This window comes from Drosophila obscura, unplaced genomic scaffold (genome assembly GCF_018151105.1).
Source record: "Drosophila obscura isolate BZ-5 IFL unplaced genomic scaffold, ASM1815110v1 contig_8, whole genome shotgun sequence".
NCBI classification, from domain to species: domain Eukaryota; kingdom Metazoa; phylum Arthropoda; class Insecta; order Diptera; family Drosophilidae; genus Drosophila; species Drosophila obscura.
The window spans coordinates 271,605-415,783 of NW_024542872.1; the positions used below are offsets into that span (position 1 = coordinate 271,605).

General features: G+C 41.3%; 6 protein-coding genes and 2 long non-coding RNA genes across 8 annotated transcripts in view; 4 read left to right on the forward strand and 4 right to left on the reverse strand.

The window, feature by feature from the left end:
- Positions 1-568, forward strand: part of LOC121405197 — a 2,406-nt gene extending 1,838 nt beyond the window's left edge. The window contains exon 1 of the mRNA XM_041595792.1: positions 1-568. This exon is cut by the window's left edge and continues 1,838 nt beyond it. The gene's annotated coding sequence lies outside the window, so the exon portion shown is untranslated.
- A 1,373-nt stretch (positions 569-1,941) lies between these two features.
- LOC111077098 lies at positions 1,942-4,541 on the reverse strand. Its single transcript, XM_022371241.2, has 3 exons — positions 4,242-4,541; positions 4,020-4,172; positions 1,942-2,037 (listed from the first exon to the last, which is right to left on the reverse strand). Exons 1-3 carry the CDS (start codon positions 4,383-4,385, stop codon positions 1,942-1,944), a joined length of 393 nt encoding a protein of 130 aa, XP_022226933.2. The 5' UTR covers positions 4,386-4,541.
- Positions 4,542-11,687: 7,146 nt separating this feature from the next.
- Positions 11,688-12,252, forward strand: LOC111077106 (NADH dehydrogenase [ubiquinone] 1 beta subcomplex subunit 2, mitochondrial-like). The gene is made up of 3 exons (XM_022371249.2): positions 11,688-11,838; positions 11,899-12,022; positions 12,084-12,252. The coding sequence occupies exons 1-3, from the start codon at positions 11,744-11,746 to the stop codon at positions 12,153-12,155; spliced, it is 291 nt and encodes a 96-aa protein (XP_022226941.1). The 5' UTR covers positions 11,688-11,743; the 3' UTR covers positions 12,156-12,252.
- Positions 12,253-29,460: 17,208 nt separating this feature from the next.
- Positions 29,461-30,858, reverse strand: LOC111077104 (60S ribosomal protein L15). Its single transcript, XM_022371246.2, has 3 exons — positions 30,760-30,858; positions 30,048-30,374; positions 29,461-29,846 (listed from the first exon to the last, which is right to left on the reverse strand). The coding sequence occupies exons 2-3, from the start codon at positions 30,354-30,356 to the stop codon at positions 29,541-29,543; spliced, it is 615 nt and encodes a 204-aa protein (XP_022226938.1). The 5' UTR covers positions 30,357-30,374; positions 30,760-30,858; the 3' UTR covers positions 29,461-29,540.
- Positions 30,859-36,093: 5,235 nt separating this feature from the next.
- LOC111077100 (DEAD-box helicase Dbp80) lies at positions 36,094-111,601 on the forward strand. Its single transcript, XM_041595790.1, has 11 exons — positions 36,094-36,204; positions 36,269-36,384; positions 58,747-58,878; positions 58,930-59,125; positions 63,894-64,008; positions 64,074-64,251; positions 70,492-70,593; positions 81,710-81,845; positions 98,662-98,824; positions 98,887-99,000; positions 111,374-111,601. The coding sequence occupies exons 1-11, from the start codon at positions 36,157-36,159 to the stop codon at positions 111,511-111,513; spliced, it is 1,440 nt and encodes a 479-aa protein (XP_041451724.1). The 5' UTR covers positions 36,094-36,156; the 3' UTR covers positions 111,514-111,601.
- Positions 40,874-42,830, forward strand: LOC111077103. The gene is made up of 2 exons (XM_041595791.1): positions 40,874-41,819; positions 41,877-42,830. Exons 1-2 carry the CDS (start codon positions 41,512-41,514, stop codon positions 42,202-42,204), a joined length of 636 nt encoding a protein of 211 aa, XP_041451725.1. The 5' UTR covers positions 40,874-41,511; the 3' UTR covers positions 42,205-42,830.
- Positions 73,036-73,685, reverse strand: LOC121405198. The gene is made up of 3 exons (XR_005968405.1): positions 73,595-73,685; positions 73,373-73,521; positions 73,036-73,290 (listed from the first exon to the last, which is right to left on the reverse strand). It is a non-coding gene; the product is annotated as an uncharacterized LOC121405198 (long non-coding RNA).
- Positions 111,602-134,483: 22,882 nt separating the features above from the next.
- Positions 134,484-139,583, reverse strand: LOC111081205. Its single transcript, XR_002608596.2, has 3 exons — positions 139,448-139,583; positions 135,164-135,441; positions 134,484-135,104 (listed from the first exon to the last, which is right to left on the reverse strand). It is a non-coding gene; the product is annotated as an uncharacterized LOC111081205 (long non-coding RNA).
- Between the last annotated feature and the right edge of the window lie 4,596 nt (positions 139,584-144,179).

The window sequence follows — 144,179 nt, forward strand, 5'->3', positions numbered from 1 at the left end:
TGTATTGCGTAAGCGAAAAGAAGAAAACGAGAAGAGGAGTTTTCAGTTTGGTCACAGAATTGAAGGAGAGAACACATAGCCGCGACTCACTGCGCTCAAGTGCTACAATGCAGGAGGAAGAGCACCCAGATTTCCTGCCCCCGACATATTTAAATATTATCGGGTGCCGCGCTGAAACTGTGGCTGGTGACTTTAATGCCATCCGCCCATTCTGCTACAGCGTAAGTAATGGATGAGCGAACAACGTTAGTCAGCGATAGTCTTCTCTCCTGTTTCGGTCCGCGAGTGTTCTCCAGCACGTAGCTCAGGTGCTCCCGAAAACAGAGCCTGGTATCGATTATCACGCCAAACGGTTCGTTTCAACGCTATGGTCTGGTCTCCTATCCTGATGAGCGCAGTCTCCACAATCGCTCGACTGACTAACATTGCCTCCGTTTTGTGAGAAGCTCCATACCACCACCACTCGAGCCCCATAAACAGAGGCCAGTCTGCGATTAGCTGAATGGCCGCATTGCAAGTTGATCTTGACGCGATCAGATCCTTCGCAACCACTGAGAGTGCCTCGTCATCAGCGTAGCACATTAGCTGACAGCCGTCTTTTAATGTAAGCCGCATAGCTTCGTCGTATACGATGCTCCACAGAAGTGGGCCCTTCACCGATCGTTGGGGAACGCCTGCCAAAATGCGATGGGGATGCTAAGCTCAGAACTCTTTGCTTGAAGTAGCTTCTGACGCTGCCCAGTGGTATAGAGGGATGCCCAGTTGGCTCAGTAAGTCAGTGATGCATTCCGATTTCAGTTAAAGGCGTTTTTGATATTGAGTGTAACAATTAATCAATACTCCTTTTTGCCACCCTTCCATCGAGTTCCTTCTGCCGCCTCAGACAACTCTTATTATGGCGTCAACCGTTGAGATGCCATTTCGAAAGCTGAACTGGCTGGCAGATTGCCCCCAAAGCTTCGTCCATCGCCTCTCCAGTCCTGCGCAGATGATTCGCTGCAAAGTCTTCCCCATTGAATCGATCAGGCAAAACGGGCGATACGAGAAAGTGTCGTCTGGCAGTTTACCAATTTTTGGTATAAGGTGCAGGGTCTTCCATTGTGCTGGAAAGAGTCCTTCTCGGAGACTCTGCGTGTACACCGTAACGCACTCTTGCGGTTTGTAAGATATTATCAGTTTATAGATACAAACAGTTCTACAGTCTCGAAGCTGCTGAGTTGTCTCCAAGGTGGCACCATTGAGTTGCAACAGAATTTCACATTTGCGACGTCGCACAGTGTGGCCTCAGCCGAAAATAGGTGCCAAAAGTTATTTTACTAGTGAGCGTTTTGGATAATACCCTTCTAATAGAGAATTTTCCAAGGATTTCGAAATTGGAAACTTAAGAAAATCGATATTTTATGTTCAGAGATATGAGCATTCAAAGTTAACCATTTTTTAGTGAGCTTTTTTGGTTATTTTTCATAGAAAAATACTACTCGAAACTACTCTCGAGAGTATTTATTTCATTAAAAGATATCTTCATTCGTTCAGAAGCAAGCCGAACAGCTTTAAAATCTAGCGAAGGACGCCTTCTCTTTTGTCTCTATGATCATAATATCAGCACTTTTCTTTTTCACGCCTTGGCATGTTCTGTGCTAGCCTTTCCATTTGTTTTTTTGCTCCGTTGTGGAACCACTGCGTTTCGTGTTTTCGCTGCGAAAGTACCGATCTTCCCTCAACAGTTTTGTCAATTCTGTAGGCATAGGAATCATTCTCCGATTGACTGGGATTTTTCTCTCGCTAAAGTCAAAGGGATTGACTGGGACTTTTCTGGGGCTGAGACAGTAAGTGTTGTCTGTTACATCGCTTTAAGAGGCTCCTTTAGAGGGGAACCAGACCCAAGCCCTAGTTGGGTGCTTTTCTCGATGGACTGCTCTCTGGGCCTTATGCCTCTGGCGTCTACCAGGAATGCTGCAGATCACACCTACAGCTCTGCTCGAAGGCCAGCTTTTCTTCCTCCTTCATTCCTCCGACTATGAAATCTCCAGTTAAAATCTTCAGTCAAAAGCAAAAAGATTGAGTGCAAATAGTTTTTCTTACACTAAAAATGTGGATAGTGGAAGGCGGCAAAACAAATGTTCGAAGATAAAATAGAATATCAGGGGTGCCACAGAAATCACTTCCGCTGGAAAATCACCTCAATTCCAATCCGCCGTGCCACACACCGATTTTTTAGCGGAATCAAAATCGCTCACAATTTATCTAGCGATTTGATTAAATACACACCCAAAAAAATTCGAATTCCCATAAAGGTTGTTCAATTGGTGGTGAACCCTCATCCAAATAATTTATTATCATACATTTCAAGTTAATAGAATAAGCATTTTAGTAAATCACTATTCAATCCGCTGACTGAATTTTCACTTCACGATTCCGCTCTCAATCCGCTGCAGACCGAGGGGGCCACCTAGGGCGATTCCGACTTTCGAAGTTAATACAGTAATGCCACCTTTTTTTAGTCAAATTCGGAGCAATATATTTAATATTAATTATATTGAAAGCATTCTATTTTTCTTTAATTAAGCATTAAAAAAAATAGCTCATTGTAGTAAAACTTCGTTTACGTCAAACGTGTGCATAGTTTTTGAGCAAATTGTGAAAACATTTGTAGTCATTTGTAGTTCTACCAGGTGGCATCGCTTCAAAATGTAAAAACAGAACTAACAAAACATTTCTACATATTATTGCCATTGCATTTATGTCAGAAACCCCTGTTCGGCTAAGTGCAGATCCATGGCAGCACAAATAGCATAGCGATCATTATACCAAAAACTGATAATTGTAATGAACTAAATTAGCAGTAGTTTGAGAAAACAATCACAAAAACCACATACGTATCGTCTCAACGATGCGCATCTGAGAAGCCTGCGCTGCAAGGTTTATATTCTAATATGTTGCCTCCGTAGTTATTCGATGGCCAACAGTCTCGGTAAAAGCATTTAATTAAGTTTACCGTAAAATTCATATGTCTGTTTTTTTTAACAGCTGATTGCTGCTGATTGCTGGAAAGTTTCCAGACAACTCCTAGAGTTGCGGAGTACATTGTTTGGTTTGACTCGCACGATATGGGATGTTTCTTTGCTTTGAAATTATAAACGTACAGCTTTGAAAAATCAATTATTTTATATCATAAAAGAAAAAAATTAAAATAAATTGTTTTGATATGATAAAATAAATAAAATTGCAAAATGAACCCTATTCGAATTGAATCTTGAAAGGTGTCAACCCTAGCCTTAGTTCGAATTTGGTTTGTAACAATGCTAAGAAAAATGAAATCGCTCGGAATTCTGTGGCACGGCGGAAATTTTTAAGCGGAAATCCTCTGGCGGTTTTCCACTTCAAGGCCTGTCTCCAGCACCGCGGAAAATTGCGGCAAGGAATTTGCTAGTTATTCCGTGAGGGTGTGGAACATAGCTAAAACATTCATAGCTAATTCTGCTAAAATTAAATAAGGAAAAAATGCACTCTAATAATGAAGTGATTGTGTTGGTAGCGGCATATATTGTTGCAAATCAAAAAAGAATAATTTTCATCTCTCTTTTTGGTTTTGCGGACAGTTTTTGACTACATCTTGCACCATTCACTTCAGGAAGAATTGTAATGTATATATTCCTGAGCTGGGTATCTGCTGTTCTCTCAGTCCACACACGGTCCCGATAGGCAACTATCGATAAAAATCTGTTGATTCCGCTCGTGGTGCTGGATACACACTCCAGGAATACGTAAAGCCTAGAACTAGGGTTGGGAAAACATCGATAGTGGCCACCATCGATGTTTTCCACAATCGATGGTGGAAAAGCTCGATAGTATCGGAAAATTTTAAACCTCATTAAACAAAGCCTAAATTTGTGAAAACAAATAATAATACGTGTATTTCATACGGTCTTATGTATTAGGTAAAATAAAGAGATCCATTTCAAAAGGTTTAATAACTTAAAAATATTTTATATATCAATATTTTTGTTTAAAAACAGCACATTGTCCACATTGGATGTTTTTAGTAATGTCCTTTTTGCGGAAACTATATCCGCCGCTTTGCTGAACATTGGTTCAGACTCTCTGGAAGTTGCGGGAATAAACAGACAGTGCCTCGCTATTTGTTGAAGGCCAACGGTTTCATCTGTAAAATTCTGCAATAATAAATTGTTTTAAAATTACTAATTTTAATCTTTTTAATTGTTGAATTTAATTGTATTTACCTTCCAAAATTCAAGAGGGTCCTGATTTAGATGGCTCTGCTCCATGTAGGTTTTAAGAGCTTTGATAGAATCTACCCTTTTCGAACCAGCTTTGTCAGCGTGTTTGGCTTTAAAAAAACTGAAAAGTAGATCGTTAATGGACATTTCACATTCTTCTGGAGCATCTGGTGAAATTGGCAGTTTTTCGGGAGATTGACTTTTCAAAGAAGCAAGCTCATTTTCAATTAAAATGACTGCATTTTGTGCTATATTATTAGACCGGAATCCATCTTTTTTAAACCGCGGGTCTAAAATCGTAGCTATTTTGGTCACTGATCGGTTATCATAGTGGGAATTTATTTTTTCCAATAGAAAACTGCATACTTATTTACCTTCTTTAGTTTTTAGTGCCTTTGTTGATTCGAGTAATTCTGTATTTAGCCCGCATATGATTGGAATTATCAGGTATATTGTTACCTCTTTTGCAGAACATTTTGTGGTGGCACTATCAAAATATCCCAGTATCACTAGCAGATCTTCCAAAATAGAAAATTCATCCGCCGTAAGCATTTCTGGAGCCATTTCACCAACTTCACTCAGTGAAGCATTCTGCCGATCGATACTATCGATGGTGAACCGAAACAATCGATGGTTGGCTAATTTTTCAACCATCGATAGTATCGATAGCGCTATCCATTTTTTCCCAACCCTACCTAGAACTCAGATCGAAAAAAACACCTAGCGAACAGAATCAGGGTTGATATTCGTATGAAACCGATAAGAAATGTTTTACGGCAAAAAATGTTTTCTAGGCTCTGTACGGAATGCAGTACTCAGATCAAAAAACAAAAAGGTCGGTATATACTGTAAAGTATCAGAAGTATTTGCTTGTTTTTTTGGTTTGTTTCGAAAAAGATATTAATTTGATATATTTTGCCACCAAACACGAAGCAAACATTGCAATAAGAGAACAAAAAACCAAATGAAATATTTTAATAATGAAGACAAATAGAATCTAATTAATGCAGCATTATATAAAGAAAAATTACACTAGTCAACACGATTTTTCCTCAAGGAACAAAACGAACTTTTTCTTAAAGATTTGGGGCTTAGAATTGGTTTGATAATATTTTTTTTTTTTCTATGTCAGAACTTTTTTTTGAAGAATTTTTAAAACTGGTATTTTTTTTTAAGCTTTTTTCAGAGGTAGCGCTTGTTTTTTTCACATAGCTCTAGTATCTTACGTCTGGTTGTAAAGAACTTTGCTATTTTAAAAAGATAATTAAAACAGCTAGAAGCTAAGCCCAAACACTTTGTGATTACAGCTTACCGTCTGGGAAATATAAAGCATTGAAATGCAAAAATGATGATTTTTGTGCGGTATTTTTTACGAAATTTTGACTTTAAAAACTCAGGAAAAGTCGAAAAAAATGATATCCTGTGTCCTCTATTTTTTTGTGTATAGGTGCATTAATTTGGCGTCGTTCAAGGTATTGCTCATTAAAATCTATGGAGAGACTTTGGAGCTAAAATTCGTTAACCAAACCTAAAAAATGAAAAAAATGATCAAAAAATACCTTTTCGATGGTTGCGAAGCCGAAAGCAGAGGCAAAAGCTAGCCTAAAAGAGAACCGCGTGCCCGTCGCAACATTAGCTTTTCAAAACAAAACGAAAAAATATTTTATGAACCGCTTCGTCAATGCCTCAACCCGCGTCGAGTCGAGCTACAGAACACACCAAGAAAATATGAAGTCTTACGACGGGAATAGGTCCAGGGCCGGATTAGCAGTTGCCTAGGGCCTCCTAGGGATAACAGAAAAATTTTGTTGAAAAAACAAAACTCCAAATAATGAATAAAAAATATAATAGCCACTGAGAAAAACACAAAATAAAGGAGGGCCCCAGATTGATGGTTGCCCAGGGCCCGGTTGAGGGTTGATCCGGCCCTGAATAGGTCGCTACATCACATCAGCCCTCAAAACAAAACGAAAAACCAATTCAAGCGTCCAAAAATTGTAGAGCCCACACACAAGCACAGTATGTGTGAATACATGGCACTCACGTTTACGCAAACTGAAATCTCGAACAAAGTCGGTTTCGGCAGCTAAAAATTATTCTATGCATACAATCATATATTTTGGAGTGTACACGTACACAACACATGCATGCTTGCTGCCAGTCGGCTCGTGTGACGTCATGAGCCGAACGCGGCCATCCCAAAGCCGAGGATCTCAGCTCAGCTGCGCCCCTTTCGTTGTATGAACTGGCACATCTATATACTGTATGGTTAGTGGTACTGGAAAACAGTTTTTGCCGTAAAACATATCTTATCGGTTTCATACGAATATCAACCCTGATTCTGTTCGCTAGGTGTTTTTTTCGATCTGAGTACTAGGCTTAAGGAAAAGTCGGAAAAAATGATATCCAAGGTTCTTTATTATTTTCTCTATGGGTGTTAAGGTATTACTCATTAAAATCAATGGTGAGACAATGGACGTTAACGGCCCAACGTTTTGGTCCCTTTAATTAACTTTACTAAGAACCCGGAATTCGTATATCAACAAAAACACAAGGTTGATCAGAAAATAGTTCCACCTTTCACAGGATTTTTGGTACGTAATGATAGTAGATACACATGATGATATAGCGAAAATATCATAATGTATATTTTTATTTTCAGACGTGAACTTTTTAGCGGCTTCTATCTTATAGCCTTTTTACACTGGGCGCGTCTGCTATCGATATCGGCATAGACGCAATGAAGCAGAAAAGGCGTTTACATTGGAAGACGTGCGTCTTGAATTTGGATTTGGGTGTTTGATGACAAGGAAAGATACACAAATTTTTGAAAATCAACAGAATTAAGCAAGACGTCAGGAAAATGGACGAAAAAGAATTGATTCTCATATTTAAATATTATTTTCAGACATTTCATTGTAGAGTTTGTGGGAGTTCTTCTTCAAATTATGAAAACCACCGAAGTTCGTCTCCAGCAGTGTCTTAATGGCATCAAGGGGTCAGAAAAATTTCATACGATAATAAAACAATCAGTTTCAAGTATTTTATTTAATGACTTTATCTATATTTTCACCTTTTTGCACAATCATACATTTTTAGCGCCAAAATTTGGTTTTTGATCTACATTTTGTTGTTGTTATTAGTGGTGATAGTTGCGCTGATAGGCAGAAAATCCCAAAAATGAGCAAAAGCAATCGAATATATCGAATAGACGCACATGAATCAGAAACTGACGCAACTTTTTGCCACCACTAGGGCCCTATGCTTAACCTATGTAAAAAAAACTGCGTCTCCGGCAAGACGCAAAGAAGCATGACGCAGCCCCAATGTAAACAGCCTATTAACAAAATAAGCTACTAATAAATAAAATTGTTCAAAGAATGCCAAATGTACGATATTTTTAGTAAATGTACCCCACCTTATACAAATATTACTAAGCAATTTTTACTTGGTATGTTATTCCAATTTATCTACATGAAAATTCAAAAATGACAAAACAAGCATTGCTTGGTGTGCCAGCCATTTTAGATCATCCGTTTCTCAAAAGACTTTAATGAGCAGTACCTTAAGCGACGCCGAACTAATGCACCTATACACAAAAAAACGATAAGGAACGTGTGAGTCGCTTCTGTGGAAGCGACTCTACTTTTATACCTGTACTCAGTCAGCCAGGCAGGCTCCGGTTTTCACATTCACTTTAAGTTTTACTTTTCAGCAAAAAAAAACATCATTTTCATTTCAAGGTGCTCTGGAATCCACAAAAGTGAATTCGTTTACTCCCTGTACTGTTAAACGCAAATTTTACTGCTATTAACCCCACTCGTTAGTGCCGGCTCATACAAAAAGGTCCCTGTTATGTTTAACAGAGATTTATTGATAGCCAACTCGGGCTGCCACAGCTGTTCGAAGCAATTCACTATTTTCTTTTTCCCTGACCATTTTTTTCAGTCCATTTTTGAGGTTGTGATCACCTCTCGACGCCAGGTATCAATCCTACTAAAGGAGGACTGGGAGAGGGGTGAACCTGGACCCGCAAATGCGATCCACATATACATTGATGGCTCAAAGTTAGACGGCCGTGTGGGTGGTGGCGTCTACTGTAACGAGCTCAATATTAGTCATTGTTTCAGACTCCCGGATCACTGTAGTGTGTTCCAAGCGGAGGTTGAACGTGTCTCCAACGTGTCTTTACACAGACACTCAGTGTACTTCTTCTCAGACAGCCAAGCAGCTCTCAGAGCACTTGGCTCAATATCCTCGAACTCAACGACTGTCAACATATGCCGCAGGTCTCTTAATGATACCACAGAGAATTTAGATCTCTACCTAATATGGGTTCCTGGACACAGGGATATCTACGGGAATGATGCTGCCAACGAACTAGCCAGGCAAGGTACTACCACACCTCTCTTATCGGAGAAGAAGCAGGTAGCAATGCCTTTGGCTACGTGTAGGCTACTAACGCACGAAGCTTTCGAGCTAATTGCCGACAGACGAATGCAGCAAACGATCTGTCGAGCTCTACAAACTCAGCAGAGTACAGTGCTCTACCGTCATCAGAGGCATCACGGGACACTGGCAGATCGGCACACATGCTGCCAGACTGTCAATCCCTCATAACGACTTCTGTAGAAGCTGCAGGGACGAGGAGGAGGAGCAGTCGGTCCACCACTTCTTCTTGTGTCACTGTCCGGCCCTGAGAAACCGTAGGCGACGGCTTCTTGGGGCTCCCATCCTCACTGACGGACCTGTCCGAACTGCCCTTAACTCCGCAATCAGATTGCTCACCACGTTGTAGGGGAGGGTACACACCCATGCGGCATCACAACGGTCTTGTAGCAGGACCAAGTGAGTTGGGGTGGGGGGATTTCCCCCTCTCCACAACTACCGCCTTAACCTAACCTAACCTAAGCTATTAATGAATAAAATTGTTCAAAGAATGCCAACAGTACGATGTGTTTAAAAAATATACCCCCAGCAATCTTTGTTTACTTGGTATATAATTCCAATTTTGCTTAATATACAATACAAAATTGTCAAAAAACTTATCACATGACTCTGCCAATATTTGGATGCTCATCAAGTTTTACTTTGAGACAACATTCGGTATGGGCGCTGCCCCAAAACGAGGCACACCTCCCAACCACACCCACAGCTCATAAACGACGCACATACACATTTACGTGATTTCTTTTCAATTTTAGTAGGATGTTGTAAAATAACACTACTCGACAAAATCCAACTTTTTTAACTCAAGGATCCAAACCGACTTTTTCTGATAGAAATGGACTTTATTTTTGGAAACTTTGTATTTTTTTAAACTTTTTCAGAAGTAATGTTTCTTTTTTTTCACATAACTCTATGATCTTACGTCTGGTTGTAAAGAATTTTGCTATTCTGATAATAGAGATAAAGATAATTAAAACAGCTACAAGGTAAGCCCAAACACTTTGTAATTTTAGCTTACCGTATGGGAAATATAAAGCATTGAAATGCAAAAATTATGTATTTTGTGTGGTATTTTTAACGAAATTTTGACTTTAAAAACTCGGGAAAAGTCGAAAAAAATTATATCCTGTGACGTCTATTTTTTTTTGTATAGGTGCATTTATTATGCTTCGTTAAAGGTATTTTTCATTAAAATCTATGGTGAAACTTTGGAGCTAAAATTCGTTAGCCAAACCTAAAAAATGATAAAATTAAAAAAACATACCTTTTGGAAGGTTGCGGGCCCAACTGCCAATTAGGAATTGGAATCGCGATCAGGTACCAAATGTAAAACCCTGTTTTTTTAAGTCAAAATTTTGTAAAAAACAAAATTTCGCATAAAAATCATCATTTATGCATTTCAATGGTTTATATTTCCCGACGGTAATCTGAAATCACAAAGTGTTTGGGCTGGACTTCTAGCTGCTTTAATTATATTTAAAAAATAGCAAAGTTCTTTACAACCAGAAGTAAGATACTAGAGTTATGTGAAAAAAAGAAGCTTTACCTCTGAAAATAGCTTTAAAAGAAATACCAAGTTTCAAAAATTCTTCAAAAAAAAAAGATCTGCCATAGAACAAAAACGAGAAGGAACGTGTGAGTCGCTTCTGGGGACACGACTCTACTTATACCCGTACTCAGTCAGTATATACATTTTTAAGCTTATACTTTTTTAGAATTGAAAATTAAAAAAAATTTTACATATTACATTTTTTTGCTACATCTGTTATCTACATCTACAATGTACATTTTACATCAAACATGTAGATTATAGATGTACCATTCATATTCTACATCTCCACCACTAAGGGTTGTTCGCGCACTGAACGCGGCAGAGTGTGCGAGCGAGAAAGAGAATGAGTAGCGTGTCTCTGGCAGGGGGAAGCAGAGGAAGCAACAGAAAACATTCTGGCTATAATTATGATCCGATCTGATTCAGATTCGATAATCTGGTAGATATGGTCATTCTCTACGATACTGCGTTTTTAGTTTTATTGTATCTTTAAAATTGTGCCTGCCACAGATTTTCGTCTTTTGTGGGGGCGGAAGTTGGCGGGCGAAATTTTGAAATACACTTGTAGCATCAATAAATCATCTATTTTTTTTCCTTTATCAATTATAATTATGTATTATTATATTTATGAAATTATGAAAATCGGAAATTATTTGTGAAAGTGAATAAATTGAATGCACAAAACACCATAGTGACGGAAGCGTTAAGTAGCTGTTATGTTCGCAAGCAGACTGACTTCTCTCCCTGGTGCACTTCGTTCCCAAGGCTTATGCTGCCGTCCACACGAGCGACAATGTTGCGAGAGAGCATAGATTGGGGAGTTTGCCACATTGGGATGCAAGGTGCAAAACCGAACAGGCCGCCCGCAAATGCTAGATCTAGCATGAAAATGTCCTTGTTTCCTTTATTGCGGTTTTAGGAAAGAGAAATAAAACGAGATGTGTGCGCAAGTGTTGTACTATAAGATTAGAGAGTGGTTATGAGAGTGTGCGTCAGGGAAAGAGCGATTAGGCGTGAATCGGTAATCGACAAAGTTTCGATACTGAACGCTTCAACTGTCCTTAAATATTTTTAAGCGTTACTACGCGAACCAACGAATCCTGTCCGGGATGAAGCTCAAGCAAACGTCCTAGTAGCCTAGCTGCTGTAGATGAGCGAGCCAATCGCGACTCCAATTCTTCCAAAAATTCGGATTGCTGTATAAAATGCCTTTAACTTTTCATTTCGGCTAGTAAGCAGTTTTCGAAAACGGAAGCACAAATTATTTGCGATTTCAATAGACAATCGGAAAGTAAAAACCGGATCTATGCCGATAATAGCATACTGAAATGTTTGTTTTTTGTTCCTTTTTTATTGTTCCGCGAAACTCAAAGTCTATTACTTAAATTCTTTTCAAACTTTGCAGTTCACTAGTTTACTAGTTCACTAATATCGATACTGATATTAAAATTATACAATTGTCAATCGAACTTGTTGTTAGAGTTAAAGTTATAACTCTAATAATATGAATATTGTTCGTAATATTTTGTCCAACCGTCTAGCAGTCGGTTATGGTCGTAATATTCTGGGAAATAAAATAGTAAACAGGGGTAGTCATGTGTAAGTATTTAATTATAATGAATTCTAGATGAGTTGGCTTTCTTATATAATATTATTCAGTGTCTCCTACCGAAATGCTCCTCCAGAGCATTCAAAAGCGACTAAAATCGGAGCCGTAGTCGTTGGAGGAGCAATGTGGTGGTGGGTAATCTGGCACTTATGGCATGAACCCGATCACATAACGGTATGGCTTTATCTGTAAATATATATATATATATATTTTAATAGCGTTTTTTAATTTACAGGGCGAATTTGACTACCCTACCCCATCAAAATGGACCAATTCAGATTTGGGTATTCCAAGAGATGATGCATAATGATTCGTTATGATCCAATAAATCTCGTATTAAAAGTTTCGCATTAATAAGAGCGCTTAAAATTAAAAAAATAACACTTGGTGTTTATAATTTCAACAATTAATACATATGTACCCTTGTAATATTGCAAATTTGCGGTCGTGGATTTTCATGAATCGCATACCTTTCTGGGAGTATATAATTCTTACGACTGCAATGCAAAGAAGAGAGCACATATATTTACAGCCTTAACCAAAATCAAGAAACGAGGTTTATCAATCAGTGTGGCGATGATTTGTTACCAAAAAACATTTTTATGAAATTTCTTCTTCGTAAATCCTTTTGCGATTGACTACTTGAATAATAAAATAATTACATATATTCTTAATATGGGCTAATCCTGCGTTACGGACGTTACATTCGTACGCAAATTTACTTGTTCTGACACAGCTAGCGTTCGCATTGGTATATTTCATGAAGTTTTTACGAAATGTTCTTTGGACGTTGTTTTAAACTTAGTTTAAAATAAAAGGTTAATTGTTTTTGAAACAAAATTCCCCATTGCAGAGATACAGCTCCTGTTTTTCCTAAACCCCGATTGTTTTTCATTAAGCAGTTTATTACTTGCCATATAGTTACTAATTGGGTTGAGGGCAATCGTTGAAGAGCTTTTGAAAGAAAAGGCAAAATGGCAAATGTTCGCGAGGTTTTTTTTTGATCTGAGCACTAGTCTTAAAAATGTAGATTCTGTGCTAGATCCTCAGAACCAAATAAAACGAGAAGGAACTTGTGAGTCGCTTCTAGGGACGCGACTCTACTTATACCCGTAGTCAGTCAGTAAATACACTTTTTAGAGCTTATAATTTTTTAGAATTTTAGAATTTAAAAAAAGTTTTACATTTTACCTTTTTTTTTTGTTTTTTGTTGGGAAAACCGTCCACCGTCAACGACTTCAGACGTATTTTTGTATCGCTCCTACGTGAAAATCAATTAATCGCGATTAATCGTAAATTAATTCGCGAAAAATCGCTCGGGGTAGGCATGGGTACTAGTGATCGTGCTGCCCATGAATACCATCTAATCGTGTTATAAAGATTAATAGAAAAGAAGAAATGTAAACGTATAAGAGCACCAGCTCGGTAAAGAGCACAAGCACTGTAACCAAAGTCAGTCTCCAGGAAGCAAAAAACAACGCGTACTCTATATGCTCGCCAAAGGCAGCAGTACCAACAAAAACTGCATCACTGCAAGTGAACAAGGAGAGAGCACGCTCTCTCTCCCCTGCATTGAAAAGTGGGTCATGGTGTGCTCAGTGCCCATCCCCCGACTCGTACTGCCTAACCAGCGATTTGCTAATATCGACAACAACAACAGCCACTACAATTGCTCAGCGCCCGATACTGTCGACCCACTGCGACAAGCCCCATTTCCCATTTCCTTGATGTTCGATGGCACGCGCGCTGAGTCTTCGGTTTTCCTGACTGCTGGCCGCGCATATGCTGAGGTTGATTTCGTGTTGACCTCGTCATTTGAGAGCTTTGTTTACTTGATTTTGCTGTGGTGGGAGCCGGTTATATAATCTTAGCCCGCGCCTTTCCGTCGATTGGCCGCGCGTGTTCTGAGTTCTCGGTTTTCTTTCTTTCCTCGGTCGACGTCTTTCTGTCTTTCGATCTTTGCCGCGTCTTCGGAATAGCGTTGGTTGCTCCGACTGCTTGTGACGATCCCATAGTCCCATAGATCCCATAGCGGTCTCTGGAGGGCTCCCTATCGTGACTTCGTCATAAAGCGTTCCAGGCAAACGGGGCTCTCTTCCATGCAGTAGGAAAGCTGGGCTGAATCCCGTTGTCGCAGAGACGCTGGAATTTACTGCTAGCGATATTTCCGGTATTAATTCGTCCCAGGTGTTTTGGCGATCCCCTACGAGTTGGGCAATCATGGTCTTGACCGTCCGATTTGCCCTTTCCGTTCGATGTTCCTGGGGCAGTACGGTGCGGTATGTTGCAGTTCTACTCCTGCTGTCTGTAGAAATGACCGAAACGATCGGCTCGTGAATTGCGTGCCGTTGTCGCACACAAAGCGTTTGGGTATGCCGAAATGGCTCAGTATTCGTTGTCAAAAAGCCAGTTCCAGGGTAGTGGTGGTGGCATTTTTAAATGGTACCAATTCGACCTATTTCGTGAAAGTGTCAAAGAAGACGAGCAGCATCGTGTTTCCTTTCTTTGATCGAGGTAGTGGTCCAACGAAGTCAGCGCATAGGGTAGCGAATGGCTCTTCGGCTTTGCGAGTAAGCATCCGTCCCACCGGCTTGCGCTGTTAAGCTTTGAACTTCTGGCAGCTTACGCAGCCGCGGACATATTTCCTCACGTCTCGGTAGAAACCTGGCCAATAGTACCGTTGGGATATTCGGATGATGGTTTTCCTGACCCCTAGGTGGCCGGCTGTGGGTTGGTCGTGGCATTCGTGAAGTATTCTGGCTCGTTGATCTTTTGCTACGCAGAGTTTCCATGCTATATGGTCGTCGTCGTCGGCGCCATGGCCCAGATGTCGATATAGTTCCCGGACCATACCCATGGTTGGTCCTTCTTGAGTAGGCGAGACATCGGTTGGACGACCGTCGCAAAGTTTGTTACAAATCTTCGGTACCAGGACGCCATCCCGATGCATTGACGAAGCTCTTTTAGGTTGGTGGGCGGTCGGAGTTCTTTGACGGCGGCAATTTTGTCGGGGTCGGTGTGGATTCCCTCATTGCTGATCATATGGCCGAGATACTTGATTTGGGTTTGAGAGAACGCGCATTTTTCCGCATTTATCCTTAGGTTCGCTTTCCGGAGTCGGGACAAAACCACTTTCAAGTTGCGTAGATGTTCGTTGAAATCTCGCCCCACGATGACAATGTCATCTAGGTACGCGAATGCATATGGCTCCATGTCTGTACCAATCACGGTGTCGAGAGCCCGCTGAAATGTTGCCGGTGCCGAGTGCAGTCCAAAGGGCATAACCTTCCATTGGTAGAGGCCCCGGCCCGGTACGGTGAAAGCTGTTGCTTCTCTACTTCCGTCGGCCATGGGGATCTGCCAGTATCCGTTTTTCAGGTCGAGGGTGGTGATGAACCGCGCGTTCTGTAACCGTTCCAAAATATAGTTGATCCTCGGCAGCGGGTATGCGTCGGGGATGGAATGCGTGTTGAGTTGCCGGTAGTCCACGCACATGCGCCATTTCCCATTCTTTTTACGGACGAGAACAATTGGGGCGCTGTGGGGGCTCCGGGAGGGCTCGATGAGGCCTTCCGAAATCAATTGATCCACTTGTTCATCAATTATTCGCATCATTGCTGGGTTCTTAGGATAGTACCGCTGTTTTATGGGCCGGTTATCCCTCATGACAATAGTGTGCTTGGCGATGTCCGACGTCCCGTGGAGGCCATCAAATTTTGGTAGCTCCTCATCTAGAAATGCTTGGATCAGCGGGGCTAAGTCTGGCGGCCACGGCTCCGGGACTGGTTCAGGCTCATGTTCTGTTGGGTCGGCGGCTTCAGAGTCAAGTGGTTGGCGTGGGTCTTCGGGTAAGAGGGTTGTATCGAAGGCGCTGGGCGGTTCGATCCTCCGTTGTTAGTCGCTTATGTGGGCGACGATGGGTGTGGTGTCGACCATGGGTATGATGTTTTGGTACGCCGGGTGTAGTACTCGTGTTATACTACAGCCAGACTGGTACGTGAACAGGTGAGTCGCGATGACGCCTCTGGTATCACAACAACGACTTGTATGGGCGACGAAGATCTCGGACATGGCTCTAGGCATGGCTCGGTGCATGACGCTAAAAATCATGTCAGTACGCGGAAGGTACTCCATTGTGTGGGCGAGGATCGGTGTGGCGTCGGCCGTGGGTACGACAGGGCTGCGGTCGGTGTATCGTGGGGCCATCGTACTGGTTTCCGGGCCCGCGTTGAGGGGCTCTGTGGATATCAGTTCAATTATGGGCCCCGACCAGGGTGGGGTCAGCGTGGCTGTTTCCCTTGTTGCTGGGCTGTTGATCTGTTGCTGCCGTTGTCGGTGTCGATTTTGTTGTCTTGGTTCAGGGCTGATTGTCGTCTCTGAGGGTGTTTCTATGTTCACTTTCTCCTGGGAGGAGAGGGTACTTACATGCTCTGTTGCTGGACTTGGACCTGGGCTTCCTGTGTCGAGCGCCGGGTTCCAGTGCGTTAGTGCTTGTCTCGTGGGTGAGATTCTCGTAGTTGCTTTGGGGTATGTGTCCCCTGTGGTTGGCCTAGGACGCGGTTGCTCCGTAGTGACCGTGGGACTCGTTTTCCCGTTTGCTTGATTGTTGTTTCGTGTTGTTGGTTTCGGCTTCATGTTCGTGGGCCGGCGCTTTGCCTCTGCTGGGGCTGGGCTGGGTGTCGTGTTCTTCGTGGCGATCTGGGTCGTTTTGTTCGTTGGGGTAGGTCGTGGTCGTGTGTTCGCTGAGGTTTGTATGGGTGTCATGTTGGCGTGGCTGGGTGCCGAAATTGTTGGGATAGGTTGCGGACGTATGACGGCCGCCGTTGGCTTCAGTTTCTGGTGTCGGGGTTCGTTGCCTTGTACTCTGTTGGTCGGAACGGTGTGGATATGTGGTGTGTGGCACTGATCTCGTAATTGTAGAAGTGTGGTACCGCACTGGATCGTTGTTTCAATGGCGCATAGGAAGTCCATGCCGACGATAACTTGATCCAACATGTTTGGTAGGACAAGGAGGGGTATTTGAACTTCTCTTTGATCCAGTCTGATGTGCGCCAGTAGAATCTGGGTGATCTCTCTGACCGAGCCGTCGGCCAGGCGTATGCGGACGCATGCATCTTGTAGATTGGTGTTGTTGCTCAGTTGTCGGGCGAGGTTTGCACTGATAAAGCTTCGGGATGCCCCTGTGTCGACGGTGGCTTCCGTTGCCTGTCCTCCTATTGTTACCATTGCCACTATCCGGTTCTCGTTCATGTGTAGCGGGGTTTTTATTCGTGGGTCGGGGCAGACGTCGTTCCCGGCTGATCCCGTATCAGTCGAGGACGCGAGTCGTTTCCCGACGTGTTCTGGCGACAGCAATCGATGGTCCGGGTGCCGCACTTGCCACATTCCCAACAGAACAGGATCGAGGGATTTTGGCATTCATATGCCGCATGCCCTGCTTCACCACACCGGCGACAGGCTGCGCGGGGGTTGGCGATGGGGGTCGAAATCATGCGATGTGCTACCTCGGGCTTTGCCGTACTCACTGGGTTGGATGGCTGTCTTCTTGGTGAGTCTGCCGAGTCCCAATGAGGCTTCCAGTATGGTGTCCGATTGGAATCGTCGCTCCTCTGATCTGTAGTAGGCCGTGCGTATCTGGGCGTGTGTCGTGGTGGTGCGAGAGTGCTCGGAATGGTCCGCTCTTGAATACTCTCAAACTCCGTGGCCAGCAGTGTTAGCTGTGACAAGTCCTGCAGTTCGTGGCGGCGCACGTACATCTGGTAGGCTGGAAGGGCGTTGTCGTAGATCCTGGTTAGCTCCTTGGTTGCGTCGTACCCAGCGTGGTGCATAAGTAGACGTATCTCGATGAGGAAATCTTTGAACAGTTCCCCAGCCAATTGCTTTCGGGCTCGGATCCGGTCTTCCAATTGTTCAAAATACCGTGGTGGCAAGAAGAACGTTAAGAATTCCTGGCGGAAATTTTCCCATGAGGAACTTTGTAGGCGGCTGGTGCGGAACCAACGACTGGCACGGTCTGTGAGAAGTTCGGCCATGGCCCGCGGCAGATGGTTTGTGTCCACCCCATACGAGAGCGCGCGTTCTTCGAGCAGTTCGATGAATGATAGAGGGTCATCTTGGCCGTCAAACTGGATTCCCCACTTTCGGATGCGTTCCGCCATTGGTGCAGCGTGGTTGTAGTGGTGCCCTTCCATGGGTCGGTCGATCGCTGGCAAGATCCTTGGCACGGGTGCTGGGTGGGTCTCTGTAGCTAGGGGCCTTGGAAACGGGGCAGCAGGAGTGCGGTATTCGGTGGCTGCGGGGACTCGTAGTCCGGTCTTAGGATCCATTTGGAGAGTGTCGGATAGTCCAGGAGTAGTGGGCCGTGGTGACTTGGAACGAGAGCGTGAGGCTGGCTTGGCATAGTGCCTCTCGAACTCTCCTAGGCGGACCCAGGCTTCTTGCGCGAGTGGCCCGGCGACTAGAGCGGCAAATTTCCTTCGGCGTTCATCGACCGTTCCTTCGCTGCCGAATCCGAATTCTTCGGCGAGGACTTCTAGTTCGTCCCGACGGAGTTTGTGGATCCAGCCGGTGCTGACCCCTGGATTGGAAAAGTGTCCCGCAGGGTATGCCTCCTCTGGTTGTTCATCGTCGTGATGTTCCATGTTGATTTCTGTTGATTTTTGGCACTGAGTCACTGTTAAACGGCACTTTTAGGATCGGCACTGCGTATACTTTCGCGTTTGTTTTCGCGCCCGGATTATGTAAGTGCGCGGACTTGTTATCGATTCAATTTCCTTTTTGATGGCAGTGGGTCTTTAATCCACGAAGTCCCTGATTTCGGTTTTCTTGAAGTTTCCACGAAAATTCCTTTAAAGTCCCTGCTCGGGCGCCACTTGTAATGTCCTATTTCAGGCTGAGGTATGCATCAGTCTGTCCAGGGTCCTGAATTACAAGATATTTATAATTCACGAGGACTTTATCGGGAAACCAGGAACTTTGCCAGAAACTGAAATAGAAATCACAACACTTTTTGGTTCTTTTAATTTTAATAGTTTTCTTTATTCTTCCGTATGATTATTCTACCCGGTTATGTTAGGTTTTACTTGTACTACGACGCGGATGGTGATTTTGACTGCCTCTCGCGATGGCTGATTGACTGCCTCCCCACGATGTCTGGTGGACTGCCCTTTTCTTCATGCAAGGCAGTGCCTTTTATAGATCGGCCGGCCTTCGATTTTCCCATGAATGTCTTACAGATATCTTATTTCTACTCCAGAATGTGGGAAGGGTTCTTACATAAATATATATTGCCGAATTATAGTCTGCGCGTGCAGACGGGCTGATCGGTAACAGAAGGTTACCTAATCATTAGCCCTGCAGTCAGTGTCCAATATCCAATAATCGATGGTTACCTAAGCACTCGCCTCCCAATGTCCCAGGTAAGGTGATCGGTGTGCACCAGTACCGTGGGAAAGGAATTTCGTTGGCACTTCGGGAATATATATTGTTAGGAATATTTATTTATTTAATATTATTTTAGGTTCTTATTGCGCAAACCCCTTCTGCTGGTCTCCTGTCTTTTGCCGTGTGCTGAGGTTGCATTTTTGCTGGGTGTTGATCGCTTCACCTGGGAGTAGCGTTGGCTGCGTCATCTGCTTGTGACGAACCATGGGATCCATGGTTCGTTACACCCCCCCCCTTTCTTCCGGGTGGGTGATGGAGAGATTTGTGGCGTCGCTTGGCGGGTGCTGAGGTTCGCCTTTTTCCGGGTTATCCTGTCCTTTGGCTTGTGCCGAGTCTCCGGATTCGTCGCTGTTAGTCTCGTCACTTTAGCGTGGCGTCGGTAACGTTATATTTTCTACTGCGGTTGTGATCGTGGCCTTTCTGCTGTTCTGGGTGCTTTGTAGTTGGTGTAGTTGGTGCTTGGTGGGTCGATTATCCCATATGACGATGGTTTTCTCGGCGGTTTTCTTTGGTCGTTATTTGTCCAGGCATTCTCGAATCTGCGGGGCTATGTCGGGTGGCCAAGGATCCGTAGTTATCCCAGATGACAGCATCTCCATCCACTATGGGGATGTAGTCGGCGTTCGTATAGTCATGTAACTTGACTAGTGCCTGGGTCGTCGTGAGCATGGTGAACAGAATTAATGTAGTGTCCATACTGTTTTGGCTGCGGTAGACGTAGGTGTTGGTTGGGTATTTCGAGGGGCGATGAGTTAACGGTGAGTAACTTGTAGAACTGTCTTTTGCTCGAGTTAAGAAGCGAACTGATTTAGTACCGGGAGAACTCAGCTATATATGGCGTTTTCCCTTTCTTGATAGAGCCGTTGCGGCTATGTATTTTCTCCGAACCGGGCTCAGGTTTCGTCTTAGCGGGTTGAGCGACACTTTTCTAGGTTATTGGTGGTATTTCGCTTCGGAGGGTGATCGCCGTTCGATGTCACGTGTGCTGAGTCTTCGACTTTTCTGTCTGTTGGCCGCGCGTGTGCTGAGGTTGATATTTCCTTGCTTTGTCTCGTCTCTTGCTGTGCATTGTGGTGGCGCATGTGCTGAGTTTTCATTTCTTTGGGTGTTGAACTCGTCATTTGAGAGCGTTCGTTACTTCCGTGGTAGTGGGGGTTGGTTACATATTCTGAGCCCGCGGGTTTTTTTTGGTTCTTGGCTGCGCGTGTGCTGCGTTCTCGTCTTTGGGTTCGTTGGCTTTGGCTGGTCAGCTGCCGATATATGGAAACCAGAGTCGGGGCTAGGGGGATTGCGGGGGGCTGGTGGTAGTATTTGCCTCGTCGGGGGCATCACTGTCCTCGTGGAATTCCTTCAGGTCGTTGATGTTAGCAACCTTCGCTTTTCGGCTGCCCGGATGCTGTAGTTTTACAATGTTCGGTGATGCAAAACCTTTGACTCGGTATGGTCCATCGTATTTCGGTGCCAGCTTAGCGGCGAATCCGTCGGCCGCGTTGGAGAGGTGGTGTTGTCGTAGAAGTACTAGGGATCCAATAGTGGGGCGCCATTGCCGGCGGCGGAGGTTGTAATGCCTTCCTTGTTCTTGGCTTGCCCTCTGGATGTTATTTCTGACAATGGTGAATACTTCGCTGAGTTTGGTTGCCTTGCCGAGAGCGGTCTCTGGGGGGCTTCCGGTGCCGGTCGTGACTTCGTCGTAGAGGGCTCCAGGCAAACGGGGCTCTCTTCCATGCAGTAGGAAAGCTGGGCTGAATCCCGTTGTCTCCGAAACGCTGGAATTTATTGCGAGGGATATTTCCGGTAGTAGCTCATCCCAGGTATTTTGACGATCCCCTACGAATTGGGCAATCATGGTCTTGACCGTCCGATTTGCCCGTTCCGTTGGATTTTCCTGGGGGCAGTAGGGTGCGGTATGTTGCAGTTCTACTCCTGCTGTCTGTAGAAATGACCGAAATGATCGACTTGTGAATTGCGTGCCGTTGTCGCATACGAAGCGTTTGGGTATGCCGAAATGGCTCAGGATTCGTTCTCGGAAAGCCAGTTCCAGGGTAGCGGTGGTGGCCTTTTTGAGTGGTACCAATTCGACCCATTTCGTGAAAGTGTCAAAGAAGACGAGCAGCATCGTGTTTGCCGTCTTCGATCGAGGTAGTGGTCCAACGAAGTCAGCGCATAGTGTAGCGAATGGCTCTTCGACTTTGCGAATAGTACCGTTGGGATATTCGGGTAATGGTTTTCCTGACCCCTAGGTGGCCGGCTATGGGTTGGTCGTGGCATTCGTGGAGTATTCTTTTTGCTACGCAAAGTTGCCATGCTATGTAATCGTCGTCGTCGGCGCCATGGCCCAGATGTCGATATAGTTCCCCGTTGGCGTAAGTGTAGTCGGGGTATTTCTGAGGCTCGTCCTGGACTTGCCCTGGAGCCAGGGGCAGGCTGTCTTCTCTTCTTCGATACGTGCGAGTGTTCCTAATGGTTGCCTGGATAGTGCATCTGCAACTACGTTCTGTTTTCCCGATCGATAATGCACGTCACATTGGTATTGCTGAAGTTCGAGGGCCCATCTCGCCACTCTACCGTATGGGCTGTCAAGCGTATTTAGCCATTTTAACGCGAGATGATCGGTGATTACATCGAATCGGTATCCTTCCAGGTAACAGCGTAGTTTTCGAATGGACCAAATGACCGCCAGGCACTCCCTGTCGGTAGCGGAGTAGTTTTCTTCCGCCTGGTTCAGTCGTCGGCTGACATATGCTATGACTCGTTCTTTGCCTTCGATTTCTTGGGTGAGAACTGCGCCAACTCCTAGGAACTTGACGTTGAAATCGGGGCACGCAAGGACGGGGGCGGTCGTGAGAAATTTCTTCAATTGGTCAAAAGCAGCCTGTTGTGCTTCGGTCCATATCCATGGTTTTCCCTTCTTGAGTAGGCAGGACATCGGTTGGACGACTGTCGCGAAATTTGGTACAAATCTCCGGTACCAGGATGCCATCCCGATGCATTGACGATGTTCTTTCGGGTTTGTAGGAGGCCTGAGTTCTTTGACGGCGGCAATTTTGTCGGGATCGGTATGGATGCCTTCTTCGCTGATCATGTGCCCCAGATATTTGATCCGGCTTTGAAAGAAAGTGCATTTTTCCGAATTTATGCTTAGATTAGCTCTTCGTAGTCGAGAAAAGACCACTTCTAGATTGTGTAGGTGTTCATTAAAATGTCGCCCAATGACGATAATATCATCTAGGTAAGCGAATGCGTAGTGTTCCATATCGGCACCAATTACTGTGTCGAGGGCCCGCTGAAACGTTGCCGGCGCTGAATGTAGTCCAAAAGGCATTACTTTCCATTGATAGAGGCCTCGGCCTGGTACTGTGAAAGCTGTTGCTTCTCGACTTCCGTTTGCCATTGGTATCCATTCTTTAGATCGAGAGTGGTGATAAATCGTGCGTTTTGTAGACGTTCCAAGATGTAGTTGATTCTGGGCAATGGGTACGCGTCCGGGATGGAATGTTCGTTGAGCTGTCGAAAATCCACGCACATGCGCCATTTTCCATTCTTTTTACGCACGAGTACGATTGGCGTGCTGTCAGGGCTTCGGGAGGGCTCTATGAGACCTTCCGCTATCAATTGGTCTACTTGTTCGTCGATGATTCGCATCATGGCCGGGTTTTTAGGATAGTATCGTTGCTTGATGGGTCGATTATCCCTCATGACGAGGGTAGCGAAATTCGGTAGCTCTTCGTCCAGAAATGCTTGAATTTGTAGCGCTATGTCGGGTGGCCAAGGATCTGGGGCTGGTTCTGACTCGTCTTCGATCTCGAGATCAAAGTGTTGGTTCGGGGCTTCGGGTAGGATGGTGGTGTCAAACGCGCTGGGTGGTTTGATTCTGCGGGGGAGTTCGCTGATGTGGGCGACAATGGATGTGGTATCGACCATGGGTACGATATTTTGGTATGCCGGATGTAGTCTTCGTGTTGTACTACAGCCAGACTGGTACGTGAACAGGTGAGTCGAGATGACGCCTCTGGTATCGCAACAACGACTTGTTTGGGCGGACATGGCTCGGTGCATGGCGCTTAGTAACATGTAGGTGCAGGGAAGGTACTCTAATGGGTTGGCGAAGATCTATGTGGCGTCGGCCATGGGTACGACAGGGTTGCGGTCGGTGTATCGTGGGGTCATCGGCCTGGTTTCCGGGCCCGCGTTGAGGGACTCTGTGGATATCAGTTCAATTATGGGCCCCGACCAGTGTGGGGTCAGCGTGGCTGTTTCCCCTGTTTGCTGGGCTGTTGATCTGTTGCTGCCGTTGTCGGTGTCGATATTGTTGTCTTGGTTCAGGACTAATTGTCGTCTCTGAGGGTGTTTATATGTTCACTTTCTACTTGGAGGAGATGATACTTACATGCTCTGTTACTGGACTTGGACCTGGGCTTCCTGTGTCGAGCGCCGGGTTCCAGTGCGTTCGTGCTTGTCTCGTGGGTCTGGGTCGTTTTATTCGTTGGGGTAGGTTGTGGTCGTGTGTTCGCTGGGGTTTGTATGGGTGCCATGTTGGCGTTGCTGGGTGCCGAAATCGTTGGGATAGGTTGCGGACGTGTGACGGCTGCCGTTGGCTTCGGTTTCTGGTCGGGGTTCGTTGCCTTGTACTCTGTTGGTCGGAACGGTGTGGATATGTGGTGTGGGGCACTGGTCTCGAAATTGTAGAAGTGTGGTACCGCACTGGATCGTTGTTTCAATGGCGCATAGGAAGTCCATGCCGACGATAACTTGATCCAACATGTTTGGTAGGACAAGGAGGGGTATTTGAACTTCTCTTTGATCCAGCCTGATGTGCGCCAGAATCTGTGTGATCTCTCTGACCGAGCCATCGGCCAGGCGTATGCGGACGCATGCATCTTGCAGGTTGGTGTTGTTGTCTAGTTGTTGGGCGAGGTTTGCACTGATAAAGCTTCGGGATGCCCCTGTGTCGACGGTGGCTTCCCTTGCCTGTCCTCCTTTATTCGTGGGTCGGGGTAGACGTCGTTCCCTGCTGATCCCGTGTCAGTCGAGGACGCGGGTCGTTTCCCGACGTGTTCTGGCGACAGCAATCGATGGTCCGTGTGCCGCGCTTGCCACGTTCCCAGCAGAATAGGATTGAGGGATTTTAGCAATCGTATGCCGCATGTCCTGCTTCACCACACCGGCGACAGGCTGCGTGTGGGTTGGCGATGGGGGCTTGTTATGTTATGTGCAACATCGGGCTTTGCCGTACTCACTGGGTTGGGTGGCTGTCTCCTTGGTGAGTCTGCCGAGTCCCAATGAGGCTTCCGGAATGGTGTCCGATTGGAGTCGCCGCTCCTCGGCTCTGTAGCCGGCCTTGCGTATCTGGGCGTGTGTCGTGGTGGTGCGAGAGTGATCGGGATGGTCCGCTCTTGAATACTTTCAAACTCCGTGGCCAGCATTGTTAGCTGTGACAAGTCTTGGAGTTCGTGGCGGCGCACGTACATCTGGTGCATGAGTAGACTTATCTTAATGAAGAAATCTTTGAACAGTTCCCCTGACACTTTCTTGCTGGCTCGGATCTAGTCTTCCAATTGTTCAAAATACCGTGGTGACAAGAAGAACGTTAAGAATTCCTGGCGGAAATTTTCCCATGAGGAACTTTGTAGGCGGCTGGTGCGAACCAACCAACGGTCTGTGAGAGGTTTGGCCATGGCCCGCGGCAACTGGTTTGTGTCCACCCCATACGAGAGCGCGAGTTCTTCGAGTAGTTCAATAAATGATAGAGGGTCATCTTAGCCGTCAAACTGGATTCCCCATTTTCGGATCTTTTCCGCCATTTGTACGGCGTGGTTGTAGTAGTGTCCTTCCATGGTTCGGTCGATCGCTGGGAAGACCCTCGGTACGGGTGCTAGGCTGCGGGAGTGCGGTATTCGGTGGCTGCAGGGACTCGCAATCCGGTCTTAGGATCCATTTGGCGAGTGTCGGATGGTCCAGGAGTAGCAGGCAGTGGTGACTTGGAGCGAGAGCGTGAGGCTGGTTTGGCATAGTACCTTTCGAACTCTCCTAAGCGAACCCAGGCATCTTGCGCGAGTGTTCCGGCGACTAGCGCGGCAAATTTCTTTCGGCGTTCATCGACCGTTCCTTCGCTGACAAATCCAAATTCTTCGGCAAGGACTTCTAGTTCGTCCCGACGGCGATTGTGGATCCAGCCGGTGCTGACCCCTGGATTGGAAAAGTGTCCGGCAGGGTATGCCTCCTCTGGTTGTTCCTCGTCATGATATTCCATGGTGTTTTTTTGTGTTCGTTTTGGCACTTTTGTTAAACGGCACTTTTAGGATCGGCACGGCGTATACTTTCGCGATTGTTTTCGCGCCCGGATTACGTTAGTGAATTATTGTTGAGTTTAGTTTGGTTTATTTTAGTTTATTCAATTTTCCTTTTGCTGGCAGTGGGTCTTTAATCCACGAAGTCCCTGATTTCGGTTTTCTTGAAATTTTCCTTCAAAAATCCTTTAAAGTCCCTGCTCGGGCGCCACTAGTAAGGTCCTATCTCAGGCTGGGATAGGCGTCAGTCTGTCCAGGGTCCTGAATTACAAGTTAAATATAATTCGCAGGACTTTATTTGGAAAACCAGGAACTTGGCCAGCAACTGAAATAGAATTGATTATTTGGAATCACAACACGTTTGGTTTAAGTTAAAGTTTTAATTTGTATCTTTATTTAATGTGTGTGAAGCGTGTTAATCCAAGTGAACTGCTAGCTAACTTCCAAACGAACTGCTAGCTGACTGCCAAATGAACTCCCTTAGTACAGAGGAGAATTCCGATATACTCGTATGGGATTCATGGCTCGTTACAATCTGCCAAAAAATGTAGCAACTGTGGGGGAAACCATACTGCCAACTTTAGAGGTCGTCCGACAAAACTTACCATATATACCATGATCAGGCGTTAAGTTACAACAACGGGTCGTACGCCTCAGTCTCTAAGCCGATACTTCAACCAACCACAGCTGGAATAATTCAGCATTAGGCATCAAATCAGATCCCAGAAATCTCTGCCCAAAATACCCCTGCTAATCCGTCCCCCTAGTGGAATTGGGTCAATGCTGGTAACTATAACAAACACAATGGTAGCAATACAACAAACGATGCAGGAGCTTATGCGCAACCAAAATTTCCTCCTGGATCTCCTAATCAAACAGAAATCTTTTTAAATGGCCTGACCAATATATGTTCCTGGAATGCAAATGGCATTTCGCAGCACAAATGCTCTTACAGTTCCTCGCTCAACACCACATTGACGCCATGCTCATATCAGAGACTCACCTAACAAATAAAAACTATTTTCACCTCGATGGCTATAACTTCTATGCGACAAATCATCCCGATGGTAAGGCACATTGAGGTACTGGCGTTCTGATCAAGAATCGCAGCAGCCATTATCCATTGCCATCATTTGCTACACCTTATCTACAGGCAACATCAATTCATATTGGCTACCTAAAGTGCTGCAAGCTCAGATTCATATAGATCACTTAACAGATCTATCATCGGACCACTCGCCCATTCTACTTCACCATTACGACCATCCACAACTTTCGGAACGCCCACACTTTCTAACATCTAGCAGATTGGCTCAAATACAGGAAGTTCATAAGTTCCCATTTTGATAGCTGCCCAAACATTTATTGTAAAGATGACATTGATAGGTCAGTCAAAGCATTAGTATCCTCAATGTCACTGGCGGCAAACCACTCAACACCAATATCAGCTGCTAGTAAACTTTCCAACAGCAGTCGTATTTCTAGGCGCATTGAAGTGCTGCTACTCGATAAAAGAAGGCTTCGCCGAGAGTGGCAAGCACACAGATCACCTGCATCGAAAGATCGGCTAAAAAGAGCCAACCACCTACTACGCAGAGCCCTAGAAGATGAAAAAAACCGAGCTCAAATATCCTATATGGAGAAACTCTCCCCAACTAGCAAGCTATTACCACTGTGGAAGGCTAAATCAGGTGTATGACCACCAATCGAGAGTGGATCATCTTTGCGTACACAAACAGGAGAGTGGGCTCGCAGCAACAAAGAGAAGGCAAATACATTTGTCGTCCATCTAGAAAACGTCTTCAAACCACACCCAGCAACAAATAGCTTTGTGCTCCCACCAACCAAAAATCCCGAAGCTACTCCACCTATCATATTCCATTTGGGAGACGTCACAAGGGTCATTAAAGACCAAATCTCAAAGCAAAAGAAAACTCCACGGCCACGATTTCATGTTCCCTAAAATGATCAAATAATGTCCGAGCTGTGCAGTATATTTCCTTACTGTGATATTTAACAACATGATGAAATGGGGCTATTATACTCAAGAATGAAGCCGGAAAAGACAAGTCCAAGCCATCATCATATAGACCAGGGGTCGACACACCTCTGATATAGACCTATAAGCCTACTGCCTTGCCTATCAAAGATATTTGAAAAGCTGCTCCTGAATAGTATCAAACAACACCTACACATCAACGGTGCCATCTCGATGCACCAATTTGGATTTCGCGAAAAACATGAAACCATTGAACAAGTTTGGTTTGATGGCGTAATCCACAAAATCAAAATATTACTTCCACAGAACATCCATGGAATATTGGAGTCATACCTACAGCAAAGAAGTTTTGCAGTACGAGCAAAGCTGGTGAAGCTGGTGTACCCCAAGGCAGCGTGCTTGGACCGACACTGTATATCATCTTCACAGCAGATCTACCGAAAAACAGCCTAACAACAACTTCGACATTTGCTGATGATACTGCCATACTAAGTCGCTCCAAGTGCCCAACTAGACCAACGGAACACTTATCATCTCATCTCGTGGCCTTAGAAAAAAGGCTAGCAGACTGGCGCATATAGGTAAACGAGCAAAGAAGCAAGCATATCACCTTTACCCTAGACAGACAAACTTGCCCTCCATTATATCTGAACAACATCAACATTCCACAAACCACCGAAGTTACATACCTTGGTGTTCAACTGGATAGAAGGCTTACTAGGCGTAAACACATCGAAGCGAAGATACATCTGCTTAAATTTAAATCTAGTAATCTACATTGGCTAATAAACAACCGTTCACCACTAAAACTGGAGTACAAAGTACTTTTGTACATTGCAGTTCTCAAACCCATCTGGACTTGCGTTAGTAATTTAGAAATAATCCAGAGAGCTCAATCGAAGATACTAAGAACTATCACTGGGGCACCATGGTACATACGGAATGAAAATATCCATAGACTTAAATGTAAGATCAGTTAAAGATGAAATTGCCAAAGTGAAAGCAAAGTACCAGGTCAAGCTTCAAGCCCATCCTAATAGACTTGCGCAGTCTTTAACTTGGCACACTAGCCATACACGACTCCGGCGAAGAGACCTCCCCACCCAGCAGTAATACTTAGCTTGGGACGTACTCTAAGTAATTAAGTAATTAAATATATTATATATAATTAAATATATAATATAATATATATAATATAATTAAAAAAAACAAAATAAAAACATTTTATTTGATACATATGTTATCTACATCTACTATGTATATTCTACATCTAAAATGTAGATTTTACATGTACCATTTAGATTCTACATCTCCCCCGCTAGAGGGCGCTCGCGTACATAACGAGGCAGAGTGTGCGAGCGAGAAAGAGAATGAGTCTGGAAACAAAATTTGGTTGCTCTAGCTCTTATAGTCTCTGAGATCTAGGCGTTCATCAAGACGGAAAGTCGAACAGACGGACATGGCTATATGGACTCGGCTATTGATGCTGATCAAAAATATATATACTTTATGGGGTCGGAAACGTTTCCTTCCAGGTGTTGCACACATCCACTTTTACCACAAATACAATATACGCCTTAACTCTTTTCTGAGTACGGGTGTAAAAAATGCAACGCTTCAAGCGCTAAAAATTAAAAATACGCATACAATCATATGTTGTGGGATCTGTGTTGATCCATACCAGCAGAATGCTTTCCTCTGGTTCAGAGCATGATGAAAGTATACAAGGTGGTCCCGTCCCGCTGTGCGCTCTCTTTTCAGAGCATTTTTTTTGCAAATACAGCAAACTCGCTGTGATTTTTTCATATTGTCTCGAGCGTAATTATACGCAATCTATACATCACAATTCTTCTCGTTACCTAACTAAATTAAACACACAAAAATTCAAAATCAAATTATTTTATTCTTTCAAAAAACATCAGTTATTCAAAAGCCGCATGCTAAGGAAGCGAACTTTTACAATTTAACGTTTCCTGTGCATATGCTCACGGTTCTTACGCTTCCAGGCAGCACGTCTAGATCCGCCGATTGTCTGGGAATATCTGTAACCCTTGCCAATACCACGGGAGCTTTTACCAGCAGAGGTAAGACCCCGAAGCTCGCGATGCTTATGCACATGTTTGCATATCCAGTTGATTTTAGGATCGCGGCGAATCGCACTATGATGAGTGTCAATCAAAATTACCTCAAAGTACTTGTATGAAGCGTCTTGTGCAATCCAATAGGAATTTAAAACACGCAGTCCACCAAGTCTACGACCGACACGCTCCTAGGAAAAAAAAGAAGCGAAAGAAACCAAAAACTATTAGTTTGCTGTTATTTAAAAGTTTGTAATTATTTGTATTGTTGGTAAATAACTTCAGACATCTAAGGAAGTGATATGTCAACATTTTTTGTTTCGACCAAATTGTTGTCATCATGAGTAGAAAGGCACTTTTTTTTTGCCACTGTTATTATACTATTTACATACCTCAGCAATCGACTGCAATCCACGATAGGGTTTCAATTGGTTAACGCCATGGCTTTTTGGCTTGCCGTAGGTGCAACCTTTTGGCACTGGACGCTTGCGTCCTCCACGGCGGACACGAATCCTGTAAATCACGAATCCTTGCTTGGCCCGGTATCCCAAACGACGTGCCTTATCAGGGCGCGTGGGTCTAGGTGAACGATGAAGCTTCGTCAGCTGGCGGTACTGCCACACGCGTATACGCAGCAAGTAACGCATCACATCACTTTGCTTCTTCCTATACAGTTCCTGCATATAACGATAGGCCCCCATTTCCAGTGTTTGATAGACCTAGTAACAAATTTATTCGTTATTTATATATTTAATAACAGTCACATCATCGGTCCATCAATTCATTTGACTGTAAAGTCATTTTAAATCCAAAGATGTACATTTCGGTATCTATAATTTAAATTTCCATTAAGTTTGAATATATGTTCACATTTATTTAGAGAGTAAGGTAACTTCAATTCAAGAAGAAAAAAAAACAGTTCAAAATATGCAAAAAAAACTTTCGGTATAAGTTTGATATTTGAAGATCCAGAGGATCCACCGAACGATATCGAAATGTAAACTCTAGTGTTGTTAATTCACATAATACAATTGGAAAAAAAAACTTCCCACAAAAGATTACGAAAATATCCATTGAATTTTTTTTTACAAGAACTTTACACACCCTTCTTATGAGACGACCAAATTCTAAAAGAAGGAAATTAGTGAAGTTGGCTTCTGAACAATGAAATTAAAATCAGAGTTGCTTCCACAAAAGAGACATCGTTTTGAAAATTTAATTAATATTGGTTTGTGGACCAAAGGAAAAGAAACAAAATAATGTGGGGAGAGTAATAATAATGGTGCTCTGCCAGTACCTCACACTGGGCTCGTTTGCTATCGCAATGACGCAATGAAGCAGAAAAGGCGTTACATGGGCAGACGTGTGCCTTCAGAACAGCTGATGAAAGCAACACAAATTTTGTAAACCAAATCAATAATGAATAAAAACACGAGGAAACTAACAAAAACAGACCTCATTCTTTTATCTACGGTTGAGCAAAATGAAGAGGATGTTTTAAAATGCATGGAAGCGTCGGGCTTGTCTGCAGCCAAGATCAATTTATTCTACAACTGCAACGTCCTCGAAGCGTTGGGACCCTTGTAAGGATTTCATTTTCTAGGATTTCTTAAAATTAAATAAGGTATTCCAAATTTAAATAGCCGCGATATGGATAATTTTGGGAGAAAGATATTGTCGACAACACCGACGCGTTGTTAAAAGATAACTTTCGTATGGAAAAGAGTTCTTTCAATATTTTGGTTGGAATGCTGGCCGAATAATCTCCGAAATAAGGACTCCAATTTTCGACTGGCAATTATGTTTATTTTTATGATTTGGTTTATTTTTAAGTATTTATAAATCTTGTATTTTTACATGTTTTTTTTAGAAGTAGTGCTTCTATCGTTCAAATAACTTAAGTATCTTATTACTGGTTGCATAGAACTTTGCAGTTCTGAAAAGCTGACAAATGCAGCAATAAATCATGGATTTCCCGATTCCAGTTATTTTGAATGAACATAGAAACATTCAGCGATGTGAATCTCTGGTTTTCTCTACAGCATTGGAGTAAAAGTAACTGTCCACAACATTGACATCCCAAATGAATATGAACAGGTATATCTGAGATATATCAATGCCTAGGACTCGGAAATACCAAAATTTCAGGTCCTTTTTGTTTCCTGCAATCCCATCTTGGCAGTTGGACCAGAAACGTACCGGACGGTATTTTTTCATGTAAAATGAGTTTTGAGTCGTTTTGGTCAAAAGGCTGCAACTTGGACGTTAATCCATCGATTCTTATAAACTATACCTTAAACGACGCCTAAAACTAAAAATGCATGCAAGAAATAACTATGTTTTCCTCCCATTGGTCGAGCAGAGTCAGTAAGGCCGCAGGTGTCCACAAAAATCTCCTATCTGATGTCAGAATTGGTTAAAACTATGTTTTTTATAAATAAATGCATATTTCTACCTCTTCCTTCTTCAGATATAATTCAGGCGGCAGTTTTCTAGCTTTGACTAGCTGGAAAAATAGAGATGGGCTTATGGGAAATGCCTGCAGTCAGAGCCAAAGAAGAATATGCATCAAGCTGGCTTTGAGCTGGGAGCAGCGCGGCGGCAGAATTAATCGATTTTTTTTACTTTGGGGGACACAATTTTGCTGCTTTGGTGGCTATGTATTTCTGGAAAACATCATGTTGTATGAAGAGTGCCTCAACTGTTCGACTGAAAGCCATTAGACTTGTTTAATAATGTTGCATTTTGTCTCTCAAACCATCACTCTCTACGCGTCACAATTGGCTAAGTCTAATGTCATTCATTGTGGTGATGAACGAGTCATCCGTAAGGTATTGCCGTTACTTTCAAATGTGTTTTGTAAACATGGACAACTGTAAAATTCTGCTAAAATTAAAAAATGCACTCTGATGATGAAGTGATTGTGTTGGTGGCGGCATATATTGTTGCTAAGCAAAGAAAAAAAATTTGCATCTCTCTTTTTGGTTTTGAAGACAGTTTTTGCCTACATCTTGCACCATTCACTTCAGGAATAATTGTTGAACATATATTCCTGAGCTGGGTCTCAGCTGTTCTCTCAGTTCACACACGGTCCCGATAGGCAACTATCGATATAAATCTGTGGATTCCGCTAGTGTTGCTGGATACACACTCCAGTAAAATGTAAAAGAAATATGTCTGGCACAGTTTTTTATATGAAGTTTGACAGGAATTTTTAGATTTCGCGGTGCTGGATACTATGCTTTAGCAGAATTTTACAGTTGGCACTGTGCACAAAACACAGCTGATTCATTAACCCTGTTTTAGCTATGTTCCACACCCTCACGGATCAGCTTTAAAATTCCTGGCAGGAATTTTCCGCAGTACTGGAGACAGGCCTTTAATCTTATTTTTACGTAAAATGAAGTCTCTTATAGCATTTTTACACTGCCGCATCATTGTGGAAGATGCGGAAAAATTACACTGTGCGACAGTCATTTTGTACTTTGCACGAGACAAAATTTGAGTTGTGGGCCGTGATGAGTAGATCACATCATCATACTTAGAATTTGCAAGATACCCCCAAAATTTTTTTTTTTAAATTAAAAAACCGCAGTTCGATGACTGTTTGCATTTTCATAATTTTACTAAGAACTTGCAGCGCGGATATCGATAAATAGTAATAGGTTAACAAGAAAATTGTAGTATCTTTTACAGGATTTTTGATTCGTAGTAATAGGATGAATATATCTGAAGATATAGTAACTCAAAGTTGAAGTATTCAACAAATATTCATTTGTAATATTTCTTCAACATTCGCATTTATTTATATTTCACCAAGCAATGCTTATTTTAACATTTTAAAATTTTACATGTAGCAAAATTGGAATTACATGTCAACTTAATAAGCATTACCTAGTGCTTTATAAAATGGGGTACAATTTCTAAAAAAAATCGTACCGTTGGCGTTCTTTGCTAAATTTTATTTTTTAGTAGCTTATTTTGATAAGAATGGATGGCACTAGAAAGTTCATGTCTAAAAAATAACATTCCAATGGAATGATACCATACAAAAAAATTTAACAAAAAAATGTTGTGAGTCGCTTACACCAAAGCCGCATCTTTTTTCACATCATTTTTCAGTTTTATTTTTATTGCTTGATGCGACAAAACAGCTGCTTGGTATTGAGACCCCATCGATACCCCGAATAATTCCAGTATATTGTAAAAATTCTAGACAGCATACTGTATCATTAGCCAATGATGCTCGCCATGTTTAAAGATGCTGCCGTATCATTATATTCTTATATCCACAGTGTGATTAATGGCATGATTGTGGCATGTTCATATGTGTGCACACTTAAACATATTTTCCGACGTTCCGGAATTGTTTATGCCCCTATACACTCTGAGCCCATCCAGGTGAAACGGTGGCATTTTGGAAAAATGCAAAGCTCTGATTCCCACTGACACCATCTACCATCCACCACCCACCATCCATGAAAAACAGCTGAGTCACACAATTTGTTGCGGAGCAAAATTGGTTTAATTCTAAAATTAAAGTTAATATTCATATATTATCAATTTTTGTTGATATAATTCAGCAGCAAAATATTATCTTGAACAAGCTAATGATGATAACGATGAGACCAACATTGGTTAAGAGCAGATATTAGAATTGGTATCTGTGTTAGAAACAAATATGTATAATCAGGCTCCGGATTTTACTTACCTATGCGTTTTTATTACGTTTTCAGCCTAAAGTCATACTTTTCATTTCGAGGCGTTCACAAAAGTGAGATTTATTTCCTCCTGAACTTTTAAGCGAAAAATTTACTGCTGTGGGTATAACGTGTTAGTGCCAGCTCATACAAAAAGGCCTCTGTTATTTTTAAAAGAGATTTATCGATATCAAAATCGGGCTGCCACTGCAGTACGGATGAATCCTTTATTTGTTGTGCACTGACCAATTTTTTCGGATCCAAATTTGAGTTTTGTTTAAATAAAAATTATTTATAAAAAGAAAACAAGCTCAATTGCATTGGTAATGGTGTCAAATCCATGTCAATGCATCAATCAGTCATCTGTTGACTAATGAAAAATCATGTTGCAATTAAGATTCGTTTTGATACATAAGAAGCCGTTTACTTTTAATTTCGGCGAGGAATGTTGCCGTTTTAAGCTTTATTAAACAGATTCCCAAAGGATAGTCCACAAATGTCCTCATATCCGATTTTTTGTGCCTGAGACAATTCTTACATATCAGATGTTTTGTTGTTGTTTTTCCCAATTTCCTGTCAGTTACTCTTTACATATTCGCAGTAAATTTCAAATTTTCGTTGTGAATGTCAATTATTTTTTGTTTGCATATGAAGATTATCTGAAAAATACCGCACAGAGACGTGGGAGTTAGGAACATCCCAGATGGATGTTGAAATAATGCCCTCTGCAAATTGAGCCCATATCGGTGGTTTCGATGATAATGAGTCCAACATTGAAAAGGAGAATTTATTGGAGTGGATCTGTTTTGAAAACACTGAAGCGTGGAAATTTGCGACTGCTTTTACTAAATCCAATCAATGTTATAAGATACAAATACTTATTCCATGTTTTCTGAAAAGCGGTTTGGGACATTTTGGGAGAAAGATGTACCCGAAAACAACGAGGCGTTTTTTAAGGAAAGTTTTCTATAACCATAGCATTGTATACTTTATGCTCTTTTTCTGAGTTCAGAATAGTCGTAAGGTTGTCAGCCAATAGCGTGTGCAATATCCTGCATGAGTTTTGCAGAGCATTCATAAAAGAATTCCCAGTCCACAAACCGAGTTTTCTGCCTGAGACAATTCTGACATATCAGATGTTTTATTGTTGTTTTTACCATTTTCCTGTCTGTCATTGTTTACTTTTTCGTAGTGAATTCCGGTTTTTTGTTGTGAATGTCAAATATTTATGGTTGCATTTGATAATTATCGATAAAATACCGCACAGAAACGTGCGAATTAGGAACATCCCAGATGGATGGTGGAATAACTGGGAAATTTTCGGAACGGCAAAACTTTACGGACCATCCCCGAAATGGATGGTGGATAGTGGACTGTGGGAATAGGCGATAACGGACCGTCCCAGAAATTGATTGTCGCCAGTGTGAAAGGGCCAAAACTGGGAAATTATTTTTATTATCTATTCCACAAGTATCATTGAAGAAAGTCTTATATCGAAGTGAATGTGTGTGGGTATTAATGCTTAACATCCGCAAGACGCAATAAAAATGAATACGGACAATTCTTTTAACTTTAATAGCAATAGCTGGTGAAAACTTGAGCATAGCTGTCAAAACCCGTCTTTGTTTATTTTTGATTACAAATAATATAACATATTAATGCTATCCAATGTTCGATTATCTAGTGTTCCAAAATACCGCCTATTAGTATCGCTCATAACTCAATATCGAAATGTTATGACGATAACTTTTCGACATATTGAAATTTAAGCTAACATTGCTCTTTGGCAACAATACTAACCATGACGGATTGGGTAAAAAAAGCAGAAGATCAGGAAGTAACCAAGCTGGTATGGAATTAACGTACTTCAACCTCTAGTATTCCAGTGTATCTTTATAATTCTTCGATTTTAGGTTGACCAACTTCAAATTCAATCTGATGAGAATGCCTTTGCTATCAGAAACAACAGTTGTATCTATGATTTGCCGGCAACCAAAAATAATGAAGAATCCGAACCTGATGTCGCTGAGTAAGTTCCCAGAATATATGTATGTTCAACTGGATTTACAACCATATCTGTGAATATTTTACCAAACGAATATACATACAGTAAGCACACATATACGTACACCTTCATCACTCTAGTTTGAACACCTGTAACTTGTCGTCTGGTTAAGTTAAACAAAAAAAGTTTTATATCGAAGATCAGCATTTTTACTATCTGTTCAAAAATATATATTTTAATTATGCTATGGTATGTTTATACGCACATAAATTATTCGTACAGTAGTTAGGTTCTTCAAGTAATATTAGAATATCGCAGTTAAAAAATACAATTAAAAATTTGTTTGCCGCATTTAATCTTTATGATGTCTAAAAGTCCTCGGCACAAGTTTTCGGAGGAATCGGACCACGCCTACCCTTGCCGCCCATATACGACCCAGTATAGTTTTCGCGATCTTTCCTTATATTCGGCAGAGTTGATTTTTTATCCGAAAATACAAAAATTGTTTTCTTAAAGATAATATCTACTTAAGCTTAGTAGTCAGTTCCGAAAAAACACCTCGCGAACAGAATCAGGGTTGATATTCGTATGAAACCGATAAGAAATTTTTCGGGCAAAAACTGTTTTCTAGGCTCTGTACGGAAGGCAGTACTCAGATCAAAAAAACAAAAAGGGCGGTATATACTAGAAAAGTATCCGAAGTATTTGCTTGTATTGCTGGTATGTTTCGACCCCCCTCGAAAGTTATATCAATTTGATATATTTTGCCACCAAACACGAAGCAAACATTGCAATATGAGAACAAAAAACCAAATGAAATATTTAAATAATGAAGATAAATAGAATCTAATTAATGCAGCATTATATGAAGGACAATTATATGGATATTATACTATAATATTTTTTATTAATTTTCATAAATATAAAACAAATATTGTTCTTAAAACATTTTTTCTTCACGGTGGTCGAGAAGCGTCGCCATCTGCTGCTGCTGATAGCACTACTCGACAAAATCGAACTTTTTTCCTCAAGGATCCAAACCGACTTTTTCTGATAGATATGGGGACTTAAATTTTTAAAACAGGCAGCTTTGAAGAATTTTTGAAGTCTGGTATTTTTTAAAGCGAGTAGCGCTTGTGCACATACAGTAACTTACGTCTGGTTGTAAAGAACTTTGCTATTTTGAAAAGATAATTAAAACAGCTAGAAGTTAAGCCCAATACTTGTGATTCAGCACCGTCTGGGAAAAAAACATTGAAATGCAAAATGATGATTTTGTGCGGATTTACGAATTTGACTTTAAAAACCCAGAAAAGTCGAAAAAAAATTATCATTTTTTTGTGTATAGGTGCGTTGAGAGACGAGCTAAAGTTCATTAACCAAACCTAAAATATGAAAAAATGAACAAAAATACCTTTTTGAAGGCGGCGGCCCAACTGCCAATTGGGAACAAAGCAAACGAACAAGGGTTGTACATTTGGTACCTGATCGCGTTCCTTTGTTCCCAATGGGCAGTTGAGCTCGCAACCTTCTAAAAGGTATTTTTGTCATTATATTTAGGTTGGTTAACATTTAGCAACCCATATTTAATGAGCGATACCTTAAACGAGCCAAATTAACGCACCTATACACAAAAAAATAGAGGACACAAGATATAATTTTTTTTCGACTTTTCCTGAGTTTTTAAAGTCAAAATTTCGTAAAAATACCGCCCAAAATCATCATTTTTGCATTTCAATGGTTTAATTTCCCAGATGGTAAGCTGTAATCACAAAGTGTTTGGGCTAAACTTCTAGGTGTTTTAATTATCTTCTCAAAATAGCAAATTTCTTTACAACCAGACGTAAGATACTAGAGCTATGTGAAAAAACAAGCTACCTCTGAAAAAAGTTAAAAAAAAAATACCAGTTTTCAAAAATTCTTCAAAAAAAGTTCTGCATAGAAAAAAAAAAATATTATCAAACCATTTCTAAGCCCCAAATCTTTAAGAAAAAGTTCGTTTTGTTCCTTGAGGAAAAATCGTGTTGACTAGTGTAGTCAGACATGCGAATTAAATATTGGGGTGGCCTGGGGAGGAGCGACCCCAGCCGTAACCGTACGGAATGCAGTGCACACCTCTGGTCACACCACTGTCCGCTAGAAAAATATATGAAATTTGTTTTCTAGCAAACTATATGATACAAAAAAATTAATTTAAAAAATATCACTTTTCCTGATTTTGGATTGCATTGTTGAAGTTTTTTTTTAATGAATAATGAAATTTGTCGCTTCTGTTTTTATAACGCTGCTTTTGTTAGATTTTCCCAATATAAAATCTATTACTGCATCAGCGCAGCGTTACAAGGCTCTAAGACGAAACTAATGTGTGACTAAAGGGGGCAAACGGGCAAATTTCATTACTTTGAGGTCAATAACGATAAATATAGGTACGTAATTCGTTTTTTAAGGTCGTTAGTTATTGTCCACGAACCACAGAGAACCCAAGTTAGTTTTTTGCAAATCTACACATAAATTACAAATTACATTACACAACACTTAAATCTTAGGACTACACTTAAAAAAGCTATATACATTATATACTACATACCTTGATCTTTATTATTTTCTATATTTTCGTATATAAATTATCTTAAAGTTATGTTGGTCCGAGCTGCGGTCTCCGTTGCGTCGGCTCCGGCGGCAGCGATCGGGTTGCCGTGGCCCGCTCTTGTAGCGGGGGGCGGTGGCTTGAAGTGCAGTTGGTCCGACCTTCGGTCTCCGTTGCGTTGGCTCCGGCGGCAGCGATCGGGTTCCCGTGGCCCGCTCTTGTATCGGGGGGCGGTGATTGCCGTTTGGCAACTAGGTCTTCTACTGAAGATTATGTTGAGAGGGTAACTGCCCTCTATTTCGTTGGCCCTTAAGGCTCAACGATATAATTATGTTAATAAAGATTTTACGACTCGTGTCGGAGTTAATATGAACGCTCCGTTCATTTATTTGTCAAATCTTAGACTGAAACTTAATTCTGAACCTAACCGAAACATAGCCGGCCGCGCATAAACAGGAAATGCTGACCATGCAACATGCGGCAGAATCATGCGATCGCTTGCGGACAATGGGATTAGGGAGCCGCCCGCTACGGGGACATTTGCTGCATCAGCGTCTTTAGTATCAGACTTGGATACGTTAGGGCGGCACATGATTATTCATATTTCTTATGCGCTACGTTAGGGTGGCACATGAACATTCGTGCTTCATTTCTTATATGTTATTTCTTATGTGTTAACTTATATAACACTACTCGACAAAATTGAACTTTTTCTTCCCGCTGTGTACCAAAATGACGTTTTCTGATAGATTTCGGGATTTAAAAATGTGTATAGTACTATGTTTTTATACCCGTACTCAAAAAAGAGTTAAGGGGTATATTAGATATGTGGTAAAAGTGGATGTGTGCAACGCAGAAAAGGAAACGTTTCCGACCCCATAAAGTATATATATTCTTGATCAGCATCAATAGCCGAGTCGATATAGCCATGTCTGTCTGTCCGTCTGTCTGTCTGTCTGTCCGTCTTGTGGAGCGCCTAGATCTCAGAGACTATAAGAGCTAGGGCAACCCAATTTGGTTTCCAGGCTCATGTGATATCACACTGCTACAGGTGTATTTCAAAATTTCGCACCGCCCCTTTCCGCCCCCACAAAGGACGAAAATCTGTGGCAGGCACATTTTAAAGATACGATAAAACTAAAAGCGCAGTATCGTAGAGAATGCCCATATCTACCAGATTGCCGAATCTGAATCAGATCGGATCATAATTATAGCCAGAATGAAGAAATTAATTTTCAGTTGCTTCCTCCCCCTGCCAGAGACGCTACTCATTCTCTTTCTCGCTCGCACACTCCGCTGCTTTCAGTGCGCGAACAACCCCTAACGGAGGAGATGTAGAATATGAATGCTACATCTATAATCTACATGTTAGATGTAAAATATACATTGTAGATGTAAATGTAGATAAGAGATGTAGCAAAAAAATGTAAAATGTACAATTTTTTTTTTAGTTCTAAAATTCTGAAAAATCATAAGCTCAAAAATGTATATACTGACTTTGTACGGGTATTAGTAGAAGCGACTCACGTTCCTTCTCGTTTTTTTATGGTTTAGTTTTTCTTTAAAGAATTTTTAAAATCTTGTATTTTTTTCATGTTTGTTTTCAGAGGTAGTGCTTCTATTTTTCACATAACTTAAGTACTTTATATCTGGTTGCATAGAACTTTGCAGTTCTGAAAAACTGACAAATGCAACTATAGATCCGACCCAGATAATTTGTAGCTGCAGCTTAACGCCTGGAAGATAGTAAGATTTCATGATTTTTTGCGGTCTTTTTTTCCGACATTTTTACTTTAAAAACTCAGGAAAAGGCGAAAAAAAAATATTTCTTGGCAAACATTTTTAGTTTTAGATAGATGCATTAGGCGTCGTTTAAGGTATCGCTTGTAAGAATCGATGGATAAACGTCCAAGTTGCAGCCGTTTGACCAAAACGACTCAAAACGACTCAAAACTAGAGCTCGCTAGAAGTGGTCCCTTTTTGCAAGCAGTCATGAAAAAACCGGTTGTTCGCGGACACGCTTAAAAACGGAATCGAAAAGACCCTTCGGCATCGTTTTTTCGCTCTTCGCTCTTTGCTCAACCAACGCGAGTGTCTTGTCGCTCTCCTTATGCATTCGATCACTTGAGACACTTCGTTCAGCCGAAAGTGACTTTTGCGAATGTATGTGTGTGTGTGTGTGTTCTGCGCGCGTGCCTCATTTGTTTGTTTTCGTTGAAGCGTGTGGATCAATTACGATGAGCCGTCAGGGAAATAATAAAGTGCAATTTTTTTTTTAATTTGATACAACTGACAATAAATCGTTGTGCAACTTGTGTGGTGCAAAATTATCTGGCAACCATGTTACAAATTTGCGGCGACATTTAAATACCAAACATAAAGAAACATTCCACTCGTACAATGAAGATATCTCAAACACCGCTGAGCAACAAAAAGGAAAAAGAAAATAGCCTACGAGGCAAGTGAAACGGGTATAATTGAATGCTGGTAAAAATGTTTACTTTTTACTTTTAGACAGCGAAGGGTTTCGTGAAATTTTAAGCCCCATATATAATGCACTGAAAATGCCTACAATAACATTGAGAAATATAATGGATCATGTGCGAATGAGGCAGATATCCATAAGAGAAGATATAAAGGCTTCTGTTAAACGGAAGCTCGTATCACTTAAAATAGATGTGCCAACCAGGATGAAAAAATCCATCTTGGGTATAAATTTACAGATATTTAAATCTACACTGTCAAAAACGGAGATCGTCGTGAAAACGCTTGGGATGATCCAGCTGTTCGAGTCACATACTGGACTTTATTTAAAAAATAAAATTGTGGAGATTGTTCAGGAGTATGGTATTGAACTTGATCAGATTTTTAGGTAAGGGTTTATTCATTAAAACAAGCATAAAAGCCAATAAATGTATTTTGTGCTCAGCATTACATCCGACAATGGCAAAAACATGGTTAAGGCCATAGAGCTGATAAATGATGATGCCACAGAGAAAAGTAAAACCGATGATGACAAGGACGAAGATTTTATGGAATTGCTGGATTCCATGGCATTCCCAAACGTGCAACTTGTGAGATGCGCAGCGCATACACTACAATTGTGCGTGTACGACGTAAGTAAACAAAGCGAGATCAGCCAACAAATTTCTACTTGCCGTCAAATGTGCAAAGTTTTGCAGACCGGAAAATATAAGTACTGTGTGTTTCTGTGTTATCATACATACATATATGACAATAAATTTGACTTTATGTAGACGTACCAGAGGCACATTCCAACTCTTGATGTCACCACAAGATGGAACTCAACTTACTTGATGTTAGAAAAACTATTCGAGCTAAAGGAGTTTGTTTCTACGCAAACTAATGTCGATCTTGACATTGACTGGAACTGGGTAGAGCTTTATATTGAAGCATTTAAAGACACATATAAAGCAACACTGCAACAGGAGCAACTTGCTTACAGCGATTTTTTTATATTGTGGATGGAGCTTAAGCTTAAATGTGAAAAAAGCCAAAACTACATAACAAAAAAATTATTTGCACAACTCGAAATTCGCGAGAGTAAGTTGCTTCAAAACGAAGCCTTGTTATTAGCTATATACATGGACCCACGAATTAATTTGATTTTATCCGACCAACAAAAAATTATAGCTAAACAAAATTTAAAAAAACTTGCGTTACGCATTTTCAATTTGAATCAAGTAAGATACTATAAATGTGGTAAGAACGTAGATGTCTCGTCTTCTAGATAGATATGTGTGTAGTTATTTGTTTTTAACTAATAAAATCGTCTTTGTCTAATACTAATTAATGCACTAAGTGCTAATAATGTATTCATAATAACGTTTTTATTTATATTTTTATTAAGTCAAGTGTCACGTCAGAGCCCGTGTGGGGGCGAACAATGCACTAAGTACTAATAATGTATTCATAATAACGTTTTTATTTATATTTTTATTAAGTCAAGTGTCACGTCAGAGCCCGTGTAAACAAATGATGTTTCTTCCGAAACAAGCAGTATCGATGCTTCCGAGGAAGTCACTTGTATCATCATATTTAGATGATAAGCAACCAGAGCCTCAAGTCAATGGAGAAGAAGTACCGGACAAATTGTCTAAAATTTACATGGAAATCGAAAATTTCAATGTTGTTTTTGGCCGTTTACCACTAAATAGTGATATTAAACAATTTTATCACGAAAAAAAGTTTAAGTCGCTACAAATAAGTAAGCTGGCACAGGTGGTGTTAGCCACTCCGGCAACTCAGGTGTCGGTAGAAAGTTCGTTCTCAGCCATTAATTTTATTTTAAATGAGAAGCGCACCTCTTTAACTCCCGAAAATATTAATTCAATATTAGTTGTTAAGCTTAATTCTTAATTTAAGCGAAAAAAAAATTTGTATGCAGCTTTAATTTTTTGTTTTGTTATGAAAAATATGTGGAAGTATGGATATTAAATCTTTTAAGTTTATAAATTTGCCTATGATTTCGTATTTACATTCTCGTTCTTCGTTATCCCTTCCTCTTCCACGCTTTGCCTGCGAGGGAATATATAGTAGCAACAACAAATACCTAACGCAACTACAACAAAAAGACACTTCGTGCATGCAGCTGGCTCGTTTTGCTCAGTGACTGATGCTCAGTTGATGAGCGCCGAACGAAAGTCTCTCGCTCAGACTGTTTTCGTAGGAAAACACTTATGCTTCGTTCGCCGCTCAGCACGAGACAGCAAAAACACGATAGCAACAAAAATACATGTTCTGTTCAGAGAGAGAGCAGGTCTGTTTCATTTTTCTGTCTTTTCCGCGAGCAGACAGCATAAAAAAAATTGGTTGAGCATCTGTTTCGAGCACTGCTCAAAACTCATTTTACCTGAAAAATACTGTTGCTGGTCCAATGCCAAAGGAACACCTTGAGGTAACCAAAATTCAACCCCTTATCGTTTGCTTTGTTTCCAATTGGCAGTTGGGCCCGCAACCTTCCAAAAAGTATTTTTTCTCTATTTTTTCCCGTACTCAAAGAGTTAAGGGGTATATTGTATTTTTGGTAATGTCTGTTTGTCCGCCTGTCTGCCTTGATGAGCGCCTATATCTCAGAGACTATAAGAGCTAGAGCAACCAAATTTGGTTTCCAGACTCGTGTGATATCACACTGCTATACGCACCCTTCCGCACCCGCAAACAATGATGAAATTTTTAAGTTTAATTTCCATGCGTTAAGCTGCAGCTACAAATTATCTGGGTAGGATTTATAACTGCATTTGTCAGCATTTAATAACGGCAAAGATACTTAAGCTTTGTGAAATATAGAAGCACTACCTCTAAAAAAAACATTAAAAAAATACCAGATTTTTTAAAATTAAAAAAAAGAACGAAACCATAAAAAAACCACTACTTCGTTAAAAAATGTTAAATCCCGAAATCTATCAGAAAAAGTCATTTTGGGCCCCAGCGTAAATGTCGTGTTGACTAGTGTAATCAGCTAAACAATTGTGTACTTTTAAAAGCTCGCAATTTTTTTTTAAATTTTAAATATGTATGATTTAAAAGTAAAATTACTGTAAATTAGGTTGAGCCAAAAAATTTATTTTTTGAAATTTAAACGGGACACCCCTTATGTTATCTTGGGTTTGATAGTAATATTAAAGTTTATATTATTATCTAAAAACATTTTCTAGAAACTGCTACCGAATTTTAAGCAAGAAAATTAAAAAAAAAATTTGTTGCTGAATGAGTTGGATAATTTGGTGATATCTATTGCATATATATTAATACCATTAATATCGTCATATCAGTTATCGGCAAACCTGCTCAAGTTTTTGCGAACTAGTTCGCGAACTGATTTTATACGGTCCTGGTGTACTTTGTACTGGGGGCACCATACACAAGAGCCGTACTCTAAAATCGGACGAACAAGCGAGATGTAGAGAGTCTTCGTTATATAGGGGTCGTCAAATTCCTTTGACCACCTCTTTATAAACCCAAGCACACCCATGGCCTTATTTACCATGGTAGAAATGTGTTCAGAAAACTTTAACTTTGGGTCTAATTTAACACCAAGATCATCAACCAAGGTAATTCTCTCAAGAGAACCACCGCAGAGGCTATAAAGAGCCAAAAGGGGGCTGGAGCCTTAAAATGTCATTACTTTGCATTTCGAGGCATTTAGGTGTAACATATTTGCACAACACCATGATTGAAAGTTATTGAGATCGGATTGCAAGCGAGAGTGAAATGAAATGTCCTTATACTGGACACAAAGTTTAACATCATCCGCATACATGAGTACTCGAGAGTTTGTTAATACTGAAGGCAGATCATTAATATAGAGTGTGAATAGTAGGGGGCCTATATGGCTGCCCTGTGGTACTCCAGAAGTAACCTTAACAGGTGAAGAGAAGGAGTTTTTGAAGAGGACTCTTTGAGACCTAGAACGAAGGTAGCTAGAAATTCATCTCAAAAGATTAGGCGGAAACCCTAAAAGGTCAAGTTTTTGTGCTAAAAGGGAATGGTTTACAGAATCGAATGCTTTACTAAAATCAGTGTAAATGACATCCGTCTGCAAGTTACCTTGAAAGCCTTTAATGATAAAAGAGGTAAACTCTAATAAATTTGTGGTTGTTGATCGTCGCCTTATAAATCCGTGCTGGGACGGAGATATAAGTGATTTGCATAGATGTTGCAAGTGCCGAGTTAAAATTTTTTCAAACCTTTTTGGAATAGCGGATAACTTAGAAATACCTCTATAATTATAGAATTATATAGAATATATAATATATAGAATTATATTATATAACCTCTATACCTGTGATGGCAGTATCCGGTGGTCCTGGACATCTATTAGCTGGTGGGAGCGAAACTGAGGGGATAGTTAAGGGGTTGGGTGCGGACTCGACGGACACGGACGCTACAGACATGTCTACCTGCATACTCTCCGAAGTGACGCATTCGGCTCCCGAATCTGCATCACCAGCAGCGATCGTTGCCCTTGGAGTAGCAAACGTAATCATCTGCTGCACTAAGGGAGTGGTCGGAGTAAGTTTTTCAGATGCCGGCGGACATGAGGCAGTCGGCACTTGCAAGTCCCGCGGAGTAGACTTCTTTCGCCTCGGAGACTCAGCCAGCAGCTGTAAACTGCTGAACTGAGTGTTCATGGCCAAGAGCCGATCATATTGCTGTTTAAAGCCTACGATCAGCTCTTTGAAGCCCCTCCGCGTCTGCCTCATGAACGAACGCATGTCGTTTTCCACAGCACGGCATTCCTCACAACTATAATGTAGGCCGTTGTTTTGGGAAATGGCGTCTCTACACATTTTGCGTGCACTACGCTTTCGCAAAGCCAGCAGGGGATATTGGGCTGGTCATGGGTGATTTGCTTCTTGCAGGGTTTTTTGGCACACACGACAGCAAAATCCATAATGAAGTCTTTTATTTATTTTTTTTTACGTTGGGAAAAAAAAGTTCAAAAAAAATAGCAGTCAGACCACTGTGCAGAGCAAATGCTTAGAGCAATGCTTAAAGCGAAATTGGTAAAAGATGAGAGAGGAGAGTGGTTGCAGCAACAGCTTATAATTGAGAGAGTTACTGCACAAAAAGTTACAAAGAGCGAGAGCGAAAGAACAGTTATTGAGACTTAGGTGATAGAGAGAGTGATAGACGGCAATAACTACGACAAAGAGCGGCTAAATGTAATGAGAGGGCGTACTTACGAAAAGCAACAACACAAACACACGACTAACCGACGCACAAAATTTATTAAATAAGTTGTGTTTTTACACAATTATCAGGCATGCACCCGCGGTAAAAGTATGATTTTAATGTAAGTTAGTTAGAGAGTTAAATTATAGATAAAAAAAACACCTTCTGTTTAAGTTAATCAAGAGGAAAATGCGGAGCGCAAAACAAAAACACGTCTGGTCACTACGAAAGAGAACGAACGACATGCGTGAAGTATTGCGTGTTCAATATGAGGCAAAGGTGGCACGACCAAAACTATTGCACCGACATTAAAATGCCCGATTTGGCTTTTATGAAAATTTTCAGCGATGAGAAAAAGTTTAATTTAGACGGCCCAGATGGAAACCAGAAGTATTGGCGAGACCCCAGGCATCCCCGTCAGACTTGTTTCAGGCACAACCATGGGTGGTGGCTCACTTATGGTCTGGGCCGCCTTTAGCTCTCTTGGCAAGTCTTGAATGTGCTTCGTACCAGATCGGATGAATGCGAAGATATATACGGATCTTCTGGAAAGCGAGCTCATATCATTTGCAAAGGAGTTTGTCAATATGTCGCAACTCCTTGACAAAAAAAAATTAAATAAGGGGACCCCCTAATAACAGAGCTTTTATCGAAAATGTGAGTTGACAACATATTTTGGCTGATCAATATAATAGGTACAGTGTCAGTAATTCTTCAATATTAAGTAAATAATTTGGAAATTCTTGATTTTTTGGCCGTTTAAGGTAAATTTCATTTAGCTTAAGTAAAAACATAATCAAATAATTTGTTTTTCCTTCCAAAAAGGGATCGAAATTCTCATTGTACAGAGGAGGAAGCCCGATTGGCTCTTAGTCTGAAAAAAGAAAGAAAATCTCTTCGGGCCATTGCCAAATGAATGAAAAGATCTCATAATTTTTTAAAAAATATATTATAAAGGAAACCTAGTCAGGAAACTCGCCAAAGACCACAGAAAACAAACAAAACACTTGACCACTACATTATGTCTCTGAGCAAAAAGGCCCATTTAAGTCGTCAAAGGCTATTGCAGCAGAAATCGGACAAGAAGTTAGTTTTCCAACGATCCGTAGACAGCTTCAACAAGTCAACCTTCCAGGCAGAATAGCAATAAAGGTTCCACTTATGCGCCAAAAAAAAATATAGCCATGAGGCTAACTTTTGTTAAAATTCATCAAGACTGGGCAGGATGCGACGGAGGGAAAAAGTGGAGAAACATTTTGTGGAGCGACGAATCAAAAATAAATTTATTTGGGAATTATTGTGAAAGGAATGTACGACGCCCTAAAGGAAAGAAATTTGATCCACGTTTCACCAAAAAAAAAAAAGTCTAACATGGAGGTGGCAATATAATTATATGGGGCTCCAGACAACGAACAGAATGAACGCTGATGAATACAAATTCATATTGTAGAGTGCTATGCTACCTTATGCTCAAGAAAACATGCTCTTGCGTTGGATATTTCAAAAAGATAACGACCCATAGCACACATCAAGGCTTTTGACCAACTTTTTGCAGGAAAAAAAAATTGATTTTTTAATGTGGCCTAGTCAATCTCCCGACTTGAATCCAATTGAAAACTTGTGGAGTGCTTTAAAAAAGAAATTAGCTAAGTTTTTATTTTCAAACAAGCGAAAAATATGGGAGGGCGTCCAAAAATTTTGGTATGAGACACCTATAGAAACCTGCCAGACGCCTTTTAAATGTATGCCAAAAATAATTAAAAAGGTGACCAAAAATAGAGGTGGATACACTGGATATTAACTAGTTAATACTAATAAAGCAAAAAAAAAATATTAAATATTCATTTAACAAATTTGTATCTTAACACTTCAAGTGTACCTATTATTTTGATCAGCCTGACATCGACTCTGAAGTTCAAATGGATCTCTTTTCTTTTATAACATTATCGTATACTATAAAAAACTTTATATTAATGAAAAAAAATACTTAAAGAATAATTGGGAACTAATTTTAATTTTCAAATATCGAATAAAACTGTTTTCTGCTATGATAAAGTTTACGTAGGTGTGTGTACCTATTATTATGACCATGTGTGGATATAAATTTTACTGTGGTATAATCTACTGTGGGTTAGTATACTAAATCTTAATTGTATTTTTTACGAACCGTGAATGAAATCTCATAAGCGTGTACTTATCATTTTGACCAGTAGTGTATGTACGTAGATTTAAAAATATACAAAGAAAATGTTTTTTAAAAAATGCGAGGGTAGTTTAAATAAATTTTTTTTATTTGATATCAAAGTTAAAAAATAACCAAAAATATAAATTTAGAAAAAAATTAAAAATTAGAGTCTTTCTAACAATCAAATTTTTTGTATTGTTAAATGCCACCAAAAAATAACTTAAAAATATATATCAAAACAATAACCATACATAAATAACTTAAAAATATATACCAAAACAATAACCATACATGCCATAGTTTTCTTTTCTTTTTTTTACCTGAAATATGAAGTATGTGCATACATATTGAGTAAATGCTGCTTACTAAAAAAGTGGTCAAATTTGAATGCTCATATCTCCGAAAGTAAAAGGTCGATTTTCTTCAAATTTCCATTTTCCAAATACATTATCCAAAGCGCTCAGTAAGGCTACAGTAAGAATAATTTATGTGCCTAAAAAATATTTTTTTAAGAACAGATAGTAAAAATGTTGATCTTTAATTTGTCCTGTTTAACTTAACCAGACGCCAAGTTACATGTGTTCAAACTAGAGTGATGAAGGTGTACGAATAATATGTGTGCTTACTTTAGTACAAGTATATGAATAACATACAGCTGTGAAAAAAATAATAGCACCACCACCACAAGCAATTTTTAAATAATTGCCAAACTCACATTTTTAGCTTTAAGAAAATTGAGAATAAAAAAAAATCATATTTTATGTTAAGTTTTTAAGATATTTAAGGAACTTTAGTAAAATTCATAAAACTAGGCAAAAAAAAAATAGCACCACTTTTCAAAAATTTTAAATTAAAAAACACTCCAAAACGTTCACAGAGTTTGCCCTGAACCATTCCTTTGCTTTCTTGCTGGTGTGTTTGGGGTCATTGTCCTGTTGAAAGACCATACGAGCGGCACTTCATATTCTGCAAAGGGTAGCATTACTGTCTCCATGATATTCACGTACACGTGCTGATCCATGATGGGTTTTGTCCAATGTATTGGACCTACTCCATAGTAGGAGGCCCATACCATTACACTACACCCTCCATGCTTAATAGTTTTTGTGGTGCACTAGGGTTTGTATTTAGTATTCTTTGGACGTCTAACGTATGATCGAGATCCCTTTCCACCAAACATAACCACTTTGGACTCATCTGACCACAAAATATTTCTCCAATTTTAGGATGTCCAATTTGCATGATCCCTGGCAAACTTCATGCGCTTAATTATATGTGTCGCATTTAAAAGTGGTACCTTTCTTGGGCTGCAGGCTTTACGGTTATGTTTCCTAAGATATCTGCGAACTGTTTAGTCCGTCGCATTTATTTTAAGCTCTTTTCTAAGCTCAGTGGCAGGCTTGAAGGCATCCCTCTTGCTCTGACGAATCAGTCTTTTGACATTAAGAGGGGTCATAGATCGTTTTCGCCCGCGTGTTTCAGTCTTTTCTTCATAGTGTAAGAGGTTTTTATTCATTTTATTTGAGCATCCTACCAATCGACCAACTTCTCTGTAAGTTTTTCCATCCAATATCAATTTTAACTTTTATGATAGAAACAATGAGTTCTTAGTGAAAACTAATGAGCAGGTGCATTCTGCAAAGGCGATTCCGCGAAATACAGGTGATTCACTAAAAAAATGGCTAATGGTGCTATTTTTTTTTCGCTATTTTCGGGGGTTTTTGTTTTTAAATCCCAAAAAAATATATAGACACAAATTTGAAGACCGGTAGCGCTGTTTTTTTTATGGGGAATACCAAGCAATATAACAAAAATTTAAATTAAAAAAAATCGCAAGAGTAAGCGCATTTTTTTTGTATCAAGAACAAAATGTATTGTATTGGTGCTATTATTTTTTTCGCAACTGTATGTACATTTAATTACGTACAAAGAAGCATATACAAATATTTATAAGACAAAACCTACTAACATATCGATGTGAATATTAATTTCTAAAAAACAATCAGTATTAATCATCAATATTAGATGTCCATAGAAAACCTATGGACACCAGAAAACGCTATGTAACAACATGCACTGCACATGCACAGCGTGTTGGCTCGAGCCTAGCCATTTCCCTACGAAATGAATTGCACTATGATAATGATGTGCTTGCCCCTCTTCAATGGTTCCGCGCCGACCACTGACTTAGTAGTATGAAATAAGCGTACATTAGCAGTTGCTAAGATAGAAGCGCATACCGCACCCCTAGTAAAATGATAAAATAGTAAATACCTCGCTTGAAATAGAATCACCGATCCTGACGCATATCTCTCAGATATTCAGGCACGCTCCGGTTTCTACTTTCACTTTGCGTTTTACTATTCAGCCAAAACACATACTTTTCGTTTTCAGGTGATATGGAATCAGCAAAAGTGTGATTTATTCAGTTCTGTACTGTTAAGCCTAAAACTAGCTGCTGTTACAGCTCATATAAAAAGGCCCCTTGTTATGTTTAACAGACATTTTTTCCATCACCAAATCGGGCTGCGACAGCTGTTGGGACAAAGTCACAATTTTTTGTTTCACAGGCAAATTTTTTCAGATGCAATTTAAAGGTTGGTTAAAAAAAAATATTTTTTAAAAGGGCACATTTAACTGGTTAATGGTGTCAAATTCATGTCAAGGCATCAATGTCATTAATTTTTTTTCCATTGCAAATAAGATTCGTTTTTTTACATAAAAAGCCGTTTTCAGTTCGGCGAGGAATATGTTGCCGTATTAAAAACGAAAAGGTTTTGCGTATTGTGAATGCGGGAGCTCCTAACTTTCCGTTTTGAAAAATAAATTTTTTGTGAAAGTGAAAACCGGATACTTGACACGATTTCGCCGCTTCGAACCAGACCACCTTTTTTTGATAGATTTGGGGCTTCAAACATGCTTAGCGATAATTTTTTTTTTGTATTACAGAACTTTTTTTGAAGAATTTTTGAAATCTGTTTGGTTCTGCTTATTAGCTTTTTTCAGAGGTAACGCATCTTAAATTTTACGTATCTTACCCAGACACTTTCAAGCTTTAAGCTTTCAAATGTGATTTTCGAAAGGTTTGTCACCAATTTTAGATCTGCCCTCCATAGATTTTAATGAACAATACCTTAAACGACGCCAAATTAATGCACCTATACACAAAAAATAAAGGACACCAGTTTTTATACCCGTACTCAAAAAAGAGTTAAGGGGTATATTAGATTTGTGGTAAAAGTGGATGTGTGCAACGCAGAGAAGGAAAAAATATATAAAGTATATATATTCTTGATCAGCATCAATAGCCGAGTCGATATAGCCATGTCTGTCTGTCCGTCTTGTGGAGCGCCTAGATCTCAGAGACTATAAGAGCTAGGGCAACCCAATTTGGTTTCCAGGCTCATGTGATATCACACTGCTACAGGTGTATTTCAAAATTTCATATGCTCAAAAATGTATATACTGACTGAGTACGGGTATAAGTAGAGTCGCGTCCCCAGAAGCGACTCGCACGTTCCTTCTCGTTTTTTGTTCGACTTTTCCTGAGTTTATAAAGTAAAATTTTCGTAAAAAATAACGCTCAAAAATCATAATTTTTGCATTTGAAAGCTTAATATTTCTCAAACGGTAAGCTAAGATACTTAAGTTCAAAGAAGTGCTACCTCTAAAAAGCCTTTACAAAAAAACCTTCAGTTTTGTCGAGTAGTGTTATTTGTCTAGGACAGCTAAGTTAAGACTGTTTCATCACTAAAGATGTCATAGTGCCACTCATGGCTCGAAAAATTTGGGCCAACATTTTTTTGTTTTTTCAAGGGGACACCCCCAATTCTGTTCCTCGTTATTCAATAAAATTATACAATTCTTTTCAAATTTGTATACCCGTACTCAAAAAAGAGTTAAGGGGTATATTAGATTTGTGGTAAAAGTGGATGTGTGCAACGCAGAGAAGGAAACGTTTCCGACCCCATAAAGTATATATATTCTTGATCAGCATCAATAGCCGAGTCTATATAGCCATGTCCGTCTGTCCGTCCGTCCGTCCGTCTTGATGAGCGCCTGGATCTCAGAGACTATAAGAGCTAGAGAAACCAAATTTGGTTTCCAGACTCATGTGATATCACACTGCTACAAGTGTATTTAAAAATTTCGCCCCGCCCCCTTCCGCCCACACAAAGGACGAACATCTGTGGCAGGCACAGTTTTAAAGATACGATAAAACTAAAAACGCAGTATCGTAGAGAATGCCCATATCTACCAGATTGCCGAATCTGAATCACATCGGATCATAATTATAGCCAGAATGAAGAATTTAATTTAATTTTTTTTCCATTGCAAATAAGATTCGTTTTTTTGCATAAAAAGCCGTTTTCAATTCGGCGAGGAATATGTTGCCGTATTAAAAACGAAAAGGTTTTGCGTATTGTGAATGCGGGAGCTCCTAACTTTCCGTTTTGAAAAGTAAATTTTTTGTGAAAGTGAAAACCGGATACTTGACACGATTTCGCCGCTTCGAACCAGACCACCTTTTTTTGATAGATTTGGGGCTTCAAACATGCTTAGCGATAATTTTTTTTTTGTATTACAGAACTTTTTTTGAAGAATTTTTGAAATCTGTTTGGTTCTGCTTATTAGCTTTTTTCAGAGGTAACGCATCTTAAATTTTACGTATCTTACCCAGACACTTTCAAGCTTTAAGCTTTCAAATGTGATTTTCGAAAGGTTTGTCACCAATTTTAGATCTGCCCTCCATAGATTTTAATGAACAATACCTTAAACGACGCCAAATTAATGCACCTATACACAAAAAATAAAGGACACCAGTTTTTATACCCGTACTCAAAAAAGAGTTAAGGGGTATATTAGATTTGTGGTAAAAGTGGATGTGTGCAACGCAGAGAAGGAAAAAATATATAAAGTATATATATTCTTGATCAGCATCAATAGCCGAGTCGATATAGCCATGTCTGTCTGTCCGTCTTGTGGAGCGCCTAGATCTCAGAGACTATAAGAGCTAGGGCAACCAAATTTGGTTTGCAGACTCATGTGATATCACACTGCTACAGGTGTATTTCAAAATTTCATATGCTCAAAAATGTATATACTGACTGAGTACGGGTATAAGTAGAGTCGCGTCCCCAGAAGCGACTCGCACGTTCCTTCTCGTTTTTTGTTCGACTTTTCCTGAGTTTATAAAGTAAAATTTTCGTAAAAAATAACGCTCAAAAATCATTATTTTTGCATTTGAAAGCTTAATATTTCTCAACCGGTAAGCTAAGATACTTAAGTTCAAAGAAGTGCTACCTCTAAAAAACCTTTACAAAAAAACCTTCAGTTTTGTCGAGTAGTGTTATTTGTCTAGGACAGCTAAGTTAAGACTGTTTCATCACTAAAGATGTCATAGTGCCACTCATGGCTCGAAAAATTTGGGCCAACATTTTTTTGTTTTTTCAAGGGGACACCCCCAATTCTGTTCCTTGTTATTCAATAAAATTATACAATTCTTTTCAAATTTGTATACCCGTACTCAAAAAAGAGTTAAGGGGTATATTAGATTTGTGGTAAAAGTGGATGTGTGCAACGCAGAGAAGGAAACGTTTCCGACCCCATAAAGTATATATATTCTTGATCAGCATCAATAGCCGAGTCGATATAGCCATGTCTGTCTGTCCGTCTTGTGGAGCGCCTAGATCTCAGAGACTATAAGAGCTAGGGCAACCAAATTTGGTTTGCAGACTCATGTGATATCACACTGCTACAGGTGTATTTCAAAATTTCATATGCTCAAAAATGTATATACTGACTGAGTACGGGTATAAGTAGAGTCGCGTCCCCAGAAGCGACTCGCACGTTCCTTCTCGTTTTTTGTTCGACTTTTCCTGAGTTTATAAAGTAAAATTTTCGTAAAAAATAACGCTAAAAAATCATTATTTTTGCATTTGAAAGCTTAATATTTCTCAAACGGTAAGCTAAGATACTTAAGTTCAAAGAAGTTCTACCTCTAAAAAACCTTTACAAAAAAACCTTCAGTTTTGTCGAGTAGTGTTATTTGTCTAGGACAGCTAAGTTAAGACTGTTTCATCACTAAAGATGTCATAGTGCCACTCATGGCTCGAAAAATTTGGGCCAAAATTTTTATTTGTTTTTTCAAGGGGACACCCCCAATTCTGTTCCTTGTTATTCAATAAAATTATACAATTCATTTCAAATTTGTATACCCGTACTCAAAAAAGAGTTAAGGGGTATATTAGATTTGTGGTAAAAGTGGATGTGTGCAACGCAGAGAAGGAAAAAATATATAAAGTATATAGATTCTTGATCAGCATCAATAGCCGAGTCGATATAGCCATGTCTGTCTGTCCGTCTTGTGGAGCGCCTAGATCTCAGAGACTATAAGAGCTAGGGCAACCAAATTTGGTTTGCAGACTCATGTGATATCACACTGCTACAGGTGTATTTCAAAATTTCATATGCTCAAAAATGTATATACTGACTGAGTACGGGTATAAGTAGAGTCGCGTCCCCAGAAGCGACTCGCACGTTCCTTCTCGTTTTTTGTTCGACTTTTCCTGAGTTTATAAAGTAAAATTTTCGTAAAAAATAACGCTCAAAAATCATTATTTTTGCATTTGAAAGCTTAATATTTCTCAAACGGTAAGCTAAGATACTTAAGTTCAAAGAAGTGCTACCTCTAAAAAACCTTTACAAAAAAACCTTCAGTTTTGTCGAGTAGTGTTATTTGTCTAGGACAGCTAAGTTAAGACTGTTTCATCACTAAAGATGTCATAGTGCCACTCATGGCTCGAAAAATTTGGGCCAACATTTTTTTGTTTTTTCAAGGGGACACCCCCAATTCTGATCCTTGTTATTCAATAAAATTATACAATTCTTTTCAAATTTGTATACCCGTACTCAAAAAAGAGTTAAGGGGTATATTAGACTTGTGGTAAAAGTGGATGTGTGCAACGCAGAGAAGGAAAAAATATATAAAGTATATATATTCTTGATCAGCATCAATAGCCGAGTCGATATAGCCATGTCTGTCTGTCCGTCTTGTGGAGCGCCTAGATCTCAGAGACTATAAGAGCTAGGGCAACCAAATTTGATTTGCAGGCTCATGTGATATCACACTGCTACAGGTGTATTTCAAAATTTCATATGCTCAAAAATGTATATACTGACTGAGTACGGGTATAAGTAGAGTCGCGTCCCCAGAAGCGACTCGCACGTTCCTTCTCGTTTTTTGTTCGACTTTTCCTGAGTTTATAAAGTAAAATTTTCGTAAAAAATAACGCTCAAAAATCGTTATTTTTGCATTTGAAAGCTTAATATTTCTCAAACGGTAAGCTAAGATACTTAAGTTCAAAGAAGTGCTACCTCTAAAAAACCTTTACAAAAAAACCTTCAGTTTTGTCGAGTAGTGTTATTTGTCTAGGACAGCTAAGTTAAGACTGTTTCATCACTAAAGATGTCATAGTGCCACTCATGGCTCGAAAAATTTGGACCAACATTTTTTTGTTTTTTCAAGGGGACACCCCCAATTCTGTTCCTTGTTATTCAATAAAATTATACAATTCTTTTCAAATTTGTATACCCGTACTCAAAAAAGAGTTAAGGGGTATATTAGATTTGTGGTAAAAGTGGATGTGTGCAACGCAGAGAAGGAAACGTTTCCGACCCCATAAAGTATATATATTCTTGATCAGCATCAATAGCCGAGTCTATATAGCCATGTCCGTCTGTCCGTCTATCCGTCCGTCCGTCTTGATGAGCGCCTGGATCTCAGAGACTATAAGAGCTAGAGAAACCAAATTTGGTTTTCAGACTCATGTGATATCACACTGCTACAAGTGTATTTAAAAATTTCGCCCCGCCCCCTTCCGCCCTCACAAAGGACGAAAATCTGTGGCAGCCACAACTTTGAAACTAAAACGCAGTATCGTAGAGAATAACCATATCTACCAGATTGCCGAATCTGAAGCAGGTTGGATCATTATTATAGCCAGAATAAAGAAATTACTTTTCAGTTGCTTCCCCCGCCTCCACCAGCCAGAGACCCGCTACTCATTCTCTATATCGCTAGCACACTCTGCCTCGTTATGTACGCGAGCGCCCTCTAGCGGAGGAGATGTAGAATTTAAATGGTACATTTAGAATCTTCTTGTTGGATGTAGAATATACATAGTAGATGGAAAGTAGATAACAGATGTAGCAAAAAAAAGTTAAATGTAAATTTATTTTTTAATTCAAAAACTCTAAAAAATCATATGCTCCAAAATGTATATGCTGACTGAGTACGGGTATAAGTAGAGTCGCGTCCCCAGAAGCGACTCACACGTTCGTTTGTTTTGTTTTTTAATTACTGTTAAAAAATTAACGATTGTTGAATATCTGGAAGTTCAGCTGAGGTTGATATATTTAGTTAACTACTTTGCAAAAACTTGAGCAGATATTTTACGGCCAATAACTGATTAATGACGATATGAATGGTATCAATATATATGCAATAGATTTCACCAATTGCACTACTCGACAAAATCCAACTTTTTTTTCCTCAAGGATCCAAGCCAACTTTTTCGGATAGATTTGGGACTTTAAATGTTTTTTAAAGGCTATGGTTTTTTTTTCTATGGCAGAACTTTTTTTTTGAAGAATTTTTGAAATCTGGTATTTTTTGTAGCTTTTTCAGAGATAGCGCTTATTTTTTCACGAAACTCTAATATCTTACGTCTGGTTGTAAAGAACTTTGCTATTTTGAAAAGATAATTAAAACAGCTACAAAGTAAGCCTAAACGTTTTGTGATTTACCTTAAATACCTTAAACGACGCCTAATTCATCCGTCTATCTAAAACTAAAAATGCATGCCAAGATTATTTTTCTTTCGACTATTCCAGAGTTTTTAAAGTCGAAATTTAAAAAACTACACCATAAAAAAAAACCATAATTCGTTAAAAATTTTTAAACAACGAAATCTATAAGAAAAAGTCATTTTGGGCCACAGCTTAATTGTCGTGTTGGCTTGTGTTATTCAACTCATTCAGCAAACAAATTTTGTTTGAATTTTCTTGATTAAAATTTTTTGTAAAATTCGGTAGCAACCTACCTCTAAATAATAAAAAATAAATAAAAGTAACAAAACTAGGGGGTTGTCCCGTTTGAATTTAGAAAAAAATATTTTTAGCCCAGCCCAATGTAAGTACATATATGTATGTACTCAGCCTTGCATAACTTAAAATTTAGTTTGCAAGCATTTGGTTTAGACACCATGGAAGCGTGCTTAAGGAACCGATTGTTATATAAAATGGTGACAGTTTTCTTGTAACTAAAAGACCCATATCATCCTTAGTTTTGTCCGATATTCATTATATCATCCGCAGCAAAACGTTGTATTTAGTTTACCGACCCCTTCGTGTATACAATTTGTACTTGGATTTTTAATATAATTTTAAATGCAGTTCCAATGCTAGCTAAGTATTTTTGCAATATGTATCTGTGATTTTCGCCCCGATTTCATGAATTCCTTCTCCAGGAGCAAGCAAACTAGTTCCCAAAATAGTTACATAAAAAATTGAAAATAATAGAAAACTTGTGGACAATTTTAGATTCTATCGCAAATTATGGGATAATATTGAGTACCCAAGTTATTGCTTGATTAACTATATTTACATATTTTTTTTTGTATGACGTACACGAGAATATGATTTAAATACAGTTTTGTCTCTACCTATAACAGGTTTATCGAATATCTTTGCCGACTTTTTCGCTCTCTGGACATATCTTACTTTGGTCGTTTCCATTTGATTAGTTGCCGGAACCGAAAATATTTAAATCTGTTTGCTAACACATTTCTAAGATCTACTGCTAAAGTACTGAAATTACTTAACATATTTAACATTAATATTTTATATCTTACAGCCCTGCTGAAACCAGCCTGCTAATTAAAATATTGGGAAAGGGACTGGTAAACACAAAATTATCTCTTGATATTCAACAAAAAAATCCGAATTCACCCCTACATTCTGTAAAAACTTTTGAAGCATTACATCTGTAAGTTAAAAAAAATATGTGAACACTATGCTTCAAGATTTGTTTTTATAGGAAGAAGGAACTGTTAAAGGGAATTTACGCAATGGGCTTTAACACGCCATCGAAAATACAAGAGACTGCTTTGCCCACGCTCCTTGCAGATCCACCACAAAATATGATAGCCCAAAGCCAGTCTGGAACAGGAAAAACGGCTGCCTTTGTCTTGGCAATGCTTAGTCGTGTGAACGTTGAGTTAAATCACCCTCAGGTACTACAAAATTAAATAGGTATTTTAGCTTCGTGTCAATGTACATATGTAACAGCCAGAAGATAGCGTTTCCGACCCCAAAAAATACCTCAGTGAAAGAAGTTTATGTGCACTTTTTAATTTGCTTATATTTTCTATAAACGTAACCGTATATTTTTTTTAGGTATGCAAGTTTGTACTCTTATCTATTATAAAGATCTATCACTCCAATGTTCCTCTTTGCGCTTCATTCTTTGTACCGTTTTAAATAATATGTGTAACAACTCGTGGTTTTCAAAGGTAATAAGTATATGTGCAAGCTTAGATTATTGTGCTATCGCGTGCGGGTAAGCTAAGAAGTGTGATCCAAAAAAGTTATTTAATCAGCAGAATGTAAGTAAACTTGTCTTTATACGTTTGGAGACATAAATGTTTGTTATAATTTGGATTTTACGGCAGAATGCCACGTGGAACACATTTGTCGGAGGAAATCGCGGTCTGATCAAAGGGCTGGCCGAATCTAGCAAAAACATTTCTTATATTGCCGCCAGACTAAATCGGCATAGAAACACAATAGCAAACTTTCTCAAAAATCCGGAAATGTATGGAAAAATAAAGCGAAGCGGCAGACCCACTGAAATCGATACGCGGTGCAAGAGGCAAATTCGTTTAGCCGTTCAAAACAACATGTCTTGCATGGAGATCAAATGTCATATCCAAAAGACGTATAAATCAAGTTTTTAAACGAAATCGAAATGGTTAAATGAAGCGCCACATAACCGCACGACTGAGAAGTGCAAATTTTGGTCAGAGGAGTTCACTAAAGTTATATTTTCGGATGAAAAAAAAATTTAACTTGGACGGTCCTGACTCCTGCCAAAAGTATTGGCGCGACAATATGCAACCACGGCAGCACTGCCATAAACGAAACCACGGTGGAGGATCATTAATGATTTGGGGTCGATTTGGGTATGCTGGGAAGTCCCCACTTTGTTTTATACCCACCAGAACAAATGCAGAAATGCATGTAGAGTTGTTGGAAACAATACTCATTGAATTTGCTGGAAACCTTTACGGGGATGAGTGGATCTTCCAGCAGGACAACGCGCCCCTCCACACGGCACGGAAAACAAAAAACTTTTTGCAAGCTAGGAAGATTCCCTTATTGGGGAATATTATCCAACCAAAATTTATAAGAATGGACGCCAGTTTGATACGGTAAATGACCTCAAAAAAGCATTGCTCCAGGAATGGGATCAAATTAACCCTACAATTCTTAAAAACTTGGCAACCTCAATGCCCACCCAGATAAATCAAATTTTCACTAAAAAAGGAAAGCATCGCTTCTGGGGACGCGACTCTACTTATACCCGTACTCAGTCAGTATTTACATTTTTGAACATATGGATTTTTAGAATTTTAGCATTAAAAAAAAAATTTTACATTTTACATTTTTTTTGCTACATCTCTTATCTACATCTACATATATTATGTATATTCTACATCTAACATGTAGATTATACATGTACCATTTATATTCTACATCTAACATGTAGATTATACATGTACCATTTATATTCTACATCTAACATGTAGATTATACATGTACCATTTATATTCTACATCTCCTCCGCTAGGGGTTGCTCGCGCACTGAACGCGGCAGAGTGTGCGAGTGAGAAGGAAAATGAGTTGCGTTGTCGTGGGCGGGAGTGGGCAGGGGAAGCAACAGAAAATTAATTTCTTCATTCTGGCTATAATTATGATCCGATCTGATTCAGATTCGGCAGTCTGGTAGATATGATCATTCTCTACGATAATGCGTTTTTAGTTTTATCGTATCTTTAAAAGTGTTCCTGCCACAGATTTTCGTTCTTTGTGGGGGCGGAAGGGGGCGGGGCGAAATTTTGAAATACATTTGTAGCAGTGGGATATCACATGAGTCTGGAAACCAAATTTGGTTGCCCTAGTTCTTATAGTCTCTGAGATCTAGGCGCTCAACAAGACAGACAGACGGTCAGACGGACAGACAGACATGGCTCTATCGACTTGGCTATTGATGCTGATCAAGAATATATATACTTTATGGGGTCGGAAACGTTTCCTTCTCTGCGTTACACACATCCACTTTTACCACAAATCTAATATACCCCTTAACTCTTTTTGAGTACGGGTATAAAAATGCACTTAACTTTGAGATAACTAACCTACAGTAGAATATAAAAAAATTTAACATACGCAATTTTCGCTTCAAATAAAGGGTTTCTGATCAATTTTATCTAAAAAACATAAACAAGGGGCGGTCAAAATAATAAGTACAGCATCTACAAAGTTAAAAACTCAAAGATTGTTTTCACTTTTTTCTTATTATTAGTAATCCTACGATATTATCTGAAATAACCACCCTTATTTTCTTTAGCTTTGGCGATTATTTTTGGCATACCAGCAATAATTTTGCGCCAAGTCTCTACTGGAATCTCATACCAAGTTTTTGGGAAAAATGTTCACAATTCTTCGGAGTATCGAAATGTATTTGTGCCAACGCAACGTTTTAAGTCTCCCCATAGGTTGTGTATTGGGTTTTAGTCGGAAGATTGACTTGGCTAATTCAAAACGTTTACCTTGCCCTCCGTAAACCAAGCCCTGACCAGCCTTGCGGTGTGTTTTTAGTCGTTGTCCTGTTGAAAGACCCACCTCAAGGACATGTTTTCCTTAGCATATGGTTGCATAATGTCAGTCAATATGTTTTTATACCTGAATTTGGTCATAAGATAATTTTTACGATGTATTGGTTCAACGCCATGCAAAAAAAAAACAGCCCGAGACCATAAGGCAACCGCCTCGGTGGTTAAACATTTTTTTTGTACTGGACGTCGAATTACACTAGTCAACACGATTTTTCCTCAAGGAACAAAACGAACTTTTTCTTAAAGATTTGGAGCTTAGAAATGGTTTGATGATATTTTTTTTTTTTCTATGGCAGAACTTTTTTTTGAAGAATTTTTGAAAACTGGTATTTTTTTTTAAGCTTTTTTCAGAGGTAGCGCTTGTTTTTTTCACATAGCTCTAGTATCTTACGTCTGGTTGTAAAGAACTTTGCTATTTTGAAAAGATAATTAAAACAGCTAGAATGATGATTTTTGTGCGGTATTTTTTACGAAATTTTGACTTTAAAAACTCAGGAAAAGTCGAAAAAAAATTATATCTTGTGTCCTCTATTTTTTGTGTATAGGTGCATTAATTTGGCGTCGTTTAAGGTATCGCTCATTAAAATCTATGGAGAGACTTTGGAGCTAAAATTCGTTAACTAATATAATTTTTTTTCGACTTTTCCTGAGTTTTTAAAGTCAAAATTTCGTAAAAAATACCGCACAAAACTCATCATTTTTGCATTTCAATGCTTTATATTTTCCAGACGGTAAGGTGTAATCACAAAGTGATTGGGCTTAACTTCTAGCTGTTTTAATTATCTTTTTAAAATAGCAAAGTTCTTTACAACCAGACGTAAGATACTAGAGCTATGTGAAAAAAACAAGCGCTACCTCCGAAAAAAGCTTTAAAAAAAAATACCAGACTTCAAAAATTCTTCAAAAAAAAGTTCTGCCATAGAAAAAAAACCATAATTCTTTAAAAAATTTTAAATCCCCATATCTATCAGAAAAAGTCGGTTTGGATCCTTGAGGAAAAAAAAAGTTCGATTTTGTCGAGTAGTGTTATTTGCCTTTGGGGCGTCGTACACATCTCCTGTAGTCATTACCAAAAATATTTGGTTTTGTTTAGTCGCTCTAAAATATATTATTTCATTTTTCAGACCCATCTGGCTCAGAGCATGCAAAATTTGTTTCGTCAAATTTTTGCCTCATCTCAAAATTTTTTTCTCGCAGTAAGAAACCTTTTTGGGCTGTACGTTCTGATAAGTCCGAATATTGACGAGATGATATTTCATTGCCAATTTGAGCGGAAATGGCTTTGAAGGACATAAACGCATAATTTTTTGCAAGACTGGCGATGCGGGTGTTCGTTGCTAGTGAAGATTTCTTCTTCCTTCTTCGATTTTCAGTGGGAAATCTTAAATTTAAGGCATTCTGATCCAAATAGACCGAGCGTCAAAGACTTTTCGCAGTTTCCCGAAGACTTTCCTCTTATTTTTTAAGATTCAAGACAATCATCACTTCTTCAGCAGAACAATGCTTTTTCGGCCCATATAGTGAAATTTTTTTAACTCTCATGTACTTTAATATGCAAGAAGTCAATAAAAACCAACAATCCTTTGACCAAATCCCAATTAAATCCTTAAAAATACATAAATACCTCCAGTGTACTTATTATTTTGACCACATTAAATATTCACAGCCAGCACAAATTTAAGCTTAGAATTTAATTAAAGGGTGCTCACAACTTTCATTTTTGATTTAAATATTTGGCAAAACTGTAATCTTTAAGAATATAAACAATTGGCAGTCATAAATTCAACAAAATTTGAGATATTTCATAAAAACTCAGCACGATGCCTCTGTACTTATTATTTTGACCAGTAGTGTATATAAAAAAAGTTCAAAACATTCTCTTTATTTTTAATAGTTTTTTGTAAGTAATATCTATGCACATATACTTCTTTCTCTGAGGTATTTATTATTGTTCATTAATAGCCATATTTGTATTTCTGTCCCATTTGACGCTTTCGTTACATCAAATAAAATTAATTTTTTTAATTATTTATATATTTGTATTTTTATTATTTATAAATTTCTCCAAAAGATAAATTGCATTAATTACTAAATTTAATTTTAGGTTCTGTGCTTATCTCCTACATATGAGTTGGCAATTCAAACAGGGGAAGTTGCTGCACGTATGGGACAGTTCTGTCCCGAGATCAAAATAAGATTTGCAGTTCGCGGTGAAGAAGGTCTGTACAACATAAGCAGTTTATATGAATTCAAAATTCAAAACTTGAAATTTTCTGATTTTCAGTTGATCGTAATAAAAAGATAACCGAGCACATTCTAATTGGAACGCCAGGAAAAATGTTGGATTGGGGATACAAGTTTCGCCTTTTTGATATGAAAAAAATTTCAGTTTTTGTATTAGATGAAGCGGATGTAATGATAGCCACTCAAGGTCACCATGATCAGTGTATTCGAATACATAAGTATGTATACATTTAATTTTACTAAATCAAGCAGTGTGACTGAAATATATGAACTGACTTTTCGGTTTAATTGATCCAATTTATTATACCCGTACTCAAAAAAGAGTTAGGGGGTATATTGTATTTTTGGTAAAAGTTGATGTGTGCAACGCAGAGAAGGAAACGTTTCCGACCCCATAAAGTATATATATTCTTGATCAGCATCAATATCCGAGTCAATATAGCCATGTCCGTCTGTCCGTCTTGATGAGCGCCAAGATCTCAGAGACTACAAGAGCTAGAGAAACCAAATGGTTTCCAGACCAGTTATATCACACTGTTACAAGTGTATTTCCAAATTTCGCCCCGCCCCCTTCCGGCCCCACAAACGTCGAAAATCTGTGGCAGCCACAACTTTGAAACTAAAACGCAGTATCGTAGAGAACGACCATATCTATTGCCGAATCTGAATCAGATCGGATCATTATTATAGCCAGAAAAAAGAAATTAATTTTCAGTTGCTTCCCCCGGCACCAGCAGCCAGCTACTCATTCTCTATATCGCTAGCACACTGCCTCTTTATGTACGCGAGCGCCCTCTCGCGGAGGAGATGTAGAATTTAAATGGTACATTTATAATATTCATGTTGGAAGTATAATATACATAGTAGATGGAGATGTAGATAACAGATGTACCAAAAAAATGTAAAATGTTAAATTTTTTTTCAATTCTTAAATTCTAAAAAATCATAAGCTCAAAAATGTATATACTGACTGAGTACGGGCTTAAGTAGAGTCGCGTCTCAAGAAGCGACTCACACGTTTTATCATGAAACCCCCAATCGATTCAGATAGGGAAAGATCATAGGTTGGTTCATCCAGCGGAAAAAGACATGCCGTTGAAAAACATGAAAATATTAATCCTTTATATAGAGGATATGGCCCCTAAAAACACAACAGATATCGTAATTTCATACTTAATTGGTTTCTTACTATTTGGAATGTGTACCATGCATTTCGCATATAAACTTCTTATTTTCTGGTGGTTTCTCTGTAGCAGGAACAACTTTGTGACACTGTAAGCTGGCGTTCCAGCTCCAATTTGTTTTACCCTTAGTGAGATCGTGGATACAATTTTATTGTAAGTGTTGAGCTACTGAGCTTTTTCAGTAGCGTTGTTTGCGAGATTATATAATATTATTATTTATTTATTATTTCATATATTCACAGTTTATTGTACTTAAGTTAATATATGTGTATTATACAAAAAAAGGGAAAGGTGTGCGGATTTGATAACTAGAGTTAACGATGGGTCGATTGAAGACGCTGGGTCGGTTCAAGACTGTTGAAATTGAAATATTTATGTTAGGTTTAATTTAGAACTATGTGGCAGGCAGGTCACTATGCCCGACAGCACAACGTTTAAGTACGGTGATGATCGATCTTGAAGTGTCTTCTGCTTTGACGAGCCTACCCCACAGGGGCTGATGAACGCCGCCAGAGAGCAAAGCACCAGATAGAGCATAAGCAAAGGCAAACAAAACGGTGATAAATAGAGACGTTACATTAAGAGATGTTACATAGTATGGTCAACTGCTCTTTCTGCTGCCATGGGCCGGCGCTTAGCCGAACAGTAAGCATTCAAAGCTTTTTCAAGAAAATCCAAAGATACGGTATTTTTAAATAATTCCAATCGCTTTGAACTCAGATAAAGTTCATTACACAATAATACGATTACGAATTTTTTTCCATGCAAGTTAAAATTTTTAACAAGACCTTTTTTTTGCTTCCACCGCTTATAAGCTTTAAATGTGGTTTTTATAAAATATTCCCTATAATTCCCTATTCCCGTTGGACACAATAAACCCTCTCTCAATTTATGTTAAGTGCTTAAATAATTGGAACTTAAACGAGAAGAAACGTGAGTCGCTTCTATTCAGTCAGATATTTTATCAGCTTAAATCTACATCTATTATACATCTACAATATAGATTACACATCTTCTCCGCCAGCGAAGCGGCTGTTGGCTGTTGATGCTGATCAAGAATATATATTTTATGGGGTCGGAAACGTTTCCTTTTATGCGTTACACACATCCACTTTTACCACAAATCTAATATACCCCTTAGCTTAACGTACCGCCCCCTTCCGCGGCCACAAGGAACGAAATCTGTGGCAGCCACCATTTTGAAGATACGATAAAACAGTATCGCAGATAATGACCATATGTACTAGATTGCCGAATCTGAATCAGATCGGATCATTATTATAGCCATAATGAAGAAATTAATTTTCAGTTGCTCTAGAGTCTAGACCACTTTACTCATTCTCTTTCTCGCTCGCACACTCTGCTTTATCATGGCGAAGGGGGGTTGTTGTACTAGTTCTAGCCGTCAATGTCCTGGTGGCCCGGGACCCATATAAGGCTATTAATAAATTAATGAGCCATCTCGTGGAGAGATTTGCGACAATTTGCCACGGTAGCCGAGTTCGATGTTATCGAATTTAGCGATTTGATAGCAGCTTGGCTGTCACTGTAGATGTTTAAATTAGTTGCCTCAGTGGCAACTTCATGAAGGCAACTCAAAGCTTCCTTGACTTCCGCTTGGAAGACCTTTCAGTGATCTGGGAGCCTGAAAGAGGTCTTATGTTTATCTGTTCGGAGTAGATCCCCCCTCTGTCCTTATTGTCCAGCTTCGAGCCATCTGTGAAGATTTGAATGGCTCCATCCGGGCCAGGTGGTCCCTCGAGCCAGTTGTCTCGGTGAGGGATAATTATTTCAAAAGGGGTATCTATGTGCTCTCTCAGAACGCAGTAGTCCGTTTTTGTGGGGACGATATTGTTTCCATTTAAGATGGATGCGTGCCGATTTGCTGTGACATCTATTGGTCGGAGTCTCTCAGACGTGCAAGGTCAAGGCTCTGAAGGCATAAGATAGCATTTAGCGCATCATTTGGTGTGGTGCGTAGAGCCCAACTGATGCATAGGGCGGCAGTACGTTGTAACTTGCCCAGTTGTTTAGTGATGGTCCTTTTTGATAGGGCAGGCCACCACCCTGCGACTCCGTAGAGTAGTATTTTTCTATCTATTGCTAGGTATATCCATTGGACTATGCTTGGGCTCATGCCTCAGAGGGCTATCGTGGCATTCTTCACTCTATCTTTGATGTTCTGGTTCCAGCTAAGCTTCTTGGCAATTACCAACCCTTAATAACTGGCATTGTCGCTGAAGGAGGGAGAGCCTGCATCCGTTTAGTATTGGGGGGCTGAGAGTCGGGACTTTTATTTGGTTGTGAACAACACAAGTTCCGTTTTAGAGGGATTAACTCCCAGTCCGCGTGACATTGTCCATTCCGACAGTCGCGCGATCTTTGCGGTCATTAGATCGCAAAGTGTTTGAGCAATTTTCCCGAGAAAATAATGGCAACGTCGTCCGCGTATGCTACCACCTTGCAGCCCCCCCCTTCCAGGTCACACAGTATCTTGTTGACTGCTATGTTCCATAGAAGGGGAGACAGGACACCACCTTGCGGGGTGCCTCTGTTGACATACCTAGACTGAGTGGACGATCCCATTGATGATGTCACTGTCCTGCATGTGAGCAATTGATCTATGAGCATCATCAAGTGACGATCCACTCCCAGGTCAGTCAGGGCTTCTGTGATGGCTCCTGGTATGACGTTGTTAAAAGCTCCCTCAATGTCTAGGAAAGCGATTAAGGAGTATTCGTTGACGTGTAGAGATTTCTCTACCGCCGAGATTACTTCATGGAGTGCCGTTTCCGTGGATTTTCCTTTTCGGTAGGCATGTTGTGCGCCTGACAGCCACTGAGGATTTATGGTTGTTCTCAGATGTAGCCCGACTAGTCTCTCAAAGGTTTTGAGAAGAAAGGACGATAGACTGATTGGTCTGAAGTTCTTTGGGGTTGAGTGTGAGGCTTTCCCTGCTTTGAGGATAAAGACTATTTTAGCCTTAAGCCAAGCGTGAGGAATTTTTCCCGGCTTATTGTAATTGAGCCGGAATGACCTGGTCGGGACCAGGTGATTCGAAGGAACTAAAGCTATTTATTGTCCAGCTGGTGTTCCTTTTTGTGAGGATGTGCGCCATCGATGTTGCCGGGCCATCAGTGGGGGGGTCTGCCGGCTCGATGGTTGTGCACCCTGGAAAATGTGTCTCGAGTAGAATATGTAGGGATTCCTCACTAGAGTTAGTCCACGTACCATCCATTCTCTTCAGATATCCCACCGAGGAGGTAGTTTTTTTAGAGGATTTCACGTAGCCTTGCGGCTTCCTCAATGTCGGAGCATTATTTTTTCCCAGAGGCCCTTTTTGCTTTCCTATGTCTTTCTTGTATAGCGCTAGACTGCTTTTGTAGTTTGCCCAGTGATACATCGCGACACATCACCTCGAAATCCCGCATCAGCGTCGAATCCGAAGAGTAGCCTCGACTGGGTTGTCGACAGGACGCGCCTCGGCTTCCGCATCCGACTTATAGACCTTTATGGTCACGGAGCTGAAGCCGAAGTTCAACTCTCCCTTTCCTGCCTATCAGGGCCAGCGACTCCTTGCTGAGCACGAGCAGGGCCTGGCTCATCGTCCCCTGCGTCGCCTCAACCTTGAGTCACTCGTCGTTGCATCTCTGCAGCATTTTTAGGATGCGCTCCGGCTCCTTAATAGAAGCCGGCACCCAAATCCGAGCCCTAAGTCGGCTGGGAACCTCGCTCCAACTGCAACGAGTTTGGCCCCAGCATAAACCTCTCCGATCTACGCTACCGCTACTTTGTATTACTGCACGGAGCGCTCGTGGCTCATGGTTCCCCTGGAACCATCTTGCCGACTTGGGGTGGTCCGGTATCTTTTTGTATCAGCTCGAAGTAGCTGTCGACCAATGCTGCTTCCACCCACTTCCACTGGCTCCTCGGGATGTTTCCGTCTGCAATGCCTCTGTACAGGACACCTATGAGTGTCCTTTCCTTGGTAATTTGTGCTGGATCCTTGAGCGCTTCGCAGCGGGTCCAGGAATCTCCTGGGAGCGCTGCCTCTTTGGCTGCGGAGCCTCCCTCCGGGAATTCTTGCTGAAGGCAGGGAACACTGTCGTAGACCACTCCACATTCTTCAGCCAGTCTGCTGATGGGCTGGGATTAGCACTGGCGTTTTGCCGACGGAGTATGTGCCCAGCACTTCTCTTTTCGGCATGGTATATGTATTAGATTTGTGGTAAAAATGGATGTGTGTAACGCAGAGAAGGAGACGTTTCCGACCCCATAAAGTATATATATTCTTGATCAGCATCAATAGCCGAGTCGATATAGCCATGCCTGTCTGTCCGTCTGTCTGTCTGTCTGTCCGTCTTGTTGAGCGCCTAAATCTCAGAGACTATAAGAGCTAGGGCAACCAAATTTGGTTTCCAGGCTCATGTGATATCACACTGCTACAAGTGTATTTAAAAATTTAGCCCCGCCCCCTTCCGCCCCCACAAAGGACGAAAATCTGTGGCTGGCACATTTTTAAAGATACGATAAAACTAAAAGCTCAGTATCGTAGAGAATGCCCATATCTACCAGATTGCCGAATCTGAATTAGATCGGATCATAATTATAGCCGGAATGAAGAAATTAATTTTCTGTTGGTTCTTCCGCTTCCTCCTGACAGAGACCCATTACCTATCTCTTTCTCGCTCGCACACTCTGCCGCGTTCAGTGCGCGAGCGACCTCTAGCGAAAAAGATGTAGAATCTAAATGGTACTTGTATAATCTACATGTTAGATGTAGAATATACATTGTAGATGTAGATAGCAGATGTAGCAAAAAAATGTAAAATGTAAAATTTTTTTATTATTTTAAAATTCAAAAAAATCATATGCTCAAAAATGTATATACCGACTGAGTACGGGTGTAAATAGAGTCGCGTCCCCAGAAGCGACTCGCACGTTCCTTCTCGTTTTCTTTTGGTTTCATATAATGGGTTTGCCAAAATAAAAAGCATTATTATCAAAAATATTTCAAAACATTTTTTTTGTTTATGTGAAATATCGCTAAATATTTTGGGAATGAAGTACTATCGATATCAAAAACTTGCGAAAACCACACAAATTTAAATTCGTACAAATATTTTTAAAGTCGTTACTGCATATTTTTTTGAACACTGGAGCCTGGAAAAAAAGCCGCAATTGGAAAACTCGGCTTTAAGTATGGCTGGAATAATTTTAATACTATTTATAAAAAATAAATCATCTCTAAATTGTTATGTATTTTTATTTCAGATTGCTTAACCATCAGTGCCAAATGTTGTTTTTCTCTGCTACCTATGATAGGGAGGTTATGGACTTTGCTCAGCTAATAGTTACTGAGCCAACAATAATAAGGTAATACAACTTTTAGTACTACATACACTACTGGTCAAAATAATAAGTACAGAGGTATCTTGTTAGTTTGTTATTAAATATCTCTTATGTTTTTGAAATCATGGCTGCCAACTGTTTATATTTTGAAAGGTTACAGTGTTGCGAAGCATTTAAGTTCAAAATGAAAGTGGGGAACCCCACCTATTCAATTCTAAGCTCCAATTTGTGCTGGATGGGCATTTTTGGTCTGGTCAAAATAATAAGTACACTTGTGAAATTTATAATTTTTTAAGGATTATATCAGGATTTCGACAAAGGTTTGTTGTTTTTAATTGACTCCTCGCATATTTAAGTACATGACGCTAAAAAAAATTCTTCAGATGGGCCGAAAAAAGCATTGTACTGAAGAAGAAAAGACGATTGCCAAAAATCTTCAAAAAGAAGTGAAAAGTCTTCGGGATATTGCCAAAAGTCTTGGACGATCGGTTTGTTTTGTTCAGAATGCCTTAAAACCAAAAGTGCTAACTGAAAATCGAGGACGGAAGAAAAAATCTTCACCAACAACGGACAGCCGCATCGTATGTCTTGCAAAAAAGGATGCGTTCATGTCTTCCAAGGCCATTTCCGGAGAAATTGGAAATGTAATATCATCTCGGACAGTTCGTCGCAGACTACAATATGCAGACTTACCAGGACGTATAGCCCGAAAAGTTCCCTTGCTCCGAGGAAAAAATTTTCAGACGAGGAAACAATTTGCCGAAAATCATTTGGCATGGTCTGGGCCAGATGGGTCTAAAAAGTGGAATAACATATTATGGAGCGACGAATCAAAAATAAATCTTTTTGGTAATGACTCCAGAAGATATGTACGACGACCCAAAGGCAAAGAATTCGACGTCCGGTACACAAAAAAAATGGTTAAGCACGGAGGCGGTTGCATAATGGTCTGGGGCTGTTTTTCTTGGCATGGCGTTGGGCCGATACATCGCATAACTGATACTATGACCAAATTTGGATATAAAAACATTTTGACTGACATTATGCATCCATATGCTGAGGAAAACATGCCCTTGAGTTGGGTGTTTCAACAGGACAACGACCCGAAACACACCTCAAAGCTGGTCAAGGATTGGTTCACAGAAAACAAGGCCAACGTTATGAATTGGCCAAGTCAGTCTCCCGACTTAAACCCTATTGAAAACTTATGGGGAGACTTAAAACGGCGAATTGGAACGAATACCTTTCGAAATGCCCAAGAATTGTGGGAATTCGTCCAAAAAACCTGGTATGAAATTCCAGTGGAGACCTGCCGCAAACTTATTGTCAGTATGCCAAAAAGAATCGCCAAAGTGATACAAAATAAGGGTGGCTATACTGGATATTAACATGGAATTATAAATAATAAAAAAAAAATTGAAAAATTTAGATACGCTTTGAGTTTTTGGCTTTGTAGAATTGCTGTACTTATTATTTTGACCACCCCTTGTTTATGTTTTTTAGATAAAACCGATCATAAACTATATATTTGAAGCGAAAATTGATTATGTTAAATGTTTTAATATTCGACTGTAGGTTAGTAATCTAAAAGTTAAGTGGATTTTTTCTTTATGTTTTAAAAAAAAGTTTTATGAGACGTGAAAGAATGCTCATGAGCGTGTACTTATTATTTTGACCAGTAGTGTATATATGTACCTACTATTAATGCACCCATTGAACACATGCTCAACATTATAAATAAAAAACGATGGGGAATGTTTTCTACCCCGAACTCAGTCAGAAAATACAGCTGTGAACATTGAAATAGTAGTTCCGCACGTCACCATTTTCGAAACTGTTTTGAGACACTTCCAGTCTTTCAAATTGAGCAATTGATATATTTTTTAATAGACTGGAATGCAAACAATAGAAAACAGAAGAAATCATATTGAATCAAATCAACAGAAAAAATTCTTCTTGTTATACCCGTACTCAAAAAAGAGTTAAGGGGTATATTAGATTTGTGATAAAAGTGGATGTGTGTAACGCAGAGAAGGAAACGTTTCCGACCCCATAAAGTATATATATTCTTGATCAGCATCAATAGCCGAGTCGATATAGCCATGTCTGTCTGTCCGTCTGTCTGTCTTGTTGAGCGCCTAGATCTCAGAGACTATAAGAGCTAGGGCAACCAAATTTGGTTTCCAGACTCATGTGATATCCCACTGCTACAAGTGTATTTCAAAATTTCGCCCCGCCCCGCCCTCGCTCGCACACCCTGCCGCGTTCAGTGCTCGAGCAACCCCTAGCAGAGGAGATGTAGAATCTAAATGGAACATGTACAATCTACATGTTAGATGTAGAATAGACATTGTATATGTAGATGTAGATAGCAGATGTAGAAAAAAAATGTAAAATGTAAAATTTTTTTTTTTCTAAAATTCTAAACACTTCCGTTTTGGCAGCCGTGTGTGACTGACGTGTTTTTTTTTTCCGGTGTTTTTTCTTAACTCCCTTTGTTCAATCTTGTTTAATGTGCAATCGTCGACTGTTTTCTGCTGATTTTAAGATCTAAAAACCTCTTGAATCAAAGAGCTTCAACTAATTATTATACTTTGTCGGTCCTAATAGTGCTTTTCATTTATAGAAGCTGGTAAGTCCCTGGCAGGCTGGTGAAACCACCAGCGAAGATGGCTGACGCCACCATAGTGGCGTCAGGAGTAAAGCGTGCATCTGAGAGCGCTGCAAACAAGACTATGGATATCAAAAAGTTTATAGCAGGGTCTAGGCAGGATTTCAATCGGGAAAATAAAATCGTACATACAAGCGAAATGGAAAATAGCACCAATACAAACAAAGATAGTAATACATTTGCTGCCGGTAGCGTGTCTCCAAATGACAGTAAAATCAAACAACATGACATAAATCTGTATGAGCTCTCTTTTAAAGGAGAAGCCTGTGTTCTTCTTGCAACTAAACGTAGCAGTATTTTTGAAAATAAAAATATAAAAAGTGACCTTTATCTCTTTGAAAAAATTAAACATACAAATCTTGATGGACTTAAGCGCATAAACCCCCTTGCAGCGACTCTATACAAACTGTACTTTAATACCCCTTATGATGCGAATGCTTTTGTGCTTAACGATGAATTAAAAAAATTAAATATCGATATTTTTATTCCAAAGAACTTCACTGAAACCGTAGGTGTCATTAGGGGCATTCCTACAAACATCTCTGACATAAAACTTCTTGACAATCTTTCCTCGATAATTAAAATAAACAGTGTTGAACGCATTTTAAGAAAATCTAAAAATGAAGCGAATGAAGTAGTTCTTGAACCAACTGAGACTGTCAAAATTTCTTTTGCAGGCACAGAAATCCCATCGTCTGTTCAAATTTATGACATATGCTCGCTAAAAGTCAGTTATTATATTCCTGCGGTTAGACAGTGTTACAATTGTGGTCGCTTAGGACATACAGCCTCACGTTGTAAGTCACAAAAGCGTTGCAAAAAATGTGGTAGCAATACTTGCAATGAAAGTTGCAACATTAACAAGTGCATCTTGTGTCAGTGTGATGGGCACAATGCTTTTGAGAGAAACAAATGTCAGGTATGGGCCAAAGAAGTCGACATAAATAAAATTATGACCATTAAAAAATTAGCCAGGAAAGAAGCCTTAAAGCAATTTTCTTTCCAACAAAACTATGATCGCAATCTTGACTACGACAAAGAATTTCCTCAGATTATCCACAAAAATCAGTTCAATCAAAATAATACCAAATCAAATGATCAAATCTCCCAAGTCATCAACAAGAATGAAGAAGCTAACCATGTTTTAAAAAAGCACTCCTATAGCAGCAGACTTGTTCAACGAACTGTAGGCTTTGCGGAAACAAAAACCGCACTTCTCACTAGATTCATACACTAATGACTCCAGTGATCATGCCTATAAATTTCCCAACAAGGAAAATGGGGACACTCTAAGTAGTGTCAACAGCACTATAGTTCAAGAAATTCTTGAACTTATCACTCCTGTACTGCTCTTGTCAGCTAACGGCACTAATATTCTTCAAAACATCAGAGGAAAAGTCCTACAGGGTAGCTCGCATCACAGCAAACAGCATGTAGGGAAGAATATAGACATTTTACATAATAATGACTGTTAAAATCTTACAGCTCAATGTCCAATCTCTTAAAAACAATAAAAATGACATAGAATATACCCTTAACTCTGGTGAATATAGCATTGCTATTTTCTCCGAAGTTTTTTCTCATGATACTACCTATAGAAAACTGATCAATTATGATCTTATTGAAAAACATAGAGATGATGGTTACGGTGGAGTAGCCATTGCTTTTAAAAACGGTATAAAACTTAAAAAGGAAGTCTACAACTCAGATCATGATGTTCTCATCGCCAAAACATGCAACTTAAACAAAAACTTTACCATTGTCTCAGTCTACTTTGAACCTTCAATGAAGACAGATACTTTTAAAAATGTAATTCAAGACATTGTTGAAAAGCTTGATGGCAGGAGCAACGTGATTTTTGCTGGAGATTTCAATGCAAAAAACACCTGCTTTGGTGACTACGTCACGAATGCCAAGGGTAGATTTCTGGAAGACTATATGAGTAATTCTGGCTATAAGTGTTTAAATGATGGAAACTGCACCTTTAGACGTCATATCGACAGTCAAAGCGGTTCTGTTTTGGATCTAACATTCACAAACTGCTGTGAAAATATCACTTGGAGCTGTAATTCCACTTTTGTTGGAGGCAGCCACCATCACCCTATCTCAATAATAATACCAGAAACCAAAGAGAAGCCGAGGCTCTTTCTTGCCAAAAACAGACTCCTTAGAAGACTTGCAGGTGCTACGCTAGCAGGAAATATATCAAACATCACGAATAGCCTAACAAACAGTATTAGGGTCTCAACTTATGCCTTAAGCAACATTAGATGCCCCAAAGCTTGGTGGAATCCAGAATTACAGCTGCTGCACTCCAAATATACAGAATCACAAATCCTGGCACAGAGAGCTCCAAGTCTGAACAACTATATAAGAGTGGTTAACCTGAAAACAGAATGGAAAAAGGCAGTAAAGCTTGCAAAAAAGAACTCGTATGCCAACAAAATTGATCTACTCAATCAACAGCCAAACTCAAGGAAAGCCTGGCTTTTCTTGAGGAACATCAAGTCCTTCAATGATCCTTTAAAATCAAGCTTTAGTTCAGAATGGTCTTCTCCGTACCTTGAGTTTCTTAGAAGACAAGTCTCTGTATCAGCGAAAGTTCAAACATATTTTCCTAGAAAAACTTCTCTGAACATTGATTCTTTTGACTTGAGTGACCTGTCTGCTGTTCTCAACAGAGGCAGAAACACTGCGGGAGGTATAGACGGAATTACATATGATATGGTAAAAGCACTCAGTAGTCCAGCACAGAACAATCTTATACAAGAATACAACAAGCTATTTACAAAGTGTAGAGTCCCTGATCAATGGCGTTCCATCAAAGTCATTCCCATCCCAAAGCGCGGTAAGGATCTCAGCATTTATCAAAACTATCGCCCTATCTCGCTCATCTCTGTGTTGGCTAAAACTCTTAATCTAATGATTAAGAATCGACTCGATATGTTCTTAGAAGAACACAATACCATGCCCAGACGGACTTATGCATACCAAAAAGGCAAATCAGCAGCCATGTGTATAAATGATCTTATCAATACCATGGCCCATGAGAAAAAACGGGGAAAATCGGTTGTAACTGTCGTTGTAGACATAGATAATGCATATAACTGTGTTAATCTACAAACCCTACAAATGTTAATGGATCATGAACACATTCCTACGCAATATACAGATTGGATTGTTAATTTCTTCTCATCAAGATTCTTAAAACTTGGTGACTCCATTAAAGAAGTCAATGGTGGTTTGCCTCAAGGCTCCTGCCTCTCGCCTATACTTTTCAATCTGTACACCAAAAGGCTGCATCAAATCAATGATTGCCATACGACTGTAATTCAGTTTGCTGATGATTTTGCCATCATCTCAACTGGGTACAACATAACTGAAGCTAGGAACAACTTACAGGTAAAGGTCGATAACTTTCATTTGCTCTGTCAGGATCTAGGTCTTAATTTCAATCCCAGCAAATCTGCAGTTATGGTTGCTGGGAGGGGAAGACGTAACAACATCTCGGTAACATGCAATAATAGCAGTTTTCCGATAAAGGAATCCATCACCTTTTTAGGCAGAGTCCTTAGTGCCAATATGTCAGACAAATTGCACATTGCAAAAATCAGGGACAAGTCAGACAAAAGTCAGCTTCTGCTACATGCTGTAACCACCATTAAATCAGGTCTCAAACCCAAAATCTCTTGCAACATCTTCAAATCTTTCATCAGATCTCAGCAGGAGCACGCCATTACCAGTTTTTCAAATCTAAACATTGGCAATAGCAAATCTCTTAATACTGCACAGACGGACTGCCTTCGCCGATGTGTGGGTGTCCCTCCAAAAACATCTACGCACCTGATTTTTGCTCTGGCTGGTATTTTACCGCCTAAACACAGAGCTAAGATTCTTACAGTCAGAGAACTGCTGAAGGTTAAAGTGCTAAATCCGACTCTTTATGATAATGTCACTCTGTCTAACGCAAGGACTGCTTACACAGCCGTGTACCAAGAATTTAGGGACCTTTTCGACAATTATACTGAAAATAAAAAATACAAACACAGTCCTAAAGCTGCAATTTGTTTCTCAGTCTTTGACAGGAAAAAAAAAGACATCTCAAACGAAGAATGTAATGCCATATTTCAAGCCAAGCTTGAAGAGTGGGTGTTAGATGGGTGGAACATTCTTTCCACTGATGCCTCCATCAATGGTGATAGGATAGGTATAGGTATCTTGGATTACCCTAGTAACAACAGCTATAAATTTAAGATTGAAAATAATTCCTCTTCTGTTTTTGCAGAACTTGTAGGAATACTAACAGCAGTAAAGATATCAAGTAAAAAAAGATATAATAAAACTGTTATTCTCTGTGATAGTCAAGGGGCCTTAAAGGCTCTGAAAAGCAATGAATCAAATTCATACTTAACAGACGAAATACACCTCAATATAGACAATTCCTTCACTAGCAACTTTGTTTTGCACTGGATACCCGGTCATAAGAACATTGCTATTAACGAAAAGACTGACTTACTAGCCAAATCAGCCACTAGCGTGGGTAGAATAGTTAACATACCTCTCAGCTTCGATGAAGTAATTAGAACAGTTAAGATTAGAGTCCAGATCGACTGGAATAATGAGTATAAAGAAATATCAAAAATTAAAGGGGCGTATTTTGCTTCAATTTATAGCGAGATTCCAGTCAAACCGTGGCACTGGGCTCTTGACTGGCGTGCCAAAAATATAAAGGTCATAAACAGACTACTTATTGGACGTACCTATGATCACGTCTTTTTACATAGGATCAAAGCCAGAAATTCCAACATCTGTGAAGTTTGCAGTGTTCTCGATGATGCGGAACACGAAATTTTCTACTGCCAGAGACATGCTAGTATTAGGAAAAAGTACAAGATTTTCAAGCGATTTAATAACATCAAGGAGTTATTACTCACAAAAGAGCCTCTTTTCTTTAGAGAATTGGCGAAATATATTGATGAGGCCAATTTGGAGTTTTGAATCAAAGCACATGGGATCAATTCAGGTCAGGCAACTCGGTGCTATCGGAAGTCACTTTGAGGAGCAGCCTTCTGTTGTTCCTACTCTCTGGAGCAACCTTCTGTTGCTTTTTTTCTGTGATAATTTTCATACAAACTAATCTCAAACAAACATATCACTTTAATCTTAGAATACCTGTAAAACGTAAACATTAAAACATACACACTACACTTTCTAACCCTTACATTGTATAATTGACATTTTATTATTAATTTCCTTGTAAAACTCACGCACACGAATACACTTTTAAACTAAATATTATACTGAATAATTACCTACACCGTTAACACCAATCTAATGTACTTTGTTAAAATCATTACACCTAACATTACTTTGTAAAATTAATATCACCGAGAACATCATCTTAATGCAACACCGTGCATGCCCTCATCAACAAAACCTTGGAATCATCGAAAAGCAACACCGTGCATGCCCTCCACAACAAATCATCGATAGCACCATACCAACTGAAGTATCTGGTCATTGCAGATTCATCGTCGTGCGACCACTCTATTCGCTTTAGCGATTAAATACCAAAAAAAAAAATAAAATTCTAAAAAATTGTAAGCTCAAAAATGTATATACTGACTGAGTACGGGTATAAGCAAAGTCGTGTCTTCAGAAACGACTCACATGTTCCTTCTCGTTTTTCATGACTTTAGACAACTACCCATGATATCTGATGCTCAATGAAATAGTAGTGCTGGGTTAAATTAATTTTTTAAAATGAAAAAACAATTCAAATCAATCGAATAATTTAATGAAAGAAAGTTTTGGACATAGCGGTACTTTTGATTTTTGAGCGTTGAAGAAATCATTGCTCGGTCCAGAAGAGGAGACCTAAGAGTTAGACTAAAAACTAAAGGCAGAAGGCATAAAACCAATTCTTGTATCCATACACAGCTTGTGATGCGTACCAGCATACCGAAAGCACAACATATGCAAAAAACTTTGTGTGTATGGGATGCGTCCAGCAAAAACCGGTGTTGTCTCTTCTCTGATTGGTGTTATGATTTTCTTATTATATTTTCTTCGAGTTTGCACTGTTCCCTTATTGGTATTTGTGTTTTTGTTTGTGAGAATTGGGGTGTGCTCCGCCGTAAGCTGATTTCGGGTACCCCAGTTTTAGAGGATGGTCGGCGATGGTTGAAGGCAACACCACAACTTCAATATCATAAAAAATTATGAAAACTATTTTATTTCGCTCTGCCAGTTATGTGACAGTTCGTAGACGGTTGCCAGAAAGCTCTAAGAGTACATGGGTGCACGACTTCAGTTTGGAAAAACACATGTGGAATGGCCTGTCACAGTGACAAAAATTCTTTTGACGGATGATAGTTGAGTTGCATTATATGGTAAGATAGACTCAAATGAATATGTTTGGCATTCACAGATCTCCGATTACACTAGTCAACACGATTTTTCCTCAAGGAACAAAACGAACTTTTTCTTAAAGATTTGGGGCTTAGAAATGGTTTGATGACATTTTTTTTTTTTTCTATGGCAGAACTTTTTTTTGAAGAATTTTTGAAGTCTGGTATTTTTTTTTAAGCTTTTTTCAGAGGTAGCGATAGTTTTTTTCACATAACTTTAATATCTTACGTCTGGTTGTACAGAACTTTGCTATTTTGAAAAGGTAATTAAAACAGCTAGAAGTTAAGCCCAAACACTTTGTGATTACAGCTTACCGTCTGGGAAATATAAAGCATTGAAATGCAAAAATGATGATTTTTGTGCGGTATTTTTTACGAAATTTTGACTTTAAAAACTCAGGAAAAGTCGAAAGTTGAAAAGGTAATTAAACGCAACCCAAACCTGATTACAGCCCATCTGGGAAATATAAAGCATTGAAATGCAAAAATGATGGTTACGAAATTTTGACTTTAAAAACTCAGGAAAAGTCGAAAAAAAATTATATTTTGTGTCCTCTATTTTTTGGTGTATAGGTGCGTTAATTTGGCGTCGTTTAAGGCATCGCTCATTAAAATCTATGGAGAGACTTTGGAGCTAAAATTCGTTAACCAAACCTAAAATATGGAAAAAATGAACAAAAAATACCTTTTGGAAGGTTGCGAGCCCAACTGCCCATCAGCGCGATCAGGTACCAAATGTACAACCCTTGTTCGTTTGCTTTGTTCCCAATTGGCAGTTGGGCCCGCCGCCTTCAAAAATGTATTTTTTGTGCATTTTTTCCATATTTTAGGTTTGGTTAACGAATTTTAGCTCCGAAGTTTCTCCATAGATTTTAATGAGCGATAGCTTAAACGACGCCAAATTAACGCACCTATACAAAAAAAAATAGAGGACACAAGATATAATTTTTTTTCGATTTTTCTAAGTTTTTAAAGTCAAAATTTCGTAAAAATACCGCACAAAAATCATCATTTTTGCATTTCAATGCTTTATATTTCCCAGACGAAGCTGTAATCACAAAGTGTTTGGGCTTAACTTCTAGCTGTTTTAATTACCTTTTCAAAATAGCAAAGTTCTGTACAACCAGACGTAAGATATTAAAGTTATGTGAAAAAAACTATCGCTACCTCTGAAAAAAGCTTAAAAAAAAAATACCAGACTTCAAAAATTCTTCAATAAAAAGTTCTGCCATAGAAAAAAAACCATAATTCTTTAAAAAATTTTAAAGCCCCATATCTATCAGAAAAAGTCGGTTTAGACCCTTGAGGAAAAAAAAAGTTCGATTTTGTTGAGTAGTGTTACCACCCAAAAATCATGAAAAAAAATATCATTGGGCGTGCTGGGCTGAGCCCAGTCCAGTACTTTCTAGACTGGCGTTTCAGTATTGAGCAAAACTGTTTATGTAGGCATACGTAATAATACATTACATTCATGCTACAATTGAAAAATGCCTTTCAAAAGGATCTTTAACCATGATAATGAAACACTCACAAAAGCTCGCTAGGAACTAGATCTTAATCTCATCGAAATCTAACTCGGGAATGACAATTACATTTTAATAACTGCAAATCCGTCAACCAGATCAAAGTTTTAGCAAGTGGTTAAAGGATTATCGGCCCAAAACCTATTGAAGTGTCGGCAAGAGTTTAAGGACCCGTGCCCTGCCGGTGCAAGTCCGCAATGAAAACAAAATTGATCAAAACGTAATATTAAAGCTCAAGAAACATGAAGAACATGAAATATATGTTTTCATTGGAGTTTAGTCGTTTTTTTTTTCGATTTTCTAAAAAAACCCTACTAGTTCATTTCATATTTCATTTGTATTCGGCTTGTTTCATTCAGACCAAGAAGATATTTCTTCGGTTTTCCAATGCTGACAGTCCAGTCTATTTTAAAAGTTATCATTATTGACCAATTTGGTTAGTTTTGAAAGTAGTGAGGTATTACTAGGTACTATTATTTCATTAAACACATTATATTTTCTACCTTTTCACTAGAGCTCTACATATTTTTTTTCAGATTAAATCGAGAGCAAGAATCCCTTGATAATATTAAACAGTATTACGTTAAATGTAAAAATGAAGACGGAAAATATAATGCAATACAAAATATTTATGGATGCATTAGCATCGGCCAGGCCATCATATTTTGTCATGTGAGTATAAATCCCATGCTTATTATTAGAACTAATTATAGAGTGCATTATTATTACAACTAATTATAGAGTGCATTTATTACAGAGTTTTCCTGAAATAAATGTTTTAATTATATATAAAAAAAATTACCGATTTATTAAACTGCTGTCCACTCCAAATTGACTCTAATTTTTTACACAATCCCACAATTGACTTCATAATTAATACTTGAAAACGAACCAACCTATGATCGTCGTTCGGTGTAGTTAAAGGATCTATAAAGTTCATATACTATGAATTTGGCGTGTATGTTTATCAGAGAAGAGCAAGGAGCAAAGGGACACCTTTTTGGCAGTATTCACACCCCTTGAAATTCAACACACCTGAGCGAAATTTCAAAATTTAGTTGCTTAAATTACACTACTCGACAAAATCCAAATTTTTTTTTCTCAAGGATCCAAACCGACTTTTTCTGATAGATATGGGACTTTAAATGTTTTTAAAAAATTATTGTTATACCCGTACTCAAAAAAGAGTTAAGGGTATATTAGATTTGTGGTAAAAGGGGATGTGTGTAACGCAGAGAAGGAAACGTTTCCGACCCCATAAAGTATATATATTCTTGATCAGCATCAATAACCGAGTCGATATAGCCATGTCTGTCTGTCCGTCTGTCTGTCTTGTTGAGCGCCTAGATCTCAGAGACTATAAGAGCTAGGGCAACCAAATTTGGTTTCCAGACTCAGGTAATATCACACTGCTACAAGTGTATTTAAAAATTTCGCCCCGCCCCCTTCCGCCCTCACAAAGGACGAAAATCTGTGGCAGGCACATTTTTTAAGATACGATAAAACTAAAGAAGCAGTATCATAGAGAATGACCATATATACCAGATTGCCGAATCTGAATCAGATCGGATCATAATTATAGGCAAAATGAAGAAATTAGTTTTCAGTTGCCTCCTCCGCCTCCCTCTGCTAGAGACTCATTCTCTTTCTCGCTCGCACACCGCTAGCGGTGGTGATGTAGAATATGAATGGTACATCTATAATCTACATGTTAGGTGTAAAATATACATTGTAGATGTAGATGTAGATAACAGATGTAGCAAAAAAAATGTAAAATGTACAATTTTTTTTAGTTCTAAAATTCTAAAAAATCATAAGCTCAAAAATGTATATACTGACTGAGTACGGGTATAAGTAGAGTCGTGTCCCCAGAAGCGACTCACACGTTCCTTCTCGTTTTTGTTCTATGGCAGAACTTTTTTTTGAAGAATTTTTGAAACTTGGTATTTCTTTTAAAGCTATTTTCAGAGGTAAAGCTTCTTTTTTTCACATAACTCTAGTATCTTACTTCTGGTTGTAAAGAACTTTGCTATTTTTTAAATATAATTAAATCAGCTAGAAGTCCAGCCCAAACACTTTTTGATTTCAGATTACCGTCGGGAAATATAAAGCATTGAAATGCATAAATGATGATTTTTATGCGGAATTTTGTTTTTTACAAAATTTTGACTTAAAAAAAAAGGGTTGTACATTTGGTACCTGATCGCGATTCCAATTCCTAATTGGCAGTTGGGCCCGCAACCTTCCAAAAGGTATGTTTTGTTAATTTTATCATTTTTTAGGTTTGGCTAACGAATTTTAGCTCCAAAGTTTCACCATAGATTTTAATGAAAAATACCTTTAACGACGCATAATAAATGCACCTATACAAAAAAAAAATAGAGGTCACAGGATATAATTTTTTTCGACTTTTCCCGAGTTTTTAAAGTCAAAATTTCGTTAAAAATACCACACAGAATACATCATTTTTGCATTTCAATGCTTTATATTTCCCAGGCGGTAAGCTAAAATTACAAAGTGTTTGGGCTTACATTGTAGCTGTTTTAATTATCTTTATCTCTATTATCTCTATTCTTTACAACCAGACGTAAGATCATAGAGTTATGTAAAAAAAAGGAAAGGTTACTTCTGAAAAAAGTTTAAAGAGGTGTGCCTCGTTTTGGGGCAGCGCTTATAACGAATGATGTCTCAAAGTAAAACTTGATGAGCAGAGTCATGTGATAAGATTTTTGACAATTTTGTATTGTATATTAAGCAAAATTGGAATTATATATCAAGTAATCAAACATTGCTTGGGGTATATTTTTTAAACACATCGTACTGTTGGCATTCTTTGAACAATTTTATTCATTAATAGCTTAGGTTAGGTTAGGTTAAGGCGGTAGTTGTGGAGAGGGGAAATCCCCCCACCCTAACTCACTTGGTCCTGCTACAGGACCGTTCTGATGCCGCATGGGTGTGTACCCTCCCCTACACCGTGGTGAGCAATCTGATTGCGGAGTTAAGGGCAGTCCCATCCTGTGGCTTGGATGAATTTGGACAATATCCCTGGTCTGATTTCGGACAGGTCCGTCAGTGAGGATGGGAGCCCCAAGAAGCCGTAGCCTACGGTTTCTCAGGGCCGGACAGTGACATAAGAAGAAGTGGGGGACCGACTGCTCCTCCTCCTCGTCCCTGCAGCTTCTACAGAAGTCGTTATGAGGGATTGACAGTCTGGCATCATGACACCGATCTGCCAGTGTCCTGTGATGCCTCTGATGACGGTAGAGCACTGTACTCTGCTGAGTTTGTAGAGCTCGACAGATCGTTTGCTGCATTCGTCTGTCGGCAATTAGCTCGAAGGCTTCGTGCGTTAGTAGCCTACACGTAGCCAAAGGCATTGCTACCTGCTTTTTCTCCGGTAGGAGAGGTGTAGTACCTTGCCTGGCTAGTTTGTCGGCAGCATCATTCCCGTGGATATCCCTGTGTCCGGCAACCCATATTAGGGAGAGATCTAAATGCTCTGCGGTCTCATTAAGAGACCTGCGGCATATGTTGACAGTAGTTGAGTTCGACGATATTGAGCCAAGTGCTCTGGGAGCTGCTTGGCTGTCTCAGAAGACGCACTCTGAGTGTCTGTCTAAAGAAATTTTGGAGACTATAGAAATAGCCTCGTTTATTGCTTCAACCTCCACTTGGAACACACTACAGTGATCCGGGAGTCTGAAACAATGACTAATGTTAAGCTCGTTACAGTAGACGCGACCACACGGCTGTCTAACTTTGAGCCATCAGTGTATATGTATTTTGTTTCCATTTAGGATGGACGCATGACCGGTGTGATGTGACACCCATTGGTCAGAGTCTCTAAGACGGATTGCTGCCATTTCTGCCATTTTCGGGTCCGTTATAGACTACAGCTTTTCAGAACTGCAAAGTTCTATGCAACCAGATATAAGATAATTAGGTTAGGTTGAAGCGGCTGTCGGGATTGTCAGAGACCCGACACACCTAGGCCGGTTTCGGCCCGTTGTGATACCGCATATACGTTCCCTTCTCCCTCGTGAGACCCTATGTTATCCATTATCCCATCCGGATGCCCTTATGAAGCCTGCGATCCGTCTGCGACTGATTGTAGACATGTCCGAAATGTCCATTAGAAAAGGAGCGCCCAAGTATTGCAGTCTCCTTCTACTGAGAGCCGGACAGGAGCAGAACAGGTGTTCCACAGTCTCCTCCTCGTCCTCATCTCTACAGCTTCGACAGAAGTCGTTATATGGCGCGCCCAGCCTGTTTGCATGTGTGCCTATTAGCCAGTGTCCCGTAAGGGAGCGTATGACTGAGCTGAACCTACTCCTACTGAGTTTGCAAAGCTCATCGGTGCGCTTCCTAATAATGTTAGGCCATGTTTGCCGAGTTATGCGACACGGTTTGCCATCTGTCATTTATTAATCGCTTAAAATGTTCTTTTATTTTGAGCTTGCAGGTGGCCATTGGCATACGAATATCCTCCTTATCATGGAGAAGGGGGATTGTTGTGCCAGCTCTGGCCAGCTCGTCCGCTATGCAGTTGCCTTCAATGTCCTGGTGGCCCGGGACCCATATTAGGCTGATGACGAACTGATAAGCCATCTCATGAAGAGATTTGCGACAGTTTGCCACGGTAGCCGAGCTTGTTGTTATCGCATTCAGCGATTTGATCGCAGCTTGGCTGTCACTGTAGATATTTATATGAGTTGCCGCAGGGGCTAGTTCCTGAAGACAGCTCAAAGCTTCCTTGATCGCTATGACTTCCGCTTGGAAGACACTGCAGTGATCCGGGAGCCTGAAGGACTGTCTTATGTTCAGCTGTTCGGAGTAGATTCCTCCTCCGACCTTGTTGTCCAGCTTTGAGCCATCAGTAAAGATTCGAATGGCTCCCTTTGGACCAGGTGGTCCCTCAAGCCAGATGTTTCTGTGTGGGATGATTGTTTCGAAGGGGGTATCTGTATACTCCCTCGGAACGCAGTAGTCCGTTTTTGTGGGGACGATTTTGTTTCCATTTAGGATGGACGCATGACCGGTGTGATGTGACACCCATTGGTCAGAGTCTCTAAGACGGATTGCTGCCATTTCTGCCTGCTCCTTACCTGCAAGGTCAAGGCTCTGCCGGCATAGGATAGCATTTAGCGCATCCGTTGGTGTTGTGCTTAGAGCTCCACTGATGCATAGGGCTGCAGTGCGCTGCACCTTGCCCAGTTGTTTAGTGATGGTCCCCTTCGATAGGGCAGGTCACCACACTGCGACTCCGTAGAGTAGTATTGGTCTAACTATTGCCAGGTAAATCCATTGGACTATTCTTGGGTTCATGCCCCATTTTAGCCCAATGGCCTTCTTGCAAGTGTAGAGGGCTATCGTAGCCTTCTTCACTCTGTCTTTGATGCTCAGGTTCCAGCTAAGTTTTTTGTCAATTACCAACCCTAAGTAACTGGCACTGTCGCTGAAGAAGAGCCTACATCCGTTTAGTATTGGTGGGTTGAGGGACGGGATTTTGTATTTGGTTGTAAACAATACAAGTTCCGTTTTAGAGGGATTGATTCCCAGTCCACGCGACTCTGTCCATTCTGAGAGTCGCGCGAGCTTTGCGGTCATTAGATCGCAGAGTGTTTGAGGGAATTTTCCCGAGAAAATAATGGCAACGTCGTCCGCGTATGCTACCACCTTGCAGCCCCCCCCCTTCCAGGTCACACAGTATCTTGTTGACTGCTATGTTCCATAGAAGGGGAGACAGGACACCACCTTGCGGGGTGCCTCTGTTGACATACCTAGACTGAGTGGACGATCCCATTGATGATGTCACTGTCCTGCATGTGAGCAATTGATCTATGAGCATCATCAAGTGACGATTCACTCCCAGGTCAGTCAGGGCTTCTGTGATGGCTCCTGGTATGACGTTGTTAAAAGCTCCCTCAATGTCTAGGAAAGCGATTAAGGAGTATTCGTTGACGTGTAGAGATTTCTCTACCGCCGAGATTACTTCATGGAGTGCCGTTTCCGTGGATTTTCCTTTTCGGTAGGCATGTTGAGCGCCTGACAGCCACTGAGGATTTATAGTTGTCCTCAGCTGCAGCCCGACTAGTCTCTCAAAGGTTTTGAGAAGAAAGGACGATAGACTTATTGGTCTGAAGTCTTTTGGGGTTGTGTGTGAGGGTTTCCCTGCTTTGGGGATAAAGACTATTTTAGCCTTTAGCCAAGCACGGGGGATTTTTCCCACTGTCAGTATCTTCCTGAAGATACTTTGCAGCCAGTTGATGGCCATGTCCCCGGCTTTTTGCAACTGAGCCGGAATGACTTGGTCCGGGCCAGGCGATTTGTAGGATTTAAAGCTGTTTACTGCCCAGCTAATATTCCGTTTTGTGAGGATGTGCCCCATCGAGGTTTCCGGGCCTTCACTTGGGGAGTCTGCCGGCTCGATGGTCGTACACCCAGGAAAATGAGTATCGAGTAGAATGTGTAGGGAGTCCTCACTAGAGTTAGTCCACGTACCATCCGTTCTCTTGAGGTATCCCACCGAGGGGGATGTTTTTGACAGGATGTTGCGTAGCCTTGCGGCTTCTGACGTGTCCTCAATTTCGGAGCAAAATTTGTGCCAAGAGGCCCTTTTTTCTCTCCTTGTTTCTTTTTTGTATAGGGTTAGCTTACTTTTGTAATTTTCCCAATGCGCTTCCTCGCTGCTGCTTTTGGCTCTATTAAAGAGAGTCCTGCAGTCTTTCCGGAGGGTATTTATATGTTTAGACCACCAGGGGGGTTTCTTTTTCCCTCTTGGTTTGGTTGGGGGGCAAGCTGCCATGAAGGCCTTGTTGCAAGCTTCCGTGAAATTGTCCACAAGACGATTAAGATCGTCTTGTGTGTCCGGACATTTTGTGGCTAGGGGGGGGAGTAATTCCTCCATTTTTGCACTATACATATCCCAGTTGGCTTTCCTTGGATTAATATAGCTAGTGGGTATGGTGCTTTCGAGCGATAGGATTGTCTCGATGTACCTGTGGTCGGAGAAGGAGTGGTCCTCTAGGACTCTCCAACTTTCCATTATGTCTGACAGTTTGTGAGACAATAGAGTGAGGTCAATAACCTCTTGACGGTTTTTTATGATAAAAGTGGGGTCATTACCCCGATTACCAATAATTAGGTTGGAGTTCAGGATAAAGCTGAAAAGTGACTCACCCCTTACATTTGTACCCGAGCTCCCCCATTGGGTGTGATGAGCGTTGGCATCGCAGCCTATTAGTAGGCTTGTATCCGACCTCTCGCTGTCGCTGGCAATCTTGCGAACGAGGTCACTGGGAGGATCGCTTTCCTCGTGAGCCATGTAGGACGACACCAGGTTCAGGCGTGTCCCTTGTAGCTCTAGGCTAGCCGCCGTATTGTCGCTATTGCTAAAATTGTGGAGCAGAAAGATATTTAGGTGCTTTCTTGCTAATATGCAGGTTCTAATTTTACCTTCAGTTTGGGCTACAATCAGCTTGTAGTCCTTCGTCGCTAATCCACAGACCCTGCCTCCTACCACCCAGGGCTCTTGGATTAGGACTATGTCCCCTCCGCTTGCGACTAAGCGGAGTATCAGGGCAGCGGATGCTGCTTTACAGTGGTGGAGATTTATCTGCAGAAGCCTCAGAGACTTCATTAGAATCGTTCTCCACCACTGTTATGTCGGCGTCAGAGTCGTCGAGGATCTCGTCCCGACACAACGCCTCAAAATCGAGCATCAGCTCCGTCTCCGAGGAGTAGCTCTCCAGGGCCGGCTCCGGGTCTACTTCGGGTGCCTCGATCTCCGAGGCAACGTCCTGCTCAACTGGGTTGTTGACAGAACGCGCCTCGGTCGCTGCATCCGACTTATAGACCTTCATGGTCACCGAGCTGAACCCGAAGTTAAGAGATGCAACCCCACACTGCCAACCTCAGATTGGAAGGTGGTCAAAGTGGAGGCATCAAAGGGCCCCACAAATCAGGCGGTGGTTGTGCTGAACAAGGAATCGCTAGCCCCGATCGAGGCAGCCAGGTGAGACATCTCCCCAATCCATCTTCCAATCTGAGGTTGGCAGTGTGGGGTTGCATCTCTGCAACATCGTGAGGATCCGCTCGGGCTCCTTGAAAGTGGCCGGTACCCATATACGGGCCCTTGGTCTACTGGGCACCTCGCTCCAGTCCACAGCGACGAGCTTCGCCCCGGCGTAGACCTCACCGATTTGCGCCACCGCAGCTTTGTATAGCTTTACGGAGCGCTCATCCTCGCAGGCTACCACTTTGATGCTCCCCTGGAACCATCCCATGTCTTTGAAGACTGGGGGTGGCCCGGGATCCTTCTCGAGAAGCTCGAAGCAGCGGTCGGCCAGTGCCGCTTCCACCCACTTCCACTGGCTTCTGGGTATTTTCCCCTCCGCGCTGCCTTTGTCGAGAACGCCTATCAGCGTCCTATCCTTGGCAATCTGCGCGAAGGATACATTTGGTATAACCCTGGATCGCTTCGCGACAGGTCCGGGCGTCTCTTGAGAGCGCTGCCTCTTCGGTTGTGCGGCCACCTTCTGTGGCTCCACACTGAAGTTGGGCAACACCACCGAGGCCCATTCCACTTTCTTCAGCCAGTCTGCTGTTGGACTGACTTCCTGGCTGGCGTTCTGCCGACGGAGTATGTGCCCAGCACTCCTCTTTTCGGCATAGCTGAATTTTTTGGTTTGGACGCTGGTTGATGGCAAGCCATCACCCGCCGCTCCACCGGAAGGTTGAGCAGCCGCAATATTGCTTAGCTGCCCTACCATGGTATCAGTTTTGGGTGTTGTCTTTCCACCCATCCCAGGTTTGGGATGGGACCCATCCGGATTCATACCCGCGTCCTTCACCGTGCAGGTCTTTCCTGCGTCTGAGCGGATTTGGCCAGGCCTTTGGGCCGTTGCCTTCTCTCGCTTGGGATTTCTCCCTGTAGGCATTTGGGGAGTGCCTCTCTCGTTTTTGTTTTTGTTGTTGTTCATGTTATCGAATTTGTCCATATAATTCCCACGAGCTGCAGAGAAGGGGAACAGTCCACCCCGGCAGAGCTCTGCGTTACCCGGGTAAGGCATAATTAGAACAGGGGGCTGCCAAGTCCCTGAGCTCTCCGTTCACGACTGGGCTAGTTTTTATACCGGGCCCCCAGCCAGGCTGACTCTTGGCACGGGTCGAGTGACACCTTAGTTGGGGCTGGGATGTGGGTAGGTGTTGTGTAGGGATGGGATTGTGTGAGCTACTTAATGAGAGGCGGCACCACAAGCGCATCGTCAGTGTTGCTGCGTCGCGAACACCCGCTGGCTGTCCGGGACTGCTTATTTCGGTACTCTCCCTCAGAGCCAACTTAGTTGATACTCTTTAAGATGCCCGCTTATTCGCAGCTGACCTACCCACTAGGGTAGGCCGTTCGCTATCCGCAACCTGCGACCCGTCCGGTGGCCTCAGCTAGGGCCCCTCTGAGCCACCTCAAAGCCCAATAGGATCATCGGAATAAGATAATTAAGTTATGTGAAAAATTGTAAACCCCGAACTCTATAAGAATCTATATTTTGGGCCACATCCTAATTCTAGTGTTGACTAGTGATATTAATAGCTTATTTTGATAAGAATAGATGCCGCTAAACAGTTCATGTCTGAACAAACAAAAATAAAATTTTGTTTATAAAGACCAAAGTTGCAGAAACTGTAAAAATGTCCGAAAATTTCAGCTGAAATTCATGTACACTACTGGTCAAAATAATGAGCTTTCTTTCACGTCTCGTAAAACTTAAAAAAAAAAAAAACAAAGAAAAAATCCACCTAACTTTTAGATTACTAACCTACAGTAGAATATAAAAAAAGTTAACATAAGCAATTTTCGCTTCAAATATATAGTTTCTGATAAATTTTATCTAAAAAACATAAACAGGGGGTGGTCAAAATAATAAGTACAGCAATTTTACAAAGCCAAAAACTTAAAACGTATATACATTTTTTTTTTATGATTTATAATCCTATGTTAGTATACGGTACCCTTATTTTGTATTACTTTGGCGATTCTTTTTGTCTGGACGTTGATATGCAATGACTGCACCATCAAGTGGCCCATGCGACACCAAGCCGAAGCCTGTTACGCGCGGAACCCAGGCAGAAACGCAGCCCTCCTCCCGCCCAACCGACCGAGGGGCGCTGCCGCATGACGCGCGACGCGTGTTACCGAACCGATCGCGAGCATGCAGGAAAGATAGGTGTTAGACTAAAATTCGAGGAAAATTAGAGCTAAACACAACTCAAAGAACTAAGCATGCAAAGATAGCTAAAAAATATAACTAATTACGGGAAAGGTATGTTAGTATTAGTGACTTAAGAAGAGGAAGGGAATTAGTAGTTGATATTATGTGGTAAAGGGAATTGAAGTCCGAGCAAAGTACCCTAAATGGTTCGTGCAAGGAATAATTCGATCTACAAAGCGGAAGGAAAAGAGGAATGAAGTTTCTAGTAGATCTAATAGGAATCGTAAAGTTTATGCGGCTCAACAAGTCAGGGCTATCTACATCACCCTTGATCAGGTTGTGCATAAAAATCACACCAAGCATTTTTCTACGACTAACTAAGGTTGGAAGGTTTATTAAAAGCAATCTACGAGGATAAGATGGCAGTCTCACACCTGCATCCCAGTTAAGGCCACGCAGAGCAAAAAGTAAAAAGTTTTTCTGGACTGATTCTATACGGTCCTGGTGTACTTTGTACTGGGGGCACCATACACAAGAGCCGTATTCTAAAATCGGACGAACAAGCGAGATATAGAGAGTCTTCGTTATATAGGGGTCGTCAAATTCCTTTGACCACCTCTTTATAAACCCAAGCACACCCATGGCCTTATTTACCATGGTAGAAATGTGTTCAGAAAACTTCAACTTTGGGTCTAATTTAACACCAAGATCATCAACCAAGGTAATTCTCTCAAGAGAACCACCGCAGAGGCTATAAGGAGCCAATAGGGGGCTGGAGCGATGAAATGTCATTACTTTGCATTTCGAGGCATTTAGGTGTAACATATTTGCACAATACCATGATTGAAAGTTATTGAGATCGGATTGCAAGCGAGAGTGAAATGAAATGTCCTTATACTGGACACAAAGTTTAACATCATCCGCATACATGAGTACTCGAGAGTTTGTTAATACTGAAGGCAGATCATTAATAAAGAGTGTGAATAGTAGGGGGCCTAGATGGCTGCCCTGTGGTACTCCAGAAGTAACCTTAACAGGTGAAGAGAAGGAGTTTTTGAAGAGGACTCTTTGAGACCTAGAACAAAGGTAGCTAGAAATCCATCTCAAAAGATTAGGCGGAAACCCTAAAAGGTCAAGTTTTTGTGCTAAAAGGGAATGGTTTACAGAATCAAATGCTTTACTAAAATCAGTGTAAATGACATCCGTCTGCAAGTTACCTTGAAAGCCTTTAATGATAAAAGAGGTAAACTCTAATAAGTTTGTGGTTGTTGATCGTCGCCTTATAAATCCGTGCTGGGACGGAGATATAAGTGATTTGCAGAGATTTTTTCAAACATTTTAGGAATAGCGGATAACTTAGATATACCCCTATAATTATTTGCATCAGACTTGCTACCTTTCTTATGGAGCGGAATAATAAAAGATTCCTTCCAGATGGGGGGGAAGCATGAAGAGTTAATGGATAGGGTGAATAGTTTAAGCAAGGGTCCACACAGAGCGTCGGAACAGTACCTGAGTACACAGCCGGGAACTCCGTCGGGACCTGGTGAAAACACCAGTCGAAGATCATGAAGCAGTGAGCTTTCATTTAACAAGGGGCTGAAGATGCCATTCGACCTTGGTAAACTGTATGGATACGGCTGACCAGAGTAGCTTTCATGAGAATAGGTTGTTTGGAAAAATTTGGCAAAAAGATCGGCAATTGCCTGATCATTGTTTGCTGACATATTGAGAAAAGATAACGAGGATGGATGTACGGACGTTCTACGCTTACTATTTACGAAGCTGTAAAACTGTTTAGGGTCCTGTGAAAATCGTATCCTGCATCGAGATAGGTAGTTCTTATAGCATTGAGCGTTAAGAACGGAGAAATTTGACCGAGCTATTACATAGTGAGAAAGAGAAAAGGGAGAACCAACTTCTCGAAATTTTTTATAAAGTCTTGATTTAAAATTTTTTAGACTGGATAACTCCTTGGTAAACCAAGGAGGCTTTCCAGATCTAACCGGACAAGAAAGTGGGACACAAGAATCAAAAAATGTGTCAAGTACATTGTAAAAAATGTGTGTGCCTTTCATAACGTCTGTGCACAAGTACAGAGCGGACCAATCAAAATCCCTAATAAGGTTATTAAGTTTCGTAAACTCGGCTTTACGAAAGCAGCGGACACGTTCAGATAGCCTACTCATTCAATCCAATACAGTAGGGCCAATATCGACTGACACTTCGAATGTAGGATGGTAGGAGTCTTCAGGTATACTGAGCGGAAGGGCTCGGGTTAACAACGCTATGGTCGGATCCGAGACAAAGCACAGATCAAGCAATCGACCCAAGGAATTTTTCACATGGTTGACTTGAGACAGGGATAGGTCTAGCAAGCCGTCGATAAAGTCATGTCGTGACATGGGCACAAGGTTATTAGACTCGTTTACCGAAGACCAAACAGCACCTGGCAAATTAAAATCCCCAAGAACTATCATATGGTCTTTATCTGATAGCGAGGAAGAAACAGTTTTTAAAGCGGTCAGGTGATGCTCGTATATTAAGATATCCGAGGAAGGTGGAATATACGAGCAAGTAATGAAAATGGAAAAGCCTGGGAGAAGGTGGGAGAGGTGGACGATGAGGGTGGAGATGGAGCAATGGTTGGCTACTAGGAAGAGTTATTCTATTCTTTTACTTATCCTTTAACTCTTTGACGACCAAATACTCCGGCCAAAACTTGGCGGAACAAATGGTGTCAAATTGAGACGTAAGAAAAGTTAAATTTTTCCACCTTTAAGCCAACTGCTTTTAGTTTGCTTTGTATAAAAGCGGTTACATAATTGGATGTGATGTCAGGGGATAGCCACGAGACAAAAACTTGTCGCTTAGGTGGGACTCCCAACAGTGATTTTGGCACCACAGGCCTAGTACCTGTGATGCCAGTATCCGGTGGTCCTGGACATCTTTTAGCTGGTGGGAGCGAAACTGATGGGATAGTTAAGAAGTTGGGTGCGGCTGCATACTCTCCGAAGTGACGCATTCGGCTCCCGAATCTGCATCACCAGCAGCGATCGTTGCCCTTGGAGTAGCAAACGTAATCAACTGCTGCACTAAGGGAGTGGTCGGAGTAAGTTTTTCAGATGCCGGCGGACATGAGGCAGTCGGCACTTGCAAGTCCCGCGGAGTAGACTTCTTGCGCCTCGGAGACTCAGCCAGCAGCTGTAAACTGCTGAACTGAGTGTTCATGGCCAAGAGCCGATCATACTGCTGTTTAAAGCCTACGATCAGCTCTTTGAAGCCACTCCGCGTCTGCCTCATGAACGAACGCATGTCGTTTTCCACAGCACGGCATTCCTCACAACTATAATGTAGGCCGTTGTTTTGGGAAATGGCGTCTCCTACACGGCACATTTTGCGTGCACTACGCTTTCGCAAAGCCAGCAGGGGATATTGGGCTGGTCATGGGTGATCTGCTTCTTGCAGGTTTTTTTGGCACAGACGACAGAAAATTCCATATTTATGTCTTTTATTTTTTTTTTACTTCGGGAAAAAAAAGTTCAAAACAAATAGCAATCAGACCACTGTGCAGAGCAAATGCTTAGAGCAATGCTTAAAGCGAAATCGGAAAAAAAGAGAGAGAGGAGAGTGGTTGCAGCAACAGCTTATAAGTGAGAGCGTTACTGCACAAAAGGTTACAAGAGCGAGAGCGAAAGAACAGTTATTGAGAGTTAGGTGATAGAGAGAGTGATAGAAGGCAATAACTACGACAAAGAGCGGCTAAATGTAATGAGAGGGCGTACTTACGAAAAGCAACAACACAAACACACGACTAACCGACGCACAAAATTTATTAAATAAGTTGTGTTTTTACACAATTAACAGGCATGCACCCGCGGTAAAAGAATGATTTTAATGTATGTTAGTAAGAGAGTTAAATTATAGATAAAAAACACCGGCTGTTTAAGTTAAACAAAAGGAAAATGCGGAGCGCAAAACAAAAACACGTCTGGTCACTACGAAAGAGAACGAACGTTATTTTTGGCATACTGGCAAAAATTTAGCGGTAATTCTCCACTGGAATCTCATACCAGGTTTTTTTTTTTTAATTCCTACAATTCTAGGGCATTTAGAAAGGTATTTATTCCAATTCGCCGTTTTAAGTCTCCCCATAAGTTTTCAACAGGGTTTAAGTCAGGAGACTGACTTGACCAATTCATAACGTTGACCTTGTTTTCTGTGAACCAATCCTTGACCAGCTTTGAGGTGTGTTTCGGGTCGTTGTCCTGTTGAAACACCCAACTCAAGGGCATGTTTTCCTCAGCATATGGATGCATAATGTCAGTCAAAATGTTTTTATATCCAAATTTGGTCATAGTATCAGTTATGCGATGTATCGGCCCAACGCCGTGATAAGAAAATCAGCCCCAGACCATTATGCAACCGCCTCCGTGCTTAACCATTTTTTTGTGTACTTGACGTCGAATTCTTTGCCTTTGGGGCGTCGTACATACATATCTTCTGGAGTCATTACCGAAAAGATTTATTTTTGATTCGTCGCTCCATAATATGTTATTCCACTTTTGAGACCCATCTGACCCAGACCATGCCAAATGATTTTCGGCAAATACGGGCTATACGTCCTGGGTGGTCTGCATATTGTAGTCTGCGACGAACTGTCTGAGATGATATTACATTTCCAATTTCAGCGGAAATGGCCTTGGAAGACATGAACGCATCCTTTTTGCAAGACATACAATACGGCTGTCCGTTGGTGGTGAAAATTTTTTCTTCCATCCTCTATTTTCAGTTGGCACTTTTGACTTTAAGGCATTCTGAACAAAACAAACCGATCGTCCAAGACTTTTGGTAATATGGCAATCTTTTTTTCTTCTTCAGTACAATGCTTTTTTCGGCCCATCTAAAATGTCATTTACGTAAATATGAGAGGAGTCAATAAAAAACAACAAAAACCTTTGTCCAAATCCTGATAAAATCCTTAAAAAATTATAAATTTCACAAGTGTACTTAGTATTTTGACCAGACCAAAAATGCCCATCCAGCACAAATTTGAGCTTAGAATTGAATAGGTGGGGTTCCCCACTTTCATTTTGAATTTAAATGCTTTGCAACACAATAACCTTTTAAAATATAAACAGTTGGCAGCCATGATTTCAAAAACATAAGAGATATTTAATAACAAATTAGCACGATACCTCTGTACTTATTATTTTGACCAGCAGTGTACATCTGTTCTATCATCAAGAATCAAAAATCATGTCAAAGGCGATACAATTTTCCTGCCAACGTTTTTTTTTTATATATACATATACTTCAGATTTTAAGTAAAAATTATGAAAGGGCGCAAAACGTTTTGGAGGGTTCTTCAACCAATTTTAGATCAGCTGTCTCTCCATAGATTTTAAATGGCAATACCTTAAAAGACGCTGAATGAATTCACATACATATATGTACATACATATCATACTTTAAAACGAGAAGGAACGTGTGAGTCGCTTCTGGCGACGCGACTCTACGATATTGCCACAGATTTTCGCCCTTTGTGAAGGCGAAAGGGGGCGGGGCGAAATACACTTGTAGCAGTGTGATATCACATGAGTCTGGAAACAAAATTTGGTTGCCCTAGCTCTTATAGTCTCTGACATCTAGGCGCTCATCGAGACAGACAGACAGACCTAACCTCATCAAAATTAACCTAAGCAACAACAAAGCGCGAGCTAATGCGATTGCCAAAACTGCCATTTAACTAAAAAATTTTCATTTCCAAACCAAACAAAGATTTGTTCAAGACAAATATCGCAAAACAATTTGGGAATGCAACATTAACGATAGCAAAAAGTTACGAAAACCGGAGTGCACACAATTTCAATTCGTACGAATTGTTCCACAATCTTTCGTAAAAAATTATCTTGACAAATACGAACAACTGAACACAATTTAAGCAAAATAAAGGCCCAGTCGTTTTAAAAATAAAATTTTTCGCGATCGATGGTTTTTATTTCGTAAAAACATTCTTCTGGCAAATAAGATCTGAAAAAAAATATAAACCAAATCTGCCAAGCCGTTCTCACGTGATGATGCAGTATAAAGTTTTATCTCTTTATTTTTATATGTATAGATATTCAAAGCATGACTAGAATTGATTAGATGAAATTAGAATAAATGACTTGAATTTCAGTAAGCAGACCCATGTCGCACCCAATCGATTCAGGAAGCTGTCCCAATAACGAGGTCGAGCTTGCTATTTATGTTTCTGGCCTAACTATGAAAAATCGAACTAAAGCGTCTGAAAATGATTTTATTGTTTTGAACAATATACTCCAGGAATATAAAAATATATTTCGAAACAACATTTATTTTAAAGAATTATAGTTTTTTTTTCTATGGCAAAACTTTTAGAAAACTGTAATTTTTTTTCAAACCATTTTTCAGAGGTAGCGCCTTTTTATACCCGTACTCAAAAAGAGTTAAGGGGTATATTAGATTTGTGGTAAAAGTGGATGTGTGTAACGCATAGAAGGAAACGTTTCCGACCCCATAAGTATATATATTCTTGATCAGCATCAATAGCCGAGTCGATATAGCTATTTCTGTCTGTCCGTCCGTCTTGTTGAGTGCCTAGATCTCAGAGGCTATAACAGCTAGAGAAACCAAATTTGGTTTCCAAATTCATGTGATATCACACTGCTACAAGTGTATTTCAAAATTTCGCCCCGCCCCCTTCCGCCAACTAAAGGACAAAAATCTGTGGCAGGCACAATTTTAAAGATACGATAAAACTAAAAACGCCTTATCGTAGAGAATGACCATATATACCAGACTGCCGAATCTGAATTAGATCTGATCATAATTATAGCCAGAATGAAGAAATTAATTTTCTGTTGGTTCTTCCGCCCCCTCCTGCCAGAGACCATTTCTTTCTCTTTCTCGCTCGCACACTCTGCCGCGTTCAGTGCGCGAGCAACCCCTAGCGGAGGAGATGTAGAATCTAAACGGAACATGTACAATCTACATGTTAGATGTAGAACATTCATTGTAGATGTAGATATCAGATGTAGCAAAAAAATGTAATATGTAAAATTTTTTTTTTATTCTAAAATTTTGTAAAATCATATGCTCAAAAATGTATATACTGACTGAGTACGGGTATGAGTAGAGTCGCGTCCCCAGAAGCGACTCGCACGTTCCTTCTCGTTTTTCCTTCGTATCATTTGTATAATGTCATACCATGTAGAGACGGATGTTTAGAATTTAAAAACAATTTTATTTCTTAGACCCGTCGTACTGCTGCTTGGCTTGCGTCCAAGATGACATCGGATGGCCATTCTGTTGCTGTTCTTTCTGGTGACTTGACTGTTGAGCAACGACTTGCTGTTTTGGATCGATTCCGTTCAGGACTAGAGAAAGTCCTAATAACCACAAATGTCTTATCAAGGGGTAATTTTTTTAAGATACTTCATTTATTCATTCATTTACTCAAACTATACTCTGCCCTATAGGTATTGACATTGAACAAGTTACAATTGTCGTTAATTTTGACCTGCCGGTAGATATTCGAGGTAACGCAGATTGTGAGACATATTTGCATCGCATCGGACGGACCGGACGATTTGGTAAGTCATATTGGTTCAAACACACAAGTGCATTCGAGTACATACTCTTAAATCTGTTTGTCCTTTTATGTCCCTACGTACATCCCAAACTAATACGTTAAGATATATATATGTTTCATGGCAGCTTTAGATCTGTATTAATTTTGTCCCATAAAAATTGACCCGCATTTGTATAGGACAAAAAAAAAACGTGATAAGCGTCCACCAAAATCGGAATCTATAAAGATTTCTAAGAATCTTTCACCAAGAAACTATCAGACAGGCTCCGGATTTCACATTCACTTTGCGTTTTACTTTTCAGCAAAAAGTCATACTTTTCTGTTCGGTCTATTTAGTATTTTTAGTCAGTGGTGCAGCCTTAAAGTAATTCCTGTTATTTGTTCGTTATTTGTACTGCCCACTATACATAATTATAATCGACATGTATCTACACCCGCCCCTCTCACTGTAATAGCCGTTTCAACCGCTCTTTCGTCTCTTCGTCTCACAAACATTTTCATTTCATCCACAAAAGTGATAGTTAGTGCCAGCTCATACAAAAAGGTCTCTCTTATGTTTAACAGAGATTTATCCATAGTAAAATCGGGCTGCCAACAGCTGTTCGGAGCAATTCACTATCTGTTGTTGCCCTGACCAATTTTTTCAGCTCCAATTTTGAGGTTGGTTTAAAAAAAATTATTTATAAAATGGTCATAAGCTCAAGTGCCCAGGTAATGGTTTCCAATTCAGGTCAATGCATCAATAATAACCTCTTTTTTCCTTTTGCAAGTAAGATTTTTTTAGTTGTATAAAAATCCGTTTTGTTTTTTTTTATTTCGGCGATATATTTTTGTTACTAGTGATTAGCAACTTTTGTTAATGGTCAGGGACAATTTCTATTTACTATTTTAAGTTAAATGCGGGATCAACGGACAACAACGGAAATTGTGGAACAGGAATTTATATGTTCCCATTGGTCAAGTCGGACGGATGGATGCGCTTTAACCTTCGCCTGGATATGCTCCTTACGAATCTTTTAGCGAGGACGTTCGGTTGGCTCTTAGTTTGGTCATGTATCTTGTGGCTTGCTCGTTAATAATGTCACCGACTCCAAGGTCTTTGGTCTTGTCTCTATTACGGACATACCACTCATCACCAGAGGTGTTTCAGAAGGTCTTGTTTTGAATCACCCTGATCCTGTCCAGGCTCGATATCGCTGCGATACAATAGACCTGTATGCCATACCTCCATGCAGGCGCCAGGATCTTTTTGGACAGGCTGAGCTTGTTGTTAGGCTTAAGAAGCCAGAAGAGTTTTCTAGCCTTGCTCTGCAAGGCGCTGCAGATCATCCTTGTTTGGCTGGCAATCGTCAGGCGAGTTGGCTTGTGAGCTTCCATATGGTATAGTTCGAGTGCACGTCTGCATTCGCCTCAGATAGTAGTTGGCTTCGGACTTTAGCCTGGCCAGAAGCAGTAGTCCTCGAAGTCATGCTTCTGTGACTTGGTGACCTTGTGGGGCAGCAACTGCAGCAGCCTCGCAGACCTTGGCCACAAATGAGTCAATGGCCCCTTCCCCTCCTGCTCCAGCGTCAACCGTCAACGACTACAGACGTATTTTTGTATCGCTCCGCGGTGAAAATCAATTAAATCAATTAATCGCGATTAATCATAAATTAAATTCGCGAAAAAGCGCTCGGGGTAGGCATGGGTACTAGTGATCGTGCTGCCCATGAATATCATCCAATCGAGTAATAAAGACTAATAGAAATATTAGAAAAGAACAAATGTCAACGTTTAAGAGCACCAGCTCGGTAAAGAGCACAAGCACTGTAACCAAAGCCAAAATGAGCCAAGCCCGGCAACAACAACAAGACGAGCGTCGGCTCTCGCAAGCAAAAAACAACGCGTACTTCTCTATACGCTCGCCAAAGGCAGCAGTACCAACAAAAACTGCATCACTGCAAGTGAACGAGGAGAGAGCACGCTCTCTCTCCCCTGCATTGCAAGGTGGGTCCTGGAGTGCTCAGTGCCCATCCCCCGACTCGTACTGCCTAACCAGCGATTTGCTAATATCGACAACAACTAGTACAATGCCCTCGCTCAAAACTGTGTCTTCGACCACAACAACGACAACAACCACAACAACAACGCCCGATACTGTCGACCCACTGCGACAAGCCCCAACTCTCCCAACCAATAAGTTCAAAAAATGCTAACGGAGCGTTAATTCAGACTGGGCTCGATCGCTATGTGCAAATCAAAAGAAAATTGAGCCCACAAAATGTGAAGAACAACAATGCAGCTAAAATAACTAAAATAACCGAGAACACTGTGCCACATAAGGCACTAGCAAACAATAGATTTGCGATACTAAGTGTCCCAAATGAAGATGAGATCACCCAAACACCCAAGGCCAAAAAATTAAGACCGCCACCTATTTATGTTCGACAGGCAAATTGTGCTGAACTGGTCAAAAAAATAACTGATACAATTGGCGCAAACACATTCTATGTCACGTACATAAAAAGGGGTAATATAAATGAAACAAAAATACAAGTCAATGACGAACAAAACTATCGATCAGTTGCGAAATACCTCGAAAATGAAAAAATGAATTACTACACCTACCAACTTAAAAGTAGCAAAGGATTACAAGTGGTTATCAAAGGAATCGAACCAACAGTCCCAATCAATGAGATAATAGATGGACTTAACGATAAGGGCTTCGAAGTCAAAATGGCAATGAACATAATAAATAGAAATAAAATTCCCCAGCCAATGTTCAAAGTAGAACTGACACCTGAAAGTATGCATATAAGTAAAAATGAAGTTGACCCAATATACAAGCTTCAATACCTACTGCACCGTAGGATCACCGTTGAGGAACCACACAAACGAAATGGACCGGTCCAATGCACAAATTGCCAGGAATATGGACACACGAAAACCTATTGCACTCTACGGGCAGTCTGCGTTGCCTGTGGTGATGTTCATCTCACTGAGGCCTGCCCCGTAAATAAGGAGGACCCATCTGCCAAAAAATGTAGCAACTGTGGGGGAAACCATACTGCCAACTATAGAGGTTGTCCTGTCTATAAAGAATTGAAAAATCGCCTAAACCAACAAATAACTGCAGCTCGAAACCCGGTCGTCCGACAAAACTTAACATATATACCATCAACTACGACTCCAGGAGTTTCTTTTGCTCAGGCGTTAAGTTACAACAACGGGTCGTACGCCTCAGTCTCTAAGCCGACACTTCAACCAACCACAGCTGGAATAATGCAGAATCAGGCATCAAATCAGATCCCAGAAATCTCTGCCCAACATACCCCTGCTAATCCATCCCAATTGCCTAGTGGAATTGAGTCAATGCTGGTAACTATAACAAATACAATGGTAGCAATACAACAAACGATGCAGGAGCTTATGCGCAACCAAAATCTCCTCCTGGAGCTCCTAATCAAACAGAAATCTGTTTAAATGTCCTGTCTAAATATATGTTTCTGGAATGCAAATGGCATTTCTCAGCACAAATGCGAGCTCTTACAGTTCCTCGCTCAACACGACATTGACGCCATGCTCATATCAGAGACTCACCTAACAAATAAAAACTATTTTCACCTCGATGGCTATAACTTCTATGCGACAAATCATCCCGATGGTAAGGCACATGGAGGTACTGGCGTTCTGATCAAGAATCGCACTAGGCATTATCCATTGCCTTCATTTGCTACACCTTATCTACAGGCAACAGCAATTCATATTGAAATTCAGAGCGGCTACCTAAACCTAGCCGCAGTATACTGCCCACCACGTTTCTGCATTTCCGAAACAGAATTTGTAACATTCTTCGACCTACTAGGTTACCGATTTATAGCAGCTGGTGACTACAATGCCAAGCACACCCATTGGGGATCTAGACTTACCAACCCGAAAGGAAGACAACTATATAACGCTATAATAACCCCACGAAACAAGCTAGACTTTATCTCTCCGGGCAAGCCCACATATTGGCCCACAGATCCAAACAAGCAACCCGACTTGATTGATTTTGCAGTTACACGAAGGGTGCTGCAAGCTCAGATTAATGTAGATCACTTAACAGATCTATCATCGGATCACTCGCCCATTCTACTTCACCTTTACGACCATCCACAGCTTTCGGAACGCCCACACTTTCTAACTTCTAGCAAAACAGATTGGCTCAAATACAGGAAGTACATAAGCTCTCATATTGATAGCTGCCCAAACATTAATTGTAAAGATGACATTGATAGGTCAGTCGAAGCATTGGTTTCCTCAATGTCACTGGCGGCAAAACACTCTACACCAATATTAGCATCTAATAAACATTCCAACAGCAGTCGTATTTCTAGGCACATTGAAGTGCTGCTACGCGATAAAAGAAGGCTTCGCCGAGAGTGGCAAGCACACAGATCACCTGCATCGAAAGAGCGGCTAAAAATAGCCAACCACCTACTACGCAGAGCCCTAGAAGATGAAAAAAACCGAGCTCAAATATCCTGTATGGAGCAACTCTCCCCAACTAGCAAACGATTCCCACTGTGGAAAGCAAAATCAGGCGTATGCCCACCAATCGAGAGTGAATCACCTTTGCGTACACAAACAGGAGAGTGGGCTCGCAGCAACAAAGAGAAGGCAAATACATTTGCCGTCCATCTAGAAAACGTCTTCAAACCGCACCCAGCAACGAATAGCTTTGTGCTCCCACCAACCAACAATCCCGAAGCTACTCCGCCTATCATATTCCAATCAGGAGAAGTCACAAGGGTCATTAAAGACCAAATCTCAAAGCAAAAGAAAGCTCCGGGCCACGATTTCATCTCTCCTAAAATGATCATAGAATTGCCGAGCTGTGCAGTGTATTTCCTTACTATGATATTCAACAGCATGATGAAATGGGGCTATTATCCCCAAGAATGGAGGAAATCAGTTATCACAATGATCCATAAAGCCGGAAAAGACAAGTCCAAGCCATCATCATATAGACCTATCAGCCTACTGCCTTGCCTATCAAAGATATTTGAAAAGCTGCTCCTGAATCGTATCAAACAACACCTACACATCAACGGTGCCATCCCGACTCACCAATTTGGATTTCGCGAAAAACACGGAACCATTGAACAAGTAAACCGTATAACCTCTGATATACGAAATGCATTTGAAAGACGGGAGTATTGCTCCGCTGTTTTTCTGGATGTCGCCCAGGTTTTCGACCGCGTTTGGTTAGATGGCTTAATCCACAAAATCAAAATATTACTTCCACAGAACATCCATGGAATAATGGAGTCATACCTACATGCAAAGATTTCCTCTCTGAATATCATCCAATTGAAGCTGGTGTACCGCAAGGCAGCGTGCTTGGACCGACACTGTATATCATATTCACAGCAGATCTACCGACAAACAACAACTTCGACATTTGCTGATGATACTGCCATATTAAGTCGCTCCAAGTGCCCAAGAAGGGCCACGGATCACTTATCATCTCATCTCGTGGCCTCAGAAAAATGGCTAGCAGACTGGCGGATACATGTAAATGAGCAAAAGTGCAAGCATGTCACCTTCACGTTAAACAGACAAACTTGCCCTCCATTATGTCTGAACAATATCAACATTCCACAAACCACCGAAGTAACATACCTTGGTGTTCATCTGGATAGAAGGCTTACTTGGCGTAAGAACATCGAAGCGAAGAGAAATCTACTTAAATTTAAAGCTAGTAATCTACATTGGCTAATAAACACCCGTTCACCACTAAAACTGGAGTACAAAGTACTTTTGTACAATGCAGTTCTCAAACCCATCTGGACATACGGCTCCGAGCTATGGGGAAATGCATGCGTTAGTAATTTAGAAATAATCCAGAGAGCTCAATCGAAGATACTAAGAACTATCACTGGGGCACCATGGTACATACGGAATGAAAATATCCATAAAGACTTAAATGTAGGATCAGTTAAAAATGAAATTGCCAAAGTGAAAGCAAAGTACCAGGCCAAGCTTCAAGCCCATCCTAATAGACTTGCGCAGTCTTTAACTTGGCACACTAGCCATACACGACTCCGGCGAAGAGACCTTCCCACCCAGCAATAATACTTAGCTAGGGACGTACTCTAAGTAATTAAGTGTAAATAATTAAATAAATATATTAGGCTAAGATTTGTATACTTGTCGTAAGTCTCTAATAGGGAAGATTCGATAAATAAAATCCCGTAATAATAAAAAAAAAAAAAAACTTCCTCGGTGGTCCTCAGCTCCGTGTATAGGTCCAGGAAGCCTTCCAGAATTTCTCTGAACAGGGCTGTGTTTGTTCCAGTCTTGAGTATCCTCGTCTTTTCAGGGCTCATCTGGAGTGTAGCCGTTAGTTTCGCGATTAGTGGTAAGTGGTCAGAGCTTAGCTCGTGCTCCTCACGGACTGAGAGCAGGTTGCTGAGGATCGACTTGTAGACGAAAAAGTTCAGGCATGAGGGCGTGGAACAGCGACTACTTGGGTAAAAGGTGGGGCTACCCTTCGGTAGTACTTGGGCCGCTCAGCTTGTGAGGGCGTCGTGAAATACCGCTCCTCTGCGGTCCCCTCTAGCTGCCCCAGATTCTGTGCTTTGCATTAAAGTCGCTCCCAATGATGAACCTGCTTCCAAGCTGGCAAGCAAGCTGTCGAACTCCGCACTGGTCCAAGGGGTCGATGGTGGTAGGTAGGCGGCTGCGTTCAGTATTTCTCAACGCTGGGTGTCCACCATGACCGCTGCTAGCTGGATCTGCCCTAGTCTTACCGCGTGCATGTGGTAGTGCATTATTCCACTCTTTATGAGGACTGCAGCTTCTCCTCTGGACCTGTTGCTCTGGTAATCCGCTCTGTATACATCGTAGCCATACATCGTGTAATGCCTTCCCCATTGTGAGCAATGCTGCGAGCGTTCCAGAGTCCGATCCGTAGGTCCGACATCATTGTGATTCTGGATGTGTGTAAGGGAAGAGGTGCTTTTGTGCTTCGCAGCTGGTCCAAGCTGCTGCTGTGAGATCTGCCACGGGTTTTTGTAGTCCCTGCAGGATAACAGTAATGTTCCCTGCATCCAGGTGGTGACCAGAGGGAGGGCATTGGTCTTGGGCGTGGGAGGTGGGCTGCCTGTGGCTGCTTTAGAGTACCGGAAAGGTGCTGTTGTAGTCCTGTGGGAGGTATGATGTGCTCTGTTGGCCTCCTTGGTTCCATGCTTGCTGGGGCTGATTAAACCTGGATGCATCCGCGAACGAAATCACTCGCTGGACAGCCATCGAGGGGACATTCATCGCCCTTCTAGCCCTTTTTTGTGTGTTTCCTTGGCTCTACGGTGCAATATTCACGTTCGATTGACGATTCCTGGGCAGCTCAATTTGTACACGTTGCCTACCAACCCTTGCAATTTTAAGGGACTCCTTGTTGTTTGGGGCCTGGGAAAGGTCAATGAACCAAACGTTTTGATTTGGAGTATCCCACCTGCCTCCGTCGGCATTGATGATGGGGCTTCTTCTGGACTTCGGGTTATATAGCTTTACAGGGCAGCCTCGACGGCAGCAATGTCCAGAACCTTAGTGATAGTAATTGTCCTTAGTTTCCTAGGCTTTTTCGGGCCTTGTTCAGCTTGCTTTGGCTGAGTCGGAGCTGAGGCGGACGGCTAATCGTTAGCAGGAGAGCTCCCAGGACCCAACATTGCCTCCGCCTCCGCGATCAGGACATGGTTTGAAGAGACCTGCTATCGTAAGATGGCAAATCTATAGCCCTGTAGAGGGTTAGCAGGATGATCTTAGCAGCGCTTCCCCTTCATGGGCATATCAGCCGATATTTCGGTTCCTCGGCGCTTCTTTTGACCCACCTTTTGCCATGCCACAAAAGCAGACTGGAAAGCTGCGGGTTGTACAGTGTCCCCGTTCCATTGGGAAAGGATTGCGCTTGGCTGTGGGAGGCTCTTACTGTTGCATTTTTAGCAGTCGCCAGAGTTTGGGTGACAGCCGTGTACAAGTGCAATGGGGCTTTGCTCGCAAAGGGTGTATGGGCCAACACATTACGAATCACTGTGTGAAGCTGTCGTTGTCAGAGCTACACACGCAGATGAGGTCGTCGTGTTTTTTGTGGCAGTTGGTCCAGTTCCCAGTCTTCCTGCCTCGGTTCTTCTATAGACTCCATAGTTCTTGATGATTGCTTCGCGGATGCCATTCTGAGGTCACTCGAGTACTTGTCCAGGTATGGGGAGTGCCATCCCATCGCGTTGGTTTTCAAGCGACCTTGGTATTCGTCTGCATCTGAAACGGAATTCAATTCAGAATCTTCATCCATAAAAAAACTTTGAAATATTTGAAATTGTTAAAAAAAATTTTATTTTTATTTTAAAATTCAAACGTCACAGATCGAAAGCTGGAAACATTGGTTAATGCCTGGTTAACTACAACAAAAAATATACATATAAGTTATTGTAAAAAGATACATCAGAAGAATTTAGCCCAACATGAAATGTTCATGATTCTCATCGGGAGCTAGGAATTGATTTTAGACACATAGTTTCTTGGTGAAAGATTCTTAGAATTCTTCGTATATTCCGATTCTTGTAGACGCTTCTTGCGAAAAAAAATTGACCCGCCCTAGTATTCATAGTTAAGCTCAGTTCTATAAAAATCGAATATACAGGTGTGCCACAGAAATCAGTTCCGCTGGAATTTCAGCTCAATTCCATTCCGCGGTGCCACACACCGATTTTTAACCGGATTCAAAATCGCGCCATTAGTCATTAGTCATTTTTAGTTCTACAAGGTAGCATCGCTTCCAAATGCCAACACAGAACTAACAAACCATTTCGACACGTTATTGCCATTGCATTTATGTCAAAAAACCCGGCTAAGTGGCAGCACGAAGAGAAGCGATCATTACCAAACACTGTTAATTGTAACTTACCAAATTAGCAGTAGTTTAAGAAGACAAGCACCAAAACCACATACGTATTGTCTGAACCGTGAAAACGAGTCCCATCCGCATCTGAGCTGCAAGGTTTATATTTTAATTCGTTACGGTACAGTACTATTCTACTCCGTAGCTCTTCTATGCCTCACAGTCTCGTTAAAAGCATTTTTATTAAGTTTACCATGAAATTCAGATGTCTGTTTTTTTTTGAACAGCTGATTGCTGCCATGCACGGAGAGTTGCCAGACAACTGCTAGAATTGCCGAGTACAGTTTTGTTTGACACGCACGATATTTGAAATTATAATAGTACAGCTTTGAAAAATCAAATATGATTTATCATATAAGAAAAAAAAAAATATAAACCAATTTTTTTTTGATTTGATTGTTTGGTTACGCAGCCAAATAGTGGACAAATACATAGATTATAACCAGTGGTGCAGCAGTAGAGTAAATCCTTATTGCACTAGTCAACACGACATTTAGGCTGTGGCCCAAAATTACTTTTTCTTTTAGATTTCGGGGTTTAAAATTTTTTAACGACGTATGGTTTTTTTTATGGTTTAGTTTTTTTTACGAATTTTAAAAAATTCAATCCCTTTTCGTTTGCTTTTTTTCAGTTGGCAGTTGGGCCCGCAACCTTCCAAAAAGTATTTTTTGTCTATTTTTTCATTTTTGAGGTTTGGTTAACGAATTTTAGCTGCACCGTCTCTCCATAGATTTTAATGAACAATACCTTAAACGACGCCCAATTAATGCGTCTATCTAAAACTAAAAATGCATGCAAAGAATTATTTTTATACCCGTACTCAAAAAAGAGCTAAGGGCTATATTAGATTTGTGGTAAAAGTGGATGTGTGCAACGCAGAGAAGGAAACGTTTCCGACCCCATAAAGTATATATGTATGTATGTATGTATGTATGCATGTATGTATGTATGTATATTCTTGATCAGCATCAATAGCCGAGTCTATATAGCCATGTCCGTCTGTCCGTCCGTCTGTCCGTCCGTCCGTCTTGATGAGCGCCTGGATCTCAGAGACTATAAGAGCTAGAGAAACCAAATTTGGTTTCCAGACTCATGTGATATCACACTGCTACAAGTGTATTTAAAAATTTCGCCCCGCCCCCTTCCGCCCACACAAAGGACGAACATCTGTGGCAGGCACAGTTTTAAAGATACGATAAAACTAAAAACGCAGTATCGTAGAGAATGCCCATTGCCGAATCTGAATCAGATCGGATCATAATTATAACCAGAATGAAGAAATTAATTTTCAGTTGCTTCCCCTCCCCCTCCCGCCGACGACAACGCAACTCATTTTCCTTCTCGCTCGCACACTCTGCCGCGTTCAGTGCGCGAGCAACCCCTAGCGGAGGAGATGTAGAATCTAAATGGTACTTGTACAAACTAAATGTTAGATGTAGAATAGACATTGTAGATGAGATGTAGATAACAAATGTAGCAAAAAAATGTAAAATGTACATTTTTTTTTTTAATTCTAAAATTCTAAAAAATCATGCTCAAAAATGTATATACTGACTGAGTACGGGTATAAGTAGAGTCGCGTCCCCAGAAGCGACTCACACGTTCCTTCTCGTTTTTTTTCGACTTTTCCCAAATTTTTAAAGTAGAAAATACAAAAAAAAAAAAATACCGCAAAAAATTATGAAATTTGAATTTGAAAGCTTCTTCCAGGCGTTAGGCTGCAGGTACAAAGTATCTGGGTGGGATTTATAGCTGCATTTGTCAGCTTTTTATAACTGCAAAGTTCTATGCAACCAGATATAAGATACTAAAGTTATGAGCAAACTAGAAGCACTACCTCTGAAAAAAACCATGAAAAAATACCAGATTTAAAAAATTCTTTAAATAAAAATTACATCACATCATCCGCTGGTCTACAGAGGAAAGAAAAAGTTCAATTTTGTTGAGTAGTGTTCTTGTTCGTTGTTTGCACTGCCCACTGTACTAAATTGTCATCTACCTACAAACTTATGCACACATTCATGCCTCCGCACGGCAGCATGCCCATGCAGCCGTTCTCTCGCGTCTTCAACTCACAGCTTTCTTTCTATCGCCTTTCGCTATCACTCTCTCGATCTCTCGCTCGCATTAGGGAACGGGCGATTCGGCCCTCCTGCCCTTTGATTCAGTCTGGACCTAGCAATCACTGCACATCGTTTTGAATCCAACCGACTCGCATTGAACTACGGTTTCTCGGTATTCCGCTATGCACAAGCAACAAAAACGGTGCTCCCGTCGACTGCTTTGCGCTCTGCTTGCGGTTCTTGCTGCATTTATTGCAAGCGTTCCTCTTTGCGGTCATCTTCCCGCTAGGAAGTTTTACAGCGCCTGCTGCTGAAATGGATGCGAGGAACGACGGTGCAGTGACCGCTGCTGGAAACAGTGTGGCTTTCCTAAGGCGGAAAGCACCGGCGTTTTTTGAACGGATGAAGCAGCTAAAAGTTGTCTTGGAGAACGCTTCCCTATTTGACCACTTCATGCTCGTTGGCAGGCTGAAGAAAATCGAGGCACTTTTAAAACCGTGTACAGTGAACTCGAGAAGCTGGACTGCAACGAGATTGGAATTCTAGCTGACTTTGAAGAGCTGTTTCTGACGCTCAATGGGAACATTCTCTCAGAGATCACTAAGCGGTCCACTTCCGTAACTCCGCATCCTGCGTTTGGTCAGGGAATCACACCGGACCCATTTCAAGTGAATTCGTGCGCGATTTTGGAGCCAATTGGACTGATCGACAGAAGTCAATGCCAATCGAAGCATCCGTTTCTTGTGCAGGCTTTTCATGGTGGAGCAGGTTAAAAGGAATCCTATTCGAACCTTTCGCTATCCCTTCGACTCTGTATCGCCTTATATACTGTCTACAACAATAAACCATATATACTGAACAACCATCGTCTCGTTAATAAACATATCGCAAAACAACGCTACTGAAGAAGCTCAGTAGCTCAACAATGATAAAATCAATAAAACTGCAAAATGGACCCTATTCGAATTGAATTTTGAAAGGTGTCAGCCCTTGCCCTAGTTCGAATATGGTTTGTGAAAATGCTAAGAATAAAATCGCTCGGAATTCTGTGGCACCGCGGATAATCTGCGCGGATTTCCATTTCACTCGCGATTTCTATGATGAAATGATCTATGTACTCATTCTTGTATTTGTCTCTGTCAAAGCTACCGAATTTTACAACAAAATTTAAGCAAGAAAACTAAAAAAAAATTTTTTGCTGAATGAGTTGGATAATTTCTTTAAAAACAAGTTATCCGTCACAAAATGTATGTAATTATTCGTATACATATTCCTAAATTCAAGTCGAATAGATAAATTAATAAGATGCTGTTATATTGATTCTTCGGAACCCGAAGCTTTATTTCTAAGTGCTTTTATTTAATCACCGTTTATTTTGCGATCTGTTACAGGAAAATCTGGAATCGCTATAAACCTTGTAAGCGGAGACAAATGTATGGCAGTGTGTAATGCCATTGAAAAACATTTTAAAAAAGACATTCAAGTTTTAAATACTGATAGCGCTGATGACATTGAAAAGATTGGAAATTAAAATTTTTCATTCCATAGTTTAAAGTTTATAACATTACTATTGAATGTGCACTGTATAATGTACAATAAAAATGGAATCAATTATTAATAAATGAATTGGTTCTTGTTGTTAGGAAGTAAATTTCATCGCAAAATAAGTCCTAGAGGCGACTGATTAAAAAAGCAGAATTGTACAGATTATGAGAAGAGTAACCGAAACCGAAAAGTGAAAGAGTAAAGTACACAAAAACTACATTTATAATGGAGTTCAGCTTCTGCGGCTTATGAAACTGCTAAGACAGATTTAAGTGATTTCAAGAAATGATTTTTTATATATCTCTTATATGCTAACATAAGTATAGACTTCGAAGCGTAGCGAACTGCCTCGCGAGAGACGATGACGACAAGATACCCATAATCCACTTCAACTGTAAAGTACAATAGACTTCATCGCTCCAACAAGTGGAGTGTTTCTTAAAGTTAGCACTGCCACATACTTAAGAGTGCACTAATCCCTCATCTTTCATTAATCCAAACCAAAATGATAGTCCCATCTAGTACCTAGAGAGAAAAGTTTGTGTCACTTTTTTTGGGAATCAGCCACGTTTCTTTTCTCTAGATTTAATAAAACCGTCTGTCTCTGTAAACTGCTTCGGTGTTGCCACTCCTTATAAAGAAAAGGACACATGCACTAGCAAAGTACTAGCCACATGTCTCTCTCACATGTTCATGCATACAGTTGCGAAAAAAATAATAGCACCACTACAATACATTTTGTTCTTGATAAAAAAAAATGCGCTTACTCTTGCGATTTTTTTTAATTTAAATTTTTTTTATATTGCTTGGTATTCCCCATAAACAAAAACAGTGCTACCGCTCTTAAAATTTCTGTCTATATATTTTTTTTGGGATTTAAAAACAAAAGCCCCCCAAAAATAGCGAAAAAAAAAATAGCACCATTAGCCATTTTTTTTGGTGAATAACCTGTATTTCGCGGAATCGCCTTTGCAGAATGCACCTGCTCATTAGTTTTGACTAAGAACTCATTGTTTCTATCATAAAAGTTAAAAGTAATAGTTACAATAGTACGTGGAAAGCACTGCACTACGGAGAAGCGCGATCTTATCAAAAAATTGATATTGGATGGAAAAACTTACTGGAAAGTTGGTCGATTGGTAGGATGCTCCAATAAAATGATTAAAAACCTCTTTAACTATGAAGAAAAGACTGAAACTCGCGGGCGAAAACGATCTATGACCCCTCTTCATGTCAAAAGACTGATTCGTCAGAGCAAGAGGGATCCCTTCAAGCCTGCTACTGAGCTTAAAAAATAGCTTAAAATAAATGCGACGGACTAAACAGTTCGCAGATATCTTAGGAAACATAACCTTAAAGCCTGCAGCCCAAGAAAGGTACCACTTTTAAATGCGACACATATAATTAAGCACATGAAGTTTGCCAGGGATCATGCAAATTGGACATCCCAAAATTGGAGAAATATTTTGTGGTCAGATGAGTCCAAAGTGGTTATGTTTGGTGGAATGGGATCTCGATCATACGTTAGACGTCCAAAGAATACTGAATACAAACCCCAGTACACCACAAAAACTATTAAGCATGGAGAGTATAGTGTAATGGTATGGGCCTGCTTCTCCTACTATGGAGTAGGTCCAATACATTGGACAAAACCCATCATGGATCAGCACGTGTACGTGAATATCATGGAGACAGTAATGCTACCCTTTGCAGAATATGAAGTGCCGCTCGTATGGGTCTTCCAACAGGACAATGACCCCAAACACACCAGCAAGAAAGCAAAGGAATGGTTCAGGGCAAACTCTGTGAACGTTTTAGAGTCCTGGTCCAAAAATTCCCTAAAACGATGCCAGGACTTAGTTGATTCCATGCCAAGACGCTGCGCAGCTGTTATTGACAATAAAGGACACTGTACTAAATATTAAATTATTCATATAGATTTAGTATTAATAGTTAAAAATGGTTAACTAATGAATTCGTTTCAAATTGCTTATTTTTTCAATTTTAAATTCATTTTTGAATAGTGGTGCTATTTTTTTTTTCGCCTAGTTTTATGAATTTTAATAAAGTTCCTTAAATATCTTAAAAACGTTACAAAAAAATATGATTTTTTTTTGTATTCTCAGTTTTGTTAGAGTCTCCCATTTCTAATAATGTGCTTAAAATTTCCTTAAAGCTAAAAATGTGAGTTTGGCAATTATTTAAAAATTGCTTGTGGTGGTGGTGCTATTATTTTTTTCACAGCTGTGTGTACCAACCCACTATACTGCTAAGACACACTGGCAAAGAGTATTGTGGCATTTGCGGCTATTACTATAGCGCTAGAGGAGGACGATGAACGGCGAAAACACCGCTAATATTGGATCTTTATTTAATTCAGAAGCCACAGATTAAAAATAAATTTTTAACAAAATATAACACTACTCAAAAAAATTGAACTTTTTCTTTAGGATGTGGACCAAAATGACTTTTTCTGATAGATTTTAAAATTTTTGTAGTACTTTTTTTTTTATGGTGTAATATGTTTTTAAAGAATTTTTAAAATCTGGTATTTTTTTCATGGTTTTTTTTCAGAGGTAGTGCTTCTATTTTTTACATAACTTAAGTATCTTATATCTGGTTGCATAGAACTTTGCAGTTCTAAAAAGCTGACAAATGCAGCTATAAATCCCACCCAGATACTTTGTATCTGCAGCCTAACGCCTGGAAGATATTAAGCTTTCAAATTTCATAGTTTTTTGCGGTATTTTTTTTCCCGAAATTTCGACTTTAAAAATTCGGGAAAGTCTAGATTTGAATGAAAAGTGCATTAAACGACGCCTAATTAATGCGTCTATCTAAAACTAAAATACATGCCAATAATTTTTTTTTCGACTTTTCTCGATTTTTTGATGTCAAAATTTCGTGAAAAAATACCGCAAAAAATGATGAAATTTGAATTTGAAAGCTTAATATCTTTCAGGCGTTAAGCTGCAGATACAAAGGGTCTGAGTCGGATTTATAGCTGCATTTGTCAGCTTTTTAGAACTGCAAAGTTCTGTGCAACCTGATAAAAGATATTTAAGCTATGTAAAAAATAAAAGCACTACCTAAAAAAAAAACATTAAAAATAATAGATTTAAAAAATTAAAAAAAAAAACTAAACCATAAAAAAACCATAATTCGTTAAAAATTTGTAAGCCCCGGAATCTATTAGAAAAGGTCATTTTGGGCCACAGCCTAATTTTCGTATTGACTAGTGTAATCAAACAGCTTTTTGTCCATCCATTTTGAATTTTGCCAATCGTAAGATTATTAATACTTAAAAAGGATTGCTAATGTGCATAAATAAAATAACCAAATAAAAACTTAAATGTGTGGAAGAAAACGAGCCCCCACATTGGCTTACGTTACCTTAATATATTTATATTCAAAATTTTTTTTTATTGTTTAATTTTGCCCATACAAGAAGAAGCATAAATAATGCAAACACAATGCCCGGCTGCCAATTTCGACAGCTCGAGAGCTCTATGTGTGAATCGATTTTGCATAGGCAAAAACGTCACATAAAATTCGAGCTATTTTGTGTCGGAAATCAAATTAGGGGGCAGCTTTAAATGGTTGCTGGTCTGCAGTGCGTATGCGTAATATTATTAGCACGACAACTTAAGACGCACGTGCAATTCACAGGGCGGGACAGTCAGGGACAGGGCCTATCCGAGTTGAGTCCAAATTGAATTGTAAATGGCCTTTAAGGTCAGCCCTCAGCGTTGTCCAGCCAAATGCATCTCATTTGATACGCATGTGGGCGGCATAGTCGACACTCTGCCGCGAGGTTGGTACGGTGTTGAAGGGTGTCCTAATGTGTGCTTACTAGATCAAAACAACACAGCCAAAGACCAGACCAGACCCGGCAACGTAATTAACTTCTGCGATACTGGAAGCAGTCTCGGCCTGTCCCGAGGCAGCCGCCATACGCAATGGGGAAAATTCAAAGAGGGCTTTGTCGGGTACAGATTAGGCCTTGACAGAATTGTAATTTGTGCAAACAAAGGCGGAAAATTATTAACAATAACAATAGAAATAGAAATTGCACTTGCAATAAGCCAAGCCAAGCTATCATTTCAGCTTCAATTCAAATTGTAAATTGCAAATGGAGTGGAGCCGGAGTGGAAGTTGGAGTGGAATCTGCTGTGGTTGTTGGACCACGAAGGGGATACAGATGCGGATGGGAGCAAAGACGAGAAGGACTCTGTTCTTAGGAATTGTAAAACTCTGTTTAGATCTGGCAATGCAATGCATTCGAGCGCAAAACGTTTATGCTCAGACGTATCCAGTGAGCGGAATTTGTAGCCGCTTGGTTGACTGACAGCCAGCCAGATTCTCGGGGATTACATTTAGACAATGGGCCAAGACCTCAAGCTGGGGCATAAATGCAAATAAATACGGATACACAATCATTTGTTGGCAGTCGCTGCATGGATTTGCAAATGTCAGAGGAGACTGCCATTAGAACAGCTTTGGGGGATTTCACATTTTTGCAGACGTTCAAAAAGAAAAATCTTTCCACACCCTTAGCTGCACAGAGATATGAGTCCATCAAAACTCTGACAGTGACATCAAAAGAACGTACAGGACACAAAAATACTCAGCGTTGCAAAACTCAACTTGCGCTGTCATACGCTTCTTTCGGATCATTTTCTTGCTTAGGGGGTTTCTTGCTGTACTCATCACTCCAATCACTCAAAAATACTCAGCGTTGAATAAACTCAGCTTGTGCTGGCAATCTCCTCGTTCGCATCAATTCTTACTCACACAAATCGCAGCTTCGTATACAATAAAATCATATCCAACATGTCTGTGAAAGGGCTTACACGCATACATGCAATGTTGATGCAGACGGATTCGACCCGAAGAGCCGAACGATGCAAATTTCCAGCCGAAGAGGTCTTTGGGCTCGTCTTGCAAAAAATTCTTTTGGAATGTCTTGTTTTCAGTTCGGTTGCTTAGTGCGATTTTTGAGACAATGGCAGACGAAGCATTTGTTCTAGAACAAATTTCAAAAAATGCTTACACCGCGACAAAAGGGAAGAAGCGTAATCAGGAACATTTTTTCAGACATTATTAAAGAAGATGGAACTGTTTTTGATAAAAATCTTTACTGTCGGTCGTGCAACAACATTTTAAAGAAATCGGCGAAGAACTCGTCAAATTTAAGCCGACATAAATGTTACATGGCCCTTAAGTCGAAAACCAGTGTTAAAATTGTTACGGCAGAAGATAAGAAGACCGCCATAGATGCCTGCGTAACTTGGGTTACTGATTGCCAACCATTTTCAGCTATTAACGGAGCTGAATTTGCAAAGCTTGCTCAATTTTTTATAGAAATGGGAGCTAAATATGGAGACGCCGTTGACATGGAAAACCTTCTGCCTGATGCCACGACAATTTCAAGAGCAACACATAAAATTGCAGAGGAAAATAAAAAAACATGTAAAAGATGAAATTGCCGATATTGTGCATAGCGGTCGAGCTTATGCTACAGATTTGTGGACAGATAATTATGTGCAAAGAAACTTTTTGGGAATAACGCTGCACTTCCTAAAAGATTTAAAGCTGTTTGACATCATTTTGGGAATGAAGTCTTTGGATTTGCAACGCTCAACTGGTGCTAACATTCTAAGCAAGTTTGGGGCGTATTGTGGACATAGGGAGTATCGATTTCCCGTCAAAGGCGGGCCTTCCAGACGCATGGCATGGAGCAGGACAGAGAGAAAAGCCTCCTTGATCCCCACCACTCCCGGTAACGCACCCTAACCTCAATCCCAGCAGGGTAAATACCCTGTTGCTAGGATCGGAGCAGAGTACGGGTCCCAGGGACGGTGTAGGGATGTAGGTGCAACTGATCAGGGATCTGAGGAGTGAAGGAGAAAGGCGGAGCCCACCCGGAACGCAGCCATATCCCGACTCCAGCAGGGTAAGGCCGCTGTTGATGAAGCCGAGGCGGGCCACGAGTCCGTGGGGAAGAAGGGTGGAAAGTGAGGGGAGAGCGGCATAATCCTAAAAAGTATCCTGCGTCCGTCCTCAGCAGAGTAATACCCCTGTTGCCAGGATCGGGGCGAGAGCATTTGGGCTTGGTAGAGAGGGAGAAGGAATAAATCTATGGTCGGGAGAGGCACAATTTGTATGTCCAAGTAAAGTTCCGTATTTATTACGACTTCATCCCTACATCATCCCTAGCTGTACATTTCCCTATGCCCTCCGCACTCCTAATCTCCTCATTATCCACATCAGACCAGCTCACCCGCGGGTGCGGCGTCGTCGCTCCATTCTTTGCGGCTCCATGATCCGAGGCATCCGGGGATGTCCGTCGCAGGCCCTGGCTGGACACTTTTCCAGGCGCATGGTTTGTTCGGTTCGTTCACTTTTGCGATACTTTTTCACTCGTGCGCTGTTCGTCCGTTCACTACTGCTGCTCGTTTTTTGACTGCCCGCTCTCGCCAAAGCGAGATGATCTCAAGCCTGTTTTCGACTTCTGTTTTCGGGTCAACGGGACTTCTTCCAAAGAGCGGCGCTTCGTTTTCGGTGTGGGTGCTGTAGTGCTGTCCCTCTCTCTCTCTGTGCTTTTCGGCTGTTCCTCGCTCCATGCGGTTGCCTCTCTGCTGGGTTTTCATTATCGCCTTCTCTCGGTGCGTGGGTGAGCTGATCGGTTGGCGGGTTTCTAGCTAGCTATTTTCCCTATCGTGAATAACACTACTTTCGGTATTCTAAGAGCATATTTTATACTATATTATATTTAACTTATACAAATTTAGTGTACACTGACTTTGCTAAGGCTTTTGACAAAGTCTCCCACTGTGCCTTAGTAGCCAAGCTGCATCGGTTGGGGATTCATTCGAGCATGCTTTGTTGGTTCATGTCGTATCTGGAGCAGCGAGAGTATGTTGTGTTGGTAAACGGAAAGCAGTCGGACCCATATTTGGCTACTTCCGGCCTTCCACAGGGAAGTGCTCTTGGGCCGTTGCTGTTTGCTATTTTCATTAATGACATATGTTTCAGCATTCAATCTTCTGAGCATTTGCTTTATGCTGTGGATCTGAAAATCTTCCGTCCTATCAAAACTTTAGACGACAGTATCCGTCTTCAGCGAGACCTGGATGCAGTCGCTCGTTGGTGCACACATAATTCTCTGCCTCTCAACATTAACAAATGTTACTTTGTGTCCTTTAGCAAGTGTGTATTCAATGTTCAGGCCTCATATTCGCTTGTTGGCCTTCCGCTCTTGAAGCATGCAGAGGCACTTGACCTAGGGGTCTTGTTCGATTCAAAATTTCTTTTTATCGAGCATTTGAACTTCATTTTGCCAAGAGCTTATGCTATGTTCGGCTTTGTTACGCGTAATTCATCCCAGTTTAGGGACCCATATACGAGGCTAAGTCTTTATTCATTTCTTTTGCGCTCGCGCCTTGAGTATGCTTCGGTGGTTTGGAACCCCACTGGGGTCGTTCAAATTGCGCGTATCGAGAGATTGCAAAGGAAGTTTTTGAAGTTTGCACTCCAGCCTTTGCAACTTTCCGTTCCGTTGCCGTCCTATGATTGCAGATGTCGCCTCGTGCATCTCTCTTCTCTCGAGGATCGAAAGACTATTGCGGCTCAGTTGTTTATATACGATATATTAGTGGGTAACATCGATTGCCCTGACCTGCTTGCTGGGATTAGCTTTAACACGCCTGCCAGGAGCCTTAGGGGCCATGCACTCTTTGTGGTTGATCTTCACCGGAAAAATTACGGTAATAATGAGCCAATATGTAGGGCTCTTCGCTGGTATAATTTGCTACCTGCTGGGATGCGATTCGATTTTTGCCTTGGGAAAGGAGCCGTCAGACGGTTGCTTTCTGAGTTTTTCTTGTTTAATTGTTAGTTCCTCATTTTGTTTGTTTACTTTTTAATGTAGAATTAAGTTAGTCTAGCCAGATAAGGTTTATCCGTTGGCGAATAAATAAATAAATAAAATAGTTGCTGGGACTTCAGTGTCGCATAACTATTCTTAACCGTTTCACTACGATTAACTTATGCTATAAATGGAATATAAGATTGTGAGGCTCCCAGAATGGGTCCTCACACCCCCCTCCTTACTTAGGTGAGCCAGTTAGCGAATGGTCACTTTGTTCCTCCTGCTGATGTGGACCTGGAAGAGGGTATTGTCTACCTCCGTTAGGAACCGCACCTCCTTATGCTTCGGACTGGCCAGCTGTGCCAGAAGAAGGCCTTCAAAGTTTCCTGTATCTTCCCGTCAGGTGTGCCTCACTCGATGCTTGAGGTGGGTCCTTCGGGCTCCTGAATCTCGGGGCTTGTGAAGCGGGCGGGTGGGACGGCGTCCAGGTCGTTGACTGCCATTTCTGGCATCTGGCTTAGGTCACAGTCGTCGAGTATGCCGAGGATTGGGGGCATTTCCAGGCTCCCAAAAAGGGTTCGAAGCGGGGGCTCTTACCACCGAAGCACCTCGCTTTCGAACTGGTGTGCTGGGTGGAGTGACCGGCGCGTCGATGTCCGGAGGCAGATCTATGCGTGGCCAGCTAGTGACGACGCCGCTTAGGCTCTTCCAGCTGAGTACTTCCGGGTTGACCAGGTAGCATCGCGGCGTGGGACGAAGAATCAGCTCCTCGATGATTCCCCAGTCGATGGTGCTTGCGATGTTTTGTCGGCGGGGATCCCTGGCGTTCGAATAACTGTGAAATATAATATTGGCTATGGCTTAAAAATACCCTGATACCCTATATGAGCGGTGTGGCTAATGGATTTTAATGTAAAGATACATGCTTATCAATGTACTGCAAGATTCTTGGTGTGGTAAAGGTTGTGTATCCAGAAGAAACCGCCACGCACGCCTCGTTCGGTGCGTCGTTCCTCGCAAGGTTATCCGGCCTCTAGCGAAAGTGAAGGTGGTGTATTCAGGAGAAACCGCCACGCACGAGTTGCCATCTCTACTTCCCCAAGATGGCACACGTACTGCTGACTGTCCACCGTAACCAATGTCTACTGTATTGGACATGACACGGAAGACGAGAAGAGACAGAACAAGGTAGGAAGACAAGGAAGGAGAGACAAGGAGAGAGAGAGTAGGGATCGACATATAGCAGGTTTGTTTAAAAAGAGCAAACACAGAATAATGCATTATACTTTTAACACTAAAACAATTCAGATCTGCAGTGTTTCGGAAAAGGAACCCTTAATTATTTGCCATAGCAAATAACGGTTATAATTACGCTCCCATAAATCCATCTGGATACGTAACTCACGCCTCGTTCGGTGCGTCGTTTTTCGCAAGGTTGTCCGGCCTCTGGTGAAAGGGAAGGTGGCGTAAACAGGAGAAACTGCCACGCACACCTCGTTCGGTGCGTCGTTTCTTGCAAGATTTTCCGGCCTCTGTTGATAGCTCCAGTGCCGTCGTTATCCATCAGTTTTAGCCGTAGTCGTCTCTGGGTCCTCTGCTAGGTTACTTGTTGTCCTGGTTACTGCTGGGGTCGTCTCGGGGTCTTCTGCTCGGTTACTCGTTATCCTGGTTACTGCTGGGGTCACCTCGGGTCCTTCTGCTAGGGTACTCGTTTTCCTGGTTACTGCTGGGGTCGTCTCGGGGTCTTCTGCTAGGTTACTTGTTGTCCCGGTTACTGCTGGGGTCGTCTCGGGGTCTTTTGCTACGTTACTCGTTGTCCTGGTAACTGCTGGGGTCGTCTCGGGGTCTTCTGTGTTGGTCGTGGTCCGGGTTTTCCTGGGCGTCTGCATTGTGGGTCATCGGTATGGGTATGCTTCGTGGTCATCGAGGTTATCCAGCCTGCTGTTCAGGGTCGTCGTCATCTATCAGGTCCGTTTCGTCATCTTCGTCGCCATCGCCGTCTTGGTGGAATACTTTCAAGTCCTTTAAGCTCGCGGTGCGGCGTCCGTTGAGAACCTGTAATTGAACGAGGTTTGGGGAAAGAAATTTGGTTACCCGGAAGGGCCCTTCGAATTTCGAGGCCAATTTAGCGGCGAATCCTTCAGATGCTTTAGACAGTCTATGCCGTCGTTGTAGTACAAGTGATCCGATAGCTGGTTTCCATTCCCGCCGGCGGAGGTTGTAATGTCTTCTTTGCTCCTCGGTCGCTTGGTCACTGTTGGTCTTGCAGTATGAGTTCAACCCACTTACTAAGTACCAGATGTACTGTATTTCCGTGTTTGGAGCGAGGTAATGGCCCAACAAAGTCGGCGCACAATACGCTGAAGGGCTCGTTGACCTGTCTGGTGAACATTTTCCCTGCTGACTTGAACTGGTTTACCTCGTATTTCTGGCACACTATGCAATTACGTACTTTTCGGGCAACTTCCCGGAATAGGCCGGGCCAGTAATACTTTTGGGCGACTCGTGTGCTTGTCTTGCGAATCCCCAAGTGTCCAGCTGTAGGATGCTCGTGGGATTCTTCCAGCACGCGTCGTCGGTGTTTCGTGGCCACGCAGAGTTTCCATGGGGTGGAAACCTCTTCTTCGGGTACCTTGCCCAGGCGTCGATACAGCTGTCCGCTCTCACTTTGGTAAGCTTCGTACTTTTCCGGCTGCTGCAGCTTAAACTGCAGCTTCTGTTCCAAAGTTTGTCACTCCAACGGTTGGCGTGAAATTGTGGTGATAATGGATATCAATGGACATAATGGATATGTTTAAGTCAGTTGCCGTCAGTTTCTGTAATTTAATATGGATGAGTGAGTGTGGTCGGAGTCTCTCAGACGTATTGCTGACATTTCTGCCTGCTCCTTCCCTGCAAGGTCCAGGCTCAGGAGGCATAGGATTGCATTTAGCACATCACTTGGAGTGGTGCAAGGACTGATACATAAAGCGGCCGATCGCTGAACCATGCCCAGTTGAGAGGCGGGACTTTTATTTGGTTGTGAACAACACAAGTTCCGTTTTAGAGGGATTAACTCCCAGTCCACGTGAATTTTTGTCCATTCCGACAGTCGCGCGATCTTTACGGTCATTAGATCGCAAAGTGTTTGAGGGAATTTTCCGGGGAAAACGATGGCAACGTCGTCCACATATGCCACCAGTAGGCAGCACATTTCCCTTTACTTGCAGCATCCTTTGTTGCTGTTGGTCACCTGTACCCTTCATCTGCAGCATCATCTGTTGAAACTTCACCATTAACTGGCCAATGGCTGCAGCTAGCAGCTGGTCTCTTCTTTGCAGCTTTCAACAGTAGCCGCAGTTCACTTTTCATATCGCTCTTCGGCAATCACCAATTCGCTAATAAATCTTTTATAAATTTCTCAAAATTTATATCCCACTTCTGAGCCCAATTCCATTTGCATCCCAGCTGACCCTGGCCAGGTGGGCTCTGTACTGACTGAGCAACATACAGAAGAGCTGTATTTGTTCGTTGACGTTTATTCGGTAATCTTGGTAATCTACGCAGTAAAGTTTTCTATTATTCCTTCAATTCGCATTGTTGAGAGGGAGCGCTGAGAACGAGAGATAGTCGTCCTCAGAGAGGAAGATTATAAGGGAATTGCTAAAGGAGGGAAATTGGATGAAGCAATACTGTGTCGAGTATTGTGTGAGCTAAGGGAGGCTGTCACTATTGCCTCGCCGGGCAATGTCTCCAAATCTGGGCCGTACGTTTAATAAGTCTCTTGTAGTCGATCGTTCAGTTCAATGTTTAATGTTCTTTATTCACAGGTGTTTCGGGTGGATAATTATGAATATTTAAGTTTATAAATGATAATGAATTTTCTATACAGAGGAGCTAAAAAACTTGTACCGCTTTTTCATTTAACCTTAGCTTCTTTTTTCACGCCTTTTTCTCCTTTTCTTCTCTGCTCGTTTTCTGCCATTCGCCCTGCTTAACCTTTCGATCTTAACCCCTTTTACGCTATTCGCCCGGCTTAACCCTTTGTTCGGCTTATGTTGGTTTCGGTGCTGTTAGGCGCAAAGGTTTTTCGCGCTGCCATTTAGGTTCATGCCGTAACATTCCCCCCTTCGCAAACTTCGTCGTTTTTCGTGATGTTTGCCAAATTTCTGGTTACGTCTTGGTCGGCATGTTGATTTGTCGTCTTCAAGTCTAACTTGGCCAGCTTAACAATTGGCCGATTTAGCAATCCTGATGCAGTGCGAATCACCGCGCTGCGGGCAATCCCGTCCTTGGCTACTCGAAGGTCCATGATGACGCCTTTCCTCCACTGCGCCTTGGTGCTTGTTTCGTCAGCTAGAACTACGACGTCTCCTATTTGGATGGGGTTGGTTGGAGGGCCATGCCATTTGGTTCGTGAAGTAAGACTTGGTAGATATTCCTTCAGCCATCGTTTTCTGAAGCTGTCCGCCATCTGACCTGCAATGCGAAAACTCTTACCAAGTGAAACTCCGATCGTGCTGCTGTCGTCATTCGCTGCCATCGAACTGGTCTCTGCTCTCAGGAAGTGATCTGGTGTAAGTACGTCAGCTTCCGGACTCTCCAATGGCACGTAAGTCAGGGGTCTGGAATTCAGCATATTTTCTATTTTTGCCAGTGCCGCTCTCAGCACTGGTTCTTGTACATGTTTCTCTTCCAATATCTCGGATAATATGGATTTTACAGATCTGATCATCCTCTCCCACGCACCGCCCATATAAGGTGCTCCTGGGGGTATGAAGGACCATTCGATTTCCGGGTATTTGGTTTCCAGCTCGTCTGATGAGATTCTTGCGATTTCTTCTTGTAGTAGTCGGCTCGCTCCTCTAAAGTTTGTCCCGTTGTCCGACACGATTCTCTTAGGGACTCCTCGACGGGCTACAAACATTTCCAGCATTAGCATGAATGCGTCCGTAGACAGGGAATTCGCCAGCTCGATGTGTACTGCTCGCACGGTGAGGTAAGTGAATAAAACACCCCATCGTTTCTCTCGCCGTCTTCCTACATTTACTTCTAGTGGGCCAAAGTAGTCGATGCCTGTGTTCGTGAACGGTAGTTCGTTGATTGCAAGCCTCTCCGGTGGCAAGCTTCCCATCTCCGGCGCCTCTGGAAGCGCCCTTTTATTGCGACATTTTTGGCAAGTTTTCGCTATGGCGCGAGCTCTTGCCCTCAGTCCTGATATGTGATATAACTGTCGCATCTCGTTGACCACGATCTCCGTAAGTTGATGCTGAAACTTCCGATGAAAATAATCTATAAGAAGATGAGTGATGTAATGTCCGCTGGGTAGGATTACTGGCCGTTTCAGATTCCTTGATATGCCGATCGATCTATCTATGCGGCCGCGTATTCTCAGTACGCCTGCTTCATCAAGATATGGTGATAATTTATAGATCGAACTTTTCTTACTCACGATGCTTCCCTGCCGTAGGAGGGTCGTTTCCTCAGAGTAAGCCTCTTCTTGGATCATCCGGTAGATAACGTTATTGACGTCTTCTATGTCGCGAAAGTGAGTGGCTAGTGTTGCTTCCTCCGACGCTAGATCCTTTTTGCATATTTTGGTCAGAAATCGCATCACACATCTTAGGGTTCCTCTTAACTTTTCCCACTTACTGAAGCGGTTTATATTTGGGACTATGCTGCTTAGCCTTGATAGCAGCGTCGACGTTAGTGTCTCCTTCAATTTGTGTACGTGTATCCGTTCCAGATTACTAGGGCTTAGCTGAGTAATCGGCCAGTGTTCTTTTTCTTTGAATAGAAACGGTGGACCGGAAAACCTTTGTCCACTTCGTTCCTTCGTCTGCTACGTTTAGAGCGGAGGGTACCCATCTCCAATCCGATATATTTGAGTTTTCCAGAATCTCCCCTATTCGTAGCGCCACGAACTGATGGTACTTTCGGGCATCTGAACATATCCAATACAGCACGTTTTTCGAATCGGTCCAGAAAACACGTCGCTCGACGTCGATGGAAATCTCCGGAGCAATGAGCTTTGCCAGTCGTAGGCCTATGATCGCTGCCATAAGTTCCATCCTGGGAATAGAGATCGGTTTCAATGGTGCCACTCTTGTTTTGGAAGCGAGTAGTGTGCACCGGACGTCTCCTTGTTGTTCGATCCTCAGGTAAGCGACGGCTGCAAAGGCGTTTATGCTTGCGTCTGTAAAGATGTGTAATTGAATGTTAGATGTCTCTCTCGTAAAACCAAGATAGCGTGGAACCCTTAATTCTTCGATGTTTTGAAGTTGCCGTGCCCATAACGACCAGCGTTGGCGTTCGTTCTCTCCGACTGTTTCGTCCCAGCCTACGGCAGACCTCCACACATCCTGCAGTATAATCTTTGCCTGTATTATATAGAATCCTAGTAGTCCTAGAGGATCAAAAATGGTCATGACTATGCGTAAAATTAGCCGCTTCGTCACCGTTTTCTTTTCGTCGTTTATGTCATCCTGGAACTTATTGATGAAGGTGAAGTAGTCAGTTCTTGGATCCCACCACATCCCAAGCACGCGTTCCCGTCTTGTCGAATCCGTCATCTTTATGGCGCGTTCTTGATGGTCTCCCTCTCCCGAGAGCGCTCTCATTACGGTATTTGAGTTAGATATCCAACCTCTCATCTCGAAGCCTCCTTCCTTGTGTATTTTTCGCACCTCCAGCGCTAAGCGGACCATTTCGTCTTCGGAGTCGCAACTTTGGAGCCAATCGTCTACGAAGGTGTTGCGTAATATGGCCTCTACTGCCTCTGGGTGCTGCTTCATGAATCTTTTTGCGTTTCTGTCTCTCACGTAGGTCGCTGCTGCTGGGGAACAAGAAGTACCAAAGGTCATTACGTTCATTACGTACCTATCCGGTTCTCGACTGTTATCGCCGTATCTCCAAAGAAATTGCTGTGAGCTTTGGTCCTCCGAACGTATCATAACCTGGTGAAACATTTCGCGGATATCTCCGCTGATGCCGATAGACTTCTCTCGAAAACGCGTTATTACTCCTACGAGCGACGGCAGTTGATCAGGGCCTTTAAGTAGCATTGAGTTAAGAGCAGTGCCTTCCACTTTGGCTGCTGCGTCCCACACGAGTCTTAATTTGCCTTTGTTTGGGTTTTTGGTTACAAATACGGGCAAATACCAGGAGCGCTTTCCCTCAACCATTTCATCTGTTTCAAGTTTCCGGACGTAGCCGATGTCTTCGTACCTCTGAATTTGTTTGTTTACAAACTCTCGTAGCTCATTGCCGCGTGTCATACGGGATTCTAGGCACCGAAGTCGTCGCATGGCCATATTTCTGGAAGATGGAAGTTCCACGTTGTCGTACCGCCAGAGAAGTCCTGTTTCCCATCTCTTCATATCGCTGCGGAACCTCGTGGTGTTGTCCAGTATGGAATTGGCTTTTTCATCTTCCTTGGACCTGAGTGTGTTCTTCGATATACTTACGCCTACCGCGTCCAATGAGAAGCTCTCTTTTATGAGATCGTCTAGCGGTGGGTGGTTATTACATTCGCATACATGCTGTTGAGCTACTGAGCTTCTTCAGTAGCGTTGTTTTGCAAGATTATTTAAGAGACGATGATTGTTCAGTTAATATATATGTATTATCCAAAACTAGCGAAAGGTGTGCGAATTTAATAACGAGAGTTAATGATGGGTCGATTGAAGACGCGGGGGCCGGTTCAAGATTGTTGAAGTTGATATGTTTATGTTAGGTTTAGTTTAGAACTCTGTGGCAGGCAGGTCACTGTGCCAGACAGCCAAACGTTTTACTACGGTGATGATCGAATTCGAAGTGTGTTCTGCTTTTTCTGATGAGCCTCCCCCACAGCGGCTGACTAACGCCGAGAAAGAGCAACGCACCAGCAAGAGCATAAGTACAAGCAAACAAACGGTTATAAAGAGAGACATTAGATTAAGAGATGATCAACTACTCTTTGTGCTGCCATGGGCCGGCGCTTAGCCGAACACATGCATTACTCGCGGGCTTGCCGGCCCGTCACTCTTTCTGCGGCCATAAACAGACCAACCTAACCAGGACTTGGCGGCGATGAACTCTGAATCTTCGCGCTCTTTCACGTTCAGTGGAACTCCAAGTTTCACGTTGTCCAGTCCGATGATAAACGACGCTCTTACATCCTTGTAGCCGAGTATCGGTAGCTTTTCCAAGTGCGAATAAGATTTTAGGATTGAATTGTCAAGCGTCTGCTTCGGTAGATCCAGGTTTTTGACTGTCCTCACGTTTTGGAGCGTAAATTTGCGCGCCGCGTTGTCCTTTGCCGAGATCGTTAAGGTTACCCACTTGGATTCTGCTTCTCTTTGTGTGATGTCTCCCGTCCAGCGTAAGCATAACTCGTCCGAGGGGCCATTAATACCCAGCTTTTCCGTTATCTCCGTCTCGATCAGGGTACAGGCGGATCCTTCATCTATCAATGCGAACACTTGCATTTGGCCGCTGGGCCCGTGCAATGTTAAGGGGACATATCTAAACAACGCAGCTTCGTTCTGCATTGTGTGTAGAACCGTAGCTTCTTCTTTTGTCTTGTTTCCTACCTTCGTACTGTGCTGGTTACTGTTGTGAAGGAGAAAATTATGCTTTCTCGAGCATCCATCGACGGAACATACTCTTGTTGACCTGCAGTGTCTTATAAAGTGCTTGCCTAGGCACCTCCAGAAAAGCTTACTTTCTTTTACGAAGTCCCATCTACTTGACCCCTCTAGATCTAGAAACTGCTTACAGTCCTCCAGTTTGTGGATTCCATTGCACTTACGACAGGGTTGTTGTGCGCTGCTTTTGTTATGCACCATAAGCCGGACCCTGGGATTCTTCTCCTTCGTGCAGGCTTCTTTCTCGGATGCGACGGGCATCACAGTGCTTGCACATGACGCCACTCGAAATAGCCAATCGTCAAAAACGGCGATATTTGTCATCGGGAGTCCAGCGCTTTGCCTTGCCCAGTCCAGCTTCAAGTCGAATGGAAGTTTCTCTACAAGGTCACGAAGTAACATTGGGTCATTCAGATAAGCGGATAGTCCTATCGCGTCGACGGTCGCACGATAGTTTTGCACCGACAGCGCAAGACGAACTAGGCTTTCAATGCTGCTCGATTTCACGGACGGTTCCATTCGTAGCTTCGTTTGAAGCGTGTGATAGATAGCCTCTGGTCGGCCATATAACATTCGAAGAGTCTCGATGGCTAGTCGAACTGGTGCTGGCATCATTAATTTTCCTCGTACTGCTTCCAGAGCGGCACCTTTCAGGCACTTTTGCAACCTCATGAGATTTTCTTGATCGCTAAGCCCGCAACGTTCGGTAGATTGTTCAAAGTTTACAATGAACATGGGCCATTCCTCGGGGTTGCCGGAAAAGCATGGCAAATCCTTATTGATGACTTGTCTAGTCGCTATCTGCTCGCGGGTCAAGCATCTCTCCATCCCCGCTGCCGCGACTGCTTGGTTATTCACGTACGCGTACGGGTCCGACATATTTCGGCTCGTACTTGGATAATTCTGTGCAGTCGACACGCGTATGAAGGGCCCACATAAATAAGTGCTCGATGCCGGTGCACCCATTGGATAAGGAATAGCGCCGCTCGACATTGTCTCGTTTGGATTCAGCCCCATAGGCATTCCAATCCGATTCGCCGCAGTCATTCCTGAATTGTCGCCTCCGGTACAGCTGGGAACTGCTTTTTCCCAACCTCCGCTGAGGACCGTAGAGCTCATAAGACCTCCTGTTTGGGGCGGTCCTGAATACGTCGTTATGGGACGCATTCCTTCGAAAGCACTGGCATAGGTCGGCCTTCCCATAGTATCCGCTCTCCGCTGAGCGAATGCTTCTAAGTTATACATGGAACTCGTTCTTGGTGAAGAGACTTGATCAGTCCATCCCCCTCCGTTGGTATGCTCTGGTACTTGATGACGTTCTGGAACTGCGATGGGCACGTTAGGTGCGGCCTTTGCCGCCGCCGAGATCACGTCTATATTCGTATCCCTAACGTGAGACATTTCCCCTTCGCCTCCCTCGGTCTCAGGACCCGTACCAGGCGTCTTTTCAGGCGCGTATAAATCTCTTAGTCCACACGGGTTACTGCCTCCAGATTTCGACTGCTGACCATTAACTCCATCCATTTGTACTCGATGTGTTTTGCCGCGTGGTCTTAAGTTTGGTTATACACGAACCTCGTGTCGCTCGAATGTAAGAGATTAGCCTTTCTGTTCAACTCTATGAGGATATCTCACCTGCAATGTCGAATCAATGGCGCCGATCTTCTTTAATCGGTCGCAATGATTCGACTTGCACTCCGCTAAAGCAGGTTAAGTTTTTTAGAATATTGCCTCGCCGGGCAATGTCTCCAAATCTGGGCCGTACGTTTAATAAGTCTCTTGTAGTCGATCGTTCAGTTCAATGTTTAATGTTCTTTATTCACAGGTGTTTCGGGTGGATAATTATGAATATTTAAGTTTATAAATGATAATGAATTTTCTATACAGAGGAGCTAAAAAACTTGTACCGCTTTTTCATTTAACCTTAGCTGCTTTTTTCACGCCTTTTTCTCCTTTTCTTCTCTGCTCGTTTTCTGCCATTCGCCCTGCTTAACCTTTCGATCTTAACCCCTTTTACGCTATTCGCCCGGCTTAACCCTTTGTTCGGTTTATGTTGGTTTCGGTGCTGTTAGGCGCAAAGGTTTTTCGCGCTGCCATTTAGGTTCATGCCGTAACAGTCACAATAAGCAGTTCTTCAGTTTGCTCAAAGATTCGGTACGAGAGACATAACCGCGACTTATAGCGAATGCAAAATCAATGAGGCTTTCAAAGTTTAATCCAAACGCGATTGAAGCTGACGCCGCACATTCGGGCCTCAGCTGAACAGAGGTGGCAAAAGTCAATGAATTTGTTGAATGCTTTGGATAAAATAAATACACGAATCCGACAGAAAATTTTCGAAAGCTTTTAAAAATCCAAGCTTTAAGAATATCGGACTTTTGGTTTAAAAGATTCAACATTAAAAACTATTTCCGCGTGAAAAAAATGTATTTAACTTGATTGGCAACCGTCAACGGCTTCAGACGTATTTTTGAATCGCTCCGCCGTGAAAATGAATTAATCGCAAATTAATTCGCGAAGAAGCGTTAGGGGAAGATGCGTGGGTACTAGTGCCCCTACTGTCCATGAATATCATCCAATCGTGTAATAAAGAATAATAGAAATAATAGAAAAAAACAAATGTCAAGGTATAAGAGCACCAGCTCGGTAAAGAGCACAAGCACTGTAACAAAAGTCAAAATGAACCAAGCCCGGCAACACCAACAACAAGACGGTTGGTTTCCAGACTCATGTGACATCTCACTACTACAAGTGTATTTCAAAATTTCACCCCGCCCCCTTCTGCAGAACAAAGGATGAAAATTTGTGGCAGGCACATTTTTAAAGATACGATAAAACTAAAAACGCAGTATCGTAGAGAATGCCCATATCTACCAGATGCCCAATCTGAATCAGATCGGATCATAATTAAAGCCAGAATGACGAAATTAATTTTCAGCTGCTTCCCCTGCCCCCTCCCGCCACCAACAACGCAACTCATTTTCCTTCTCGCTCGCACACTCTGCCGCGTTCAGTGCGCGAAAACCCCTAGCGGAGGGGATGTAGAATATGAATGGTACATCTACATGTTAGATGTAAAATATACATTGTAGATGTAGATGTAGATAACAGATGTAGCAAAAAAATGTAAAATGTAAATTTTTTGTTTTAATTCTAAAATTCAAAAAATCATAATCTCAAAAATGTATATACTGACTGAGTACGGGAATAAGTAGAGTCGCGTCCCCAGAAGCGACGTTCCTTCTCGTTTAATGTATATTTACCCAAAAATTTTTTTTTCTTTTCGTTTTCTAAAAATTGTATAATTTGATTGAATAACAAAGAACAGAATTAGGGGGTGTCCAATTGAAAAAACAGAAAAAAAAATTGTTGGTTAAATTTTGGCCCAGCCTACTTTTCATATATTCCTCCTAGATCTGATGCTGTTGTTTATTTGAACCACCTTTCTGCCATTCATTCTGTGGTTTCTGATTCAGGTTGTGCTGATCAGATTATAGTAATGGGCGATGTTGAGCTATTAAGCGTTTTTAATAGCTATTGATGCCTAATTTTAATAAAAAGGGCCGAGAAGATTTAGTACAAATAATAATTTATTGGTATGTAGTAGTGGCAGTACGCGTATGTATATTATTGGTACAAGTATAAAGACCGAAGGTAACGAAGATCAATACCAGACTATATAACGTGAGTGCGATAATGATGACGATCAATTAAAGACTAAAAGAGGGCAGGCGGACGGAATTGCCCGTGCCCTAATGCAAGGGAGATATAGAACGAAAGAAGCGATAGAAGCTCGGGATGCTGCTGAGCCGAGTACGAGCGATAGATAGAAAGAGAGAATTCGAGAGAACAGCATAAATGCTGCAGCTGCAGAAGCATAATAAAGAAGGAGATATAACGAGGCGAAAGAACGGCCGCTGCCGTGAGTAATTTTAAGCGGTTACAATATTTATATGCAGTGGGCAATGCAAATAGCAAACAAAGGTGGAATTACGTTATTTTGCGCCACTGGCTATTATTTAGGAACTTGTTGGGGAATTTCAGTCTGGGAAACCTGACAGGCGACTTCAATATACCATTTCTTTCTTGGCAGTAGGAGGCATCAAACATGCTGCTACCTGGTAGTCAACATGATTTTGTTGATGGGATAAAGGGATGAAGGGAGACTTGCCCAAATTAATTCCGTCAAAAACAGTAGAAGTAGATCTCACTTTGGTCAGCGATGCTTCTTGAGCAACGGTTGTCAGAGGTAGTCCTGGCTGCGCGCGGAAAAGACAGAGAAAAATTAAGCAGACGTGGTCTCTCTCTGAACAGAATACGTATTTTTGTTGTTTTCGGTCTCGTGCTGAGCGGTGAACGAAGCACAAGTGTTTTTCTACGAAAACAGTCTGAGCGAGAGACTTTCGTTCGGCGCTCAGCAACTGAGCATCAGTCACTGACAAAAACGAGCCAAATGCAAGTACGAAATGTCTTTTTGTTGTAGTTGCGTTAGGTTTTGTTGAAAGCCAAAGCCAAACCTTGAAAGGGGAAGGGAGAAAGATATAGGGCTCATCGTAATTGAGGCACGGACGCAACACACACACACACACATACATTCGCAAAAGACACTTTTGGCTCAACGAAGTGTCTCAAGTGAATGAATACATAAGGAGAGCCATAAAACACTCTCACTAGTTGAGCGAAGAGCGAAAAAACTAAGCGGAAGGGTCTTTTCATTGTAAATCAAGGTGATATATTTGGTATCCTCTTCTAAACATTTTGGTGACCCCGACGTGATTAGACATTAAAGATCCATCACCGCGGAATCGAAAAATTCCTGTCAAACTCCATATAAAAAACTGTGACAGGAATGTTTCGTTTACGTATTCCTTGAGTGTGTATCCAGCAACACGAGCGGAATCCACAAATTTATATCGATAGTTGCTTATCGGGACCGTGTGTGGACTGAGAGAACAGCTGATACCCAGTTCAGGAATATATAATCACCAATTCTTCCTGGAGTGAAAATGGAGACAAATCTGGAAAATAAAAGAAAAACAAAAAAGAGGAATGCTAATTTTTAGCAAGAGGAGAAGGCATTTGAGCAATTAAGCAATTGAGGCAAGACCGTGCCTGTGAAGAATTACCGTAAAGAGTAATTTTGACAACATTTCGGTGAAAAGTGCTTGGGAGAGTGTTGCTGCCGAAATAAACAAAGATGGCAAGATACATGTAAATAAATGTGTTCAATGTTATTAAAATAACACTACTCGACAAAATCTAACTTTATTTTCCTCAAGGATCCAAACCGACTTTTTCTGATAGATATGCGGCTTTAAAATTTTTTAAAGAATTATGGTTTTTTTTCTATGGCAGAACTTTTTTTTGAAGAATTTTTGAAGTCTGGTATTTTTTTTTAAAGCTTTTTTCAGAGGTAGCGCTTGTTTTTTTCACATAACTCTAGTATCTTACGTCTGGTTGTAAAGAACTTTGCTATTTTGAAAAGATAATTGAAACAGCTAGAAGATAAGCCCAAACACTTTGTGATTTCAGCTTACCGTCTGGGAAATATAAAGCATTGAAATGCAAAAATTATGATTTTTGTGCGGTATTTTTTACGAAATTTTGACTTTAAAAACTCAGGAAAAGTCGAAAAAAAATTATATCCTGTGTCTTCTATTTTTTTGTGTATAGGTGCATTAATTTGGCGTCGTTTAAGGTATCGCTCATTAAAATCTATGGAGAGACTTTGGAGCTAAAATTCGTTTACAAACCTAAAATATGGAAAAAATGAACAAACGAGAAGGAACGTGCGAGTCGCTTCTGGGGACACGACTCTACTTATACCCGTACTCAGTCAGTATATACATTTTTGAGCATATGATTTTTCAGAATTTTAGAATAAAAAAAAAAATTTTACATATTACATTTTTTTGCTACATCTGCTATCTACATCTACAATGTATATTCTACATCTAACATGTAGATTGTACTTGTTCCATTTAGATTCTACATCTCCTCTGCTAGGGGTTGCTCGTGCACTGAACGAGGCAGAGTGTGCGAGCGTGAAAGGAATCTGTTGCAGGGTCGTTGGCAGGAGGGGGCAGGGGAAGCAACTGAAAATGAATTTCTTCATTCTGGCTACAATTATGATCCGATCTGATTCAGAACACCCTTTTCTGCAGTCGAAGTCTACAGAGAAACGTAAGGCGGAGGAACCGGCGGGAGATGGTAAAATCGCTATTTTGCTGGGCGATTATTTATTATTATTATTATTATTATTATTTTGGGATGAGTTGTTGAGCAAGCTCCCACCAGATGAAGCAACAGCATCTGAAGTGGAGATCACAAATCTGCTATTTTGGAAGGTGCAGCAGCAGCAGGGCAAGCAGTCCCAATAAAACGCAACCCTTCAATTCTTCGCCATGCCATTTCATTCCCATGCCTTTAATAAAAATCAAATATATATTTATAGAAATTAATAATAGACTTCTTTATTATTGGCGCACACCAGCAGATTCATTATGCCAAAGTACTGATCCGTCTGCAGAGTTGACAAAATCCTTTATATTATTTCTAATAAATTTGGGGTAGGTCCTGAACCCGACCACGAAAAGCATCTGTGTCTGCTGGGCTTTCAATTAAAAGGCCTTCAACCATGGCGCCATAATTTCTTGGGCATACTCGCATCATATAATTGTGCAAAAAACAGCATGCCGAAGTTATATTTTGCGCTCTGTTTGGGCCACACCGAAAAGTTTCTTGAACAGCCATCCACCTATTGCTAAGAATCCCGAATGCATTCTCAATGCAACGACGAGCTCGACTTAGCCGGTAGTTGAAAATCCTTTCTTATGTGAACTGGTTTCTAGACCCATATGGTTTCATTATGCGCTTATGGAACGGGAATGCATCATCCGCAACAATATAGTATGGAGTAGATACTCCCTGCAGCATGCTATCCTCCGGAAATGAGATATTGCCCGATCAAATGGCTTTTCCAAGCGAACAATGTGAAAAGGCATTCATATCACCTTCACTCCCGCAAACACCAACGTCCATGTACGTGAACCTATATGAAGCGTCACAAACCGCCATGAGCGCAATTGAGTGAAAGCCCTAGAAAAGCAAGTAAAGGGTTATCTATATATGTACGTTGCCTCAGGTAATTGACTTACTTTATAATTGTAAAAAGCGCTACAGCTTTTGGGTGGTGCCTTGATCGCAACGTGCTTTCCTTCGATAGCACCAATGCAGTTTGGAAAGTTCCATTGTTCCATAAAATCTTTTGCCCACTTGAGCATGTTATTAGATTTCCATTTTGGAAACTCTCCGTGCAGTGCAGTGCAGATAGCATGAGAAACCAGATCAATTCAGATCAGTTCGTCCCAAGTGCTGCTTAATTATCCGGTAGGTCGAGCCAACGTGAAATTGTATGTCTATTGTCGCAAAGCACCTGAAACAAGTGATTTAATGAGTATTTTACACGTGTACTTACTGGCGTTGCGCTAGTTGAGTCTTGACGTAGCACTCGTACCTCACACATCGTCCTGTTGTTTGTTCGTTCTTTGCACTGCCCACTGTACCTAATTGTAATCGACATGCATCTACACCCGCCCCCTCACTGTAATAGCCGTTTCAACCGATATTTCGTCTCTTCGTCTCGCGCCTTTCCCCTTTACTTTTCTATCATTCTCGCTCTGTCGCTCTTTCGTTCTATCGATCATTTTAGCTCTCTCGTTCTCTCGAACACTCCCTCGCTCTCTATTTCGTAGCATTTTCGCAATGGTCATGATCTGGTCCAGCACTTGCATGCCTTTGCAAATATCTCGCACTTTTCTTTCGTCGCATATATAAACACGAATCGCGGTCTATATATGCATCTAGCTTTCTTTTTTTTTTCGCCTTCGCTATCACTCAATTCATCTATCTTTCTCTCGCTTCCATTAGGGCACGGGCAATTCGGTCCGTCTGCCCTAAGGTGAATCTTGACGTAGCACTCGCACCTGACACCGTCGCCTAATCGACCAGGCATATTACCAATAAATTAACATATATGTATATTAATCTGTTCGTGACGTTTCATTGTAAATCAAGGTGATACATTTGGTATCGTCCTCTAAACAATGCTGATGACATTAAAATTTGTTTTTCGTATTCCGATTGGTACTAGCACACTCGCCTTCAACTTGACCTTGATGAATTTAACAAGTGGTGTTCGTCTAACCTAATGTTTTTGAACCATTCTAAGTGCAAACTTATGACGTTTCACAGCCGTGCTCCACATTTGGTCTCCTACTCTCTAGGATTCCTGTTTGATCAAAAGCTATTCTTTAACAGCCATATCTTTAACGGTGAACAAAGCTAAGGGAGTTTTAGCGTTGGTCAAAACAGTTTGACGACCCGTATATAACAAAATCAATGTACGTCTCATTGGTACGCCCGATATTGGAGTACTGTTCTTGTGTATGTAGCTCTCAATACAAAGAGCAACAAACTCAAATTGAATCCGCTCAAAAGCTATTTTTCATTTTTGCCCTTCGGAATCTGAACTGGGACTCTTGCAGACGGTTACCTCCATACCGATCTAGGCTAAAACTACTCGACCTACCCTCCTTACACCATCGCAGAATTTGCAATGGGGTCTTATTAATTCACAAGCTCATTCTCGGGCTTGTGGACTCCCAAACTCTGTTGGGACAGATAGATTTTACAGTTCCTTTATGACCAACCCGAACTTTCCGGCCTATCCGTTTAACCTTTTGCAGATCCAACTTCGTCCAGCACGAACCTTTCCGTGTTCTTTGCAATAATTACAATTCCTATTACAATACAATATCCCCGAAATATCCCTTGATACGGTTGTACGTAACGTTTACCATCACCTTAACCTAGCAAATTTGTAATACCTTTCTTTTCTTCCTCTATTATATTTTTTTTAAGTATGTATATTTCTATTATAGTTCACAGTTAGCAGATAATTGTTAATTAATTGAAATAAATAAATAAAAGTCTCTGACGGACTTGATAGCTTCGTTCAACGAATATCACAACGCCTTAGAAAGAATAGATGAGATCGGAAGTGCAGCCCAAAACAAGTTGGACGAGTGCGTGGTCGATTTCGAAGTTATGAGGCTAGATATCAACAAGCGGCAGTCCACAATGCTCCCTTGCTCAATGATGCGGACAAACCAAGTCGGAGAAGCCACTACTACGGTCGTAGTTCAGAGTCAGCCTCGCCTGCCAGAGCTGAAGCTTCCTGACTTCAGTGGGGGCTACGCACAGTATGGCGCGTTTTGGGTCATGTTCTCCTCCGTTATAGATAACGACCCTGACCTTACGAATATCGAGAAGTAGCAGCAACTACGATCATGCCTAAAGGGACCAGCCTTGGACACGATCTCGTCGCTAGAATTTAGACACGCTAGTTATCCCATTGCTCTCAGCGAACGATTAAATAACAAGCGTCTCATATTTCAGGCACATGTTACAGACATTCTGTGCTTGCAGCGTGTCGAGGCCTCATCTGTATCCCAACTACGGTCTCTTTCGGATACAGTAAGTGCCAATCTGCGAGCTTTACAAAGTATGGGAGCAAAGGAGCAGTTTGCTGACTGCAACTTAATAATACACAGCCTGCTGCAGAAGGTGGAGAGTGGAATGCTCGTAGTTGGATAGCATACCCTCCTCCAGCCAGCAATTCGCCACGTTTCTGGAGCACAGATGCCAGAGGTTGGAAACCCAAGAGCAAGCGAAAGATTTGTACACCCAGAGCAAGCGGAAAAACTGTCTAATCGCAGCCAGCTCCAAGGTCTGTACATTCTTCGGTGATCCAGGACATTCCATTTTTGCGTGTTCGCAATTGGGGAATCTGTCTGCTCAACTTCGGCTTCAGGAAACTAAGAAGCTGTCACTGTGCACCAGCTGTCTCCGAGCAAGCCACACGCAGGGTTCATGTCATTCTCGATCCTGCCGAATATGTGGTGGGACATCACACTCAACTTCATTTCCTGTCTCCGTCTTACGGCTCTTAATCCATTCTGCCTTCACTGTCACATTCTACATCGGCTCCGCAATTGCCCGCGGGACCCTCTGACGTTGTACATATTGCAACAGTGTCAGCCACATCGCTTTTGGCCTAGAGTCACAGGCAGGACATCGGTGTGAGGAATCGTTCTGGTACACTCATTCCATGCCGTGACTTGCTTGATTCTGGATCACAGGTGCATCTCATTACTTATCGCCTTGCTCAGCAGTTGCAGCTACAAAGGAAAGAGTCGGATGTTTTGGTGTCTGGTCTCGGCAATTCGCGTGCCATATCTGAAGGATGCTGCGTAGATATCAACCTGGAATCACACACGTCAAGTTATGCCACGACCATTTCGGCATTAGTTGCTCCCAGCATTACGGCCAGTCAACCTAGCTGCAATGTCGACATAAACCGCTGGAACGTTCCATTCAACACACAGTTAACGGACCAAAGTTCTACAAGTCCCAGCCTGTGGACATTCTTATTGGAGCGGGATTGTTCTTCGAGCTTCTCTGCATTGGCCAAATCCAATTGGCAGCTGGTCTGCCACGTCTTCAGGAAACCAGGCTAGGATGGATAGTTGCAGGAGAGATGTCTCAGTCTCGCACAGCAGATCTACTTTCTTCTGTTTTATTTCCAGTTAACCAATCAGATGTGGCCCCTCGCTCGAGTATTAGATTCCCTCGTCGAGTCAGGCATGGGTTCCGGAATGGCTATACTAAAGTGACGTCTTTGGATCAACAAAATAACAACATGGCTGCCAGAGAAGCATGTTAATGTGCTTGGCGCTACACAATATGGTAGCCAATAATTAATAATAGCTAATAGTTAATAAGCAGAAAATAATAAAGTTTATATACAATGAAATGTAGTTAGTAAGTGATAGTTACGTTATTAATTCCCGTCACTGTATCAGAAGCCAAGCAACAAGTAACTACACGCCCGCAGCATAGCCGACAAAGCTATGCGTGGGAATAAAGCGCTAGTAATATTGACTTTGTTTCGCATGGTTCATTTCTTTAATCGACTTCTATCGCCGCCTCAGCTCTGGTCCGTCCCGCTAGTCCCCGCGTCTCAAGCCTAAGTAAAGGCCTCCGCAATAACTTGCATTATTGTTTCGGAAATTCTACATGGCGCCCGAGCAGGGAAAAAAAAACCAATCGTTGTTTTGGACCAGAACGCTGTTCGCGAAAAAACCAACAATTCGACGACCCAGAAGGAAGATTACCAATATCAATCCACGCTTTTAAGACCACCATACCGACACCGAAGCAGAACATGGACATTTAGTTGACAACGCCCAGGGAAGTGGATTCATCCAACAAGCACGTAACAATGCCAAAGCCATGGCTTGGCATTGAACAGTTTGACTATTCGTGTGTAGCTGGGTAAATCGGGAAGAGTATTAGAAGGCGCCAACGCCATAGTTTACCGCTTGTTTCGCAGCTTGGGTTGCATTATTTCGCATTTCGTTTCGTTCGCTTAGAAAACATTGAACCTTGCAGCTTTGCGTTTTACTTTTCAGCCAAAAGTCATATTTTTCCTTTCATGGCAGTCTGGAATTCACACATTTTGTTATCGATGTTTTTAATTTTCTCAACGTTTCTGGCAAACAAAAACAGCTGACTTTGTTGATTTGTAAAGTTAAGTAAGGTTTATAGGGCTGCTCGACCGAAGTCGAGGTCACTCGGAGTCAAGTCTGCCTATTGTGATGCCCGCACTCGTCACGGGATATTGTCCGGTGCCTAGGGAGGTTTCGCGAACCATCCCGAGGCCTCTATAAAGAGCACCAGTTTCTCTAGAGGCATGTGTGCCAGGCTGTCCAGGCCTTAGTAGAAGGCGCCGCCGAGTATTCGGTGGCTCTTATAAGCCCCCAAATCTTACAATACCCAGATTTCAAAAAATCATTTTGCTTAACCAAAGATGCTAACTGGTTCGCACTAAGCCAAGAGTACGATGATAAGCAACTACCGGTTAGATATGCATCTAAGGAATTCACAAAAGATGAATCCAATAAATCAACAATAGAAAACGAATTATCAGCCATTCACTGGGCAATCACATATTTTAGACCATACCTATACGGCACTAAATTTTTGGTAAAAACCGATCATCGTCCATTCACATACTTATTTTCAATGAAAAACCCCTCGTCTTAATTGATACGAATGCGATTGGATTTAGAAGAATATAATTTTGTGGTGGAGTACATAGCAGGGAAAGAAAACTATGTAGCTGATGCGCTATCCCGCATAGAAATATTAGATTTTAAAAGTTTAACTGCCAAGGCAGCCCAAACACTCAAAGTAACAATACGGTCGGAAGCGGAAAAAAAGACACTCCTAATACAAGTATCAAAGAAAGTCTTAAGGTTCAAAAAATATACGAAGCGCTATATAAAAACGAAGTAAAACGACATGTCGAGCTTATTCTGACCCTTGCGAATTTACTAATCAAACGAGAAGCAACGTGTGAGTCGCTTCTAGAGACGCGACTCTACTTATACCCGTACCTAGTCAGTATATACATTTTTAGCTTATAATTTTTTAGAATTTTAGAATTAAAAAAAACATATTTTTGCTACATCTGTTATCTACATCTACGATGTATATTAGATACATTGGTAGATATGGGCTTTCTCTACGATACTCCGATTTTAGTTTTATCGTATCTTTAAAATTGTGCCTGCCACAGATTCGTTCTTTGTGGATGCGGAAGGGGGCTGGGCGAAATTTTGAAAACACTTGTAGCAGTGTGTACCTGAGTCTGGAAACCAAATTTGATTGCCCTAGCTCTTATGGTCTCTGAGATCCAGGCGACAAACAAGACGGACGGACGGACAGACAGAAATGGCTCTATCGAGTCGGTTATTGATGCTGATCAAGAATATATATACTTTATGGAGTCAGAAACGTTTCCTTCTCTGCGTTACACACATTTCCCACAAATATACCCCCTAACTCTTTTTGAGTACAGATATAAAAATAGACAAAAAAAAAAAATGTACACTTAAAAAAAAATACACTTACAAGTTAACACTCCCCACCAGCCATAGGGTATCGGCAGGGGTCTTAGTTATAAGAATGCTGACCCAGCGCTGGCATGGAAAGGGGCGGCAACATATTACTATGTTGCAACTGGGTCCGCACGAGGCGCTGAGGCAGCGAAACTGGAGACCGCTGCTCGCGCAGCGCTGCCCAGGCTGGGGGGACTTATGCATAATTATATCATTTTGTATTTTTAGTCTTTTACTCACTTTGAACCGTGCCAGTTGGCCGGAATAAAATTACATAAAACATATCCGATCTTTCTCTGCCGACGGCTAATGCCGCGGCTTAAGTAACGGGAATATTGAATAATTAATTGGCGCCCAACGGGTCAAACTAAGTCGAACCCCGAGTTAACGCGAGTGTCAAAACACCGCGATAAATAAACCAAAAGTTTAAAAGCAAGAAAAAGTCATAAAAATAGGGGAAAAATCCCCGTGAAAAATTCCTCCGAAATACTAAAAAGAAAATAAAACAGAAAAGTGTAAAAACAAATTTCCCGAAAAAAATCCTCCACACACTAAATGGAAAATTAACTAAATAATTACAACACAAACGAGTGAGAAAAATAGGAGAAAAATCCCCGTGAAAAATTCCTCCGAAATACTAAAAAGAAAATAAAACAGAAAAGTGTAAAAACAAATTTCCCGAAAAAATTCCTCCATACACTAAAGGGAAAATTAACTAAATAATTACAACACAAACGAGTGAGAACGTTCCATAGTGCAACACCCGAATGAAAATCAAAAACTAAAACAAGGAAAGAGCTGAAGGGCATCCCCTCGCTCCAATCGAAGATAAGTGCTGCCGAAAACAAAACACAAACGAGCCGGAGGGCAACCCCTCGCTCCAATTGAAGATAGATTGCAGCCGAAAACGAAGTCAAAAGAGCTGAAGGGTAATCCCTCGCTCCCATCAAAAGATCTACAAGGAAAAAATAGGCTGAAGGGCCCTCCCTCGCCTGGAAAGAGAAAATATAATAACAAAATCTACACGGCTGTAGGGAATTCCCTCGCCCAACGTTACGGATCCAAAACGCTCAACCGGTGCATAGTTAAGCTTAACCAATCTAATCGCCAGAGTAAATATAGGCTGTAACAATGATGTAAGTGAATTGCTTGAATTTTAAATGTTTCCTATGTCAGCCAACCTAAATCTCTGTTTAAAATAAGAGTTCACCGATAATTGCGTAAATTTTACTAGACAAGCTCAAAAAAAAAAAAACAAATGGAAAAGAAAATAAAGATAAAATAAGAAGTGAAACATTTGATTATTTAATACGGTTGTAAAAACCAGTCAAATTCTTCCCCTTGAGATTTATGCTAGGGAGCGCAGTGTTCTAAGTACTTAGGACAGTGCTACACGCAGCAGTTTGCACCATATGAGTGATAGGGAAAGTGCCGACGATAGTGACGATAGTCTGAAATCCTTGATCGAAGGCCTCCAAGCGGCAGACATTGACAAACGTACGACTCAAAGACCGCCCAACGTCATGGATCCTGCCATTCTCGCAGCCGTCGAGGCCGCACTGACAAGCCAGGCCACGACATTTGAGGCTAAATTACTACAAATGCAGACCACAATTAGTCAGTTACAAGCGGCCGCGCCTGTCGCCGTACCAAAGGTAGAAGTATACAGGAAAATAGAAATCAGGCCTGGGGTCCAGTGTGATCAGCCACTGGACATGGTGAAGTCGGTCCCAGAATTTGATGGGAAACAGGAACATTATGTTGCCTGGCGCCAGGCAGCGCTGGCGGCCTACGAAGTTTTCGAGCCCTATGAGGGTAGCACAAGACACTATATGGCTACTGGCATAATCAGGAATAAGGTGAAAGGAGCCGCGAAGAATATTTTGGCATCTTTTGGCACGGTGTTGAACTTTAGAGCCATTATCAATAGGTTAGATAGTTCGTATTCTGACAAAACGCCAGTGAGCGTGATACATCAGAAGCTAGCAACCATGCGGCAGGGAAATATGTCCCTCACCGATTACTATGATGACATCGAGAGGCACCTCTCTCTCATGACTAATAAAAACATCATGAACCATACGGCGGACGCAGCGGGCATCTTAAATGACAGAGCCAGGGAGGATGCCTTAGAAATATTCATTTCAGGCTTGAGAAAAGCCTTAAAAACTCCAGTTTTCTCAGCAAGGCCTGAAGACCTGCCGACCGCGCTGGCCCTAGCCCAAGCAGCTGAATGCAGCGAGGACCGCTGCGTTCTAGCAGCAAATTACGCCAGGGCCATGGAGGAGAAAGCCAATAGATTTAGTGAGCGCAAACCCCAGGCGCCACAGCTAGGCAATGCCAAGCAATATAGGGCCCAGGACCCCTCTTCTTACAAGAGCCCTCATTATTTCAAGAGTCCGGGCACATCCAACGCCCAGCAAAGTGGCCCCAACCAACAAACCAGAGCTCAGGGCCAAGCAGCACCTGAGCCTATGGAGGTGGACCCTTCGTCCTCTAAATTTAGACAGCCAACGGCTCACCAAAAGCCATTTGGGGCGGGCAAGCGCGACAATAGTTTTGGAAAAAAACAGAACGCGTCGGAACGCACGTCGGGGAACTGGCGGCAGAGAGTGGAGCACATTGCTACTACGAACAACCGGTCCGGGGCGTCCTACGACGACGCTGCCACTGAGGCAGTCGCGGAAATAGAAGCCGACGCCGAAATTGAGTACGAATCCGATTCGATCAATTTTTTAGGGGAAGGTCCCTGCTGCCATTCATATGGCGAAGAGTAGCGGGGATTAAGATAAAGCTTCTCATCGACACGGGAGCGTCGAAGAATTTCATCAAGCCATTTGGGTGGCTTCCCGGCGTCACACCCGTCGAATCACCGTTCCCCGTCCACTCAATTAACGGTGACCTAACGGAAATGCCTGTTGTGGCGCCCCATCCCCTAAACCTACGGGGGGCTCGCCCGCGCGGTCCTCCTTAAAGGCCTGGTTTGGTAACCAACTGAGTGTACACCAACCGTCAACCCCCGCGCCGTAGGCAACCAAGCTGAAGAAAAGAAGTAAGGCTTTTGCTGACCCTAACGGGTCACTGCCCTATAATACTTCGGTCGTGGCCACCATTCGCACGGTGGATGACGAATCAATTTATTCCAAGC

Excerpts from the sequence above, each read along its gene's own strand:
- LOC111077098 (XM_022371241.2), bottom strand. The coding sequence starts at position 4,385 with ATGTCCATTAACGATCTACTTTTCAGTTTTTTTAAAGCCAAACACGCT. Across the intron at positions 4,173-4,241 it reads ACCCTCTTGAATTTTGGAAG|AATTTTACAGATGAAACCGT; the intron begins GTAAATACAATT and ends TTATTATTGCAG. Across the intron at positions 2,038-4,019 it reads AAACATCCAATGTGGACAAT|ATTTTAACTGGAGATTTCAT; the intron begins GTGCTGTTTTTA and ends TTTTGACTGAAG.
- LOC111077106 (XM_022371249.2), top strand. The coding sequence starts at position 11,744 with ATGAATATTGTTCGTAATATTTTGTCCAACCGTCTAGCAGTCGGTTAT. Across the intron at positions 11,839-11,898 it reads GTAAACAGGGGTAGTCATGT|TGTCTCCTACCGAAATGCTC; the intron begins GTAAGTATTTAA and ends AATATTATTCAG. Across the intron at positions 12,023-12,083 it reads ATGAACCCGATCACATAACG|GGCGAATTTGACTACCCTAC; the intron begins GTATGGCTTTAT and ends TTTAATTTACAG.
- LOC111077104 (XM_022371246.2), bottom strand. The coding sequence starts at position 30,356 with ATGGGGGCCTATCGTTATATGCAGGAACTGTATAGGAAGAAGCAAAGT. Across the intron at positions 29,847-30,047 it reads GATTGCAGTCGATTGCTGAG|GAGCGTGTCGGTCGTAGACT; the intron begins GTATGTAAATAG and ends TTTTTTTCCTAG.
- LOC111077100 (XM_041595790.1), top strand. The coding sequence starts at position 36,157 with ATGACGGATTGGGTAAAAAAAGCAGAAGATCAGGAAGTAACCAAGCTG. Across the intron at positions 36,205-36,268 it reads ATCAGGAAGTAACCAAGCTG|GTTGACCAACTTCAAATTCA; the intron begins GTATGGAATTAA and ends CTTCGATTTTAG. Across the intron at positions 70,594-81,709 it reads ACTGAGCCAACAATAATAAG|ATTAAATCGAGAGCAAGAAT; the intron begins GTAATACAACTT and ends ATTTTTTTTCAG.
- LOC111077103 (XM_041595791.1), top strand. The coding sequence starts at position 41,512 with ATGCCTACAATAACATTGAGAAATATAATGGATCATGTGCGAATGAGG. Across the intron at positions 41,820-41,876 it reads GAACTTGATCAGATTTTTAG|CATTACATCCGACAATGGCA; the intron begins GTAAGGGTTTAT and ends TTTTGTGCTCAG.